Source organism: Anastrepha obliqua, chromosome 1 (genome assembly GCF_027943255.1).
Source record: "Anastrepha obliqua isolate idAnaObli1 chromosome 1, idAnaObli1_1.0, whole genome shotgun sequence".
In the NCBI taxonomy this organism is placed as follows: Eukaryota; Metazoa; Arthropoda; class Insecta; order Diptera; family Tephritidae; genus Anastrepha; species Anastrepha obliqua.
This window is the reverse complement of record NC_072892.1, coordinates 117,690,860-117,811,396: the sequence shown is the minus strand read 5'-3', so window position 1 is coordinate 117,811,396 and position 120,537 is coordinate 117,690,860. Positions and strand designations below refer to the sequence as shown.

General features: G+C 36.2%; 4 protein-coding genes across 6 annotated transcripts; 1 reads left to right on the top strand and 3 right to left on the bottom strand.

Annotated features, from left to right (window-relative positions):
- Positions 1–47,258: 47,258 nt before the first annotated feature.
- Positions 47,259–57,311, bottom strand: LOC129235836 (protein argonaute-3). 2 transcript variants are annotated; one of them, XM_054869881.1, is made up of 3 exons: positions 56,817–57,311; positions 50,295–50,370; positions 47,259–50,179 (listed from the first exon to the last, which is right to left on the bottom strand). In XM_054869881.1, the coding sequence occupies exon 3, from the start codon at positions 50,175–50,177 to the stop codon at positions 47,451–47,453; it is 2,727 nt and encodes a 908-aa protein (XP_054725856.1). In that variant the 5' UTR covers positions 50,178–50,179; positions 50,295–50,370; positions 56,817–57,311; the 3' UTR covers positions 47,259–47,450. The 2 variants fall into 2 exon arrangements, with proteins under 2 accessions (XP_054725856.1, XP_054725857.1); XM_054869882.1 differs by lacking the exon at positions 56,817–57,311 and adding an exon at positions 55,488–55,621.
- Positions 57,312–59,880: 2,569 nt separating this feature from the next.
- LOC129235835 (transcription factor cwo) lies at positions 59,881–99,788 on the top strand. 2 transcript variants are annotated; one of them, XM_054869880.1, is made up of 5 exons: positions 59,881–60,155; positions 61,215–62,562; positions 96,005–96,128; positions 97,230–97,551; positions 97,618–99,788. In XM_054869880.1, the coding sequence occupies exons 2-5, from the start codon at positions 62,504–62,506 to the stop codon at positions 99,072–99,074; spliced, it is 1,962 nt and encodes a 653-aa protein (XP_054725855.1). In that variant the 5' UTR covers positions 59,881–60,155; positions 61,215–62,503; the 3' UTR covers positions 99,075–99,788. The 2 variants fall into 2 exon arrangements, with proteins under 2 accessions (XP_054725855.1, XP_054725853.1); XM_054869878.1 differs by having other exon boundaries at positions 59,881–60,845.
- Positions 99,789–103,542: 3,754 nt separating this feature from the next.
- On the bottom strand, positions 103,543–104,939 carry LOC129236870 (piggyBac transposable element-derived protein 3-like). Its single transcript, XM_054871145.1, has 3 exons — positions 104,694–104,939; positions 103,891–104,401; positions 103,543–103,832 (listed from the first exon to the last, which is right to left on the bottom strand). Exons 1-3 carry the CDS (start codon positions 104,937–104,939, stop codon positions 103,543–103,545), a joined length of 1,047 nt encoding a protein of 348 aa, XP_054727120.1.
- Positions 104,940–113,171: 8,232 nt separating this feature from the next.
- Positions 113,172–117,640, bottom strand: LOC129235834 (uncharacterized). Its single transcript, XM_054869877.1, has 6 exons — positions 114,989–117,640; positions 114,768–114,921; positions 114,588–114,712; positions 114,416–114,518; positions 114,027–114,337; positions 113,172–113,969 (listed from the first exon to the last, which is right to left on the bottom strand). Exons 1-6 carry the CDS (start codon positions 117,313–117,315, stop codon positions 113,855–113,857), a joined length of 3,135 nt encoding a protein of 1,044 aa, XP_054725852.1. The 5' UTR covers positions 117,316–117,640; the 3' UTR covers positions 113,172–113,854.
- Between the last annotated feature and the right edge of the window lie 2,897 nt (positions 117,641–120,537).

Genomic DNA, 120,537 nt, shown 5'->3' with positions numbered 1-120,537 from the left:
TAATATTTATATTTATTTATTATATTATGCAAATTAGTGTTTGAACCAATACTTATAAAGTATAATAATTTTTCCTCCAATATGACTAATTAACAAGATAAGGGTGAATCAGAACTCGATGCCGAGCCGATACTTATGTTAAACGTGAATCATAAAAACCATAAAAATGATGCGGCACAAAAAAAAACTCTGCATACAAACTGTCACAAGAAAAGTTCTGAAATTGTAGGTAAAGATCCTATTCAGACATTTCACTTCGATGCCAGTATTACGTAAGTATTTAATGAGTCTGCTCGCAGATTTTGCAAAAAAGTGTTTAAGTCTAAATCCTTCTTATATTTGCCAAATTTGTGCATACAAGTGTGGACATTAGAGGTTCCGTGGTTTAGGGATATTATAAAATATTTGAATAATTTTTAGGTTGGCGTCACAAAGTCATAACCAGTAAACAGTTGCCAACGTTCTGGAAATTCTAGAACTTGCGAAACCATTGAGATGATTGAGACGGTTGTAGAATTACGAGTATCTGTTATGGAAATTGCCGAAAAATCACGTAGTTCTTAGGGTTTCATATAAATGTATAAAGAATGCGGAGGCAACGTTTATAATTCGTTAAAACTTTCTGTTTTAATAACTATTTTTATTATTTTTTGCACTGTTTTTGGCGCATTAATAGGTATTTTAGCACAAAATATAATGTACAGATATTAAAAAGTATCTCATTTGTATATTCTAGAGATCTAAGTAGATGCCCGGTAATCGAGGAGTGCAAGTAGCTCTACACTTACTTGAAACTCGTTCATTGATTAACTGCTCAAACGTTGTTAGAAATTTTCGAGCTTTTGAAAAATTTGAGCAGCTAAACAAAAGCTATTAATTTTTTTATAAGCATTTATTTAGCTTTCTAAAACTTAAAAAAGGTGCTGTGAAAAAATTAAAGTATTCAAAATAAATATCGCCCGAATTGTTCGAAAAAATTCGATATACTCGAGCTCACGAGTTTTCAAGTAATGAGCATCGAACAGGTGCGCGGGCCCACGGTGTGAATACGCCCGGGTTGTTCGAAAATAAGCGAGCAAAATCTAGTATTTTCATTTAGAAATATTCTTAGCTTTAGAATTTGTACGTATGCTATAATTGTTAATACATTTTCCGTAATCTATTCTATTTCGTAGCGGAATAAGTTGGGTGCGTGACTACCATTCGGAATTCGGAGAACTTATTACAATCCCCGTGAAACACCAAAATAAAACCAAAAAGTTTTTTCTAATAGTGGTCGCCTCTCGGCAAGCAATGGCAAACCTCTGAGTGTATTTCTGCTACAAAAAAGCACCTCATAAAAAAATATCTGCCGTTCGGAGTCGGTTTAAAACTGTAGGTCCCTCCATTTGTGAAACAACATCAAGACTGTGCGTCTTAAATAGGAGTGTGAGTGGGATCTCGGCCCCAAACACCCAAAAAGTGTGTGAGCTCCAATTATATATATATACAATATATTCTATATCTGTAACTGTTGTTTGGTGTATGCGTGAATATACCTATACGCTTGTAAGCCAAGTCAAATCGTTATTCGATATGAAAATCTTTGTAATGAGGAAATTTTTGATAGCACCTCAAAGTGAATTTAACAATCTTTACAACGGCTGATTTTCTATTCAGCAATGAATTAATTATTAACTGTTGAGATCCTTACAGAAGGCCTCTGGTGGTCAGGCTTAAAAAATAAAATAAAATACTTGCAAGTGGTACAAATCATTTAAAGGAGGCAGAGAAAGTAGGTATTAATAAAAAGTGGCTTCAATCAGAAAAAAACTTTAAAACAAAAAACTTCGTACAACTTGAAATCAAACAGCAAATAAAGGATTTGGTACTCAAAAATTAACATTTCACACAGTCAAGCCAAACATCTTGAAAAAATATATATATTTTTTTTAACAAAATCTTAGAGTTGGCATCCATTTGACCTATCGCTCGAAATCTGAGGTGAAAAATAATAGTTTTCTTCGATTATCGTAGTGTGGTGCACCATAAACTCGTTTCACCAGACTAAAGAATAAGGTAAATTTTGCGAAACAACTCTTTAGTTAGATCTATATTAGATTCCTCTGTATCATACTGTGTTCATGGCCAATTTAAAAAAAAACTCAAACGCATTTCACAGCCTTGACAATTTTTGTTAGCTGTTCAGTAAACACCGCTCTCCGCTATGCTGGAGGAATACCTTACATCATCTTCCTCATTACACACTGAACGTAAATGTGACTAACGGAACCGAAAGCAGTGTAAGTACTTCTTGTGGAAACCATCATCTGTCAGGAATTGCGTTAGCTGGAAGTTAACCTCGCCGTAACTTCAGTTTAACCATCTTTTGAACTTTGGGGTTCATTTTCCTTTTGTCGAGTTCTCCTAACGCTTCTTCCATTTTCGTAAGCCTTCCCTTTTTCTGCAATCGCTGCTACGTTAGTGTTGCACTACTTCTTTTGCATGGATACTCTCACTCGTTCTTCCACCGATATATCAATGAGCATCACGCATGCAATCACATTGCTGCTTCGTCCGATGAGGTCATCACCCTCAGTGCACAAAATCAGTACAAGGCGAGGTGTCTGTTTTCACCTTCAAAGATTTCGCCCATACAGTAGAGTAAATGTGATGATGCTAAAGTTTGCTAGTTCTTGGTCTACTCACGTTCGGACACATCCCAGAGAGCGCACCGCACATTCTTGACACTTTCTGAGCTATATATTCTGCATTTTTTTGTATTATAAATAAATAAAAAAAATTAAATTAGTGAAAATGAAAAAAAATATATGTATGTCGATTTCTCGCAGTCTTCAGTAAAAGTCCCATGCTACCGATTCCGCACCATTACCTTATATTTCTTAGTCAGGGTAGTTTCTTTCTGCCTATGCCACGTTTCCTTGCAGGATTAGTTGAAGGGCGTGATATTTATTTTTGATCGTAGTAAGTAATTCACGTAACCTTCAACAAATCGAACTTTTGAAGGATCCCAATTTTCGTTAATCCAACAGCCTAAGAATTTGAAATTTTACAATATTTCTGTGGGCATGCCATTAATTGCTAAGATTTTATCAGTAGAGATGTTTCTCCTGCTGACGATCATGTATTTAATTTTATTGACGCCTATTTTTAAACCGAAGTTTTTACTGTAAAGTGTAATAGCATTTACTAGAACCTGTAGACAACGTAGACTGTCTGCTAAGAGGTTGTTAAGAGGCGAAAATTTTGGGTATTTTCAGATTTTTTTTTTACAATAAAAAAATGAAAAACGATATTTAAATTTTGAACGTTTTTTATTTAACTTCTTTACATACAAAAATGAAGAAAAAATTTAGTTTAATAATTTAAAAATCGCGCTGAAGTTGACCCTCCTGAAAAATTGGATCTGGACGGCGTTGGCCATTTTGGCTCTTCTATTTATCTGAAACACAAAAACAAAAAAAAAAAAATATTAATCAGTATGACTGCAGCTATGCCCCGGTATTAGAATAAAAAAAAATGTTGAGAAAATGGCGCGGTTTTGAATTTGACACTTTAAAAATCGGGGGTTTTCAGATTTTTAATAAAAAAAAACCGAAATAATAATAGGATTCTAGTATACGCGAGAGCCATTGATGTTGTGAGCAACATATTATTTATATTTATTTCATTATATTTCAGACGATTCGGTTGAATTTTTTTTTTTGACCACACCAGGCCGAAAAAAGCCGTTTCGAGATAAACGAGTTTAAAGTTTGAAGTGCAGGAGCACGCGGGCCGCTCTCTACTTAGTTAATGGGCAGTAAGCGCTATAATATTGGGAATTTCCACATGAAAATTTCTCAGTATATTTTTAAAATACTTTACTTTCGAAATATTGAAAAATATTTTTAATGAATAACTCATCAAGCTTAAAAGTCTATAAGCGCAGCATTTCTTCGCACATTTCTTCTTTGGTAATGCAGTAAAAGTAGGTTTGTGCCAATGGTATGGTTACTAAAATCCAAGATAACTGTTGTAACGCTAATGGAAAAAGGTTAATACAAAACTCTTTCATTAAGGCTGTATACCAATTTTCGCATTTTAGTAATGGAATTTTATCTTTTGCAAAATAACTTAGAATAAACCATATTTTTGCCGTACGTTAAACCACTGTACATTACCTAGAACTTCCTTTTAACGCACGTATGTATGTGTGCACAAACATACATAAGTAGGTAAACTTGTATATATGTATATAATCGTTATGTATATCCATATACCTATGTAAATAGATATTTGCTCTGTAATTGAAAGCAAGCCGTGTATTGATTAGTACCGTCTCCCTCCAACTCACTTTCCAGCTTGAGCTCGTATTACGTGCAAACCGTGTTTTCCGTTTGATTTAGACGAATGTTAATTGTCAGACGGCTGGTTATGCATTCGTATAAATATCGATTTGTTGCGTTTGTTCGAATGCAACGAACGTTTATCTGTTCCATAACGGCTGATTGTTGTGTAGATCGTTGCGCCACAACCACACACTCGACATCGGTGTATTGTATGTGCTTATTATGCATTTGTGGCTTACGACACATATTTCCTAGTCATACTGCTGCATCGATTTGCGCGTGCAAGCTATTGGAAAAAAAATACTTTTTAAGTTTGTATGCCCATTTATGCGTATGTAGATATACCGGCTTGCCGACAAAACAGGCAGCTGGGGTTTCGCGCTATTTTATGGACTTGCAGTATTTGTGTGTGTTTGTGTGCTACTGCTTGTGCCTCTCTTTGCAGTTAAAGTTAGATAACTCATCGATTTTTAGAATCTAAGACAACCCGAGTTTGTGGAGTATGAGCCTTTAGTGCCGTTATTGTATACCTTGCTTATATACAAATTCATATTTTCGTTATTATAAATTTTTTCTCGAAAGTATTTCCGCAGATTATAGCCAAAATGTATTTAAGAAAGTGTGATTGAATTTGTTGAATATATAAGAAATATACCATAAGGTCAAATTGAAAAACAAATGTTATCTATTCTAATTTGTTAGTTTATATTTTTTAACATTATAAGCTCTTGAAGGAGAATCGCGCTGAGTTGCCAGTCACACCTTACATATTTAATACACCTTGATTATATGAAGGTTGTGTTTGATATTTTGCACCTTTGCAGTGCTACGTGTGATGAACTGTGATTTGATATTTTTATCAAAACATTTGGTATTTTTACAGTTTTCCAGTGAGTTGAAAAATTCATCTCGCCCAAAAGATAAAATTAATTCGTGAAAATTGTCCATTATTTATTTTTCATTATTATTTTCTACTTTTTACGATTTCCCAAGGGGCTTATGAGAGGCACAAACCTACTTTTACTGCATTACCAAAGAAGAAATGTGCGAAGAAATGCTGTGCATATAGACTTTTAAGCTTGATGAGTTATTCATTAAAAATATTTTTCGATATTTCGAAAATAAAGTATCTTAAGAATATACTGAGAAATTTTCATGTGGAAATCCCCAAGATTATAGCTTCTACTGTCCATTAACTAAGTAGAGAGCGGCCCGCGTGCTCCTGCATTTCAAACTTTAAACTAGTTTATCTCGAAACGGCTTTTTTCGGCCTGGTGTTGTCAAAAAAAAAAAAAAAATTCAACCGAATCGTCTGAAATATAATAAAATAAATATAAATAATATATTGTTCACCACATCAATGGCTCTCGCGTATACTAGAATCCTATTATTAGTGCATTGATCAACTCACTTCAATTTTGGCGTTGAAGTCACTTAGCCTCTATGAAACGCTGGTACAACGAGTTCTAACATGGCCGTCGATCGAAAACAACAATCGACAGTATGGACGAGCTTAATCCAACAAAATCTATTCGCGGAAGAAGCATCTCAAAGCAAATGGTCACTTCTTCTTTTGGAAAAACTGGAAAAGCTGGCGAGTTCGTAATTGTACCATTAGAGAAACTTAAAATGGATGTATTTGTTTACCCGAAATTTTCGGAACACTAAGTAAAACCAACCGCCGAAGAAAAGTCATCTTTCACCGAGACAAAGCGAGCACTCACGTATGGGCTTACACAAGAGAGTTTTGGTACACTTCACAAAATTGAATTTATAGCCTTTATATCCCTGATGTGGTACCCAATGATTTCTTTTCGTTCTCAAACATCAAAAATAAAATGCGGGTCAACGTTTTTAAATGCCTAAAGAAGCTGTTGAAGTCATTTTGCAGGTATCCTTTTCTGAGTGGCAAAGTGCTTTGAGAATTGGTTCAAACGAATTCAGAAGTGTATTGAATTCCAAGGAGAATATTTAAAAAAACAATATTTCTATTTTCATTATTATTTTTCTGTGTTTTCATTATTGTGCGCAAAATATAAAAGGCAACCCTTGTACAATGTCGAAATTAAATATCAAGTTTGTTGTGGAATATGAATATTAATAAATGAAATACGAATATAATAACAAAATATAACTTGAATAAGTTTAAAATATCTTCAATCTTATTCCTATGCATCAGCTTGGATTCAGGAAACATCATTCCACCATCGAGGTGAACTCTTTATGTAATTTCGCTAGAGAAGCATTCGAAAATAGAGAATATTGTGTTGACGTCTTCCTAGATTTAGCATAGGCATTTGGCAAGGTATGGCATGAGGACCTGCTATTCAAACGAAAATGAATCGCCCTCATAATTTATTTATGCTGCCAAAATCATATTTACAAAGTAGACATTTTCGAGTTAAAATAAATGAAGAAGTTACCAATCTCTATAAAACCAATGCAGGTGTGCCGCAGGGAAGCGTCATCGATCCAGTACTTTATGCACTTTTCACTGCCGACCTACCTTTAACAGTAAGCACGCATACAGCTACATGTGCAGATGACTAGAAATGATGGCTAGAAATAGTCCTACTTCTACTGCTTCTAACCAACAAAAATCTTCTTAGCACAAAATAGAACAAATGGCGTATAAAATCCAGTAAAGCAAAATCAGCGCAAAAAACCTTACGCTTCGCAAGGATACTTATCCTCCAGTGCATCTTAGCAACTGCGAGATAGCGCAGAGTTAGGTTTTGGCAGCCGCATTGCACATAGCGACAACGATGCCACTTAGACCACGAAATGGGTCCGTTGTGAGCCGCGGGGGCCGGGCTACATTTCCCTTTCCATATTGAACCATCCTGAGCTTTTGGCAAATCGTAAAAGGTTGTTGATACCTAAAGTGTATAGATTATCTATATTCGTTAAGAAGTGGGATCTTAAATATCGGTTCCTGCTTCTGGCTAGAGCTGGGCATGTGCAAGGTGTTGAATTGTTTCCAACTCCTCCTCATTTCTGCAGCCACGACAGAAATCATGCGTGTAAACGCCTAATCTCCTTGCATGATTTCCTATGAGACAATGTCCTATGAGGGCTCCTACTAAGGTCCTAATTTGAAGTTTAACACAAACGGACCACACTAAATATTTAGGCATTCATTATGAACGACGTTTTTCGTGGCGATATCAAATAAAGGTTGTCAAAAAAGTCTTGCGGTATTTTTATTGAATTTTCAATTGTTCATAAAATTGGTTATAATAATGCGATTTAAGTCAAATATGCCCCGTTTTGTTCGATGACGAGTTCCCAACGAGATGCCAACTTCATAATGCCCCTCTTATAGAAGCTCGCTTCCCTATTATCAAAAAACTCGGAGAGCCAATTTTCACTGGACTCTCTTGAGGACAACTTCCGACTACCAAGCTCGTTCGCCATGGACAGAAATAGGTGGTAATCACTTGGTGCGAGATCCGGACTATACGGTGGATGCAAAAGAACCTCCCATCCGAGCTCCCGGAGCTTCTGGCGTGTCACCAAAGATGTGTGTGGCCTGGCCTTGTCCTGATGGAAGACAATTCGGCCTCTGTTGATCAAAGATGGCCTCTTCTGCATGAGTGCTGCATTCAAACGGTCCAGTTGTTGGCAGTACAGGTCCGAATTGAGCGTTTGGCCATAGGGGAGCAGCTCATAGTGGATGATTCCCTGCCAATCCCACCAAACACACAGGAGAACCTTCCCGGCCGTCAATCCAGGCTTGGCCACCGTCTGGGCAGCTTCACCGCTTTTCGACCACGACCGTTTGCGCTTCACGTTAACGTAAGTGACCCACTTTTCATTGCCAGTCACCATCCGCTTCAAAAACGGGTCGATTTTGTTGCGATTCAGAAGCGATTCGCATGCATCCATACGGACAAAAATGTTTTTTTGCGTCAAGTCGTGTGGCACCCATACATCGAGCTTCTTTTTGAATCCAAGCTTCTTCAAATGGTTTATAACGGTTTGATGACTCATGCCCAGCTCTTGGCCGATGCTACGGCTGCTACTATGCCGGTCTCTTTCGATCAATTCAGCGATTTTATCGCAATTTTTGACGACAGGCCTTCCGGACCGTGGCGCATCTTCGATCACCTCTGCACCAGAACGAAAACGTTGAAACCATCGTTGTGCGGTGGAAATGGAAACTGTATCGGGCCCATAAACTGCACAAATTTTATTGGCAGCATGAGATGCATTTTTGCCTTTATCGTAGTAGTACTGTAAAATATGCCGTATTTTCTCTTTATTTTGCTCCATGTTTGCGACACTATAACTCACGAACGACTAAAAGCAAACAACAATTAATCAAACACGTGTTAGCACGTGAAAAGAGTTTTCAAAAAAGCTCCAGCGTGAACCGATGCGAAGAATACAACTAGAACTACGCGCTTGCAAAGACAAGCTTGCGGAAATACCGCAAGACTTTTTTGACAACCTTATATTTTGAAAGCCAACATGAACATACGGAGTGTAAATCTGGGGCTCAGCTTCAAAATTAAACCATAACAGTCAAAACTGCTAAAACTGCTGCGCAAGTATGCCAACGCGCCATGATTTGCTTGCAACGAAATAATTCATCCTGATCTTGGAGTGCCATCGGTAAATGAAGAAATTGGCAACATCAGAATAAGATATAACAACCGGCGTGCTAACTATCCAAATCCTCGGACGTCAAACCTTTCACACCAAACCTACGCAGGCTTAAAACTTTTACATCCCGAAAATTTTCTTAAAATTTTGAGTGAAAGGCTTGAAATTTTGATGAAAATTTGACGAATTTCCACAAATTTTACACAAAGTTCGAAACTTTGCTTAAAATGGCAGTTGTTGTAGTAGGCACTATATTTTTATAAGAAAATTAAAATTATAAAATAAATATGTAAATAAATAGTCAAAACTTATCAGTACGTCGTGTACACTTCATTTTGGCGCTGACGGTATATGTTAAAACTAAATCTCTCCCTCTGTCTGATGTTTCAAGGTATAACTCTTATTGCCTATGACTTTGTTTGATTCCAAAAATTAAAAGCCGGCCTAAATTAAATATTATAAAAATGTGCGCGGGTATACATATGTACATATAAAGTTCGGTCCGAACCGGAAGTAGGGGAGGCCACTTTATTTAAGGTAGGTTTTTTTTTTTGTGGCAGAGCACTGGTGAAATTTACTTTGCCATACAAGAAACATCTACAGATAAAAGTGTTTTGAATAACCACTGTAAATTTTTCTACAACTAAGTGGCGAAAAATAAATAACATAATTGTTTTTGTATAACATTTTCACTAAATAAAAAATGATTTCGAAAGAATGATTTCCCTACGCTTGTCTGTTAGTATTCTGCTGCTATCTACCTACTATAGTTCACAACTGTCAAATATGATTTGCACAAATTTTAAATCTTCCGGCAGGGTGATTAATTTTGCGCCACCTTGTATGTACCATCACTTAAAAACTTTGGTATTAAATTTAACTTTTTTAAAGTTTGTTAATATCTTAGCGAAGTCAATTTGCTACCTTCAATTTACCAATGGGAAAATCTAACTCCACAAACGATTTTTCCATACATTTTCTACTGGGTGTATGTTTGATTGTTGTTATATTGTTGCTAGTTCGCGAATTTCACCTTGAGATTCAATACACATACAGGGTGGGCCATATAGCGTTTGCTTTTTGAACCACCTATTTTTTTGAGAATGGTAACACAAATGACATGTCAAATGTGTCCATAAAGGTTTGACATTTACGAAATGGGACGCTATACGCTTGAACAAAATTGGGAAATATTGAATACCTATTTCCAAAGTGGAGAGTCTTCTTCCGCGGTTACAGTAAATGGCGAGCGTTACCGTGACATGCTCAACGAGTTTTTGTTTCCAAAAATTGAAGAGGATGACATGGACGACATTTGGTTTCAACAGGACGGTGCAACTTGTCACACTGCCAAAGTTACACTCGAACTTTTGGCTAACGTTTTTGAATTCCGATATCAATTGGCCGCCTCGGAGCTGTGATTTAAGCCCGTTGGACTATTTTTTGTGGGGAGCCGTTAAGAAAAAATGCTATGCGAACCATCCAGAGACGATTGATGCTTTAAAACACGAAATCGAAGTTGCCATTCATGAAATTTGAGCCCAAACAATCGAAAATGTGCTTAAAAATTGCGTTGATCGAATGGCCTACTGTAAAACCAGTCCTGGCAGTCATTTGAACGATATTATTTTTCATTCATAAATGACAATGTTCAATCTTCAAAATAAAAAAAAAAGTTTGAAAAAATTTGATTAGTTTTGTTTTTATAGCCGATTCAAAAAGCAAATTTTATATGGCCCACCCTATATGAACCTTGAATTATATTTTGGCATCGTCAGATTATAGAAATTCGTATTTTAATACAAAATAGTTATGCACCTATTTAAAAACCGGATTTGCGTGTGTACTCGTATGTACATATGGCATTCTGCTAAAACGAGCAGCGGATATAGTAAGTTAGTTAAGTTAAAGTTCCACACATGCTTGTTTTTGTTTTTAATGGTTTTGCTGGTATACGAGTAGAACTTCGTAAAACTACACCACCAGAAAATACAACTACTATTTCAAACACTGCGGCAGATGTTCCTACTTGGGCATTTATTTATTTATTGTATCATTATGAATTTGTTTGTGTCAGCGATTGACTTGGTTTGCACAATTTCAACCTGTATCTGCATATTTAATTACACTGTGCAATAGTTAATCTACTCATATTTTTAACACAACTCATTAATTAAGTGCAAATATGTGAATGTATTTATGTGTGTATAAGTTTAGACGTCACCAATAAACTCAAGTTCAGGTTACCGGACCAGGGTGTTCCAAGTGGAGGAATCGGCAATGAGAGTATCGTCTGAATGCCTGCTCATAACTGTCAGGGTAGTAGAACAACCAAGTAGAAATTAAGACTCTGATCTCTAGGAATTACCGCCGAAACCAGTTGGGAAATTCCCGGCTTCCCTTTCGGAAGCGAGAATTCTTTGTTATTAGGCTTATTTGGGTACCAGGTTACAGGGACATTGCGGAAAGTTGCTGGTCAGATAAGCCAGCTAGACAGCGGAGCAGTGGAGTGGATTCCATACAAAAGGAAGAATTGGGATTCGATTGACTACCTGTGGTCTGCCTCCGGAAGGGTAGGCTTCGTGTCAACTCAGCGAGCGCTGGGCAAGTACACAAACTTGCATGATCGCGAAATCCTTCTGGCGCTCGAGTGGAAGTTCTGAAGTTAACAAAATCTCAGCTCTCGAATTTCATGGGTGCCCTGTGAGACCTGGCTCTACTGAAGTGGAATTATCTCTGCTCCTTCTCTTTAGCCGCCCTGCTCTTGAGGGGCTAAGGTTTAGGCATTTTGGCTCTCATTTCTAGTTGTTGTTGTTGTAGCAGTTTACTGCTCATTTCTCTCATTTCGTTGCCACGCCTGCAGATATAGCAGATATACAAGGATCATAGATTTTCAAGGTCATAGCTATCAATATGGTGAAAAAAAATTTGAGGGGAACGACTGTCACGTAACTCGGGATATGTTCAACAAAATTTAGCTTGTGTTAGAGATATATTATACTAAAAAAATCAACACAGACAATGCTCGTGCCATGACATTCGTATATCACTAACACAGGCTAAATTTTGTTTAACACATCCCAAGTGACGTCAGTCCATCAGTTGATTCTGTCAAATTCGCTCAGTGTTATTCGGCAGTCTGTTACATAGACCACCTCTAAAAATCTTTGCACTACATGGCAGGTATAGTTATTAGCCACCTGTTGAATTTCATCAGTAGCATGAAGCGGCTAACACAATCGCAAGTAGTCATCGTTTGGCCACCATCCCTTTCCTCGGCGTCATGTTTGCACTTTCATATGTTATTGCCGTTATATAGAAGACTAGCGTACCCTCGCCCGCTTCGCTAGACGATAAATTCAATGATTTGCTGAAAGAGAATAAAATTAATACGAAACAAAGCAAATTCTTTGATACAATTTCATTCGAAATTTATTGTAACACTTTTTGGTAGACAACGTTTTTGGTTTTTTCATCTTTCGCGTGAATAATGACGATGGTTTGCCAACTCGTGAGCAAGCTACATACAATTGTCCATGAGAAAAAATTGGGTATTCTAAATTAATACCGCACATTTGTAGAGACTGTCCTTGCGCCTTATTAATTCTCATAGCGAAGGCAAGGCGAATAGGGAACCGGAATCAGTGGAATTCAGGGTATCAAAATGTCTTCTCCTTTGTACTTCCCTTTCAAAATTGTTGCTTCGATAACGTTACCCATTAGCTTCTTCACAGCGAGTCTGGTACCTTTGCAAAGTCGGGGCACATTACTATTGCGCAGCATAATAATCGGTGCTCCAATTTTTAATCGTAAATTATGAGGTGGTAAGCCTGGCAAATCGAGTGAGTTTAAGAATTCAGTTGGATAATTTACGACCTCATCTTGATCAGTAATAGTGTCCATTGACTTATACGCAACTATGTCACCAGGTATTTGATTTAAAATAGCTGAATTTATATCATTGACGTCCTTATTTTCCCCAGCTAAAATTGCTCTTTCGCTGAGTCAATCATGGTTTTTGTAATATTGAACTATGTTTGGAAATACACTCTGTATCAATGCCTCTTTAGACTGTGCAAAAGTGCAGAAATTGTTAGGCAATGTTATCATTCCTGTTGTTTTTGAAAAAAGGTTTATTTTTTTTGGTTAAAAAGTGTTTTTTGAAGTTTTGAAAAACACTTCGCTCTAACAAATTTCTTCTCAGTTAATTGCTGAAAATTAAATATTTTGAAAAAACTATTTTTTTTTAATTTAACGTTTTTGAGAAAATTTTGTTCTTGAAAAAAATTCATACTTTTGTAAAAGTTTAAATTGATTTGTTAAAAAAGATTTTTTTCCGCTTTGAAAAACACCCCCTCGAAAAAATATATTCTCTATTAATAGTGGAATATGAAATGCTTTGAAAACACCATTTTTTTTTTAATTTTGTTTGGTTTTCAGAAAATTTTGTTTTGAAAAAATTTCATACCCTTGAAAAAGTTTTATTTTATTTTATTTGTTTAAAATTTTTGAAATTTTTTTTTTTGTAATTTTAGAAAAACACCTCTTCGAAGAAATTTCTTTTATCTTTTTGAGGAAAATTTGGTTTTGAAAAAATTTCATGCTTTCGAAATTTTTTTATTTTACTTTATTTCTTCAAAATTTTTGAAAACAATTTTTTTTATAATTTTCGAAAAACACCCCTTTGAAAAAATGTTTTCTATGTGTCATAGTGGTATTCCATTAACGTTTAGGATTATAGTCAAATACTTACAAATATCTACGCTTTCACAAATAGCAACAATAAACAAATTTCCTCAAAACCAAAAAATTTACTTTTTATCTAAAAAAATTCTAAACAAACAACATATTAAATTTAGAATTTTATGTTCACGAAAAAACAGTATTGTTTTTATTGTATTAACTGAAAACCAAAATGTTGCAAAAAATCAAAACAAAACTAAATTATTTTTTTGTGCTCATTTGGTCCATATGTTCCATAAAAAGTTGATATGGTAAATAATATGCAGGGTCTGATACACGCAAATTTCCATTGACCATTATAGTGACAAAATTATCGATCACCAATTCCAACAGGATTTCAAAATCAGAGTTGGAATGAGTTGCTGTGTGGTGTACTTCTGAAAAAATGAGAAATAAACAAAATAAATCTAAAAATTCGAATTCTAACTTTATCTTGTGTATGTTCTTATTACCTTTGAATTTTTCCAATGAAGCACCATTCATTTTAAATTTTCCAAGAATTTTTTTTATCATTTCGCGTTTCTTTCCTTTTTCATTCGATTCCAACATTTGTTCATAGCCGAAAACATCGTTTGCAAACGCATTCATTTCCATGTAGAATTGGTCAAAGAAAGCATTGCTCAATTGAATTGAAACATTATTTTCATAAATACTTAGGACCTTAACTAATGCACCTTGGTACATACCTAACGCAGATATTCATCGCGACCTTGACATCGATACTATTGATGAAACAATACAAAGCGCTAGCAGAAGACACATAAATAGACTATTATCGCATACAAATCCTATGATGAGAAGACTACCAAATAAAGAAAAATCTACCCAAAGTCGGCTTAACCGTCAAACACCAACAGATCTTGCAAAATCCTTGTAATCAATTGTCAACTAATCGTATATGTCATTGTTTGTTAACCACTTGTTTTTAAATAATATGTATATATTTCTTCTAAATGAGCTTGGGGGCATTGGCCCTTCAATATCACTCTCATTCCATCTTTTTGTAAATCAAATTACTTATTGTCTAACGACAGGTGTAATATTTTATGGAAGAAATAAAAAAAAAAATGTTCATTCGAATCATTTGAAATTTCTGTATACAATAACGAAAAATTCCAAAAAAGTTGTACACATAAAATGAATGTCGATTCGAAACTTACTTTAATCTAAGAATCGAGCAAGTTTTGTTTTGTACAATATTTTGATTTTTTCTTTTTTTTTATATGAAGAAAATATTTAAAAGAAATTTTTTTTTGCTAAAAACCTTCCCCTAGTGGATCCCTATAATATGAAAAAAAGAACGAATAAAATTGGCCTCGTATCGGCCCAAAAAAATGCGTACAAACGAACATCATTTCATTTTTATATATATAGATATATATATACGTATATACATACCTTAGCATTGCAGATAGGCTTTGAAAATATGTGTACATACTTAGTTAAGGCTTCATAATGATGATGAAGTGAACACACAAAATAAATCGTTGAATACCCATTAGCAGTGCAAGTTGAACAATTAATTTTTTTATATATTGTAAATACTTATATGTACATACAATACACACATATGTATGTATGCATCAATGCAGTTATAAATTATCTAACAACACGTGCGTATGCTCATTTGCCTGTCCAAACGTATGCATTTAGCCGTACAAGCGTGTAAATGTGTACTTGAAGTAATACACAAGGTGGCGCAGGACCTATCGCGAAAACATGTACTGCCAATCCAAGCAGCTCTGTGTGTAAAATCAAGGGCTTTAGCGAAACAGAGCACACTCTGGGCAGCACCAAATGTGGATTAACAATAGAACCAGAAATGATTAAGTCTCTGCAATTAAACTTTAAGCACTGCGAAGCTACACAAGACCTCCTCAACCAAACGCGAAATGAGGAACCATACCGCATCAAAACAGATAGCAACCGGCCGGCATCTGATACAAATGGCAACGCGGCCATAATGAACTTCGGTAACTACTCCTTTGAGATCCAGCCCCAGAAATATAACGGATTCGTAATCGCCAAACTAAAGGGCATTTTCTTTTGTAGCTGAAAGCACCGATAGTAGTTGCAGGTGATTTTAATGCATGGGTTACTGAATGGGGCTGCTTGGTAACAACACAAAGGTGAGCAGCAGTACTGGAAGCCTTTGGTAGTCTAGACCTAGTGCTACTAAATCGAGGCAATAAGAGTACCTTCGACAATGGCAGAGGCAGATCCACCATAGACCTGGCCTTTGATAGTCCAACAATGACTAGAACAACAGGATGGCATGTGTCTGAGAAGTATACACATAGTGACCATAAGATGATCCTGTTCGAATCGAGTCCTACACAACACTTTCAAATGCGAAAACACGTCGAAAGAGTACATCCTAGAGAAAATAAAAGAAGCTAGAGGTACAGCAAACCAGCAAGCCAACTGCATAAAACGCCAACTGTCAGTCGCGTGTGATGCTACAAGGCCTCGTAAATGCCGAGGAAATGGGAGAGCAACTAACTATTGGTGGAATGACGACAACGCGCATTTGAGAAGCGAATGCCACAAACTGTGGAGAAAGCGACAGCATAGAAGAAATAGGCCAGAAAGGGAACAGCTGTGAACAGAATACAAAGCCAAACGCCTAGCAATGAAAAAGGCTATAACAAAAAGCAAGGCGGAGAAGATTCCACCTCCCAGGTCCACATACCAAGAAAAAAAAGGTGGCGCAAAATAAATCACCCTATCAGAATATTTCCAAATTGTGCAAATAGCTGCGTACGTAAATCATATTTGTTACTTATGAACTATACAGCTACAGATAGACAAGCAATGAACCACATACAAAATAGAAATTTCCATCACTTGGAACAATTTTTGGTTTTTTTAGTAAAAAAGTTATTCAAAAGCAAAAATAATAAATTTTGCGCCAGCTTGTACACCTATGAATGTTTATACATATGCACATATGTGTAAATAGCTTTAGTTTTGTAGACTCATTCGCTTAATTAGTTCACACAATACACATTCCACACCACACCTAGTATCGCATTCCATTTTAAGCTTAAGAGCGTCGTTACGTTAAATCGTGACCAAATTGCACGAGTTCAGGCTGCCTGCTGGTTTACATCACCGTTTGTTCAGGTGTTCAGGAAAATTTACAGGAAAATACCATCTGAGCGCAGTTATTGTGCAATAGATAATATCCAAATCAATTGTCGTCGGCTCGCCACCTTCACCTCCTCTGTCCTCTCCTCCCTACTAGAAAGAACGGCGCCCATTTTTGAATTGAATACTCGTATTATGCACAACTACGCTTGAAAGCAACACGTGCCACGAGTTTGAGCAACTACACTACTGGCTACCGAACAGTGTGCTAAGAGGCGAGTCAGACCTTGTTTATTTTAATTATTAAATATAAAATAGCAGTTCTATCAGCGTATCAATTGTTTTCAAAAGGTATAAAAAGTATGCATATGTGTATGTGATATATATACATATGTATGTGTACATTTGAAACTGAATTTAAAAGACCTTGACAGCCAAAGAAATAGCAAACAATAAAAATAAAATAAAATTCCCACGAATCAAAATAAAAAGGGAAAATGCGAAAATATTAACACTTATCAGTAATTTTACCTCGACTTTGAAATCGGTCGTATAGCTACAAACATACATACATACATGCATATGTACATACTCATATATGAAACTGTAATAAGGAAATGAGTTGATAAGATTTATTTCGGCTGGTCAAACATTCGTTAACCAACAAATTTCTAATGAGGAAAGTGGTCATATGTTTCTTGTATAAATAGTGTCAGTCAAAGACTAATATTTCAGAATATTTACTCAAGATCAAGAGACCTACTTATGTATATAAAAAACACGTAGTTTTTGTAAGCAAGTAAATAAATCTGCTTGAATATTGCACAATTAAAAATATAAAGCACGTTTTTTATGGTACATACCAGGTTGTTAAAAAAAATTTGCGGTTCGATAAGAAAAACACAATTTCAATACATTAGTTGCAACGAGATTCCAATTTATGAATTCCATCCCTGAAGTGGGAATCTAGAAGGGCTGCAAAATACGCTTCCACAGCTGTTATGACCTCATCATTTATGAAAAACGCTTTCCACGCATGCATTTTTTTAGGTCTGGACATAGATAGAACACGATAGTGGCCAAATCTGCTGAATACGGTAAATATTCCAACAATTCGAACTTCATTTCATGCATTTTAGCCATTGTCTAAATGCTGTTGTTGTTGTTGTTGTAGCAGCATAAACATTCCCCATACTTACATACGGGAAATGCTGCTGGGGTGACAGTCCTTGGCCGGATATAAATCCGGGTCGTTTTGGTAACGTAGAACCGACTGTCGTGAAAACATGCTCTTGTGGCACGGTGCATTGTCCTGATGAAAAATAAATTTCAAACTGGGTCTTTTTTCACAATTTTTTTTCCTTTATCTGATCTAAAAAGTTACAATAATATTCAGAATTTATGGTTTTTTCAAGTAATCCACAAACAAAATTCCTTTCGCATACCAAAAAACGAATGCCAACATCTTCTTGGCCAATTTCTGGACACGAACTCGTTTCGGAGCCGAAGAACCAGGTTCAGACCATTTTTTGGCCTCTTGTTTTAATTTAAGATCATGGTGATAGACCCAAATCTCATCCATAGTGATGAATCAGTGCACAAAATCCACTCTATCCTTTCGAAAACACTCTTAATGTTTATGAGAAAGCCGCATTCGTATTGTTAGCGAATGCGGCTCCCATTGTGCACACAGTTTTCTGAGACCAAGTGCTTCAGTCAACATATTTCTTACATTGCTCAATGAGACTCATCTCGACGATTTTCCAATACGATATTTTGTATTTTTTCTCCGATATCTGGTGTTGTTGCTGTTTTTGGACGCCAGTAGCGGTTTTAGAAGAAAGAGAGAGAGAGGCGAATCAAATAAAAACATTATCTGTAATGCGAGTTAGTTAAATACAATCAGTCGTTGTTCAGACGGCTACGAAGTAACATGGCTGCGTTGATTTTTTTTCATATATCACTAACAATCTCCATATTGCCAATCTCAAGCTTTATAAGCAAACCGATGCGACATGCCACGTCAGAATATCAGCTGATTCCCTCAAAATCGCTGAGAGTCGGTTAACGGTCTGATATTGGCCACACCTCACGATGGAGAGAATATTAAGGTGGCGTCGATCATAGTACCGCTACTTTGATCTCAGACAGAATCGCTGTGTGTGTGACGTCGAACTTGTGCAATTTATTCGTGTGTTTTATGTAATTTCTTCTTCTTATTGCATTCTTGTTCGCATTTTCCCCTTTCTCTCATGCAACTACACCAATGTAACGTCACGCATTCTTTGATTAGCGTCATCTGGTTTCTATCATTCTTAGCCACACCTCCTGTATTTTTCCGCAGTGCATTAGAGCGCCCACGATATGTATGGAATTGGCTAAAGTGCATTTTCATATAGCTTAGGGATGAAAAATGAGATCTGCGAAAAAATCTGACCAACCGTACTTAAAAAAGCCATGCATTTTATAGGTCAAAAGTTTATATGGGAGAAATATTCTCGTGGTTTAATGACAGATTTTTACCTGAGGGGATTTTACTACGACTGCTCAATTTTCACGTCCTTTATATTACACTCATGCCAAGTGATAGTTCTCTCTTACACTAAAAGTCAAGTAAGAAAGCCATTAAAGAGGGGACCGCACATTTGCTTAGCTCAAAAACTAGCTTTAATTTCTAAGAAGATGGGAAAGCGCAAAAGGAGCCTCAACAACGACATCACAATTCCATAATGGGCTCACTACGGGATATGTATGTAAACGTGCATTCCTCTTGGATAAAAAGGAAGACGGCGACCAGAAGGGAGGACCATTTTTGAACTATCCTTAACTAATCCCAATCTCACAACCCACATTTTTGACGTATATCTCCGTGCAACCATCTGAAGAGCATTTTTTATTCACCCTTTGGCCATCTTGAAAAAGTCCCTGGTGCTCCAATCGAGCGACTGTGATGGGGTTCCATTCCAATTACTACTGATTTGTTTGAGCATCGTACTCGTAAGCCGAGGTATATATGACTCGTCATCAGATATGTGGGCCCCGTGTAAGCTATGGAAATGTGGGTTCAGCGATGTACGTTCGATACTCTTTTTGGACGAAATTGAGCAAAACATAATAGAAAATATCGAAGCGCGCAATCACCCAATGAACAGACGAAATTCCTTGACGATATGTTTGCCACCCGTCTTTCAAATTATATACCAACTTGATCAAAAAATTTCCGGAATATATTCAGAAAATTCAAAATACAAGTTTATTTCTCAAAAGTGATATTATCGCCTTCAAAGTACGAAAAACCCGCAGGTAGCCATATCAGCTGAATTCGATGGCTTCGAGTGGTATTTATTTCGTTCTTCGTCAAAAATGCATGGATAATGATTGCACAGGAGGCCGCCGTAGCCGAATGGGTTGGTGCGTGATTACCATTCGCAATTCACAGAGAGAACGTTGGTTCGAATCTCAGTGAAACCAAAATTAGTAAAAAACATTCTTCTAATAGCAGTCGCCCCTCAGCAGGCAGTGTATTTCTGCCATGAAAGAGCTCCTCATAAAAATATCTGCCGTTCGGAGTCGGCTTGAAGCTGTAGGTCCCTCCATTTGTGGAACAACATCAAGACGCACACCACAAATAGGAGGAGAAGCTCGGCCAAACACCCAAAAAGGGTGTACGCGCCAAAAAAAAATATATATATATATAATGATTGCACTGTGCGACAGTGCGTTATCATGGTGCAAAATCCAGGATTGGTTTTCCCACAGAATTTTTCGTTTTTGGCGAATTGCTTCGTAACACCCAAATAATAGTCCTCATTAACTGTCCGATGTTCTGGGATAAATTCATGGTATGCAATACCGTTGTAATCCATAAAAACCGTAAGCATCGCTTACTTTTTGGACTGAAAACGACGTGGTTTTTTTGATATTGGTTCACTCGGAGTTCTCCACTCAATCGCCTAATGTCTGGATTGCGTGTCGTACTCATATTTTCACGTTTCTTCTTCAGTAATGATGCGTTAGTGCGTTTGATGAATGTTGGGTTGAACTCAACCTTGAAAATCATGCCTTTGCCGATATCAACGGGGATTCTGTTTTGCATGAAATGAACTCCTTTGGGACCAACTTTGCAGCAACATAGCGCAAACCCGAATCATTAACTGCAATGTCCTGAACGGATCCATAAGTAATGTTCAAATCCTCTGTCAGCTCTCTGATGGTTTAATTTCGCTTATTAATCAACTATTCTTTCACTTTATTGATATTTTCATCTGCTTTTGATGTCGCCAACCTGCCGTTACGTTCGTCATCCTAATCCATCGCGATCACGATCTCTTCTGAAGTGTTCATGCTACTTGTAAACGTTTGCTTTCTTTAGAGCATCATTACTGAAATAGTTTTCCAATATTTGTAAAGTTTTCGCACATTTGACTTTGCTGCTGCACTTTTTTTCTCAATACTGGTTTTCAAGTAATAATAAAGGAAAAATAATCACTATAGTCTAGTAGGTGCGTAATATAAAAATATATGAATCTGTGCAAGTGCCAAGCTTATCTAATATTGCTGCCTGGGTGAGTATGCACTGCTGATTATCGAATAATGACAATTAAAATTTTTCATTAGCTATTCCACTTACATATGTACCTACGTATGTAGGTCTGTATGTATGTTTGTGCTATGCGCAAGTATCTACGCTCTAAATATTTACGTCAATGTTGCTCAACTCATATTATAATGGCTGCGTCGAAGCAATTTGTTCCAGCCAAATTACGAACGTGAGCTTTTCTTAATTTATCTATAATACAATTTTTATTTTTACGGTCGTGTGATCTAAAACTCGTGTCTAACGTAGTGTGTAAAAACAAAGAGAATGAATTTGCGTACAAAATTTTTACGTTACGAAATGTTATGTCATTTCCTCATTTACATAAATGTGGCACTGCGCACTTGCGATTGTTCTAAAATGAATCCTAATACAATTTAAAATCCCATAAAATCGATTCATATCACCTAAATACATATGTATGTATGGTAAGTCACGAAAAATTTAAATTAAAATAAACTTCGTGTCGCAATTACAATACGGGCTTTTAACAAAAATTTGAAAATGAAATGCGTCCGACACTAAATACCATTCAAGCTTTGGACGCATTGAAATTCGTACTCTTTTACTACGAGTTTACCTTTGGGCAGCCGCCGTAGCCGAATGGATTGGTGCGTGACTATCATTCGGGAGTGCGTAAGTTCGATAATAGCGTTTGCCCCTCGGCAGTCAATGGCAAACCTCCAAGTGTATTTCTGTCATGAAAAAACTTTTCATAAAACACAAAAACCATTTGACATTCCTCATTTGAGGAACAACATCAAGACGAAATTCATTAATTTAATTCAATCTTTTAAGTGTTCCAAATCTCCCTTGTGTGAGCCGATACGTGTGAACTCGTATTGTCTTGGTTGATTCGTCTTCGGCGTTTGGTTTTCCTTAATTCTCCGAAAATTTCTTGCAAACAAATGGATTTTCTGAAAAAATAGGCGACGATTTGCTTTGAAGTGCTTCTTCCGCGAACAATTTTTGTTCGATTAAGCTCTTCTTGGAACACCTGCACTGTCGATTGGTCTTTTGTTTCCGAGTTTGAGATGATGCCTCAACGCCAAAAGTGGTAGTAAGTTGATCAATGCACTCTTATCTCGATAACTCACATCAAAAATCTTAATAAATCATCGCACGAAAATGCAATTGGGTGAGGAAAGCCCGAACAATAATAGAAGAAGAGGGGTGGAAAAGAGGAATGAAACCTAACCCCAATATGGGTGATAATTTGCTGACAGCTCGAAAATGATGGACGGAGTCGGTGCAGGGATCGAATGCGCATCAGGCAGCCGTTCAAGCAATAGCTTTCAAGCAGAAGTCTTCGCTGTAGGAAAGGGTGCATCGAGCCACTCCAAAATAAATATATACATTGACAGTCAAGCAGCGATAAAGTTAATAAACTCCTATGAAATTTCATTTAAAAACATTCTAAAAAGCAGGGAAGCCATAGAGAGACTGGCCGAAGACAGACCGCCATCTATTGGGTACCCAGATATAAGGGCATTGTAGATAAGATAGCCCAGAGCGCTGTTTAAATGCAATTCGAACAAGAAAACGACATACTGAAACCTTTAAATACGGTACACAATGACATCGCGGACATGAAAACACGGATTGACAGGAGGTGGAATAATCTAGCCATGTGTACGCCAGATTCGTACGAGCCCTGTCTAGAAACGACAGCAGAGCTATTGTAGGTACATATACTGACAGGCCACAATTTGCTAGCGGCGCACGCATAGAAGATGGCAATTACAAACAATAATAACTGCAGATTTTGCAATGAATTGGAAGAGAGCGAAACTTTAGAAAACCTGGTATGTTTGTGCCCAGTATTTGCTAGTTAGAACACGAATGAAATGCTTAGGAGCTTCTGAATATGAAAAGTTGGAATGTATCTCGTGGTTAGAGCTTCAGAGTTTACTTAGATTCGCAAAAGACGCAGACTTATTACAAGATGTCTACTATAGAGAAACGTAAAGGTGGAGCTAGACCTTTACCTTAGACCTTACCAACCTAATCTAACCTAATATTATTATTACTATGGTCGCCATTTGTGGAACAACATCAAGACGCACACCACAAATAGGAGGAGGAGCTCGGCCAAATACCTAACAGAAGTGTACGCGCCAATTATTTATTTATTTTTATGGCCGCGAAATGGGACAGGTTTCATAAAATTATTTTCCTTTCTTATATGTTTCAATCGCATCTTTGATCTTAGGATTAAAAACACAAGCATATATATATATAAATGTATCAAGCGATAATCCTTAAACTGTAATTCGGTGTTTACAGAAATACTACAGTATCAAGAAATTATGGATTGGGAAAATTATTTAATTAATTTAATTTTTTTAATTATATGATTAAATAAATTCACTTTTATAATGAATTTACACTTGCAAAGTGAGTGACTAAACTATCAAACTTATTGCTTACTAATTAAGGTCATTATTAGTACCATATCCATGGAAAATTACACAGAAATGTCGTAATCATTGTGCAACTAATCAACTACCCATTCCGGTTGTTAACGATCTGGCAAATACATACATATGCACACACGTGTATGCATGTAGGTAAGCACATATAATATATACTATATAAATGTCAACGGGTGACGAAATGCTTATAAATACATACGAAGCCGATATGAATGTGTACACGTGAAAATTATGTAAATAAAAAAGTCGCATGCAATAAATTCTTATACAACCGTTCGCAGTAATTAGGCACAACACGGAAAGTGCCGTGATTGTGACAATGCATCAATGAAATGCATCAAGGGTTTGACGAATATTATTATTTATTACTATTCATTTCATTTAATATATTATTCATTGTTTTTAACACAAATTCAGTATTAACAACAAGCAACTACTGCCGATTATTGTACATAGAGGCGAGAGGGACACGGATTTGGTTTCGGAACTTTCAACAAAAGTTTGCATGTTAAAAGGCAATAAACATGTTTGTGCACAAATAAATAGCAGACGGTGATAATTCAATCACATACAAATTTACAACTAATGAGGTGTTTAACACCCATGTAAATTAGACTATCCATTCATTACATAGGTACATACACACATACATGCATACATATGTGCATTATATACTGGATTTATTCATTTATTCGAGAAATTCCATGAGCAGTATGAAAGTTTATGTATGGACATACATACAGTAAGATTCGTTCTTGTTGGGGAATTTTGCAGCTTCAGCTGGTATTAATTCGGATTATTCATTCAGACATTGTTTACGCTCCATTTGATCTTATCTGTGAAAACACTTGCATTGCAAATATTTGCATAACTGTGGATGGAAGGGTGCTACGAGTATTATAAAAGTGATTGATGCCTGTAGCTTTTCAAAGAGGGTTTATTTACCATATACTGTCTTAGCCGTTCAACTCGTGGTATGGCTAGAGTAAGAGCACATGATTTCTTCTGCTAACAAAGCTTTCTTTTAGATTTTTTTCTTTCATCCAGCAGTATGTTTACAAGTGTAGTATTATATCTGTACGTACATGCATTGAACGAGTTAGACTACAGGTCATAACTTTGCATTCTTTTAATTTTCCAGCAACAGGCATAAAATGACATCCAAATGGTGGTCATAGTGGTTTCTTTTTAGAATATAAAAAAGTGAACAAACATTAATTTACTAGGTTGTTCAATAAGTTTTGCCGTTCGATAAAAGAGAGCGCTCCTATTAGGCATTTTTTTTTGTTATGTTGGCACACTCTTCATATAAGCGTATGTGAAGTTTCATTTCAATCTGTCAATTCGTTCTTTGTTTACATTTAGCATCGACATGTCACAATATTTTCTACTATGGAAAAAATCAAATATCGTGCAGTGATTAAATTTTTATTTTTAAAGCAAAGGAAAGTTATGAACCAATGTTGAAAGTCTATAAGGACTTTGCACCATCAATGGGGTTTCAGAAAGCTGTATGCACAATGGGTGCCGCATTCGCTAACAATGGAACAAAAACACATTCGAATGCGACGTTCTCACCAACACTTGGAGCGAAAGGATAAAAAGGATTTTGTGCGTCGACTCCTCAATATGGATTAAATTTGGGTCTATCACCATGATCCTAAATCAAAAAATCAAAGAGTGGTGTAAACTTGGTTCTTCGGCTCCGAAACGAGTTCATGTCCAGAAATTGGCCAAGAAGATGTTGACATCAGTTTTTTGGGATGCGAAAGGAATTTTGTTTGTGGATTACTTGAAACTGGTAAAACCATAAATTCTGAATATTATTGTAACTTTTTAGATCAGCTAAAGGAAAAAAATTCGTGAAAAAAGACCCAGTTTGAAATTTATTTTTCTATCAGGACAACGCACCGTGCCACTTGAGCATTTAGACAATTGCTAAAATGCATGATATGAAGTTCGAATTGTTGGAGTATTTACCGTATTCACCAGATTTGGCCACTAGCGTCTTCCATCTGTTTCCAGACCTAAAAAAATGCATGCGTGGAAAGCATTTTTCATAAATGATGAGGTCATAACAGCTGTGGAAGCCTATTTTGCAGCCTTTCTAGATTCCCACTTCAGGGATGGAATTTATAAATTGGAATCTCGTTGCAACAAGTGTATTTATGTTCAAGGAGACTATACTGAATAATAAAGTGTATTTCAAACCATAAAAAATTGTGTTTTTCTTGCTGAACTGCAAAACTTATGGAACATACTAGTGTTGAAAAAAAATGTTCTTATTTTTAATTTGAATAATGAAATTAAATTTTTTAACTAAAATGCTTAATTTATTTTCGATCGCACCATTTAACAAATAAATATTAGATTTTATTTGAAACGCAAAAATTGAAGACTGCAAAAGTCTAGGCTCACTTTTAAATATAATAGTATTAAAAAAAAACTCTTAACAATTTGCGCATTTTTAGTAGATGGTTGTGTACCAACGGCATTTCAATAGTTCCTTAAATCAGTAGTGTATAGAGTTTAGCAATTTGGTAGTCCCTTCGACGGTAATCTTCTCCCACTACTCCCATATAACGTCTTTACCTTTAATTTAGTGTTTACTTACACTTCCTTGGAGACATTGTTGAGAAGCCATTGTTTTACTACATACATATATGAGCCATATACTTACTAAGGTCGTTCCCTTGTTGAAAGTAGTATTAATTTGGTAACCCCAGCAGCTCAGCGCCTTGCTTTCAATTTCGTTTTAAATATCTAAATAAGCCAACTACTCCATTGGAACTGCATTTTTTCAACGCCACCAGCTACCATACACCCCACACCATCACCACACTGCCACCATGCTTCACTGTTCGTAATCAGTTTTCTTCATTTAGCGCTGTACTAGACTTCCTCTACATAATTTTTATTCCTTTGATCCCAAAACTAGCTTCAATCAGAAAAAATAACCTTTTTCCAAAATTCTGGAGGCTTGCGTGTACGCTGATTTCCGAAGTAATGCATTTTTTCCTATTTATTAGGGAAAAAAATGGCTTCAACCTAGTAACTCTTCCGTGATAGTTGGCTTTTGTTAAGACTCTACTGGTAGTTTAAATACTTATATAGTATAAATACCTAATTTTGAAACTATAGGCCTCCTCTTTTCGCCAAGAGTTAGCAAGTGGCGAATTGAGGAAGCAACTGGTATAAATGAACATATGTTGGCAACACAAGAATAGAGCTGCCTTAAATTACGTGTGTTTGTAAGATAAGCAGTTTAATGAGCTGTTGCCCGATAATTTTTGTTGTTGCTTTCACATGCAAATTTTTCGTCAAGTTAATCTAACATAGAGATAGCGAGCGGGGAAATGGCGAATATACGAGGCCTTATGTAATTCTTTACTTCATCGCTCACTTTTAAAGCATCTTTCTTTACAAGCCCTATAATACCGGGCTTTTCTCTTTCTATTAATTTACAAGGACGCGCTGCTCTTGGCCTTAAAGTTATAATTCCGGTATTTTTTTAGTTTTGAAATATTGTCCGAACTGTTGTTCATACCCTGCCTCTTGTTCTTTACATGTATTTGTCGATAGTTTTGGTCTTCTTTCCAAAATTTCATTATGATTTTTTTCTCACCAATGTAAATTTCTTTTAATTTTGCTTCCATTTTAAGGCTCCGCGCATAATTCAATTGAAAACCGATAAACTAACATATAAGCTTACAAAATAAAAATAATAATGTTATAATATGAATTCCGAAAAAAAGTGGGTCAATTATTGCATACCCTCTGGCAAAGAAAAAAAGAGGTTGTCTGTAAAGTCGGTTTACTGACGACAGCTTAACGTGACAACGTCATAAGAAAATATTGGTGGAATGGTTGCAATTTTCAAAACAAAATTTTAATTTTATTTGTTTGATAGATATTTTGTATGGATATAGAGGAGGAGGTAAATGGAATTGCAATGGAATAGGTCAAGTTACATTTACACAAACGTGAAAAATGACGAAACATTTATCAAATTCATGAAAGATTTCTTCAATTTCGATTGTGCATCAGACGTTAATAAGTCAACAACACTAAGAGACACCATCATCGATTTGCCTTTTTCAAGACACTTTACACTCGAAACACTCCCTTTCATTTCCTACTTTTTCTATCATCGTCCTATTGCCAACAGAGAAATGGTTCATTACCATGCACACAGCAAGAAGGCATATGCAAATACAAGTATGTGAATTTATATACAAATGCGCATATACATACATATACATACATATATATGCTCACTCAAGTAGGACAGAGCCAGATGTCGAACGTTGCCGAACGCGGGAGCCGATTGTGCTCTTTATCGTTCGTTCCGCGCTCTCGCTTGCAGTTCAAGCACATTAGCTTACATTTGCTTGCGTACGGAATAGATTCGTATATTTGATATGTCCGTATGACTTGTATGCATCTTTACATATAGATTTGTTCTTTTTGAAAATTGCGCGAAATTGTATATGTATATGCATGTTTATATACATATATTAGTATACAACATATCTTATAAGGTATATGGTAAATATTACCATACATTTTTTCCTTCATATATAATAAAAAAATTAATAATAATAACATTAAAACAACAGGTATTATTAACAAACTTGGTTTTATTTTAAATTCTTCAAGTAAATCAAATTAATAATAATCAATAAGAAGGCATATGCATATACATACATATATATGCTCACTTAAGTAGGAGAGAACAAGATGTCGAACGTTGCCGTTCGTTTGCTTTGTCGTTCGTTCCGCGCTTTCGCTTGCAGTTCATTCAAGGTAACGACAATGAGCAAGGTAACGGCAAATAAGCAAGGTAACGACAAATGAGCAAGGTAACGGCAAATAAGCAAGGTAACGAAAAATGAGCAAGGTAACACTAATGAGCAAGGTAACACTAATGAGCAAGGTAACGACACATTTTTTCGTGCGTGCAGCCGGCTAAATCGAATTATAAGACGTTATCACGTCAAAAAATTTGCTGCTGTATGTAGACTTAAATCAGTCACTGTACATACAGACGTAGATGATGCAAAATTAGTCAAATTAGGCACAAAAGATGAAATGAGGAAATTAAAATAAAATGGGCGGTGCCATGCGACATACACACATACATAAATCTTATTGAGATCGCATAAAAGCCACACCCACTTCTTAAATGTTTTGACTAAATTTCTTCTGACAAGCTATCACTCTCGTTGCCTATGATTACCTAAATTAAATTTTACTAAAATATGCGCGAATGTGCAAAGTTCGTTTCGGACCGAACTCAGCGCTTCTTACTTGTTTTACTTTAAGAATGTTTTGACAAACAACAACTGATATGACACTTTAGATGCTGCAACTGTCACGTGTTGTTTAGTTTAACAGGCTGCTTATCAGGTTACTTTAATTTTTTTTTCATTCCTGCAGATTAAACAATTTGGAATCTGGTCAATTAATCTTTTCGCCGAAAGCAAATATTTATTTCAATTGTGCGCAGTCATACGCTTAGCCCAGTTCAGCCCATTCATAAAGAAATCAGTGGAAAGTTTTATACAAAAATAAAATTGTGTGTATGTGTGTGTGCATACAAGATGACGCAGTTTTTCATGCAAATAGCGCTCACACGTATCCACCCACATATACATATATATATATATATATATATATGTATATATATATTACATATTTACACAAGTATTTTTATGAGAATTTATTTACATACATACAGATTTACAATCGTCTATGGTATTTGCATGTGTTAAATGATGTGCGTTGTGGTTCCTAAGAACCATCAAAGAAATACCAATCCAGCTGCCCGTAAGCTGCAACTTTTGTGACAATTGCAGGCTGGCTTGGCAGACAGTTTCTTTCTTTGTTTGTAGCTGCAGATATGCAAATACATTATACTATACTACCCATATACACATACAGTTGGGGACATAAATATACGGACACTAAAAAAGTAAAAGATTTTTAAAGATTTTATTCAAACGACTGGCTATTTTTTAGACTTGGACTAATCCGCTTATTCGGAAGATATCAACAAACTAGCACAGCGTTGGACGAAGTGTATAACACTAAAAGGAGACTATGTCGAAAAATAAAAGAAGGCTTAAACCAAACAGTTAAGTAGCTGTTATTTTTGCACGGACTTTTCAAACGATCCTCGTACTTATTTACATTCGCATGGATGACTTTTTTCCTTTAGTTAATCGGAGTGCATTCTAGCTTCAATAATTGCAAGAGTGTTCTTTTATAAGATGCGATGGTTGCCTTTTATACTTTGCGCCGAATAATGAAAACACAGTAAAAAAAATAATGAAAATGGTTTTCTTGCTTTTCAAGATATTCTCCTTGGAAGTCAATATATGTATAGTACTAATCTTCCGCATTCGCTAGAACCAATTTTCAAATTACCTCCGCCTCTTAGAAATGGATAACTCCAACACGTGCTGCTTAAAGGATTTAACAGCTTCTTTAGGCATTGAAAAACGCTGACCTCGCATTTTATTTTTGATGTTCTCGAACATTTGGGACCAAAGGAATCATTAGGTGTCAAATAAGGGCTCTAAGGTGGGTGACCCATTCATTTGTTCCTTTGAGTGCTCATAAATGATGGTGATTAATGACTTCTCTTCGACGGTTGGTTTTCCTTAATTCTCTGAAAACTTCTGGCAAACAAATGGTTATGTACCTCTCCGAATTGACTATTTTAAGTTTCTCTAGTGGTACAGTTGCGATTTTCCAGTGTTTGGCAAGATTTGTCACTTGTTATGATGCTTTAAACAAGCGCGTATTTCCACCGTATTTCTTCAACATTTCTTTACACCAATCGACACAAGACCTTTTTTGGACAATTCTCCAATTCCTGAGGAAAGTTAGTTGGTGTTAGCATCGTGTGCTGCCATCTATCAAACGACGGCAAAACAAATTTCAGACTGATTGAGGTTAATTTGGATTTGGCTTCAATTCGAGTAAGACATGTTTCGTGATTTTCGCTAAAATGGAAAAAGAGCAGTATCGTTCAGTAATTCGCTTTTTGTTTTTGGATGGGAGAAATGAGAGGAGATAAAAGCAAAGATGGATGCTGTCTATGGGGACGCTTCGCTATCCTTGACCACAGTTATATATTGGTTCAACGAATTTAAACGTGGGCGAACATCCGTTTTTGATGAGGAGCGACCACGACGCCCGGCAGATGTGGTTACCGAGGAAATCATTCAAAAAGTTCAAGGCATGATTCTCGCTGATCGAACGGCATGATAAGTTGGCGATGAAAAAATTGTCGCCCCGATGGGTGCCGCGATTGCTCACAAGCAACAACAAGTGGATGCGGCTGTTAACTTTGAAGCAGAGTTTGGAGCAATTTAAGCGAGATCCGAAGGAACTTTTGTGTCGAATTGTCACCGATGATGAAATCTGGATTCATCATTACACACCAGAAACTAAGCAACAATCAAAACAATCAAAACAATGGAGATCTCTCGGTAAATCTGCTTCAAAGAAGGCGAAGTCAGTCCCATCGGCCGAAAAGGTCATGGCGACCATTTTTTGGGATGTGAACGGCGTCATCCTAATAGATTTTTTTAGAAAAATGAAGAAGCATTACTGGACAATACTATAGTGATTTATTGGACCGCTTTCGCCAAAAATTGAAGAAGACACGGCCGCATTTAGCGGAAAAGAAGGTGCTGTTTTACCACGATAACGCACCAGCACATTCATCCGGAGTTGTCTCCGCCAAACTGCATGAATTGCGTTATGAATTGCACCCGATCTGGCTCCCTGCGACTCTTTCTTGTTTCCTAATATGAAAAAATTGACTTGTGGGGAAAAATATTTAATTCAAACGAGGAAGTCATCGCCGGGACAGAGGCACATTTTGGAGAGTTCGACAAATCCTATTTTTTGGAGGGGTTAAAAATTGGTCGGAGCGTTGGGAGAAGTGTATCTTTCAAAAAAGGTTGAAAAAATAAATTTTTTTAAATGGTGCCTTCATTTCCAACACCGGTACTTATTGAACCCTCCTCGTACAGTGAGAATAAATCTTCTTGAATTCTAATGTCCCAAATTCAACTTAAACACCAGAAATTAGTCAAAACTTGTTCTATAATGGTATTAACCCTTAAAGACATTTTCCGTTTTGACCTATATCTGGCAATTTTTATTCCCCCTACCAGAACCTATTGCTAGGACCTTATTATTATTATATTTGTTTTTGGTATTGTACTCGTACAGTTTATCAAGCCAATAGGTTAAGTTCGGTTATGGTGGTAGTCGATCTGTACGACCAACACACGTAGACCTTGCAGGGTCGGTGTGATACGACTGTGCAGCACAAAACCTCATTTATTTATCTTCATGAAACCATTTTGTGGCTCTTTATGAAGCGCAAGATTGATCCAATCCCCACACAGTTCCGCAAGAGAATTCAAAAAGTGTGTACCTAGAAAACCTGCTCTGATTTTAGCTAAAGCTAGACAATTGCAGAGGAAATGCTCAACTGTTTCTTCTTCATCCCTACAGCTTCTACAATATTCATGGGGGAAAACTCATAGTCTCAAGGAATGCCTGCCAAATAGCCAATGATCGGTTATAGAAGCCACGACTTTCGAGATATCCTCTCTTGAATGGCTAAGCAGTTCCTTTATATTTTTCTTATTTATTTGCGGTTACAGTAGTATAGCCTTCATCCCTCCATGACCTATTGGCCTCTTGGATAATTTTGTTTTCGATTATTAATTTGCTCGTGGCCATAGGTATCCCAAAGGTACTTCTATCACTAACCAGTTGAAGTGCAGTACCTTTCCTGGCTAGCTCATCGGCTTTACAATTTCCCTCAATGTCTCTGTGCCCCGGAACCCAATTAAGACTGATCTAGAATACGACATAACTATCATTCCAGGCTGCGCGGCATTCCTGTGCAACCTTTGGTCTTAGTATGGCCGCGTTCATTGACTTAATGGCCGTCTGGACAAAACGAAGTACCTCCTATCATCAAACAAACATTCGGCGCACTCTCTTGTCAACAAATATCTTGTCCTCCATTTTCCATGATTTTGGTGTTTGTCACTGTCTTCTTGACGATATGCTCGTCTTAAACGGCCTGTTGAAAGTGAGTCTATTTCTTACTATTCAGGGTATGAGGCGTGGCCAAACCGCCGACCTTTCCATTGCACCATACTTTTAAGTCTAAGCGCCGAGATGGCGGCCACGTTTTTCCCTACAGGCAAGTTGATTAGCACTTCCAGCGGGGTGCAGGGCCAATGACAGGATTATAATATTGCGGTAATTATTGCGTAGCTCGAACAAACCCTAGCAATATGAATTCGCTGACTTAGAACGGTGGTTTGACCCAAAGTTATTATTGTTGTTCATTTACTAAGCATATTTCTGTAAATTCATAATCGGGTGGTAAGGAGCTAAGGACGATCGTGTTAAATTACACTCGAGTGCATGTACTGTATACATAAACTACCCTTAAAACGCCAAAAATTGGAAACATCATAAATAACTTTGCGGTTCCCTCCCGCTTGTCTCATTTGCATTAAGATCCATATAGAAGTTCACCTACGAGAGCACCATTGTGTTGAAGTGTTTCGAAGATATTCGCAATGATAAACTAGACATGAAGAAATATTTTCCCCGGATTCGGTTGTAGATTATTCAATTAAGCATCCCAAATGTTTGAATAATTCTAATCAAGCTGCAGAAGGTTAACTACCTTTAAACGATACAATACAGTAAAGTACTGGCACATGATGAACTAAAAAAGTCATAAGCTCCACAGATCCATCATCGTCAACATGTTTTTATACTGCATTCGCTGATGAAATGTTATCAATTCATTTTAATCACGAGCTACACTGTGATTTGCTTAACTGATTAAAAGTGAAAATTAAGTAAATAATTCTTGGAAGACAAGGAATAAGTAGCTAAGTAGCTGAGTAGCTGAGTGTGGCTAACTTTATCAAGCAAACAGACAGGCAGGCAACCAAGTACAATACAAGGAGCTGTTGAGTAAATGTCATTTACTCTTCTATTTTATACTTGTGAGCGTACAGTAATGGCCAAATCCTAAGCAACTATTGGACTATTGAAGAATAATTACATTTTTTGTGCAATTTTTTAGACTGTTGATTGAAAGTGAAACTATTTTAGTTTGGTATGCGTATTATCATTTAATATTTTCAAATTAAACGAAGTCCATCCGTATAGAAAAGAATTCAATCTTTTATAAAAACTCAAAAAATAAGTGGACAAGAAAATGCACATTTTTGAAAGCAATTTGAAAATTATGTTAAATTAATACTTTACAGCAAATCCATAGTTTTTTATCACTGCTAATCATCGTATTGAAATGGATCACAGCTGATAGATTGACAGGTTTGGCCAATAACTGTGCAGAAAAACAAAATTGTGAGTGGAACTTCGGCTGCCACGTAGCCGGAAAGAGGTGAGTGAAATAAAAGCAAAATGCGTAAAATGTAGTTAGTTGAATAAAAACACACGTCAAAACAAAAGTGATTCGAAAATTGTGAAAATTTGTCTGTTTTAAATTAAATTTAGTAATATGTAGGAATAAAAAAAGAGGTTGTCTGTAAAGTCGGTTTACTGACGATAGTTTAACGTGATAACGTCATAAGAAAATACTAATTGAATGGTTGCATTTTTCAAAAGAAAATTTTAATTTTATTTGTTTGATAGATATTTTGTATGGATATAGAGAATGAGGTAACATTAACACAACATAATATACTTTAACATAACATAACATAACATAACATAACATAACATAACATAACATAACATAACATAACATAACATAACATAACATAACATAACATAACATAACATAACATAACATAACATAACATAACATAACATAACATAACATAACATAACATAACATAACATAACATAACATAACATAACATAACATAACATAACATAACATAACATAACATAACATAACATAACATATCATAACATAACATAACATAACATAACATAACATAACATAACATAACATAACATAACATAACATAACATAACATAACATAACATAACATAACATAACATAACATAACATAACATAACATAACATAACATAACATAACATAACATAACATAACATAACATAACATACCATAACATAACATAACATAACATAACATAACATAACATAACATAACATAACATAACATAACATAACATAATATAACATAACATAACATAACATAACATAACATATCATAACATAACATAATCACGTCAAAAAATAATAACATTAAAACAACAGGTATTATTAACAAACTTGGTTTTATTTTAAATTCTTCAAGTAAATCAAATTAATAATAATCAATAAGAAGGCATATGCAAATACAAATACGTGAATTTATATATGTACATATGCGCATATACATACACATATACGCTCACTTAAGTAGGAGAGAGCAAGATGTCGAACGTTGCCGTTCGTTTGCTTTGTTTGCTTTGTCGTTCGTGCCGCGCTTTCGCTAGCAGTTCATTCAAAGTAACGGCAATGAGCAAGGTAACACTAATGAGCAAGGTAACGACACATTTTTTCGTGCGTGCAGCCTGTTAAATCGAATTATAAGACGTTATCACGTCAAAAAACAACAATATTCGCTATTGTTAGTTTTGCTGAAGTATTCGTGCACCATTTTGTAGCAATATTGTATTTGAGCTAGCACGACAGTTATCCGCAAAAGCTACACTTCCTTCCACAAGTCGTTTAAGAATGCGCCACGTGGTGCATGTGACTACTGGACCATCTCATTTTCGACATCATCAATGGGAAAATGCTTTATGCATATGCGACTCGTTTTCGGGATGAATTCATCTTCTCTCTGTCAGAACTGAAACCACTTTCCAACAAAGCCGCGTCCGATGGAAAATTGGAAAACTTTAAGATCTGCTGCTTAAAATTTTAATGCTACCACAATTTAGAGCCGCGCACTTCATTTTGATAAAAATATTTATTTAAATGAAACAAAAACTCACTTTATATGACGCACTTTCGCACATTTGTATTCACAAAGACATTTGTATACACAAACCGTTGCAAGGACATAAGCCTTTGGTTGTTAATTTTTTTCGTATATCACTAACATATTATTAGTTTTCTCATAAACAAACCGATTCATAACCCCGGCTATGTCAGACCGACAGCTGATTTTAGCCTCTGATTCTGATTAGGCTCACCTTCTCAATTACATTGTCGATGGTTTTCATCGGAATTGAATATCCAACTCCCATAAGTTTTCAAATGAGCTCAGATCCGGGGACTGCAGTGACCGTTTCACTTCGTTGACATTTGTGGCACTAAACCATGACTTAAAAGATTTAGCTGCGTGCTTTAGGCCATTGCCCTCTTGGTAGACCTAATACAACGGCATTTCCCATTCCAAACATAGCAACATAACAGCCTGTAAAAGCTGAAGAGGAGACCTGTTCCTTACATAAAGAAGATGTGGACAATTATTACCTGGCCTTCGCACATAACACATTCCATCGATGTCAGTTAAATTAAATTTAGACTCATCACTGAAGTGAATATTTTTTCATTTGAAATTGAAAACTGAAATTTTAATAGGTCGGGCTAAGGAGCACCAACAGGCTTTGGTGGCTCCTAAAAGACTCAGGCCCATCAAAGCCCATTGTATTTAGAGCTCTGGAAAGAGATAGGAAAGATAGTCGAGGAGGAAAGGAGAAACGAATCAGAGAAAGAGATAGGAAAGAACGGAGACAGAGACAGAGGTAGTTAGTCCTGTGAGAATTTTCCAGATTCTTTGGCAAATTTGTGAGGATATTTACAATTTTAGATAACGAATATTACTCATTCTGCCGACATCGGAACCCAAAACTCGTAGCCTTGCTTTAGCAAAGGCAGGACACTCACAGAGAAAGTGCTCAGTGCTATCCGCCTCCTCCAAGCAAGACAGGCAGATTGGGTCCTCAATGATTCCAATGGTAGTCATATGCTGCCCCTATGGGTTGTGTCCTGTAATAATACCGACCATAAGCCGAACGTCTTTTCTTCCAAGTTTTAGTAGAAAGTTTGACAGATTTTTGTTCGGACTTGTTACGAAACACTTTGCAGTTCTGCAGCGTTCCAGACCGGACCATCGCTCTTTATGTAGATTGCATACATAATCGCTGATCCAATTCAAGATTCCTGCGGAACTGATTCCGATTATTGGCTTTGGCCCTTGTGGGGGAACCGCTGATCCACGGTCGGCCAATTCAACGGCAATTTCGTTTCTTTGAACACCGGAGTGTTCTGAAACTCATATAAGTACAAGCCTGTTTTGTCTTGCGACAGAATTAAGCTTCTTCTTTTATTCTTGAACAATCTTTGAAGTTTGTCTCACGTTCTCCAGGGCCTTCAGTGCAGCCTGAGAGTCACTGAAATCTCCAATCTGTTTTTCGCCCCATCTCCTTTCGATCATCCATTCGGCTACTTTCAGGATGGCAAAAATTTCCGTTTGAAAAACAGTTGCCATTTTCCCCAGAGCGTAGTGATACTTTTACTATCCTTTAAGTACCATCCGGCTGCATACCCTATTTCATTCTTGGACGCATCGGTGAAGAAAATATCGGTCAAACCTCTCTGAATGCATTCCGGGTTGCTCCATTGCTCACGCAAATCTGACATCAAATTTCCTTCCAAATGAGACTATGGACATCAGGTCGTCTTTAGGTGCCAAAAACAGTGCATACTGCTCAGATAGCAACTTAAAGATTTATCTGTGTCCCGAAGTTCGGTCTTCGTGCCAGAAACCACATTTATGGAGTCTACACATTGCTTTTATTGCTTCCTATTGTATTTTAAGATCCAAGGAGAGCAAATCAAGCATAGCATTTAAGGCATCGCCAGAGGTTGTACTCATGGCACCCGTAAGGCATAAACATACGCTTCTTTGCAGCCTGTATAGTTCGAGTGTGGACTTAACCACGCTCCGTCGCCACCAGAATTTTGTGCTGGGCGGCAACCTCGTAATGAAGCCTTTAACAGGCGGCTACGGACACAGGAAACGCAAGCTTTTTATGAAATGTACGAGTAGAAATTAATACTCCCTAAAAGAAGGGAATAATAAATTACCCCACTGATATCAAAGATGAAGGCTTTGAGGGTTGTCCACTATGGGACACAGGCAGACTCATAGCCCATTGTGATGTGATCAAAGGCAAAGCAGAGTGAAAAAATAATGTAGAGACTTCAAATTTATTAACGCAAATCTTGCAATATGCGAAGGAATCGCATTAACAAAATTAAGCGATTTGAGAGCAAAACGAAGAATTGGAATTTTTTCAAATTTAAGAATATGGAAAAGGTGATGTAGTCTCCATATAAAGGCATAAATAAATAAATATTCCAACTTAGATCGTACTAGTGGAAAAATTAGCAACTTTAGCGCATATGGATGAGTAAAGTCGGAATTAAAGCGCCGCATAAAGGCAAGAGTGGAATATAAGTCAGAATTTTATGATTTAAATGGGGACATAATAAGAATAAATATCAATATTAAATATCAACCACAACTACACGCTTACGAAATGAAAGGTACGTCTTCACATATTTAAAAAAAATGCAGTGAAACACAAAACTATGCAATTTGGAGATTAAAATTTATTGGTTTGTCAAACGCCTTAGAAAATTCCATATAGACGGTATCGACTTGGGGCTTGCCACTGAAAGAAGACGAACGAAATTTTGTGAATACAGCAAGATTAATAACGGTTCGCCTGCATAAAAAAATATGTACATATTTTACAATAGGCCAACAACTGCTTATGATTTGGCCACCACTGTATTTTTTAGATGTACACAAGTATAAATATTAAGTCTAGTAGACGTAAGGTTTAACTACTTGATTAACATTATTGCCTTAAGTCACACATCTGACATTTTTTAAATTTGAATAAAATTTGTAATCAGTGCAGGCACAAGCAACTTGGTAATCAACAAAAGTCAAGCCGTGAAACTCGTAGTATTGCCTATCGAAGGAGATGAGACGCACACGGCTGACATGCTTTTATTTCTTCCAGCTTGCTTCTTCTAGCATTATGACAATGAAATGTGCTGCTTAACTTCAGCATTCTCTGTGCGATATTTAGCCGAGTTTCTTCTCCATAGATAGACCTCTGTGTTTGCCGCCTCAAAGCTGTAGATGTTTTTTATGAGAATTTCCAGATCAGACCGCAGGTAATAAGAGGCCGATTGCAGATTCAAGGTTTTCTTTACTGTATTCAAAAACCACGACGCAAGTCCTGCTGCACTAAGTTCAAGCCTTTGTACTGTGATTTCCCTCAACGTCGCAAAACTCGCATTTTAGAGCTCAATAAATTAATGCCTTTAAGACATCCTACAGCATCATAAGCGTATGTTGATGCATCTGCAAACATATGAATTATGTATGTTTTCGCATCCCTTCAGTTATGGAGCCTACGTGGAATTTGTATCTCAGTTAATCGTTTTAATTTATTTAAAAACGATATCAATTTCTAATGAAGGTCGTCTGGAATGATGCCATCCCAATCTAAACCAGTAAGCCAGAGCTTTTCAATAAAGATTTTGCGTTCCCACGACAGTCGGTTCTACATTACCGAAAGATTCAGATTTATGTTCGGCCAAGAAATATTCCTTCCAACAGCGTACGAGGAATGCAAGGTAAATGTTTATGTTGCAACAACAACAAGATAAAGATTTTGACCCTTATGATTATTGGAGCTAAAAATCCAAGCGGATCAAACTTGTCAATAACCGATAATAAAGTGTTTGGAACTACTTATTGAGGAAGTATGAATAATTACCAGGTTTAGTCATCAAAAGTAAAATTGTGAGTGCAACTTCGGCTGCCACGTCACCAAGTACTCGGCAGCAGAGTTCTGCCCACGCCTTTCAAAAACTCGCTCCATCAGCAATTGTTCAAACAGCAACGAAATAAAATGAATAGTGACTGTGTTAATTTTTTCGTATATCACCAACAAAATCTCAGTATTTTCAGCTAATCAGCTGATACCTTCGAAATCGCTGAGAGCCAGTTAATGGTCTGATGCTGAACACACCTATATATCCTGTACGAAGTGCTTCATGAGCACTCGTATGACCGTGTTCATACAGGGAAACTTTAGTTACTTCAACTTTGGGAATTCTCTTTCGAAGTTGCCCGTCGTGTTCACACACGGCATCTCCGTTAGGTTAGGTAGTGCTGGCTGATCTGTAGAAAGATCTCACTTACACCTCAAGGGTTCATGGCGTTACCAGTGCTATGTATTTGGAGTCGAATTATTATTTTATGTAATTTTTCATGCGGCGGCCACCGTAGCCGAATGGGTTGGAACGTAGGTTCGAATCTCGGTGAAAGACCAAAATGAACAAAAAGTTTTTTCTAATAGCGGTCCCCGCTCGGCAGGCAATGGCAAACCTCCGAGTGTATTTCTATCATGGAAAAGCTTTTCATCAAAAATATCTGCCGTTCGGAGTTGGTTTGAAACTGTAGGTCCCTCCATTTGTGAAAGAACATCAAGACGCACGCCAGAAATAGGAGGAAGAGCTCGGCCAAATATCCATAAAGGGTGTACGCACCAATTATATATGTATATATAATTATATAATTCTTGATGCACGTCTTCGCGACTTTCAACAAGCCTCTGTTGCTTGCAATTGTTTCAGTTTTTCGTCTATAGCCAACAGCAATATTGAGAAGAACGAAAATACAAAGTGAGTTACCGAGTCTAATGAAAGTTGCCTAATATGAGATAGTTTTATGCGATATAACCATGCTCGTTGGGGGTGAATCTTGCTGGATACCCATGCAAATTTTTAATCAAGCGAGCAGAGCAGACGGCAGTCATAACTGGCTTTTGGTTTGCCAGAGAACAAGCAGCCAAAATGGGCATCCCTCCCAACACACACTGTCACAGTTGTAAACAACCAGAGAAATAGGGAACAATTTTCCATTTTCTCTGTGAATGCCCTGCCCTATGGAAGGACAGAATGTTAACCCTGGGCAACTTTCTGACTTAATGTCTGTCAATAAGGTTCCTGAACAGCAGAGTCTGGATGTAGTCGTGCTGTAAACAAGTTGGTAATGAAGATGTGGCAACAAAATGGTGCGGAAGCGCTAGTTGGATTCTGGACGTATCACCACTTACACCAAACAACCAACCAGAGCCGAAACATTGCCGAAAAAGCGGACTACGAAATCACAGATGACTTTAGCTGTTTTATACTAGTTTTTTGGACAACACAACCAAACTCAGTTAATATGTTTTCTTCTACCGGTTTTTGGAAGTGATAGTACATAAATTCTTCGCTCGTTAACTTTTTGCTTTTTCTTCTTTTTCACTTACGCTCCCGATTTGAATTGATGGCTGGTGATGGCTAATTTTGTTATCAAATTATCCATGGCAGTAAGTATGTACATATGTAATCCATATCCAAACATACTATTCACTTACATACTTGTTTACTCGTTTTCACAACGAACTGGAGATACATACTCGCACATAAAAATATATACACATACTTAAATACCATACACACGTAGCTACTTGTACACAAAAAATGAAAATAAAATGTGTACTCGGCAAACCAGTCCCACTGGTGGCTCAAGCTTGGCACAGAAATTCGCTTCATCAACACGTGACCGACGAATATGCCACGAATTTAGTGCTGACACGCTGGAATCGCGTGAGATATTACGTCATTGTAAATGAATTTTGATGGTGCTAAAACTTTGAACGGTATATCGTTTCATTTGTTGTTCTACAGTTTGCTTGGTCGGGTGTCTGAACGCCAGAGCTTAACTGGTTAATTACCTTTTCTGCTTTCGGTATTTTGCTGTTTCCGACATTCGGTCTTCGCTACATACTCGCACATACATATATGTGTAGGTATGAATCTATGGAGATAAACATACATACATATATTATATTGTATTGTACATATGTATGTATGTAAGTACGTGTCTGTTACAACTTTATCAACATTATATTGTATAATTATTTAAACAAATAAAATAATATGATAAATGCCCACGCATGTTTGTAGAACAACAAAGTACATACATACAAACATGAATAACATTTTCGCTCTTTAATTTTATTTTGATTATTTGTCACTCATACGCCCTGGAGTGTAAGCAATCGTGCGCTTTTTGTCAATAAAATTTCCATAGAATTTGCATTAGTCAAGCAAATCGCTACTTCAACGAAAATTATATGCGCATACAGTAAGTTCTGAAGACACATACATACATACGTATGTATACACATATGGTATATATATATGTATGTATATGTAGATACATATGTACGAGGATGTATGTATATGCAAGGTCTTCCAATAGCGACACAAAATTTTTTAAATGTAAATAACTTAGTTTTGTGCAGGCGTAATTCAATAATTATATTGCATACACCTGCCTAAGTGATTGCAACTTCTTCGCATTCGAGAACTTTTGTTGTACATACTTACATTTATGGAAAAAATGCTTCTTCGCTCGTTCATACAAATCAGGTAATGTTGTTTTTGTAACAGCATAAAATACTCGCCATAATGTTTTGGAGAAAACTGCTGAGGTAACAGTGATTGACCGGACATATAGTAAATACAAGCCATTCGGTAACTGTTACAACAACAACGAGTCCTTCGGGTAACGTACAGCCAATGGTGAAAAATTGTTTAACGGTGTGTCCTAAGGATGACAGATTACTAGGTTTGGCCAATAGCTATGGTGAAAAACAAAATTGTGAGGGCAACTTCGGCTACAACGTCGCGGGAGTATTCGCCAGCCGAAATCTGCACGATAATTTCACACATATTTACACACTCGTTAAATCTGTCGTTGTTCAGACGGCAACGAAATGACATTATTTTAATAATAATAACAATTTTTTTAATTAGTTTATCATTAACACACTCTTAGCTTTCTCGTTAAAATAAAAAACATTATTTTCACTAAAACGATCCATAACTCCTGCTACGTCAGCCCAACCGCTGATTCTTTCAAATTTCCTGAGAGCCGGGTAACGATCTGATATTGGTCACACCAATAAACACCTTTTCCCCACGGGCGAAAGCAATTAAGTGAAATTAGTTCAATAATAATAATTGATGAAATTTTACTTTATTTATTTGTTAATTTATTTTTTTCTAATTTTTTGTAATTTTTTTTGTTGTAATTTTTGTTTTTTTTTTTGTAAATATTTTTTTTGTATGCATTTTTTATTTTAATTTTTTTCTTTATTTAATTTTTTATTTATTTCTTTTTATTCTTTTCAATTTTTTTTTTTTTTTTCTTCAATTTTAAATTTTTTTTTTACTTTTATAATTTTGTTCTTTAAAAAATATAAAATTTTTTTTGTTTTGTTTATTTAGTTTATATTTATTTTTTGTGCAAATAACTAAACAAAGTTTGTTTTACAATCTGCTTATACACGTTCCAACTCATTGTACAACCGTTAACACCGCCCACCAAAAATTAAAACATTTTTATTTTCATGCAACTATTGGACTAGCATGGAAATCGGTTGTACAACTATACTTTACATGATACAACTTTTTATGCAACATGCCCATGTTGATACAACGGTTGGAGCGTGTATACATTGCATAAGCCCATTAGCTGCATACCCTAAAAATATTTTTTCATTTCTCTTGAAATACCCTTTATAAATTGTGTCACTACATCTTCCCCTACAATGAAAAATGTGTATGTATTTATATGAATATGGTAAGAACAGCAACAACAGGTAGAATTCAACATGCAGTTCGAGTTCATTACATCGTTTTTGTATTTCTTTGCCAAGTACTACTACAGCTTTTGTCTACATTTCAACTCCGCAAACAATTTCCTTACCAATGTCAACAGCCAACTAAGCAACCTTCATGAAAACGTGGATATGCCAATCAGGCGAAAGTCAAATACACTCGAAATGAATTCACAACGACTCGAGGTGAACAAGCATTTGTCACGTTCACGTGCCTTATGGCTTTTATTTCTATTTTTTATATATATACATACATATATATATTTAATTTTGTGTTGTTTGTTGTTTGTGGCTTTTATCTCGTGTTTTCTGTGTATCTACTTTCGAGCTTGTATTCGTTCCGTCACAAGCCAGATACTATGAATTGAATAGCATGTGAGCAACATCCGGGAACGCAATATTTTTTAACGTACACACATATATGCATACTTATATCGACTTTGATGATATGTAGTTTCGGTCCCTTATGTGTGTGAGTATACCTGCATAAATATATCATTTAACACGTTGCAAACACATGCTACCAGCTGCTTTAGCCATACTACACCACAGACTGCGTTCACCACTGGATCCATTCAAATAACTATTACTTGAGTTTTATACGTATGCACATAATTAAATATTTGCACATATATATGTAGATATTTATACAATATATAAAATATGTATGCTTATCAATAAGTCGCAGGCTGCTCTCTCGCGATCACAACAGATAACATACATTCATATGCACTATGTATGACACGTGTGTGTGTGTGAGTGGTTCAAGTGTAAACATTTCGTAAGTGTTAAAAACTCAAAAAGGTGTCATAGGAACATATTTACTTATATATAAACGTCACTTAAATAAAATTCAGTCCAATCTACGGCAAGAACAGTTTCATTTGAAATATATGCAAGAATGGAACTTAGGCAGTTGATAGATAATACCACTATAATTAACTGCCTCAACTTTATTGAGACTAATAAGAAATTAGAGCCAAGAAAGTCTCAATCACCACAACTGTTGACTAGGCATCTCAAGAGAAATCACATGTCAAGAGCAGCGTCACTGAATTATAAATATATCAGTCATTTCTGCTAAATGAAAAAGATAAATACAAACAAGGAAATGTGTCTATTACCGATGACTAGTCAAGAGAAGCTAGCTTTCTTTGGAAATTAAAATAGACAGGCATTTTATAAACGCGATTTGTTTATTATATCTACACATCTACGAGTATTTACTTAGCATTTGAATCAAATAAAAATAGGTTACAGCTCTGTTTAAATTTAGTAAAGCATTTTTCACACAGCTTTCGGGTGTACACAAATGTTGTATTCAAACAGTCTTATAATAGGCCCACATATTCTCTCTGTTAGAAGTTAAGTGCATTATAGATATGAAATTATAATACTTTTTTAATGAAGTTAGTTTTATTTAATGATGTAAATATTAAAACATAAATTAATTCTCATTCGAAATGGTCACCATTTACTTTTCCACAAGCCTTCCAACGATTAGGCTATTGAGCTATTGTAGCACGCGCGGACGTCGCTGCTGGAACCAAAGAATGTTTAAGATTCTCCAAATTTCTGTGAGGTCAGGTCTCCAATTCTGATCACAAACTGTAGTCCAATGGATTCAAATCTGGACTTTCAGAGACCCAATCTTCTGTTTTTTTGTTTTTTAGCTACTGCTGGGTAGTTTTTGCTTTATGAACTGGAGCGGAATCTTGCTGGAAGATCCAACGCTCTCCATTGAAGAGGGTACTGCTCAACTGCTTCATCACACCTTCCAAGACATCCTCCTGGTACACTTTTGCCCCTGTCATAAACCCTTTTTCGCAGAAACGAAGACATGTAACGCCTTTACAAGACACTCTCCATTACGGAAGCTGGATGGTGGCCACGGCGAACCCTTGGGGCAATATTTTTTGCACCTTTAGAAGTTTTATCATAAATTTTGTTGTTTTGCTTATTAAAAACTTCTTCAACATTGAAACTTTTCTCATCTGCGAAAAGAATATTTTCATGTCCGTTAATCGCATGCCACCTGCATCTGCAGTCTAATTTTCTTCAAGCGCGTTGTCAAAAGATGACCAGTTGAGCGGCGGAAGGCTTTTTCATGTGGAGATCATTTCTAATGAGTCTTGACATGGATCTGGTCGATACATTCATTCCCCTTTTTCGAAGGGCTTTTATTGCTGCACTGGTTCGCATCACGCGAGGACGACCACTTGTTTTTCTGTCTGCCACTTCAGACGCTTGGGAAAAACGATAAGTCGAACATTAAGTTTTTTTCAGCAATCCGTAGAACTTTTACCACCCTTTTGTAATGCAATCACTGCAACGCGATTTTCCTTAGCGTCCCACTCCATTGTTAACAAGCAAAATTTGCCACGAAACTGAATATACATTAATTTATGAGTAGACAATGCATGCGAACAAAAGCAAAAATAACGGAACTTTTTTCTGCGCCGTATGCATTGTAAAAATTGTCACAGAATTTATGGCAAGACTAAGTAGATGACCTACTTTTTCGGGCTTAACTCCCAATCCGTAATTAAAAAGCGCGATTTCTCATACAACATTTCTCACCTGAAATTCTTATAACTATACGTTTTTCCATACAACCCTGTGTTTGCTGTGCTATCGATAATTATTATTACGAATGTAAGGAGAGACATCCAAACAAAAACTAAATTAAATGGACGCCGACAAAGAGAAGAGAAAATATGCATTCATATTACAGAATAAAGCGATCGCTTCACAAAAAGGCAAAGAATTAACTATCACAACTATTGCTTCTCTTTACCTTTTTTCCATATCGTTAATAATAATTGAGCAAACCAAAAACACTAAAATATTCCACCAAATCGGTTTATACATATGAAGAAAAACCTTCCAAAACAGTATTGACAGCTGATTGTCAATTTTGCGGCTAATCTCCATACATACATACATATGTACACGTACTTTTAAACACCTTCAAAACGAAAAATTTTATACAATATGCATTTTCCAGGTTCTCCCGTTCTCACTTTGATTAATATTCCGTTGAGTTATCAAAATAAGATGTAGCCTTAAACTTGTCTCTTCTTTTCAAATTTGAGTAGCTGTAAAAGTACCTACATGTAAAATGGAAATCTGTTTCACTATGACAACACTTGCTTTGTTTTAAATCTGCATTAAACACAAACGCATAAACATACAACTAATTGACAAGAGTTAACAAATGCATAATTTATATTACCATGCAAATCGAATTCATACAAGGTGGCTTCGGCAGGGCAACAACAAAATTTACAAGTATTTAGTTTTTGCATATTGGTGGTGTGGATGTCACAATTTCAATAAGAATGTAAACAAACAAGCAGGCTACCACAAAGAAATTGGGCTCTTTGACATTCAAGTGACTTGAATCAAGTCACCAAATCGCAAGAAAAAAATCAGTTGCTATACCGTAGCCACCTTATGTGGTTTCCCTTTGTTACTATGCACTGTATATCGGCGCACGTGTTTTGCATCAGGTAGGCGCAATGAGCTACACGCCTCTGCACAATCCCAAAGAGCCTATGAAACCCTTACACAAAAGTATGTAATAATTTACACTTAATAATAATTACTAAAATTTGAACTGAAAAACACAAACTACTATTTAAAGTAACAATTTCTTTTTTATTTTCATGGTCATTAGATATGCTCAACATTACGACAGATACAAATTCATATTTGCTTTGCTTTAATGATTTTCATTTCAATTTTCCCATTGTCCCAGCCCTTTTGATTCTAATTTTTTTAAGGTAATCAATACAAAAGTGTGTTAATAAAGAATAACCGTAAATACAATTAAAGGTAAAATAGTCTGTCTGAAAGCTCTTCCGATGTTGCCCTTCGTATGCTCTGACCGATGAGATATGCCATCTTGTGTGCATATTGGCAGCAAGCGGGTATCCGAATAGTGCCTGGCCAATTGTAGTACATAAAGCAGAGTTTATATGTGAGTCTTTGTATAATATCGGGGCTATACTTGGCATCGTCTCTTAGCACTATGTAATGTGATGGAGTGACGGTGCCCTGCCTTACTGCCTGCGATACCAAATAAAAGTCGTACATCTTCGAACGCGTGATAGAATTGTCAACCACTGTACCTGGTGGCGGATTATCGGCGTTGGTTCCATTCATAGCAAAATATCGAGTATTTATGCGCTTTTGTATAACGATGAAGGTTATTTTGACAGTATAATCCTTGAAAGCACGCTTGCAAGCAATCTCCAATTGCGGTATCTCGTGACCAGAGCAAAGAGGCAATTGACCATCACCAACACCATCTCGATATATGATAATGTTGTCGGGAAACCTGCCATTCTCTCTGTGAAAACGCGTCACGGCAGCTGTAAACGACGCGCAAAGACCGTTAACGATTTCCTCTCTCTTGCCCTGTATGACAGCCTTGCTGTACCATTTGGTGTAGTTAGAATTTAAAGAAGCCACAAAAGCAGCAACGGAGTTGCCTTTTTGTGCGGCATCATGATATGAATCGATTCCACAAATCATGACATTTTTGAACGGAATTTTCACGGCCCACAATGAACCACCAAGTTTGCAGTTCATTTGCAACATGATCTTTATGACGATCGAACGATTCTTAGCGTCATTCAAAAGAGTTCGCGCGTTTATCACCTGGGATGGTACCGGTATTTCAGCGCAGCAAACTTTCTTAATCGCCGCATAGCGGTCGTCACGATTCGTAGGACTAATACACACAACAATTTGTGTTTGCCCATCGATATTTAATCTCAAAGCTCTCACAAAGGTGTCCACCCTATCGTTATCCAAAGTAATAATTTTCGGTTTATCCACACGTATTCCTAAGGCACGAGAGTTTCGCTCTATATGTTCACAAAAGTTTTTGGCACATCTGGTATCATTTTTGCAGTGAATCAATAACCAGTTTGTAAGGTGAACCACCTCCAAAACTTCATTGTTGCAAACATATTTGGAAAAGTCTGCATTTATACCGGCTGAAAATTGTTTTTTTGCAAACAAGATTTGCTCTTCCTCAAATTGTCTGCCATTCACACATTCATGTGAATTCTTCAGGGTTAGTCCCCAGCTTTGAAGTATATTTTGAGCTTCTGGACATTTGTTTATGTTATTGAAAAACTTCTCTAATCCGAGCAGCCTTTGGTTCGGCGATACTCGAGTAAATGTGGCAATCTCTCGCATAAGTTTATAGTCCGATCGTATTTCATCACGCAAACCAGTCAAATAGCATAGCTCAGGAATAAGGCAAACAATTAAATCTTCAGCCGCTTGCTTATCGGCGGTTTTTTGTTTCTTTATACTAATGATTAATGGTTGAGTTTCATCTTTAATCAAGATATTATGACTCTGTCTGTAATAGTCGATGTATGATAATTCCGCCTGTTTAGTTTGAAAAGTTGATTTAGGATTTTTGTCAAAGCAAATATCGTCGATACGATAGGTTCGGTTATTGTAGCGGGTTATAACAACGGAACCCAATAAATACTTTTTAGCGTTTTCTTGAAATAAGTTGGGGTTGGAACGATAGATCTCTACTAATGTTTCGAGAACGGTTTTCTGGCATAAAAGTCGATGGGAAACGTCACAACACAACATCAGGCCACCTTCGTACTCATCAATTGCAGTTACATAACCGGGCCATACTTCCAATTTTGCCTGTGGAATGATTTTTGGTGCTGTTGGATCGAATTGTTTTCGGTCGAAGCGCACATAGTTCAGAGTTTTCATAACTCTATCGAATAGCACATTATAGAGATGTATACAATTTTTGAGAGCTTCTTTGCGTTTGAATAAAATTCGTATTTCAATATCGGAATCGTCTGCGATATTTTTGCTTATAAATGTCGTTAATTTATCTTTCAGTAAAATGGGTAAATAAAGTGTCACACCGTCAAATGTCTTTGTGCCGCCGAATTTATCACGATGTTCATTTAGGTATTTCATGCGCAAACTAAGCGAGTCTACTGGGGGATGGAAACGCACTTCGTATACAAATACTCCTTTCTCGGGGTCAGACGATAATCGTATGTAATTACACGCTAAACGGACTGGCATTCCCTTGCTGCCATGTTTCACCTCTGGATTATAAATATGGGATGGCATTACCTCTTGAATAACTTCCGGTTTTGGCACTGGCATAGGAACGGGAACGGTAACGATGTTGCCCTTTGTAACAACATCGGGAACAGCAACAGGAACAGGAGTAGGCTTAGCATCCAATTGTGGTTCCGGTTTCTCATCACGAAATAAATTTTTGAAAACATTGGCACGGCCACGACCCCCGGATAGAGGTTTATTCGAATCGGTCGTAGAAGTTGTATTCCCTTGATTCGTATCATCAGACGAACGACCCTCAAGTGTCATGTTGCTGCATGAAGAAGCCAGGTCATCTAAAAGCTTACCACGACCGACACGACCTGAATTAAGACTCCTGCTGCCTAGGCCACTGTCTTTTAGAGATGCTTCTCCATCAGTGGTATCTTTTTCCACTTTAAGGGATAAAAGAAATCCGCGACCGCGTGCTGACATTGCTGTGGATGCAGAATTCAAAAAACCAAAAAACAAAAGGGTTTGAAAGTTACAACTTAATAAGACAAAACATATGTATATAAAAAAAATTGAATTTGTGATTTGTACGATAGTCACCTTTTTCAAACGCTTAATTCAATCCGTGAAAATATAGACAATTTTGTTCCAAGATCCTTGGGCAATAAATTGAAGTCTAAAATGTAAGTAGAATAAAATGATTATTTGACTGCTATTTTTGGTGAAACGCTGAAAAAAAACATTCTTATTATTATTTAGCAATTACCTGCGAAAGGGCTCACACACGGCGAATTCACTGAAGGTGGTCGCACTTTTGACATTAAGAAACGGTTTTACAAAAACATAATGCGTGTAAATGTAGTTCCTGCTCAAGTGCTATCACATTCAATAGATTCACCTTGTGCTGACAATCGCGCCGTATAAAATTATTTTTGTTCGCGTGCTGACAAATGAAAATAATTCTTTAACAACCGTGGAGAAATAACGAGCAGACAGTTCGATGCAAAAGAGACAAACATTTTGTGATGGAGAAATTGTTTGCCAGCAAAATATATCCATCAGGAAAGCATACAAGGCGAATCTATTAAAGGTGGTATCGGTAAATCGGCTGATTTTTTTTCGCCGTGTCCATGTACCTGTCAGCCCAGAATGAAGCAAGGCGAATTCATTCTTTGTTTTCTACTTTGCTTTGACAATCAAACATACAAATCATTGTTGTTGGTCTAGTGCCACCACCTTTAATGAATGCGCATTGAAAACATATGATCTGAAAACATGCGTGTAAGCGCACCTCCTGCCTTTAAATTTTTCTTTTCGTACTTTGTCTTCGCTCTTTTGCTCAAGAGGTACAAATTGCGAGTCATCGTGAAGATAGAGAGAGAATGTGGACAGCAGCGCGAGAAAACACAATTTGGAAAGCAACCAGCCAGCGAAAACCAACCAGTGTTTAATCAATCTATTACATCAAAAAATAATTTGAAATCACAAAATCGTTTTTTGTTTATCGCCGAAACATTTCTCCATGTTGTTGTTGTTGTAGGAGCATAAACATTCCCCGTGCATATTATATATGAGGAATGCTGCTGAAGTGACAGTCCTTGACCGGATAAAAATCCGGGTCGTTCCGGTTACATAACGGGTGATTTTTTAGCTATTACCTTTTTAAACAGTTGGTTTAAACAGCTGACGCGAGTTTTGTGGTTTATTTCACTGTCAAACATCTTCAGTTTGGTCTATAATTTATCCATGAATCGTCTTACAAACGAACAACGCTTGCAAATCATTGAATTTTATTATAAAAATGCGTGTTCTGTTAAGAAAGTTTATCGCACGCTTCTTCCATTTTATGGTCAGTTTAATCGACCCACTGAAGCGACTATTCGAGCTATTGTGACTAAATTTAGAACCAAATTTACATTATTGGACATCAAACCACCAACACACTAACGTAGAGTGCGAGCTGAAGAAAATATCGCAGCTGTATCGGCCAGTGTTAATGACCATCAATTATGGATTCGTCGCCGTTCGCAGCAATTGGGTCTCTGTTACTCAACAACGTGGAAAATTTTGCGAAAGGATTTAGGTGAGAAGCCTTTTAAAATACAGCTGGTGCAAGAATTGAAGTCGAACCGCAACGCAGAATTTTTGATGAATGGGCTCTTGGAAAGTTGGCTGAAGATCCACTTTTTTAACGAAAAATTGTGTTCAGCGACGGAGCTCATTTTTGGATCCATGGGTCGATTTTGGAGTGAAGATCAGCCAGGAGAACTGTAAGAGCTACCAATGTATCCAGAAAAGGTCACAGTTTAGTGCGGTTTATGGGCTGGAGGTATCATTGGACCGTACTTCTTCAAAGATGCTACGAATCGTAACGTAACTGTGAATGGTGAGCGCTACCTTGAAATGATATCCAACTTTTTTTTTTGCCCAAAATGCAAGAGCTTAACTTCAATGACATTTGGTTTCAGCAAGACGGTACCACACGCCACACAGCACGCGTAACAATGGACTTGTGGAGAGGCGAGTTCGGAGAGCATTTTATTTCACGTTCGGGACCTGTCAATTGGCCACCCAGATCGTGCGATATAACGCCTTTAGATTATTTTTTGTGGGGCTATGTTAAAGCTCATGTCTATTCAGACAAGCCTGCTTCAATTAACGCATTGGAAGACAACATTAAAGCATTTATATGTGAGATACCGGCCGAAACATTGGAAAGAGTATGCCAAAATTGGACTAAGCGGATGAACTATTCGAAGCGCAGTCGCGGTCAACATTTGTATGAAATAATCTTCAAACATTAAATTATACGGACTATAGTATACTATCGATTTAAATAAAAATTGCATGCATTTTTCTGAATGTTTTTTTTTTTTTGAAAAACTTTCCTATAACTCTTAAAAAATCACCCTTTAGAACCGAATGTCGTTTCTCCATATTTTATGGTTCTGCAAAAAATTTTAAACGCAAGAGGTTTCGGTAACGCGCGTTTGTAGAAGAAATTTTCGAGAAGCGAATTTTTTAAGATCTGCTAAAAACTTGGCGAATGAAGTGATTTGAAAAAGTAACAGAAGTTTGAAGTTAAATTAAAAAAAGGATTTTTCCAGTTGAAACCGTTCGTTTCAAACATAGCAGCCGGTTCTATGTTACCGGAATAACTCGGGTTTTTCCCCGACCAAGGGCTGCCGCCCCGTACCTGCACCGTACCTTACCAATTTGGAATGCTTGCAGATTTCACGTTGTTTGCCAAAATTGTGATAACAAAACTATAGAATACCCGCTTCGAGTGGGATGGAGCAAAGCGGGTGAATAAAATTCGGATGAGACGATATTACTCACCTCAACTTTGTGCATTCACATCATGCACCCGCATGTTGTAGTAGACGCTAGTACAGTAGCACCAGTGAAGTACAAGGGTCTACTGACTGAGTGCTTGGACTTGTCCAGCCCCCCACAAATCTTATCTAATCTAACAGTGAAGAGAATTATAATCCCACATCTGTTCCTGGTAAAAATAGAGGAGCACCACAAAAGCTGCTGCAAATACCAAGGTTGAAGTTGCAGGCAGCGATTCTAGATGCACGGCCAGCTGAATTCATATGTAGCAGCCACGCTCTTCAGCGTGAGAAAAAAACTCAATAAACCGAAAATTCTACCATCGTATAGCTGAGATTTTATTTTCCAAGGACTTATCACATCAAGGACTACTATGTTGTTGATGTTGTTGTACATCATACATATATACGGGGAAAGCTGCTAAAGTCACTGCCCTTGGCCGTATATAAATCCGGGTCGTACCGGTATAGTAGAACCTACTGTCGTTGGAACGAAGTCAGAATGCTTGCTGTGGCGAAGTGTCCTGCCCGCTTTTGTAATCTGAAAAACCTAGGTGATCTGAACTTGTTTCAAAATTAACGTCAACATAAAGCCGTTGATTTTATGCTTAACTGCTTTACAACTTCACCGGGTTCGCCATCACGGAGACTAATAAAAATAATGCTCTACTACAAATCTGATTTAACTCAAATATGGCGAAAGATGTTAAAAGTATTGAAATATTGTCGTTCGCAAGGCAGTAGGTTCTACGTTACCGAAACGACCCGAATTTATATCCGTCGAAGGCTTGGCACTCCAGCAGCATTCCCCAAACATTTATAGTGAATGTTTATGTTGTTCCAACGACAACAAGCAATGTCATACTCATACCGCATAAAATTATTAAATGCTACGATAGTCCTTCAAGTCACAGTCCTTGGCCGGATATAAGCCCGGGTCGTTCCGGTTACGTAGAACCGACTGTAGTGGGAACGAATTTTATTCATCAAAACTGCATTCAAATTGACGGTATATATATATATAAATGGTGTGTACACCCTTTTTCTGGGTGTTTGGCCGAGCTTCTCCTCCTATTTGTAGTGTGCGTCTTGATGTTGTTCCACAAATGGAGGGGCCTACAGTTTCAAACCGACTCCGAACGGCAGATATTTTTATGAGGAGCTTTTTCATGGCAGAGATACTCCGAGGTTTGCCCTTGCCTGCCGAGGGGCGACCGCTATTAGAAAAATGTTTTTCCTAATTTTGGTGTTTCACCGAAATTCAAACCAACGTTCTCTCTGTGAATTCCGAATGGTAATAACGCACCAACCCATTCGGCTACGCCGGCCGCCAATTGGCAAATCTAATTGGCGGCAAATACAAATAAATGGTCAAATCTCCTTTTGAAAAAGCAGCTCTAAACACTGACCTTAACTGGATGGATAACAGTTCGTTGATGTCGTCGATTATCAGCAGTGCGGGAAGATTCATCCGTGAATATTACGTTTACCCAATTCTGTTCCGAATTTGCCCTAGCCCATGCAAGTTTTTTCAATGTGTGAATATAAAAGCAGAGCTCCGGATGTGCTCTCCACGCAACGTCTTTGAATTGTGTCTTATTCTCATGGCAGCCGGTTCTACGTTACCGGAATGACTCGGATTTTTCCCGACCAAGGGCTGCCGCCCCAGTAAACTAGCCCTGTCTAGTGTACCGTATCCCAATCGTTTCTTAATACTTGACAATACTTTTTTTAAAACTGCTTCAGCTTGACGCAACGAGAAGTTCGGCTTTGTCACAAACAAATCTATGTTCTTATGATCTTGCTTTGGAGAGATATTTGTTTTGAGTCTCGTCCAGGGAAGTTTTCAAGGTTTTTAACTTCGGTATACCGTTGCAACCAGTTATTTAGGAACGCCTTCGACTTCTTCAATTATTTTCCCCCAGATGCAAGTGACATTTTGGGACCTTTAGGGGGTGCACATAGTGAAAACTATTTAAATCGTTTTTGATACTCGAAACTGATTTAGTAAAAACAATGTACGCTGCTTTCTAAATTTCTCACAAGACTAACAAATTGTACAACGCGTATTGCGGAAAAGATACGTTAATTTTTTTATAACGGAGCTTTAATGAATTAATTTGAATTTTGCCGGCCACGCTTCCATTATAGAGGCTTTGAATTTGCGCACTAAGATCCTATTACAAGCAAACATACTAAATAATAGAGGGCCAACGACGAAGGACCAAGGAACGCCCGCTATTGGTGCTTTAAACTGCGATGAAATACTTTCTGCTTTGTCTTGCTGAACCTACTCTCCAGCCAGCAAGACTGTAATGGAGGCAGCAATTTATTCACACTCCTTCAAAACACCATTATATGAACAAAATTATAATACTCGTGGCCTCAAGTGCCTGGATATAAAATCACATTTCAATAATATTCAAAGATTTTATAATTAGATGATATGAAACATTACCTATTTAAACTTCTCTATCCGCAGTATTTATAGGCGGAAGGTTTATCTGTGGGTTTATCGGGGAAACTACAAAAATAAAAGCCTTCAAAATTATTAAGTCTATCCCAAGCCATCGAAAACCGAATTAAAGCGATATCGAACAGCGTATACTGGTTTTATAACAGAAAATAACAGCATTCCAAAAGCAAGCGTTTCATTTTCAGACAACGCCGATTACCGATAAGTAGTTATCGCTGAGAGTAGGTTTTTTCCGGAGTTCGGGCAGAGTATTAATTTCTTTTCGCAAAATTTCTACTACTATTTTAAATTTTTTGCCTTCTTAAATACATATTAAACTATAACAAATCCTTGGCCTGGGTTCATTTATTCCACACGACTTAAATTTAGTTGATTACAGTCTTAAACTAACTCTTACCAATCGAAACCCTTTTTTCTGAAACTTGACAGTTTAAAAACTTGGTTGCCTGAGTTAAATGGACACACTTTTAGTATTGCAAGGCCACATGGTAATACGTATGAATGCAGGCTTTCAATTACAGTTACTTTGGCAAGTAACGGTATTTTTCTAGCTATTTTATGTATACATAAATATGTACATATTTTTCTTTTAATACAATCACTTTTTAAATCAAATCCTTAACAATACTATTACATAATTTTTTTTAAGTAAAATTAGAAATAAAATAAAAATGATTTTGGAAGTAATATTATGGCGCAAATGTGTACTGAAAATTAGAAACATGTACTAAAAATACTACTTTACTCCCCAACCATAGTACAGTTCTGGAACAAGACACTAGCTGGTAACACGAGGAGCAAAGACAAAGAAACATTGTTGATGACATACCAGGCGAAGAATAGGCCAACTTTTTCTGAGCAATACTAATATAGTCGTCGGGGTCTAATTGGGCGCAGTCAACATTACTACAGTCAATTATGCTAAGAAGCAGAATATGACGTGAAGACAGCTAATGTCCCTCAAAATAACTTTAACAGTACGCCCACCGTTATGTACTTTCTGTGGAAACAGTACGATTTCCGCACCATTAGTAATACTCCTGCGACAACGGTTAAGCCTATGCTACTGGACGCTTCAGTAATTACAGGAATACAATCGTCAACTCCACGCTATCAGAATAGCTCGCATTGAACTGGGATCCATAAAACTACTTTTCTTCCATTAGCAATTGCACACTTTCATATACGTATGTTAATATATTTTCACACTCTGTTTAGTTTACGAAATTGGTTGTGTACATTTTTTGATTTCAGGAGCGAAGTGTAGGTATATTTATTATACGCTATTATTTTAACTTCATAAAAACTTACCGCAGAGTTGGCACACTTTTTACGGGATGTTACAAGCACCGTATGAAGGACGCACATATAATTAGCGTCGGTTTTTCTAAAATTAGGTTGGCAAAACGGCACTTACAAAAAACGGGCGCGTCCTATACAAATCGAAATGCGGCAAAACTTAAACACAACTTAGTGATAAACTCGAACTCTTTGGGGCTGTTGAATTTTCCACGAAATCTCTAATAGCGGTAAAACAATGCATAACTTCCATTAAAACCGACTATACTTAGCTATTTGTATTCAGGAAATCGGTAATATTAGTAGCAGAATAGTTGAATGAACGACAGAATAACGGAAAATCTAAGTTTTGCACATTTTGTTACCGATTTACGTACACCAAGCTTTATTTTGATTATTGCCTTGAAGCATTGTGCATATTGTGCATGTTGCACAGAGTTGCGTTTGTAAAATTAAAGAAATTTATAAAAAGTAGAAAATCTATTAACTATTGTCAAGTATTATTACGGTTACATATTTTTTGCAAAAGTACTACGAAGTTACTTTTGATAGTTTATTTGAAACCTGCTCAGTTTGTAATATTAAATTGATTTTAATAATATATTGTATAATAAATTCACTCGGAAGCTGTCATTACAACCCTGAAGATTTTGACACTTCCATGCAAGCAAACGTCAAATTATAAAGATGCCGGATCGCTGTACATACATGCATGCATGTACCATATCACATGCATACATATGAACGAAGATATTGCTTGTTTTAGAACTCGCTTTCACTTGTACACCAATCGAACAGCTGAGATAGATAATGGATGAGAGTGGGAATAGCAACAATTCTACACTATGGAAGTTGAATTCTCTTTGTTCGGAAGAAAAAATAACTTGTGTATATTAAATAATGCTGAGCACTCAACACCATACTGGAATAATTTCAAGTGTTATAACAACAAGCCCATTTGCAACTGGCAACGACCGCTCAAGTCAATTCGTATTTTCACTTAAATGAGCATAATACTGTATATGTGTATAAATACGAACATACCGTGAAGGAAATCGCGGTGCTAGAACTAGCAACGAGTAGCTTTCGCAGATGCCACTATTTATCTACTTATGCATGTATTACAAAAAAAAAAAAAATGTAATTAAACTTGGATAACATCACAAAAGTTAAGCATATATTTAGTTTGCATTATTTTTTCTGAAAATAATATCTTTGTGCAATTAAATTAGTAGGTTTTTGACCTCACTGATAAGCTATAAAAACACAAACACCGGCTTGGCAAAGCTTTTCTACTGAAGTTATTGCGCGGCAACGAAAAAGTTTAAAAAATGATGCCATTCGTAATTAATGTGCATACTTTCATTTATGTACACACATAAGTTCTAATACAAAACCACTAATACAAAACTGAAAACAAACTATAACATATATATACTTATAAATAAAAATAGTCGTTTAGCGATCAGTAATGATCCAAATACAGGGTGGCTGATGAAAGCCACTACCAAAAAAAAAAATTAAATAACTTTTTTTCTTTTTAAGTTATCTGTTCCATTTTTGTTTTAATTTGCAGGTTGATCTTTAAAATTTATTAAAATGGATAACTGGGACACGCAAACAAGAATTTGGATAGTCCGTCGCTATCACGCACTGGAGTCCATAGTTTTGGTACAGAGAGAGTACAGGCGGATGTTTGGCGGCGATCCCCCGAGCAGATGGACCATAATGAGACTGGTGAATAATTTTGCTGAGCAAGGAACAGTCGCAAGAAGGCCTTATCATCGAGACCCACCAGTTCGGACGGAAGAAACAATCCAAGGGTTTCAACAAGAAGCTTATCTGCTCAACTTGGTGTCAGCCGACAGTCTTTGCAAACAATAATGCACAAAGATTTAGACTTATTTCCCTACAAAATTCAAATGGTTAACAAACTGAATGCAGCAGACTTGCCGATTCGCTTGGAATTTTGCCAGAAGATCCTGCAAATGGTGTAAGAAGACCAAAACATGTTAAACTGCCTTTTCATGTCTGATGAGGCCCATTTCGATTTAAACGGCAATGTGAACAAACAAAATTGTCGAATATGGAGTACTTCTAACCCACAGATACTCCACGAGACGGAATTGCATCCTCTTCGCGTGACAGTGTGGTGTGCGGTTTCTTCACGCTGTATTGTCGGGCCTTATTTTTTTGAAGAAAATGGTCACACCGTTACGATTACTGAAGACCGTTATTTGAAAATGCTGAAAGAATTTTTCTATCCAGAACTACGCCGAAAGAGAATTCCTTTCAACTCTGTGTGGTTTCAACAAGATGGGGCAACGTCTCACATAGCCCAGACTGTTATGACAGAGTTGCGACGAAAATTTCCCAATAAACTGATTTCAAGAAACTCCGAATTTCGTTGGCCCCCCAGGTCGCCTGACCTTACTGCACCTGACTTTTTCTTGTGGGGTTTATGTAAACAAGAAGTTTATAAAACAAAGCCAACAAATTTGGATGAACTAAAACAATCCATTCGGGCAACAATTGCGGCTATTCCTGTCGCAACTCTCAAAGCAGCAATGAACAACTTTTTACTAAGATGCCGCACTTGTGTCAACGAGCATGGGGGGCATTTAAATTCAATTATTTTTAAAACTAAAATAATAAAATAAAATAAATTAATAAAATTTAAAGACCTTCAACTTGAAAAAAAAATAAATGAATTCCATACACTAAAAAAAAAGTTATTTGAGTTTCTTAATGTAGCAAAATTCATCAGCCACCCTGTATTTGTCTTACTAAAGCCTGTAAATATTTTAACAAAAATAAAAATGAAAACTTTTTCGTTCGGTACATAAGATTTTGTTTAGCTGTAATCAGCAAATCTTATTTACATATCAGTTTTGCCATTTAGTATTTCCACTGATCCACTTTTAAAAATTATTCATTAAAAACCTCTACTCATTTTTTTTTTGCAATTTATTATTTCCACTGATCCACTTTTAAAACATATCCATTCAAACATTGTCATTTGAAAATGTTTTTTTCAGTACAGTGCTAAAAGCAAAATAAAGCTCCAACCGATTTTCCTACTGAGTTCTTGGAAACGAATCGCTTATGTAGTAGTCCACTCGTTGGGTTTTGCCGTAGTCGTGTAGTCGTTGTTAAAGTTTTCCACTGTTGCGAGTCCCATGTTAATTTTAGAAATTCCGAGCAATTCATTTGAATTCAGACTGCGCTAACACGCGGGAGAGCGTTTAGTGAACACGAGATACTATATCCAATTAGTAAATATAAAGCAGAATTAAGAGGAATGCCAACGTCTGAATTTTGGTTTTCAATTTAAGCGGATAATGTTAAAAGGTGATTAAATATAATCCGACCATTGGAGAGTACAAAAAAGTATAAACAAATTGTATTGTACGCACGTTCCAACACACAGCGGCAGTGGTATCTTTGAAAAAAAAAAAATCGTCTGAGCAACTGGTGCAATTCCAATTGGGAAATATACCAATTTGTAGTAAAGAAAACGTGCAGGAATAAGAGAAAAAAGAGAAACGTTCAGTAATACTGGACGAAAATACAAAGTACAACAGCAAGAACTACGAGAAGGCCAGAAAGAAAATCCAAAGTACATATATACGTAAACGTGACAAATTGGAAAACGTGTATACATAAGTATATTGAAAAAAAAGCTTTCAAATAAAGAAACGACGGAGAAGTGTAGTGAAATAAAAGTTCGTGTGCTACTTGCTGCCGCCGATTTCTCATAAAAATCACGTTTTCGACAGTATTTTTTCACGTTTTATTTTTGTAAATTTGAGTTTTTGTGCGCGTCGCGTCTGGGAGGCGATTCAAGGTTTTCATACGAAATAAAGCTGCAAAGAAAAACACGAAAACCAAAAAATAAGCTAATAAGTTAAAGATATACGGGCGGTGTCATTGCTGTCGTTGTTGGCGCCGCAGTTGCTGTTTTCCTGCCATTGCTACTACCCCTGAATTACGTATCGGCGTGGAGAATTCCAAATGAAAATCGACAAGCAGCCAATAAAAGTGAATAAAATAAACTTATTTATGTAAATAATAAATTAATTAATTAATAATTAACAAACCAAAGTGATAAAATATAAAAAAATTCCAGAATACAAGATTTAATACTCCAATATATGTACATTTTGTAAAGTGGTTTCATACGCAATTAACAAGAAAATAATGTGGAACAGATTCAGTGCATTACAACGTTCCTAGCTGAAAAATTTCAAAATAAAATAAAAAATTAAACTAAAATATTATATCTTTAGGTATATGCATTTGAATTAGAATTGTATTTATGATATATGTAGGTATATCCTGTAAATAAACGTCAAGCTGCAATCAAATTAAAAATGTTCAATTAAAAATACTTAACATTTTCGTTACTAGATACCTACAAGTTTCTACGCCTGCACTACAAATACGGTATTGAAATCTGTATACTTGCATTCGTGTAAATAAGAGATAAGCTAAATAAAAAAATACGCTGTCATTATCTGAAAAGTGTTATCAGTTCAGCGCAGCTTTTCACAACTAAGTGAATATATGTATATACAAAATAATACACACAATAACACACTAAACATAATCCAATTCCACACACTTGGGCGTATCGCGTTGGCGACAGCTTAAATAAAGTTATTTATTGACGTCCGCACAAAATACCAAATTCAACATAATTGTCGTGAAATGAAAAATTAAGAAAAAAACAGAAAGTTAACAATCAAAATTCCATTGGCTGTTATGTGGTTATGTGAAATGTTATGTTAAATTCAGATACAAGACGTCAGATTCATGATTTAACTGCCTGCCGTTATTGGGATCATTTTTGGATATTCTCAGCCGTCCCACAAAATAATTAAAACTGTAAACAAATGCACATTGTTTGCTAGTTTAGTGTATTAAAATATTCTTCATCCAATGCAAAAAAGAGAAAAAAATCATTAATGCGTATATTGCGTAAAAGGTGAAATTGTGATAATCGTGTACCTGACCGGGGTAGGAAGATTCGTCTTTTTCACATCCAATCCCTCTTTCTTATTAGACATATTTCGGCTAAGTGCATTTTTATTGGAAATTTGTATAAATTACTTAAAAAAAATAAACTAAATAACGTACCTACATACATATATACATACATTTAGTGAAAATCAGAAACTTACTCCTAAAAATACTTTTGACGGCGAAATACAGTGATTAAAATATAAAGCAGTAAGACCCTTTGTATGCACACACATACATACATGTGTATAAGTAGCAAACGGGGGTAACCGAAGTGAACCGACTGGTAGCGCAACAAATCACACCGACAACCTGTTACCCATTTGTTTTACTAAATTAAAGAAAAAAGAGGAAAACGTGCATATTACCATCATTGAGGTACTAAACCACGGGACGTAGTCGCAATCACATCCAGTCAGCCGACACAGCTTAAGTCGCAGCTAAAAGTTAAGTGTGCGTTACTGACATTGCTCAGCAAATTCACCATCGCTACCGCCGCCATCATTGCGGGCTTCACAACAACGACGACGATACCAACGAAGACGTCCACCATTGCGAACAACACCGTACCGGTCGTTCCAACAACTGCTATTGTCGTCACCAGTCAACCCACGACGATTGCCATCATTCCACCTCAACTGCAACCGGCGCACAGCAGCAAAATTAAGTACGAAGTTATGGAATCGTACTGGAGTGAAGCGAATGGACACGCTCCGCACTCGGTTAAGTATGAAAGGTAGGTATGAACACTTACATATTTATTTGGTTGTCTACTTGCATATATTTTTATTAATTATTATGTTAATTTTTATAAATATGTACATATGTATATGCACACATATGTAAAACGTGCATACAAGCAAAAAATCGTTCTTAATTTTATTGTATACGTATTGATTAAAATTAAGTAATCGAAATGAACGAATGTTAAATATAAATTAATTAATGATTTAGTAGCTAATTAAGTGATCAGGAGCTATTTATTTATAGTTATTTCTATGATAATTTTGATTTAAGTATGTATATATGTATGCAAATATGCACATACCTATGAATATACATATGTACATGTATATGAAGTACTAGGATGATTGCAGATGTTTTTTAAAATCCAAGCATTCAAATACAGCTGATCAGTAGCAGGTTCGAGTTCGTGTTATTGATATTCACCATACATTTTATTTATTATCCATTCATATTACGACCGGAAGTGGCAAAGTATTTCGGGTGACTCACGTAAGTTGCAGATATTGCTGTGAATCATGTTTGGGAAATTTAGTGATTAGTATTTGGAAATTTGGTTTATTTTATGTAGGCCACTTGAGACTCGTTACAATTTTGAAATGGTCAGAAATACACACCTGTACATATATCCATGTAAAACTCTGCCCAATTGCATTGCAACACAAAGGCTCGTTGTACATATTTTTGCCAACCTGTAACAAATTTTATTACCTTGTGCAATTATCTGTCATCGATTTATCAAAGCGTGAGAATTACAGTACAGTTTTATCGCTTATTCGATACGTACACTCACGTAACGCATAAGTGTGTAAATGTGTGTAGGATTTCTCTGTTTCCAATACATGCTAAATATGTACTCTAAAAATAACATTTGAGCCACACATCCATGTCATAATTATTGTGCAGTTTACCAATAACAGAAGGGGAAAAAGTTGAAAATGACAAAATAATAAGCAATGCCCCAACAGCAAACTCGTTCGTTCATATTAAAACAATAATATTAGTACTATTAAAAGTAAAAAAAAGGAAAACAATAGAAATACTACATGCATATATGTATATAAAATGGCAGCTGCTGCTGTTCTAAGTTAGCTGTAGACAACACCAATGACAACGGAAACTTGCCGCGCTGCTTATGTATTGTACTAGAATGGCATGTGAATAAATGAATGCGATAGAAAAACGTGGGAATAATTAAAATACCCGTATATTAAGAGTGTTACGTTTCTCGAATAAAATGAAACTAAACGCACGACATGGCAAACGTGATCCGCGTTACGCGAGCGTTAGTGTTATGGCTGGGGTTGGTGTGGAGACGTTTGTGCCGGGTGACCGAGTTAGCCAACAAAACACAAACAACGCAGTGCTTAACAACTCATAAACAGCGATTGAAAAGCACTAATAGCTACTACCACAAGTGCCTAAGCATGTAAGCACTTACATACATATGTATGTATGTATGAATGTAGCAACGGGTAGAGCAACAACGTAAATAAACGAAATTAATAAAAAAAAATAAAACTCTAGCTTACTGACGACAACATCAATTAATAATTTAACATTAATTTGTATTTTTGAAACCTTCAATTGAAGTGCTATCGCTCTACCGTTACACACACATATGTACATAAACTCATATTTCAATAGCTCAGTTACAGCCGCAGCCAACCTAGTGCTGTATAGTGCATTTAGAATTGAACGAATAATATTTATAGAAATAAATATAAACGCAACGATTGCTCTTCACCATTCCTATAAAAACGTGGGTATAAAATACAATTTGTAGGTTTGAATTTGCATGTATGCATACATACATATGGAACTAGAAATGTATATGAATGTATTTTTATAAATGGAATATTTTTAAGTATGTTCATACATACATATACATGTGCATGTATACAGTTGTGCTAATATGCATATTGATTGGCTGAGTGGGCACCTATCGCCTGATTAGAATTTTGAATTTATACATACATATGTATATTCAATGCTCCATCGATAGGAGTGGGCGAAAAGGCGCATTTGCTCAAATTGTTGTTTACATAGATGAGTGCCCATACATACACACATTCGCATACATGTACTAGTATAGGAGTGTGGTTGTTTAGAATTGGAGAATAGAACAGGAACACATAACAATCGAGCAGTCGGCTATTTAGTTTTGTTGCTCGCCTGTTGATTTTCGTATTGTTATTTATGCACACGTGTGTCCTTTAGAAGGTCATACACGGAACAAAATCAACACAAAGCGGCACTTGTCTTCAAACATACGCGCGTACAACAATGTATGTCATTGCTATTGCTGATTGGTTGCTCCGATGATGTGGCTGTGTTTTTGGTCGGCTGATGGTGTTTATTTTTACCCGCAGGTCTAAAATACGCTTTGATTAAACATGCATGCAAGTTGTATTCCTTAAATACATACATATGTACGTATGTATGTTAATTGAAGGTGTCATCCAAAAATACTCTGCTGACACTAAGTTAACGCCAGCATAGCAAACAAATCATTATTTAGCTAAAAATACCCATGAAAAGAAAAACTAAACGGGTAAACAAAAAACAATGTGTGGTTGACTGGCGTGCCAGTGGTTTCTTTACACATTTTTTGAAACTTCTTTGCATAAATAATAAACACACTAAGAGATTGATATTTTACAACAAACATTTTGTGTTGGAGGAAATATTTTTTACTGGCTTACTGAGTAACTAACTAACGTGGTGGCAAGGAGTGGCTACACCTCAGTCAGATATTTGACATTCATTGTATCTTTTATTAATTCGCCAGGAAAAAGAATAACACATTTCTATTACTTATGCAATAAATATAAGCGGTCACCTCTCGGCATTCAATGCCAAACCTCCCAGTGTATTTCTGCCATGAAAAAGCTCCTCATAAAACATATCTGCCGTTCGGAGTCGGTTTAAAATTGTAGGCCCCTCCATTTGTGGTATATATGTATATATGTATATATAAATATATTATATATTTATATAATTGGTGCTTACACCCTTAATCGTCCTAATGTGAGTCCGGCACTCAAAGTGTAACCAAAAATTATTCAATTCAAAGTAAAAAATGTGTGAAAATAATATGCTCGATATGGCCACCTGACGTTGGTTACACTTCGGGTGCCGGACCCTGTATACATATATCATAATTGCGAAACATCATTTAACTGACTGAAAAAAAAAAATAGCCTAAGGGGACTTTCAAAGTAAAAATGTTACCGAATACCAACTAAAAGTTTACCGAGCAGCCAAAATGGGTATGAAAACCTGGGTGTTTTCATACTATAATATATTTGCAACTTTTTAAGAGTTACTTGCAATATTTTTTCAATCAAAATTTATAGTGGAGTCTACTTCAAGATAACTATTGTTGGATAGTGCTGAATGGGTAAATGTTGTTCTGCTAATCTAAAATATAAAAAAATGCCACAAAGGATTTAATCGGTATACCTGGGACCACAGATTGAGCTAGAGTTGAGTTAAAGGGTTTAAAATTCCAAAAAATGCTATTTAATATATACAGACATATGCATGCCATCGGAATCTGTTTCTAAAAAAATCGAAATTCAAAAATCAAATTCGAAAAATATTCCTAAATTTTTTTTACCTTCTTAATCCGCTCCTATGACAGTCGGCTTTATGCTACCGTAATGGCACAGGCTGCCATTCAAGAAAAAAAAAAACATTATGCTGAAACAACTACACCCTTAATCCGCTTGCGAAGAAATTACGCATGACACTACCATCTTTTTCTTTGATCCCATTCTTTCGAAGCAGCTCACCTTTTCGGCCTACCATTACATGACGTTATTTTTAACTTCATCGTTTATGGTGAAATGCTGTTAAAAAGAAATATAAACAAATAAATTTTTTCAGTGAATTCGCATATGCAAATGTACCGAACTTGCTCGTCTTCAGCTTGTTTATCTGAAATGCCGTTTTTAGTTCGGTTTAACTGGTATGCGCTTAATATGGAGAAAAGCTGTTCAAAATCTCAACGAAGTTGTATCCATATACATGCATACATATGTATATGTTCATATGGACACACAAAAAATATCTATATTTTAATCAAGCTGCCATTTTTTTAAATCATTTAAAAATTTTACGTTTTATTCCAAAGAACACAAATTGTGTAATATGGAATTTTATCAACTAAATTGTATCAACGGTGTTTTTAAGCGTAAATTTACTTAATTTCGTTTAAAATAATCTGGCCATATATCCTTACCTCTAAAATGTCGTCAATTTGGGGGCAGTTAACAATTATTTTTTTTTATTATTCAGAAAATTCTTTGCATAAATACCGTTATCAAGCTAAGAAAGCCTCATAAATGTTCTATGTAAGTACTTGAGATAAGCAATGTACTACATTTACCGATGTCCGTTGTGAACATTAGGCATACAAAATTTTTTCTATTGCCAGTCGCTCCTAGAAGTAGGCAGTATAAATCTCCGCGAGCATTTCTGATTTGAAAAAGCGTCTCCTAAAAACCATTTGTCATTCGGAGATAGCATAAAACTGTGCTTATCGATCCCCCCATTTGTAACTCAATATCAAGATGCACAAGGCAAATTGGAGGAGAAGTTCAGAACGTCATGGATTAAAAATATATTTACTTATATGCATATATGTACATATATACATTTCAAAGTTGTTTTTTTTTTTTCTTGGAAAGTATGTATTAAAAATGATTTGTTATAGATGAAATGTTTGAAGGTAAAAGTTGTCAAATCTAAAATTCAAAAAACCAAAATGTTGAGAAAAACGGCTTCAATGTTTTCAATTTATATACTAAGCACCTCTAAGTAAAAGTAAAGACATATTTTCATTTAATAGATATGGTTAATTACACCGCCAGACATTTTTTATGTAGCTTAAATTTTGTTTTTTATGATTTGGCACTAGTGTGGGTGATATACGACAGCGACAGATACGCTTAGACGATAAAATAAATTTTCCATACTTTGGATTAGATTATAGGCTTTATCAATTTTCTTTATTTCATGAACAAAAATTAAGCGACATACTTTTGCTTAAGGCACTGTGTGTCAATAAAAAATATATATATGTACATACATATGTATATACACGAAGAAAAAACATATGTATAGAGTGATTCACACCTGCGACTTGTCACGTTATTGCTTAGGCAGATATCTTCTAAACACAATAAATATACTTATACCTACGTCAATAAATAATTGCTAAATATTAATAATAGAAATCAGGTACTTTTCTAAATTGTGTAGAATTAATTTTTTATTAACATAGTTAATGTATTTTCTTCCAATACTGAACAATTCACTTCACTTTTTATGATTTCCACGTTTTTTTTTTTACTTTTGGACCATTTGAAAATTACCGTTATAAACAACTTCGCTACTCCATTACCTGGACTTATATGTTTTTATCAGCAGATTGTAAGTGATTCTGAATTTATTGTTCAAGTATGCATACATACCTACATATAAGCGTGTGTGTTGATCGATTGTGATAATGAACCCAATTTTATGGGCTTATTACACTAGTCTACAAGGAAAAGTATCCGAAATAATTTAAACTAATATCTGCTTCTCTGTCCATGCAAAATTCGGATTGATAACTAAAATTAATTTATTAGTTTGAGTTTTTACGATAATCGTATCTTTCGTGTTTAATGGAACTAGGCCGACAAAATTTAACCAACATTCAGACCCAGAAACCAGACTATATATTTCCGAAGGTTTATGATGCGCTGAATCCAAATCTGGCCTCAGAATTGCTCTATCAGCTCTGGTTTTCGAGATATCCTAACCTAAAAGTGCAAAAAATACAAAAAAAACATGAAAATTTCAAAATGCGATATCTCTGCGAAAAAAAATGATATTTGAGCAAACAAAACGCCATTTGAAAAAAGAAGGATTGTATTTAAAGATGCCATCCTTTAATTTTGGTGAAAGAAAACATCTGCAAGGCTACATAACCTCAAATATGGGCAAAAATGGGGTTTTTTGCACTTTTAGGTTAATTTCAAATTGCTCCACCTGACCGTAAGTCGTAAAATATAATAACAAATTTTATAATTCTGATGGAAAACCAGTGCCAATTGTTTTTTGTGGAAGGTCATGCACCCTACTATATGATGTACACTTGAGGCCCATAATCAAGTCACTTCATCTTTTTATAATATTCGCAACATTTTTCATGCAAAATTTTTTTCGTTAATTTTTTATGAAATCAGTTCATTCACAAAAACCGTAGAAATCAAAGTTCAAAAGTTTGTACAAAATTCTCAAAAATTAAATTTTTTAATCAGAATTTTCGGAAAATTTCTTTGATAGCTCATTCATTTTAGAGCAATAAAGTGTAAGCTTGAAGCAGCTTAAAACTCGAGTTGATTTTTGATAATTTTTTTTGCATTCGATGTTAAGTATGAGGGCGGTCGCCGTTCCTGAATGGTTTGTGCGTAATTACCATTCGGAAGTTCGCAGATTCGAATCTCCGTGCATGAGACACCAAATTTGTTCCCTTAGTTTTTTACAATAGCGATCGCCCCTCCGAGTCCATTTCTGCTATGAAAAAGCTCCTCATAAAAACCATCTGCCATTCGGAGGCGGCATAAAACTGCCTCTCCTAAAAGATCCCTCCATTTGTGGGAAAACATCAAGACGCACACCACAAATAGGAAGAGGAGCTCGGCCAAACAACTGACAAAGGACGCAAGCGCCAGCATGTACAAGGTGGCGCAAAAATCATCATAAACTTTTGCGCGCTCCATTGCTTATCTGTTTGTATAATGCAGCTGTCTAGTTCACAAATGTTAAATATGATTGACGTGCGACGCCCTTCGAAAAAATTATAAATCTTACGATAGGGTGATTCATTTTGTATTTATATGAGGACCTCTTTTATATTTTTCCAAATTTTTTTAATATCTAGACAATTTTTGGGTAGGCGATTAATAAACGCAATTCATAATTTTATTACACTTCCTAGCAAAACCAATTTATATGGCACTCCAAATTTTAACTTCTTTTACTCCTACTGTTCCGCCCCTGTAAAACTCAAGCTAGAGCTTGTGACGTAGATTGTTGAACTCACGTTGCAAATACGCAATTGGCGGCCGACTTTATAAATCCCCAACACAAGCACTCTTCCCATACATACATCTGTATGTATGTATGTGCAAGTTTTTTGTTTTTGTTTTTGTAATAAAGCGATTACTTAGTATTTGTGCATTGAATTGCTGAGCGAATTGAGGTAGGCAACATTTTGTACAAGTATGCAAATATAAATAAGCTTAGGTATGTGTGTATGTACTTATGAGTATTTTTAAAATTTGCATCTCTCGTACCAGTACGAGCCATTGTGCCAAATCATGCGTTCAACATGCCTTTCCAATACTAAGGCGTGACTTAAAATAAATAAAAGAACACATGTGTAAATATTAATGGAATGAATTTGGGCAACGAAGATATTTGGACTTGTAATGAATTTTTACCAGCAACACCGAAGAGATGATAAATTGTAGACGATGCAGCGGCAGGTGGAAAATACTGAAGCACATGAGAGAGTTGACTGCTAGCACAGCTAAGATCTTGGGGTTGTGGCTCGACGATGCAGTTGTTTTGCGATCAATAACCGCACTATGATATTCAATTGTCTCTCGTTGTTTGCGATTTCGGGATCTTGCCAACAACAATGATGGAGTGTAGAAAAACAAACAAACAATCAAAAACATGCCTAATAACGCTGATAAAATATTTCAAAATTAGTGATAATCACAGTGATATGATAATGCTTGAGCAGTGATAATGATGGTAATGAGAAACGGAAATAACGTCAATAAAATTGTGTAAATGAAATGCACATATTTATGTACATAAAAGAGTTTCGTATAACGCGAAAGAACGCAAGAGCGAGTGAAGGTGTTCATTGGCTGGTAGAGAGTCGGTCCGGTCTTTTTTTGTAAAATTTTTGTAATTTGTAATCAAATCAAACACTTTTAGTGCCAAAAATGCGAGTGAAAGTTTGATCGATAGACGAAAAAAGAAATTATTTGTGCTGCGAGAGTAAAATAAGTATAACCAAAGCCGGTGAACATATTTTGTCGTAAATATGTTTTAATTGCTTTGTAATAGAGTACGTTTAATGATAAAATGTATGAAACAGTTGTTTTGCTTTAATGATGCTGATGATATAATAGAAGTATAGTAGCAATTCAAATATGTATATTAACTGTAAACATATAGTAATAAAATACTATGATAATAATTATAATAAATTTGAGATTTTTATTTCTATTCATACAAAATTTATCGAATATGAAAACGGTACAAAGAATTAGTAAAGTAGGGTGTCCAAACGCCAACAACTCGGGATCATTTAAATGTAATTTTTCTGTTATCTTATACATATATACATATGCCTATGTAACTGAGTCTCGGTAATGAGCATAATACGGTTAAAGAGCGACGGACCGATGAATGATAAGAGTAACAGTGCCGTATACTCGCACCGCAGGCATTAGATCGTCTGCTTGAATTGTCAACAAATATTTCCCGCGGTAGTTTAAAATTACCCCTTTGAAGTTGGTGTAGTGTGAAACAAGTGTTACAAGCAAGCAAGATTTCATTCATGATGGTGATGATGAATTGATGTATGGTGCAGGTGGCGGTATGCAGTAGGAATGTGTGTGGTGTTGATTTGCTGGCGTTGATTTTAATGAAGAGTTGAGCCACACCGATATTTTGACTTTATAATCAGCTGATCCAGCCAACACGTTTCAAAAATCAACACATACACACATACATGCATACAAGCCAACTACAACGGCAAAAAAAAGGCAACAACGATTACAACAGCAACTGCAACTACAATTACAATAACAACGCCCACTTCTTCAACAAACACGAAAAGTCTCTCGCCTCTCGCAATAAAATATTACCAAGTGTACTTGAGCTTTAGCAGCGTTTGGTGCGCATGGAGCGCTAGTTTACATACTCAATTGGTAAACCGGTATTTTCTTTTTTATATAATAAAGTTATAAAACTATTTATAGTTGGGGCATAAAGAGCTTATGAATATGTGGCACAGGGCAGCAAAAAGTTACGAACTTAAAAATTGAATAAACAATTCATCCACATACATACATACATACGTAAATGGTAGAAAGAGTAGTGACTTGGCACATTCCACTAACGGATGGAAAAATTTGAGTGTTTTGGTTGGTGGTGGCACATGCCAAAGAGTCACCCGAGCGACGTCCATTAAACGTTACAAGTCATGGCACGTAGTCACTTTATAACATCGTATTGGCAGAGAGCACCTATGTGTATGTATTTATGTATGCACATATATGATGTATTGCTTTAAAACTATAGTGCAGTTACTACTACATCCAACGAACAGAAATGTACGAGTTATTAAAGAGCATAACTTTATAAATTCTACTCAAAATTTATTATAAAAGCTATTGTACAAATTGGCGCAAAATTATTCATTCAATTTTGTTTTTGAATAACTTTGATATTAAATAAAAAAATGACTTTAAGTATTGCAAATCTTTATTTTGCCATTTGCGCTCTCCATTGCTTATTTTGTTTGCATACTGCAGCTGCCCAGTTCACAAGTGTCAAATATGATTGACGTACGAAGCCATTTGCAAAAATTAAAAATCTTCCGATAGGGTGATCAATTTTGCGTCACCCTATATAAATATATTACATTCCGTGTACCAATTCATATGCACACACATGCATATATGTATGTATTTGTACATGCACTCGATTGTTTACTATCAAACAATGCTGCAATATTTAGCTGCCCTCAGTTCTGATGATAGAGCCACAGTAGACTATGTACATATGTATGTCTAAAATACGAAAAAAAAACAAATCAATTTATTTATTTTTGCCATGCATTTACAGTGTGTGCTTTCACGAGTGCTTCCATTGTTGCTATGCCGCTCATTGTTGTAGCACGAGCGAATTTTTTGCTACACGTTTACAACAAAGATTTATATGCCGGTGTGTATATGATTATTTTGCGGTTGTCATTTGGTATAACTGTATATAAATTTATTGTGGCGTTTGATTGCACTTTTACAGTTGGCAACAACACACTAAAGACCTTTTTTAACAGTTTTTTCATTATCAATCAATTAATACCCATGCAATGTTAATGGTGTTAACAGCGATTAGGAAATTATGTGACGTATATGTATATGTATGTATCTATATATGCATATGTTTGTTGTATTTAAAACCAAATGCATGTATATGCATATATAAGTGAATGTATATATGTATGTTATGTTTATATTTACTATTGCAGCGTGAAGCTAAAGTTGTATGACGGCACTAAGTGTTTAAGTATATACATATGTACATACACAAACGGATACCCACTAGTGTATTTATTCATTCTGGTATACACGGTAATATAGCAAATACTCGGATGCAGATACTACATACATATATGCATGTATATGTACATATGTACATATTTGTCACCATTTGTAAATTTTCAATGGAAATTTTTCAGCGACAACTGAATCAACGTTGCCTTTGCGCTGACACCTGTTGAGTTTTGTGAGGCGCGCACCAATAGTAGGGCGTGCGCTGTTGTTCTTTGCTAATTGTATGCATGTATGTACGTATAGTCTTAAATTGACCGTAGAAAATGGAATGTAGAAATTAGATGGTACAAGGTGGCTCAAAATTATTCATATCCGTAGATTTACAATTTTTACAAATGGCGTCGTACCTCAGTCATATTTGACACTAGTGAAGTGCACCTAATTTTCTTTTGACGCGAATTTGATTTAACACGAGTTAAAAAAAAGTATTTTGTTACACGAATTGTTTTGTTTTAACACGATTTTCAATATTTTATGATTTTTTCTTGAATCTAGTAGAGCAAATAGAGTGAGATTTTTAGACGCAGTTACGAAGCGTTTAAATTAGTCTCAGGAAAAGTCTCTGAGACTCGGTAGATTTTGCTTTCGCCGTTTAATAATGTAGGTATTTCTTCTAATATATTTAATGAATTAAAATATGTGAATACCAAATTAGTTCTTAAGTGAACTCTAAACAGAATTTTTTAATATTGTTAGGTGATTCTGTTTTTACACGAATTTTTTGGGAATAGAAACAAAAACAGAAGAAGATAATTATAGGTGTATGCAAACAGACAAGCAATAGAGTGCGTAAAGGTCAGAATAAAGATTTCCATCACTAGAAATAATTTTTTTACTAAATAAAATTATTCTTTTTTTTATTGAGTAAAAAAAGATTTACGATTTCCATCACTCAAAATATTTTCTTTCCTAAATAAAAAAAAGAATAATTTTTTAGAAAGAATATTATTAATTAGAAAAAAAAATTATTAGTTTCTTATTTAGTAAAATTTTTTATTAGATTTATTTTTTTATTTAGTAAAAAAATTATTCAAAAATAAAATCGGTTGATTAATCTTGCGCCATCTTGTATGCACATATGCAATATTATTTTTAATTTCTTAATTCTTCTACTCAATTAGAATTTCTCTCAAATCCTCTTAATTTTTATTTAATTTATTTATTTCTGGTGCTTGCTAAAGAATTTAACATGCGCAGAACAAAAATTACGAGTATAAACATATTTTTAATTTTCTTCATCATTTTTTTTCTGTTATTTGTTATTAAAATTTTTCTTTACTGTACTCGTGAAAACTGACAAATATAGGCGAAAGCATAAAAACGTAATCTTTATAAAACAATGCTAAATACCATTAATAATAGAATACTAGACTACGCAGATTGAAGTTGAAAATTTGCGGAAAATTACATAGTTGTGGATGGGGTGTGTGAATCAACCAAGAAGAGAGTAACAAAGTAGTCAGCTTTAGGAAAGTTAGGTTATGTTATATAAACCAGGTTAATATAAAGCAGAATAGAAAAAGAAAATCTGTTAAAAAAACTACAAGAGCGCCAGCTAAGCAGCTGATGCTGTCGAATTCACTAATACCTGAATGTCGGTACCGCAATATGCACAGCCTTCTGTATTCTCTCAACCGTGCAACAACGCAACTCAATACAATTTTTTCACTTTGTTTCTAATGTCGTTCACCTCTCGATCGAAAATAAACATTTTTTATGCAATTAAAAGTCTGGTGTAGTAGAGTGGATAGGAGCGTAATTACCATCTGGAAGTGCGCAGGTTCGAAACCCGGGGTATGAAACACCAAATGATAGAAAAAGTGTTTTTCAAATGTATTTCTGCCATGAAAAAGCTCGTCATGAAAAAGTATGTATCTGCCGTTCGGAGCTGGCCTGGCATACAACTTTAGGGTCCCTTTATTTGTGGTAAAACATCAAGACGCGCATAACACAAATACGAGGAGAAGCTCGACCAAACACCCAGCAAGAGGTGTAAGAGCCAATTATTATTAAAGTTAGTTTAGGAGAGATAATGGAAACCAATAAATCCATTTACGGAAATATTTCGGCGCACCCTTGGCAATCTCATTGTTAACAATTTTTACAATACATTTTATCGCCTATCTATTCATACTGTGGACGATTACTCGAAATTAATAGTAGTAAAAATTAAATTAATATTTTTAATATCAAAATTTTACTTCAAGTTTATTTGAAGGAATCAAAATTTAGCGCACGATGTTTCTATGTAATAAACAATCAATAGTGCGCGTGAGAAATTTGTTTCCTGTTTGAAGCCAGAGCAATGGGCTACTCTAAATTATCTACAATAGTAGGTGGATCAGTGTTGTGTTCTCGTTCTCCGCAATCACTTCTGGGTGCCCCAATACCCGTTTGGTTGTTAAATTAAATTTTTGTTTTAAATAGCATATTTCCCCTTTAAGCTTTCATTTATTTTTATCTCCTGCCTCATTTCATGTCATGTGCCACTTAAAGCTTATCGAGCAGAAATGGTGTTCACGTTTCACAAACAAAGTAACGTAAGGTTATAGTTTTAGATCAACTTTTGTGCAAACACATAAGTTTCAACGTACAAATGTGTGTATGTTCTGGTAGTTTGTCTGACTCGTGTAATTTTTCACGACAGGTAATTATGTTGATAAAATAAAATAAATAAATAAATTGTTGGCCTTAAGCGCAAACACGTTTTTGCATTATACGTACATACTCGTAGTATAGGTGTACTGTATGTGTAGTTAGATGTATATATACATACATATGTGCATGTAAATATTTCATTTACGAGCGTAAATATGTACATATTTAATACGTAAACACTTTGCACAGACAAAACAGAAAAAAAAATTCTAGAGCAACGTCAGCAACACAATTAATTATGATGAATTACGAGCTTTTACATACATACATATTAATAAATTTATTTTTATCTGTTCATGCTATGTACACATGTGCCAATGATAGTGGCAATGACGTTTGAAAATATTATAAAAATACTAATAAAACACAAACTAATAATAATGCCGTAATTCATGCAACTCACCTCAACAAATAATTTGGCGGCATTTGTACTTTGCTGGCATTCTATTTAATATACATTAAACACACCAAAGCTCAATAGTAGTACCTGAGCATTTCAGTGAGGAGAAATTAAATAGATTGTACCTAATTCCACAAGATAAATGTACAGGAATGAATGTACCTAAATTTATCTATTACTGATTCATTTATAGTTCTAATGCATAAATTTGTATATAAACATGTATATGTAAATGTTACATATGCATCTGTGCTTCTGGTTCAAAAATATTTAACCAGTGAATTGATTTTCATTTATGTAGGTCAGTGCTTGTAAGAAAGTTAGTATGTACATATATCGCCCAGTTTTTGACTTCAAACAGTCAGAACAGAACATAACTACTTTTTTGTATATTTTCGCAAAGAAAAAAGTTTTTTTTTTATTTAAGGTACTAAATAGATTTCGTATAATGGCTTAAATAATATTTCGTTTATTTCAAGTCTAAAACAAAATTACTGTTTTTACAGACCACTTAGAGCTAATATGAACTTAAATTACTACAGATAATTATTAAATAAAAAATAGTTCAGAAATTTATAAAATTCTTTCTTTGAAACCGAAAAGTCAAGCGGAATAGAACTCGAGATCTCATTGAATTCTCTTAGAGCGCAGGCGAAAGGAGCATTACGCGCATAATTCGTGCTAAGAAATTAAAATGTAATGGGTAAGTACTGCGTACAGATCTAATAGGGGATATGGGCGAGAATGCCATGTAATAGGGATGAACAATCGATTTCTCCTTTAATTACACTAAAAACAAAAGACAGTGAGAGTATAGACCATCTACTCTCTAGAGACTTTAAGGGGTTAGGTGGGTTTGAAAATTTCAAAAAATCGATTTTTTTTGTCTTATTAAATAGTATAATATGTTTAAAATATTCTCCTAAAATTTCAAATTGATCCGAGTAAAATTCTACGAGATAGACCCTTCAGAAGTTCCGCCCATCAGGCCATGTCAGTGCAGCGTTTCGCAGGTATACGCGTTTATCTCAAAACTCGATTTTTTAAGTCGGTGGACACGATTTCTCGAAAAGTTATGAAGCGATTTTGTTCAAATTTTGCACACATCTTTGGAATAACATTATCAAGTTATTGAACGAAGGATTTTTTTTTATTTTTATTACAACTAATTTTTTCGAGCCAACACATGACGAAAATTTGACCAAAAAATGTGTTTTTTGTTCAAAGTCTGTCAAAAATTCAAATTAAATTTTTTTTTTTTCCTTCGTCCAGTAACGAGATTTATCCATGTACTAACGAAATATTTTTGGTTTTTTGATTTTAAATGAACCAATAATGAGTTATGCTGTCCACGGCAAGAGCATTTTTTTGTGAGACGTTAAGGGAGATGAGGTACCAACGGCTGAGTTTTCGGAATTTTTAAATAAAAATTTCACAAAATACTGTTTAAATATGTATCTTTGATATGCTGAATTGTTTAAATAAAATATATGATTGTATATATTAAAAAAAATAGTAAAAATACCCTTTTTTTGAACCCCTGTAACCCACCTAACCCCTTAAGTTAATTAAAATCAACCGGGAATTATAGGATGGGATGGGATTTGCGAATTTTAACGAGCTCAGAGCATACGAAGTTACAAAAGCTAGCCAGTAATTTGCAATTAAAGCTTTTGTAGCGCCGCTCGAAATGCGCTATGTACTTAAAAATTCGACGCGCTCACATGAGTCTGTCCATAATACCTTGCGCCGGCAAGACTTTTACTGTTTGTTGTAATGAAAAAGAGTTTTACACCAAAATTATTTATTTTCCTCAAACTTTAACAAGAAAATAATTTAATTCGAAAATTATAAAATTTTTAAACGATATAAGATTGTATGGAAAAATAAGATATTCATTTTTATTATTAAAATATTCATTTTTGTTTTCCTTGGTGATGAGAAAAAATTTTTGTTCGCGGCTTATTCCGTCGAATGATGCAAAAGGGTTAAATAAATAGTTTCTGAAAATATTGTCAGCATTTTACCTTAGGGAGAGACGGTGATCTAGCTCTCGTCAATTTAAGAAGTTTTTAGAAACTATATTTTTTGTTAAGATGAACAAGATGACGACGATATTTATACTTTTTACGTGTTTATAATGCGTCGAATTTAAGCCTAAAAAACTTACGAAAGTAAATAAATAAATACACTTTATTTTAAAAAAGTATCCCATTGTTGTTGCTAAGTAATTTCACTCAATTTAAGTGTTACCAGAGATAGGTTATCGCACGAAGGCAAAAAACCTTTACAGATAAGTTTTTTCTTGCTGTTTTGTTTTGTTAAATGTGTATGTACAAAAGCGAAGAATATCATTGCATTTTCTTAAAAAATAAAGCAAAAAGTGAAATAAGTCTAATAATAAAAATTCATTCGACTATGGATAATCACACAAATTAAAAATATTTATTTATCTTGCATACCCTTAAGGTTGAAAACGTTCGTTGGAAAAAGGTACAATTGTACCACACAATTCCTTAAAATCCTGCGCTAACAAGCGCGGTATGGCAGGAATTCTTGTTGTCATGCAAAAAGCGACGAGCTTAAGTTAACGGCACTCTAATCCATTTTAATCATGGATTAAACCCCATTTTTTAAAATTATTGTACGATTTTTTAAAAAAAAGTTATGACATTTTGAAATTAACAGTTTCAGTTACGTATACGTTGGGTATAACGTCTATTGGCGTAACTGAAACTGTTAATTTCAAAATGTCATAACTTTTTTTTAAAAAATCGTACAATAATTTTAAAAAATGGGTTTTAAAGCTAAAGAGTTGTACTATGCGACCTTTTCGTCGAAAATTGAAAAAAAAAAATTTTCTATCCCAAAAAAAATTATCAAAAATGGCTAAAATGGCCATTTTTTGACCTTTTAGGCTTCATTTACCAAAAATCCTGACGTGATGGAGCATTTTGAAGGTCAGATTCGTTTTCAGCGCATAAAAAACTACAAGAAACAAGTACAGCCATTCTAGAAACTGAAAAAAGTTAAATTTCGCAGGCCTGTGTAATTATAATAATCTTTAATCATAATTTAACATAATTGAACTGAAAAATATTTGATATGATTCTTTAATGAACCAATAATTGCATATGATTTGGCCAGCACTGTACATATGTATGCATATGAATGTGTGCCAGCGCAATGCACTCTACGCCATACTCTCGCACTGTTTGCAGAGCAAAGCACATAAATTGATAGGTATATAAACATGTACATATGTATGTATGCATGTAAAATTAAGTGTGAACGCCTGAGCATGAGTAGAAACGCGTTTGCAAATGACAAGTCGAAAAAGAGCAATAACAAAAATAATCAAATAATCAAAACAAAGTTAATGTGGAATATTTGGGAAAAAGTCCGAAGTTACGAGTGCAAAAGCTCATGAATAGACACGAGTTTATATGCTATACATGTGTTTACGTACATACAGATACACATATGTATGTAAGTATCTGATTATTGCTATTGTATAAGCAACTGCGCTACCATATGTATGTGTATGTATGAGTGTATTTCTTTTATTTCTACCAATGGCTGCAATCTCCAGCGAACGTGCACTATGGCGTGAGTGATTGCTCACATTTTTGCTTTACTTTTGTGTATGAGTGTATGAGCGGATGTGTGCTTTTGCAAGTGTACGTGTGAGGTTTTCACTGAGTCGTAAATTTAAAATAACAAACATCACGTGAATTGCAAAACCAAAAACACTTGAAAAAAATACAACGATTACTGCTGAGCAAGTCAAGTGACATGTTCAAAGCGCATAAGTGGTTATGCATATATGTATGTATGTATGTATTTTATATAAAAATCATACATATACATATGTATATGTATTTATATATTTATATGTGTGTACATATCTTAACGACATTAAAAATATGTTTTATGAGTATGTGAGTGCTTGAGCACTTAACCGGTTAAACCGAATATGTTCTGTTGAATTCCAAGGCGTTGATTCGGCAAGTTGTGTCACAACGCTCTGCATTTAGCATTGATATTGCTGGTGTTGTTGATTGTTGTTTTACTGTGCCTAAGTAGAGCATGAGCAATTGCTTCAACAACAAATGACACGGAGCCACATGCATGCAAGCAGGTCTTACGTGCATATGTATGTACATATATACATACATACAAATGTTTGTACGAAGAGATGTAGATACTGTTGTTTTCTTGTTGCGTATGAATTTTTTATTTTTCAATGCTGAGAAATTCGTATAAGTCATCACAGATATTCTCAAAAAAATTCGTTGTAACTGAGAGTATAAGAAAGAGTTTAAAAGAAGAAAAAATACTTTTTAAAATAAAAATAAATCCATGCTGTTACATAACTTCAAATATAGTCGAAAATCATGTTTTTTGCACATTTAGGAAAGAACACCATGAAAACGTGACTTGATGGAGCTGTTTTATGGACAGATTCAGAGTCGGCGTCAGTTTTTTACTTTGGAATAAACTTTACGAGCCTCAGCTCCGCCTCATAGACTCAGTAAGACAACAAGAATAGATATCTTTAAAGGTACCGAATTCTTAATAAAAATATGCTGCTATACTTTGCAATTAATGGGTTCGCATTTAACATTGCCTCAACTTTTATGTATTAAATGTAAAACTGCCAAGTCAAAGTTTGACCATAGGATAAAAGGGTACATTTGCCTTTAAAGCAAAACATAAACAATGGCGGCCGCTTCAGCTGAATGGCTTTGTGTGCGACTGCCATTCGTGCCCCTAGAGCCCGGGTTCGAAAGTCGCTTTCGGCACGAAGCACCAAAATTATATTGCCGGCAGACAATGGCAAACCTCCGAGTGTATTTCTGTCATGAAAAAGTTTGTAATAAACGAAATCATCTGCCGTTAGGAGGCGACTTAAAACTTTAGGTACCTCCATAAGTGAAAAAACATTAAGGCGCACACTATAAATTGGCGGTGGAGTTTGGTCAAACACCCAATAAAGCGTTTAAGCTCCAATCCTGTATATAAAAAACATACCTATACAGTAAAATAGTGTTTCTACCTTTACAACGGAAACCGCCTGATTGAATACGTCATCCTTCTTAAGCAAAAATTTTTCTTAAAAGCTTTAGCCTCTTCGGTGGCGGTTTTAAGGTGTAGGCGTCTTCCATTTGTCGACCTAAATACGTCAAGGTTGTGCATGGTTTGCTATTGTTAGTATTACTAAGGTTTATTTTTGTTGTTTCTATGCTTAATTTGACTTCTTTATAAAGGGTCCGCCATATAACTTTACGGAAGTAAAAATGCTATAAAAAAGAAACTACTCAATATTTTTCCCAACTGTTTTTATTTTGAAGTACAATCCTTCCGGTTAATGATGGAAGACAACTTCATTCATATGGCTGCCTCGGCTAGTCATGCACCATCCCATACGATCGGTCCAATTTTTCAACACATTTTCGATTGTATGCGGCTGTATTTCAGCTATGACATCGCGTATGTTGGTCTTCAGTGCATCAATTGTTGCTAGTTTGTTGGCATAACACTGGTCTATGACGGCACCCCAAAGATAATAATCCAACGGCGTAAAATCGCAGCTTCAAGGCGGCCAAACGATATCAGAATTTCGGCTGATAATGCGATCTTCGAAGACAGTGCGCAGAAGATTGATCGTAGCATTCGCTGTGTGGCAAGCAGCGCCATCTTATTGGAACCAAATGCCACCAATATCGTCCTCTTCAATTTCTCGGAACAAAAATTCGTTCAACATGGCCCCCATTTTCGAAGAAAAATGGACCAATGATGCCTCTCGACCAAAATCCGCACCAAACAGTGACACGTTGTGAATGCATCGGCTTTTTTTCGAGTGCGTGCGGGTTTTCTGAGCCCCAAATGCGGCAATTTTGCTTGTTAACATACCCGCCGAGATGGAAATGAGCTTCATCCGAAAAGATGATTTTTCGGTAAAAGTCTTCATCTTCTTCAAGTCGATCCCAATTCACACATTCTGCAACATTACCATGATTTTCAAAGTAATGTCGCAATATTTCCCAGCGTTCTTTGAGCGTACACGAGTACACAACCATTTTCGTTCAGCGGAAGAATAAAACTAATTTTCTGTCAAATCAGATGACAGCTAAGTGTTACCATTCTTCAAATAATACTTAGTTCAAATCCGTAACGATAGATGGCGGGCCCTGTAGAAGTATACAACAACAGCGATTTATTATTATGATACGCTAGAAGGTCATTTACAAGCCTTACGAAATCCACCAAAATAACGTAAATAATAAATTCGGCAGTTCCGAAAAGCATAAACACTTTTACGGACATACATACATACATACGACTGCTTGGTTATGTACCCAGGCATATATTGAGTTACATATATTCTCTCTGTATATTCATACATACATATATACATATGTCTGTTTGGATAAATAAATACATACTTATATATGTCGTGAGTGTGTAAAATATATGCCATATTAGTACATATAAATCGATACATATATACACCCCACATTGGCTCATTGGTTGGCTGGTGTTTTCAATAAACTTGGCATTGACGTCATTGGATTTATCGAATTAGTGAGATCAGGTTATTTGTAGTTAAATCTGGCTCACTATTTTACATACATACATACTTTTCATACATGCACACTTACCTACATATATAAGTGTGTATTGTAGATATGGTAATAATAAAATTGTACACATTTATTATTCCACTTCACTTGCTTCGCTATCTCTACTCGCGCGTTCCCTGCTAAGGAATATAAAGAATGTTCGCTACTCGTATTTTTGTAGGCACTTACATACATACATATGTATGGAGTATTGCGAGTCCCCGTTTCTGTGTACGAGCAGAGACTCGTATTAGTACATACAATACATACATACATACATATACGTATATTTATCCATTCCAGCGCGTGGATCTTTTTTTCTATGTACATTCACACAAGTCCATTTATTGCTTTGCAAATGTTATTGCTGCTACAAAACTTAAATATTTTATCGCTTCAAAGGTGAAGTGGTGTGTGAATTCGTTTATTTTATTATCACTGCGCTAAATTTGACGCCTTAATAAAATTTTTGATCACATGCTGGCGATTTTTCACTATCTTTTGGTTTTATGAGCCTGAACAAGCATTTTAACTCTCCAAGTTCCAAGTAAAATTGAGTTGAAAAAGTTTTTTTGTTTTGCGTTTTGATGACGAAAAGTAAATAAATAAGATAATAATAGCTTCTATTTTGTACAAATTTTACTTATACGTAATTACTATTTTTATAGCCGCACACTTGTTTCCAAGGGTATTATAATTTTGTTCACATAACTTTTGTATGTATGTACATATGTAACATCATAGAGGAACTGAAAGACAGACGTAGGTACGTCTTTATTTACATATATAGAAAAAAAAAATGGTCAGAATGATGAGAGAAGTCCATCCGTACGTCCGTGGGCACGATAACTCGAGTAAAAAGTTAACCCCGGCAACCTCAATTTACTGTATGTAGAACACCCAGCTCACTCACAATCATGTAAGCGCGTGAGCCTCAACAAACACCGAAAATGCAATAAAGATCGTGCAACTGCGTTAGTAAGTGTTTATTGCTCTTTTTACACTTGAAGTGTGCGATATTTGATTTTGAAACTTGTGAAATTCGAATAATGCGAAATGATATAATAGCATACGCTTGGATTGTTAAGCTAATTTTAATATGGTGATGCACTATATATGTACATATGTATGTATGGATGGGACAGCGTTAAATAGCTTTTAAGATTATCTGCGTTAATATCTGCATACATTGCCAAAAAAGAAGAAGAAGAAGAAGAAAAAAAAAGGGGCAGAAGGGTTATTTATTGGACCAATCACATTTTTCGGCTTTAAAAAAAATAATATAAAACAGGAAACCAAAAAATGGGTCCAAACTAAAATCAGGGAACACTGGAACGGCACTTACCTACTAGAGGCACTTACCTACTTGAGTGGAACGGCCTTAATCACTCCAAAAAGTTTTTGAACTTCAATGCCGACAGAGCAAAATCTGCTCTAACTCTAGATAAAAAGGGCCTAAGATTACTCTGTGGAGAACTTACAGGTCACTTTGCCTGTAATAAACACTTTAACACAATAGGGTTATCTAGTACAAGATTATGCAGGTTCCGCTGTGAAGAAGAGGAGTCTAGGGACACTTAATCACCACCTGTGAGGCATTAGGCCACAGGAGACACAGAATCCTGGATCTATCTGTATCTAGAAAATTTCTTGATAAAACTCATCAAAACTTGGTACATAAATATTATGCGACTTCGATTCGCCATTTCTCTACCCGCTATATCTGCAACAAAGTTATTGAGCACGATTCGCCGCTAGCGAGTACGGTTTCACCTCATAAAACCTGGTATAACTCACTATCTATTCCAGCGTTGGCAAGATATGTTTATTTATACCAGTTGCTTCTTCTATTCGTCGCTTGCTAACGCTTGGCCAAACGAAGAAGCCTATTATTGAGACAATTTGAGCCTCCTTACATGCTTAAATAATGAACTTCAAAAAAAATATAGTTACTAAGCATTCACCATTTTATATAACTACTCTTTCAAAGAAATTTGGAATCGCTTTGGATCACTGGAATCACTTTGGAGAAATATTTTTTTAACGCTCGTCACTTGGGTGACACTGGAAACTGGAGGGTTAATTATTATTCCCCGAACATGCGTATATGTGTGTACTCGCGTATGCATATATTTTTATTTTTCGGAAGGCCTAATCATCATAATTGATTGCTAGCTGTATATTTATGCATGTGCACACGACCGCTTTTTTATTGCACATCGGCTTTATCTTTGTTTTGTCGCGATAAGTTGAAAGATCTCAACAAACGATAGATGGGCCGTAGGTTAATTGTGAAGCGTGTGCAAAAATGTTGACTAGAAAAATATTTAAAAAATATAATAGCACATACATACATATATGCTTGTGTATGCAGTATACTCGGCTCAATAGTTGTTTTGTCTACGCAATGTATGTATGTACATATCTACATTATATTGTAATCATCAACTTGTAGAATTGTAACGAGTTGTTAATGTTCAGATAAGTTTGTAACGTGATTTTTTCTTTGTTTTTAGTCATTGAAAGTATTCTGTCGCAACAACTGTGTTTTACTCTGAAAAAGCAGAAAATTATTACAATAAATATTTTATTTCATGATTCAACTGGTCTAAAAATAGCTTATGAATTTAATATTCTAAACTGATGAAATGCTCGTCATCTGTGCTGAATGATTGAAGGGTGTGGTTAACCCAACAAAGCATTACATTCTAACACTTTAAGAGTCAATAAAAAAAAGGTCTAGCACTTAGAAAGAGATCAAGTGATCAGTTCACGTCTAACTTGATTCAGCATAACGTTAAATAATTTATAGTTGAGATAACACTTTCTAACATTTGATGCTTCACGTTTAAAATTGCAGTAGGTATCGGGTCTTGCATTCGCCGATTGTTAGTTACTCTAAAAAAAAAATAATAATAATTGCCGCGTACACTTCTGTTATGTGTTTGGTTGAGCTCCTCCCCGTATTTGTGACGTACGTCTTGATGTTGTGCCACATGTGTAGGGATATATAATTTTAAGTTTTAACTCCGAACAGCAAATAGTTTGGAGGTTTTCCATTGCCTACCGAGGGGCGACCGCTATTAGAAAAAAACTTTTTCTATAATTTTGCTGTTTCATGCACGGTAGTCTCTCCGCATAGGGATTAACCCCAGCCGTGTGAAACTTTCCTCTGCCTCTGCACAATCAAGAGCTAAACCCAGAGCTTTTATTCTTAATAATGATTAATTTGTAATTAGAAAAAAATCGGTAATAATGAAAATTTATGTAACAATTTTTTACAACAATTTTTTTTATTTTGATTATTTCATTGCTGGTGCGGGCGGCAACCTAAGTTGATATAAGAAAGCGGGAATAAATTTTTTAAATTAAAAAAAAGATAAATTTATGATTAATAATTTTAGTAATAAATAAAAAAATTAAATAAAACAAAAATAACATAGTAAAAAAAATATATTAATCAATAAACACAATATAAAATAAAATATATTACATTTTTATAACTTTTAATATTTAAAAATTTTTTCTATTGTTGATACCGATTACTTATCATTGCTTATCAAAAAAAAAAAAAAACAATCTAACAAATAATCAATAAAATTAATTATTACTTAACAGATCAGTTTGAAATATTAACCCAGATTCGCCCAGTCTTTTTCGACTTTGGTCGTGAATTTAACATTTTCTTTATAGCTAACGATTTGGGCTTTCAGAAGGCTTCCTAAAATTATGGATATAACCTTTTAAAAATAACGTCAAACCGGACGAAAAAAAGCTAGACCCAAGTTGTCCAACGGAGGGTTCAAAATTAACAGCCGCTTTTTAGAATGATAGAATACAAAATTGCGCCTTGCAGAGTGTCGTGATGTCAGCGCCGAAAATAAACAAACAAAAAGAGAAGGAAGAGTAAGCAAAAGTAAGTGGAGTAAGTGGGCTATTAAGGGCCTGTTAATGATGTTACCCCAACGTTGTTTTTACATACATATAAGTATACGTATCCACATTGCTATGATAGCTGCTCCAATTTCATAAAGGCACGTACGTAACTCCTCTGGCTTTCGAATTCCTAATGACAGTGAAGAAATACGAATTAATGTGAGTCATAATCGATTAAGTGAAAGACTTTCACTTCTACCAAAAAGCAAAAAAACCAAAAACACAAAAATAAAAACCAACTAAACGATTTCGCACAATTTTCGGCAGTTGGACTAAAAAACCCCATACATTCACTCATACAGTGGCACATGGCGTACATGAATATTCAACTGCATGTGTATGCTGAAAATGCATACAAAAGCCTTACCGGTTTTGATTTAAAAATACATCAAAATGCACGAAAACAAAATTCTTTGGCAACGTTTACACGCTTGTGTATGGATACCTGCTGTTGTGACTCGTCTATTGAAGTGTGCAAAGTGGCGAATTGGCACGCGCGATGGCGCATACAATACAACTTAAAATAATTGTACTTGTATGCATGTATTTGCTGAATATTGGTATTTGCTCTGCCTTGCCTCCCAACAATTTGTACACAATTATTCATTTTCTTCCCAGTTATTTTCGGCGAAATTGGTGAGCCCCCCTAGTGACTCGCACCTTGCCGGCGATGATCGATTCAGCCGATTACGATTCAACGGCATTGATTAGTATGCTTGTTAGTGGCGTTGTACGAGTACACTCATCGTTGTATGCACGATGCTGTTTTTCGTCATTGTGCTGGCGTGTGATTCATCAGTCAGCACGTACCGGATATGACGAGTCACATAGGTCATTGTTAAAATTACAATTTGCTACGCTGCTCTGAGCTTTATTACCTGTCGCTCTACACCGGCCACTCGTCATACCTCTCGCACATCTTTTCTCCTGCTTACTGATGCTCGTTTATCGTTTCGCACAATTACTTAATACCATCTACCTATTGGCTGATGATGACAGAACAGATGAAGCAGAAGCAGAGAAGAGCGTCGTTTTGCGGTAGCTCTACTACATTTTGGCAGTTTGTCATTCCGTTAGTCAGTGGCTGTACTGCCCTACCCTTTTTGTTACGACACTTGTCGCTTTTAACATCTTTGATTTACCAAAAATTTGCTGGCAGCTGGCCGACACAAACAAATACTATAATGTATCAGCGCCAGCAACAACTAACGAATCAAAACAAGAGCGTGCCGGGTGAATACCCACCGCGTAAATTTTCATGAATTAAACGAGTGATCTCGTTTGTGTTTAGTTAAAATCGAAAAATTTTTGCCACGTAATTTAGTCGACCACTTGCTTATATACATACATACATTTACATTCATATATACAATATATGAGTGTATGTATATCGAAAATAAAGGTTTGACGTTAAGCGGCTGCGGCTTTGACGTCGTTGGTCGCATTTATTTGCCTCTCGATTGTTGATGATGAATGCACGCGTGCAGCACGACCATGCACCGTACACGGGATCTTCCATAGCATTTGCCATTGCAGGAACGTGATACATGCTTAACTGGATTTTTTTCTTCTTTTTGAAAATGAGGAGAGACAAAGTAATATTTTTCCCCCTTTCTTATAGTGAGCTCCTCATACAAAAATAAAAATTGTTATTAATAGACAATGGCATATGGCTCACGTGTGGCGGCAGTATCGAAGAAATAAAATGCGAGAAGACTAACAAAAGCTCGCTTAATTGGCAACACTGAATACATTTTAGACAAGTCAGAATATGTCGGTTCGCTTATTTTTTAATATTTTAATATTTTTGTATTGAAAATTGTATTTACAGTTAACTATAAAACACAATAAGTGTATAACTTTGGCTGCTGTGGCCTCAAGCTAGTTGAAATTTTATTATTTGCTAATATTTTATTATTTATTAATATTGCGATATTCCGAGATAAACTTTAGCCTGTGAAAATATTTAATTAATAAGTGGAAAATTGCATATGGTTGGCCTTTCCTACTGCCTTCGACCTTCGTAAAGTATTTTCAGAATACACATTTTTCTGTGGAGAACAACTCTCGTGATGTACATCAAAAATATTTAGCTGCTAACATAAGTGTGATTCTGGTGGGGTTGGGTACTTAATTTGAATGGTACAATATTCTGTATTGAAAATCTGAATGTTAAAATTCTGTATTATGAAATTCTTTATGGTGAAATGATGTATTTATGTAATACATACCTATGTATTTCGAAATTCTGCTGAGCAAAATTATCTATTAAAAATTCATTCTCTTAATATGAGAACATCCCCACATCAGTATTTTTGAGCCCCCATATTTAATGGTTTTTCGATTGTATTGTGGGTGGTTTTCGGTGCCAGATGAACGTCTAACATACATATTGTCGTGTATTCGTGCCGCCATGCAAAATTATATGAGATTCGTCAGTATATAAAATATTACGCCACATGTTCGGCTGCCCCGTTAGCATGTTTTCTTGCGAATTCCAACCGTTTTGCCTTATGTTTTCGCGTCAGGAGTGGCTTTTCTCGGAAGCTGCGAGTTGCCAATCCGGCTTCCTCTAGTCTTTTAAGTACAGTGATGTCAGAAACATTTACGTTCATTTACATGGCTGCCTTCATGGGACTCTCTTTGGAGGAAATTTTTCGTTTTCGTCCCCTTTTTTCCGACTTTTCCACAAATTTGATTGCATTTGAAATCATTTTTTGCTGAGCATTAAAGAATATTTTATATTTCTGTGCAAAATCTTCCAATTGCTCTCAATTTCAGTATCTGCTTTCGTTGTTCTGTGGCGCGGTGTTCCGCTGCAGCCACTATAATAAAAAAAAAATTAGAAATATGTTATTATAAAATTAAAAAAATAATAATATTTAAGTATTTATTTATAAAAAACCTACTTTTTATTAATATTCCTTGTATAACCTTAAAAACTGAATGCACTGCTATTTCAATGTTGCACTTAAAGACGTTAGGACGCCATTAATGAACCGTTATTTACGTAGGTGCCAGATTTATTCAGTCAAACTCTACACATCTGAAATCCCTTAATACTTCGTAGATATTTGGTATTGAAATTTGCCTTTTTACTATTTATAAGATAATTTACGAAACAAAAAGTATCAAAATAATTATTTGAGGGTACTGCTATTTTCATGTTCACAGTTGTACATGTATGTAATTGTAAACAGGCGTAAGCAGCTGTGGCTGTGGCGAGCATCGAATAGCTGGATGGCTTTTCACAACGTTTTTGCAACACATTACACAAACATTCATATATGTACATACTAGGGATGCCAACCCCAGCAGCCTGAGATCCCGATATTTGTTATGTTAAAAAAATACTGGGATATTTCGGATTTGTAATTTCTTAAGAAGCATTTACATAAATGGAGAAAAAATTCCGTTTTATAGCCATTCCTTTACACATTCGAACTTTTTGGCAAAGATGAATATGTTTGAAAGTGCCTGGTTTCTTTTCAATATAAAAAACAGTGGTATGCACTTTTTTCACCCCAGAATACATTTTTTGACTTTTTAAGTTTTTTGCCTCATGCTTGTTTGATCACTGCTTGATCAGATATGTACACATTAAAGTATTATAAAATTTTCAAAATAATAAATATATAAATCTAGGAGTTAATCCCGGTATTGAAATAACGAGATCCCAAAAAAATCGTAAAAATTTACATACGTAGCATGTAGTATATATGTACATATATATATTAATAAATTACACATAACTCATACGCCAGATGCTCGTCACCGTAAGCAACATAGTAAATTTGAGCGAAAACGAGGTCAATTTCGTTGTTTTCGACAAAAATCGGAAATACAGGCAGACTGATTAATTCATTTATGTACATTTAATGTATAAATACATACATACGTATTTATGTACAGAGCAAACATTGACACAATTTTCGATTAATACCGCCATACAATATGTAGATATGTATGTAAGTGCCCACTAAGAATAACAATGCCATAATACAGAAAAACTCAAAAATTAAAACGTATGTATGCATTTGTGATTGGCATGGAAATACAATTTATTAAGCTATTTGTATGGTTGTCTGTATGTTAACTACGAATGGCGTACATTTAAAGCGAAACCGTAATCGGTTATAATGTTTATGTAACAGCTGTTAAATTACAGACACTACTTATTACCATTGAGCCAGATTTTACAGGAATTTGTTAGAAGTTACAGGAAAAGCATTCGCCTACTTGAAATACCTGTGGGCGCCAGCGTTTCTTTCAGAGCAACCTTCTCTCTTTTTTCTCTTGTAGCCAGCAGTTTGGGAACTGAGCCAGCAGATTTTCCCCTCTCAAAATTATGAAAAATGCCAAACAATCAACGTATTTGTAAACAAAAATATTCCATGATCGCACGACGGAAGTAAATAATAATTTATATATAATGATTCAATCAACTAATTTTACTTGTCTACGACTTGTTCGAAATGACTAAGTGTGTATTTTTTAATTTCCATAGATGTTAGTTGGCATAGCTGATTTTATATTTTCCTGTTTATTTTCTGTAAGTCAATATTTTGCAGCTTATGTCATGGCTTTTTTTGCGCCTTCATGCTTTTTACTACTACTACTATTACTACTTTACTCAAGTTACTCTCATTGGCGTATAATCATGAAAATAAAGTCAGGTCTAAATTTGTTAAACTGAGGCTTAAGAAAAATTCAAAGAGATTTTGATATAATAAGTGATGAAAGATTATTAAGGCGCCTTAAATTGTATAAACAGAGTTTTAATCCATTCGATTTAGATGAAGTTGCTTTATACATATTCATGGAGAAAGCCACAATTTGTTTTTTGAAAGAAAATACTAAACAAAGTTGAAGTGATAAAAAAAAGAGGTCTTCCTATCCCGATAAGAACATATGTGCAATTTCTGCCTTGAGCTGCTTCATTCTTAAAATAAGAATCTCTTCGGCATTTGAAGACACAAATTTGTTGCTTTCTTTCTCTAATAACATCTCTTCTGTTATTACATTTTTTGGGTAAGCTTACACAATCGGTTGATTAATTTTCCATGAACCTCAGGCACAGACTCAACACTGCTGTTGCACTAAGTTTCTAATGTCTGCAGATAATGCTACGAATTCTAGCTTGAAGCTGACAGAATTGGATCTGAAATCGAAGTATTGCTGTCTAACAAAGCTGTGCTCTCTTCAAGGTCATATGCAATCAAGGAATATGCTGTTAATTTCGTCAATATCTGTAATGTTAATTTCATCCGCATTCCCTCTTGTCCTAGTCGTCTTTCTAAAAATCGCAATCGCCTTTTTTGCATCTATTTTGCATTGCTTAATTTTTCGTTTTTCCTGCTTAATTCTTTGCACTTACATCTCGATGCAATCCAAAGCCAACATATCCCTATGAACTGCATCCGAAGTATCTTGTTTTTCAATGACCAGTATATGTAATTGATTAGTACTCGTAGGCAGTCTTTTTCGCTTTCCTCCATCCAATTTCGCTCACGGTTTTCAAATAATTTTTTTACTAAATAAAAAAAAATGTTTTTGAATTATGAACATTTTTACTTTGACCTTTACGCGCTCCATTGCTTGCCTTTTTGTATATTTCAGCTGTTTAGTTCACAAGTGTCAAATATGATTGACGTGCGACGCCATTTGCAAAAACTATAAATCTTCCGATAGGGTGATTAATTTTGCGCCACCTTGTACGTGCATTTGTAAAATGACATTGGACTATGATTATACGACATTTAGTTTTATTGTCCCAGCAACAGACCAACTATGCATATCGCGTAATTTATAAAATAGTTTTATTATACCCAAACGAAAGTGTAAACATAGTGCCGAAAGCAAAACAGATTCTTGCAGTTTTTGCTACTTACTTTCTTTTATTTGTTTGCTATTAAACTTTTTTGTCTACATAATTAGTATTTTCTTGACAGCTTTTTCGTATTTTAGTGTTTTGCTTCTGTCTCCTTGTTTTGTTTTTTTTTTTTAATTTCATTTCACAGTATTTTTAGATGGCATACGTTCCGATCTGGTTTTTTTTAACTCACATATCAATTGGCTGAGATGGTGGTAGCGCCAAAGGCCAGTGGTGGTATTAACAACTAATTATACTTAAGTATGTAAATGTACACATACTCATAGGTATTAATGTACCCGTACACATTTAGTTTTGTATATTTCTATTAGCTTTCTTCTACTTGAAACATCGCGATTTTGTCATGCGAGAGATTCAAGTGCAAGTCACTTTGTTTTTCAGTTTTGTGGTTGTGGCTCATCTGTTTTGGTTATCTGTGCGAGCAATTTTAGCGCCACTTCGTGTTCGTGCGAGTGCGAGTGCGAATGCGAGTATGAGTATTTGGGAGCGAGCTGTGGGTGTATGGATGGCATACATACATACTTCGGTACATAGCTATGGACCCACAAATTTTATAATACATACAAATAAAAAGCGTAAATTTAATGAACCCGCATTAGTTGTTTGTTTTTGAAATTGTTGATTTGAAGATCACAGACATTTTTCTTGAAATTTTTCCACTTGCTGATTATTATATTTATTTACATGTATACATACCATATGTATGTATGTATTTGTGTATTTTTGAAAATGCAGCTTATTTGGATTTAACAGGTGCTCCTTTCGGCTCAATGAAGCCTGTTATTTGATGTCCACATTAAATATTTTATCACAACTTTGATTGATCTGAATACTTAAGCTCCGCCTATGACTGATTAAAAGGTAAAATATTGTAGCAGGGCTAACCAAATTTGTGCTTAACGGGAAAAAAGTGCAAAGTGGATTTAAGTTGTTTTGTTAAAAGTTCACAGATATGTTTGTAAATGTGTACACTAAATTTAATTTTTTGTTTGAGACTTTTTTTTCCAATTGATTCTCGTGTTATTCTGGTTGCCTTTTGTTTTTTCTTTTCTCTTTGCCAAGTATTTTAAGCAACTCACGTTTGCTATGCTAAAATATCTCATAAAATTAATGTTGAAATGGTCAAATGTATGTTTGTATCGTTGCTTGTTTATTATTTCTTTTTACTTGCTCGATAAATACAAAATTATTATTCTTTTTTTTGTTGTTGTGGAATATGTTAAACCACTTATTAAATATTAATAGCTGTGTATATATGTATATATTAATATTTCCTTGGCGCACAGTCTAATTTAGATCTATAACGGGTTTTTTCGATCTATATAAAAACAAAATTTTAAACAAGCATACAAAAATACAATAAAATTACGATTATTTGACTTTATTAACTTTTGTACGGCATTTAGTGTTTACAAGAAATTTAGACCACTTTTTCTTGCATATTCGTCCTTATCTCGCTACCAACGCGCCGAATGTAACAACAACAACCGAAGTTGGTTTATCAGCAGAGGTCGGTGACCTGATGTAGTCTATAGAACAGGAATAAAGAGGCCATTTCACATGACCTAAGCGGAGTATTATAAATATAATTATTGCGCCGATTCATCCAGCAAAAGTTCTCTACATAGTTTTATGTGCTTCTTCCACCGTCCTGATGTAACCAATGAATAGTTAGACCCTTGATGTTGGCGTGGGAAATTGAAAACTTGAGAATCATTTGCTGGTAATGCTCACCATTGACCGTATTGCGTATAAGCTACGCAGATGACAAAGCAAGCGCACTGCAATGTGGGCGAACTGCTCTGTAAGCTTGGCGGAGAAAATGTGAGCCTTGAACATTTTTGCACGTTTCGCAAATTCTGATCAGCTGTAATTCTTTGGTACTTTGCCAAAATATTTTGAGCGGATATGTCAAAACCAAGTGTTTAGTTAAGGTCTCTTCGGTACGCTGGTAAATTCTAATTTAGTCTGTTCGAGAACCTGTTAATTATTGAAAATTATCACGTTTTGGCGTTTGCGTACGCAAAAAATTCTAAAAGTAGAGGGAATTGAGAGCGCAAAGCGATAGTTGATTTGAAGGGGACGTTGCTAATTTTCTGATGAGGGGAAAATGTTTCTGTCGAAAATTTGCAACCAAGAAAACAGCTAATAAGATCCAGTTGCAATTTAAACAATCAAACAAAGTGGAAAAATATTTTCAAATACATAGTAAAAAACAAGAAAACAAGTAGGGAATTTATAAGTAATAAAAAAATATTAAGACTTGTTTAGTAAAATCAGTTGTTATCGCATTTTGGGAGTTACTAAAATTTTGTGTTTGCGTGCTTCTTTTGTTTATTTTTCTATTTGACAGAAAATTTTACGTTGCTTTCTAGCATTCTGCTGCTGAATATTTATTCGAAGAGACTAAAGTTTTGCGTTCTCCTACTTCTTTTTTAGCATTTAACTCTAGTTCACACTAGTTTGTAATTCTACAAAAGTTGGTTGATTAATATTTATAACTTGAAAGCTAATCGTATGAGCTTTTACACAGCTAGCTGTAGGTTTGTTAATTAATGTTAACGAAAGTTTTCTTGGTGGACAATTTAGTGGACTCATTTTAAACCTTTGCATCGCCGCGCGAAATGAGCAAAGCAGGATTTTTACTGTTTGTTCTAAAAAAAAAGAATGTTACAGGATTACCAAACTATTTATTTTGCTTAAACTTAAACAAAAAAATAATTTATTGTCGATTATTCCGCTCTTGGTTATGAGAGAGAGTTTTTGTTCGCGCGGACTATTCCGTCGAATAATGAAAAAGGGGTAAAGAAACATTAATTAAGTTTAATAACTAACATAAATTGAAATAAATATAAAAATGACGTTTTATTTGAATGCTTGAATTTTAAATAATTTAAATTGGAAAGACATTTCTAGAAATATAATAATATTAAAAATAGCTTCGTTGGTAAAAAGCTAGCATAAAATTATGGAAAATAAATAAATTCTTTGTAGTTCAACACAAAAATACAAAATAGTTATAACTTTAGCTATAACCAAACATGTATTTTATGATTATATGTAAATATGTATTATTCATAAATAAATAAACAAAACAATTAATTAAAAATTACGAAAATAAAAAATAAAATAAATTCAATAAAATGCATTGAGTTTTTATTTTCACGCTGTGTGCCTACTTGGAAGAGCGCTTTTACAAATCGCTAAGATGTTGAGAATTAAATTTATAAAAAAAAACAGAGATCTCATTGTTTGGTCCCGTAATTTGTAAGAAAAATAAAAATTGTATAGCTTAATAAATTAGCGCTAAGAAATTTGTATACTTGCATTTTGTATGTACGCCATATTGCATAATTAATTATCTATGTATTTTTAAAATTATTATTTATTTACATTCCTTTGAATAAAGTATTAATTTCCAAATAAATAAATCAAAACTTGTTGACGAACATTTTTACTCACTTTTAATCTTCCTCCTTTTTTTACATACATACAAATTATAGCGAAGCAGCAGTATCCAGTTTTCCTTATTGCACAGAATCTAGCTTAAATTTTTCCACATCAGCAACAGCGTACAGCGAGGATGATGCAGAATATGCCACCGGAAGACGTAATAAAACTTCGAGGGTAAATATTTTCCTTACCTTTTTTTGCAAAAAACAAAAACAAAATTTAGCAATCAACCCAAGTGATGAGCGCAAACGAAATACTCGTACTAATCAGAATAAATGAAAATTCTCTAATACTCGTACCAAGCCGGGATCGGGATCGGGATGATGTACTTTACATAAACTCGTACTACTCACGTATTAACGTAACGTTATGCTCATTGCTCGCATGGTTGTTCTAAAGAGAAAGAAATTTGTGGTGAGGGAGCTCAGAGCTAATCGCAGACAGGGCGTGGCACAAGAAGAAGACAGGAATTTAGTGAAGACAGTGAAATAAATGGCATTTAGTGTGACACCTCTGCACCCAGTGGATCAGCAGCGGCCGCGCGCATACTCGTACAAATGTTCTGCATCATCGCACAGAAACGCAAAACAATTACAGAGAAAATGCTAAAATGCATGCATGCATACATAAATAAATACATACATACATATGTATATGAAATAAATGAATAAAAACAATGCACTGTGAACACGACCGCTTTTGACTCCAAAAAAAAAAAGCCAAAGTCTTCATGCTAAATCGTAGTGCACAAACACACACACCTACTCGCTTAGCTTTATAAATGATTTTAACTAGTAATACATACATATGCATTTTATGTACATACATACATACAAACATTCATTCATATCCTTCGCCTATGGTTCAAATAAAAATCCCATCTGCCCCCCTTTTCTCCGAGCACTGCATATCCAATATATTATTCACCTCTCATTCACTACATTCACTTACACATACGCATACATACCTATGGATATGTATACATACATAGTTACAATAACCAATAAGTAGTTACATATATATTTCAAAGCAAAATACATAAATAAATTGGTAGCTTAAGCGAATTTTTGAAATTTTGAAATAAAGTTTACTTCCTACTGTGGCATGGCAAGAGTCATGATGATAATAAAGCAATGCTAACCCACTATCCCTTCTCTCTTCTTCTTTAACAGTTGTTTTATTTTTTTTTTTTTAAACGTTCACATACTCATCTACGCTTGCAACGCAAATCTAATGTATAAATTTTCTTTTATTTTCCTTCTCGCCCATCAACAGCAAGATCCATTGTCACATCGCATTATTGAGAAGCGTAGACGCGATCGCATGAACTCCTGTCTGGCCGACCTCTCACGCCTCATTCCGCCGCAGTACCAACGTAAAGGGCGTGGCCGCATTGAGAAAACCGAGATCATCGAAATGGCCATTAGGCACTTGAAGCATTTGCAGAGCGAGTGCATTCAGAAGGAAAACGAGTACCGCATGGGCTATACGGATTGCATGAAGGAGGCAGCCAAGTTTCTCTACGAGAGCCACATGGAGGAGTTTTGTTATCGATTGGTGGCGCGCTTGCAAGAGCATTGCGTGGAACTGATGAAAAGTAAGTGTAGCAATTTCACTCCATTACTTAGCAATTTAACTTACCCATTTCTATAATTTTTCGCAGATGACTGCTACAAGTCGAGAAACTGTCATATACCCGACAATGTGAGCGCGTCGAGCGGTAGTCCGCATCAAGCGTATCATACGGCGCCGCCGTTGTGTCAGTTGCGAGACATGCTGGGCAACTCGGACATCGAGCAGAGCAACGATCATAACGATGTAAAGGATTTGAGTTTCCGCAACCACTTGAATCAGTTGCAACGTAATGCCGCTGTCGCGGCGGCTGCTGCCGCGGTTGCCAACAGCACTAATAATAGTGCTGCGCACGAGCACAATAGCAGCGGCAGCCAAAATAATGCGGCCAGCAATTCCACCACTTCATCGACGAACGCAACTTTGAATAATGCCACCAGCACGGCGACGGCATTACCCAATGGCGGTGGTGTGGTGGTGAGTGGTGCACCAGCGGGTAATTCGCCGCAACGCCCACACCAGGCGCCAGTTATAACGTCCACGGGCCCGGCAACATTGAATCATCACAACGAATCGAGTAATCATGATTTTGAGTCATCGTCGCGTGAACCGCTCTTGCACACCGACACTTCCAACATGCATTCGCCGCCGCCGCGCGACTCCCTGCTAAATCATCACGCTCACCTGAACCTCCATCAGCACACCACCGATAGCTTGCAGTCAGCGCGCATGCGCAATTTCTCCGAGTCATCGCACGATATTGAGCACAACAATAACTACAAGTACAAAAATCACATAAAGGAGCGCTTCAATCACGAGCTACATGACGAAGAAACCTCCAGCGAACACTGTCCGGCGCCGCCGTTACTACAAAGCGAACACTCGCATACGCACTCGTTGTCCGAACACTCGAAGGATGGCACCGAGCCTGAAATTGCGCCCATCATGGCGAAGAAGCGTAAGTTGGCCGAAGCGGTAGGTGGCGTCAATAGCAATAGCGCTTTGGAAGACTGTGATACACGTCCATTGCCATCTGTGCGCACGCCAACTACCACCACCACCAGCATGCTGGGCGCACGCGATGAGAAGCCCTTCAGTTTTGCCGACATCAAGACCGAATTGAGTGCTCCCGCCGGCTTACTAGGCGCCAAAACACTTTTGAGCACACCCAGTAGCACAACGCACGTGCCGCCAAATATGCACGCGGCACGCTCTTTTGCCGTACCCATCTTTGCGCTGCACGGTCAGGGTACCTACTACGTACCGCTCAACGTTGACTATAATGTTCTGGTGCCATTCCTCAATGGTGCCGATTTGCTCGAAAAGAACTATACATCGATGCCGGTGGTGCATCCGATAAACATCAACGTCAACTTTATGCCTACCACATCGTCTTCAACTTTTCTTGCCGCCGCTGCGGCAGCGGCTGCTGTAGCTGCAGGCAAACAACAACTGCCCCCCGTCAACGGTACAGTATCTTCGACGGCGGCAGCCACTGCTACAGCTGTGACCAAGGCCAAATTGGAGAGCATCAGTAATGGGTGGTAAATACGCATACGCGCAACAAATAGTTAAAACAAAATTAACAACAATAACAGCAACAGCAAAAAACGTACGTGAGTGTACGAAAGAAAGCGGTGCATCAGTTTGCCGCGCGGCTGGTCGGGTGGCGTAGGACGCCAACCTTTCCTCAAGCACTACTACTACAAGGAACAGCACTACCTCAGACATCTGTGAAATAGGATGAAACAATAAAAGTGACTTCACACCAAGCATCAGCCAACAGTCAAGAGCCAGCAAATAGCGGACGATGACAATCGAATGCTGCGTAGAGTAATGGCATACAGGGTGGAATAGTCTGCCATGGATAGAATGCCATGCGCTTGATTGGTCAGCTGGTTGTCAGATGGAATGTTTACGATTATTGTGAAGCGAAGACTTACCTGAGCGAAATAGTTCTGTATAATAAACCACCAACAATAGCAACAACAACAATAATTGTTATATATCATGACTGGTTCATGATTATATATTTCTATTGACACTGAAATCAGCAGAAAAAGTAAAACATAAAAAAGGGAATATTTCAATAGTGTTTCGTTTTGTGCAAGGATCAAAACCTAACAGACTTAAACATGTAATGAATTAGTAAAAGAATTAAACAATAAATTATTTACAAATTTTTACATTTGCAAATGAATTTTGCTGCACTCTGAGACTGAGTCAGCTGCGGGGCAACAAGTGTGCAATTTATAGAAGATTTTTGCATCTTTGCATGTCTGTAGTATAGCAAAGACGTATCGTGAAATTGTAGCATCCAAGTACATGTCTGTATTTGCTATGCATAAAAGCAACTTAAACAAAAAATGCTACTAGTCAAAAGCTGCTTTGAGTAATTTGAAAAAAAAGAAACAAAAAAAAAAAAGAAACTGAAAATGCAGAAAAAACAATTGGTATAGAAATAGTTGAGGAGGGGCAGTTCCTCATGAAAAGGCATATGTATGTGTGTTATATTATTTATACATACAACAATAAGAATATTTTGAAGTCCTACATTGTTCTATGTGTGTATATCTCTACACTATATACCATGTATACATATGTAACGTGTATTAAAATAGCGTAGAGAAAAATAAATATACGTGAGAGAAATTGTAAAAACAAATCCATAGTTTGCAAAATAAATTTAAGTTAGTGTTAAAACTATGAATTTATTTGCCATGTGAAAATAAATATTTACTAATATGATATGGAATATTTTCATAGTAAGTATCTGTCTGTTAGAAAACATACACATACACGCGTATTTTGATTTAATATTAATGTTATTAATACTGTACTATATAATTTAATAATGTAATTTAGGTGAATATTTAAATTTAATTTAAATAAAAAAAGATCAGAAGAATAAACTATCAAAATGGGAGCAGTACAATAATATTAACAAAAATACTATTTTATTTTTTTACCTATCACAAATAAAATTTGCAATTGCTCCTTTTTGTATATTTGTTATTTTGCCTGTACAGCAATCAAATTGAATACTTACTCTGTGCATATTTGATTTGTTATTGTGTGAAATAAGTTATTACGAAGTAATTGTTAATTTTTAGAGGTTTTAGTAACGTTCCAATTTGCTTGTCAGGGTCCGGGAGAGCTAATATTTATGGCAAGAGAAAGTAAAAACTTTGGAACTTTTTTTTTCATTTTTCTATTCAAATTAAATGAATGGATGTGTAAAATAAAATAACGGCATTTTATTCACTAACACAATTTGTATTGTGTAGACACGTGTTATCGAGTGAGTTTATGTCGAATTGTTTTTGCGAGTTGCATTCGCTCTTTAGTACCATAATTCGGTTAGGAAAGGCGATAACCAAGTTGTTATTGGTTTATTGCAATAAAAAAAAAGAAAAATAATGCACTAGAGTTATTCACAATTCGGCGCAAATGGCTTGACATCATGGCATACACAAATTGTGATGGCAAATATATACAGGTTGTTGTTGTTGTGCTACTATGCAATTTCGTAAAGGCCATATTGCCACACTGTTTGAGTTTAATTATGAAATGCTCTGCTATGAAAAAGTAGATACATATGTTTGTATTTATAAGCAGTGTAGAAAGAGTGATGAATATGCCCACCAAATCTGCAGAAGTAAGACTAAGCCGAATTCAATGTTTGGTCTGCAAAGAACGTTTTTACAATTTTTATTGTGTAAAACTGGAAGGAAACAATTTTGAAGATTTTATCAAACGTTAATTTGTCAAAAAGCTGATCCCTGCTTACTTACACCTGTTTTTTTTTTACAGAAAGTGCGCGTTTTTATTTGACGCAAGCCGTTGGAAAATCAAAAAAAAAAATTTAATAAAATATATATATATATGTATAAACATATATTTATATGGTAAACTATATGATTGTTAATACATGAAGTTGTTATGCAGTTGACATATTTTTTTGTTTTTGAGATATCAGGTGAAGTATATTTAGAGTTATTTGTGTGCGTGTACTTGACTGTAGTAAAAACAAAAACAAAAAAAAAAACAATACTATGTAGTTAGGTGTATGCAATGTTTATTCTTTTAACCGTTAATATTTGTATATGTTTTACAAATAGATTTACTATAATTCTATTGTGTTAACTATTTACATGTATGGACTTACATATATTTATATATAATTCATATATGTATATGTGGTAAAACACTTAATATTTGAATGTATGTAATTAATATTAAAAAAAACTATAGAAACAACAAATTTATTAAAATAAAAGTTTATATGAATGTTGAAATTGTGAAAATATTCTTGTTTTACATTTAAATGGATACGTATTTATGCATGTAGTTGTGTTTAATGGTAAGTAAGGCTAATAGAAACATTAGGTCTGTTCACATAAAAATTATCCAGTTACTTAATTTCCGAGAATTCGCTCTCAAAGAGAAAAATATCAAAAAAAAAAAAGAGTACATAAACGCAAAACCAATAGCAATTTACAAGTTTTACGAACAGCTGATTAAATTAGGTTAGGTTGAAGCGGTTGTCCACTGTGGGACATACTCAGGCTCATGGCCCAATGTGTACTTTTCAAACATTTTATAAGATCCTTAATTCCGACAGAGCCGAGATCTCCCAATTCATTAAAGGATTGTCTACCCAAAATGGCGAGTCTACTTCTGGGTAGATCAGGACAGTGACACAGAAGGTACGAGATCGTCTCTTCCTCTACCTCTTCTAGACAACTTCTGCAGAAACCATGTGTTTGCACACCCATTCTCTGGGCGTGCCTATTGATTAGACAGTGCCCCGTAATAACTGAAATCAGTGTGTTAATACTGTGCGTATCTCTTCTTAGTTGAAGTTCCATGCGTTTAGCATTGAGATCCGGCCACAGCTGTCGGGCGATTTTGCAAGTGGCTTCATTACGCTATCTTTCATTCAGTACTGTTATACCTATATCATTGTCTTGGAGGTTGTCGACTGTTTTGTGAGGGATTTTATCGCCGCCTGGCTATGAGTGAAAATGTAGATATCATCTCCAGGTATCGCATCACACTATACCAGTGTCACGGCTTTCATTATTGCCATCAGGTGGCCTGAAAGACACTAAAGCAGTCGGGAAGCCGAAACCTGAAGGAGATCCCCAGATGCTCGGAATATATACCTCCGCCCACCTCTGTGTATACATGGCTGCACTCGCACTGTCTTACCACGTCGCGTTTCCACTATTTCCTTGAGGGTAGGAGGGTCTTGAACGATGTAATGGCAAGAATAGGCGGGACTATATAGTCCACCTGACTGCGAAGCCCCAACGTGCCATCCAGGAATTTATCGGGGCCATAGTCTGTCTTTGACTACTTACTTAAAGTGCTCAGCCTCATTGCTACACTGCGCGCAATGTACAGTGCCTGCAGGTCTACCGGTTATAAGAAAAGATGGAAGCCTTTGGACCTTGTCAACTCTTTTAATGTTCACGCCCGCATTCCCCCAATACCGTAGTAGAGAATTGTATGTGTATGATTCTGGGTTTTAAACCCCATTTTTCCTAATTTCAGCTGAATAAATTGTTAGCGAGAAAAATCACAAAAATTCAAAAAAAAAAAAAACAATTCGGTTGAGCTTGCTCGTATTAACCCTTTCGCTCCGACTTTTAGAGGCGATTTGCTCAAACTTTATTTTTGAGTTTTTGGATACCCATTGGTACTTTATGTGCGTAGAAACAAGATGAAGCTTGTAACTTATGTAGATAACGGTATTTTGAGGTGGGACATATGTGTCCCAACAGTATTTAAAAATGGGATATATTTGTCCCAACAGGGTACAAACTACACCTAGAAAGTAGAAACATTTTTTTGGTAATAACATATGATTTGTACTTTTATTTATTTTATGAATGTGATGAAGCGAAACATTGTATACAGAATGGCAAATTACAAGCCCGGCAAATAATTTTTGTTCTTTTCTCGACTTTTTGATTGGCGCATGCTACGCACCGACGTCTTTTAGACTGCTCTATGGGTAAATGATCCCCCCCCCACATTTGTCATTGATCATCATGCCACGATAAAATACTTTTTTCCACCATTTATTTGATTTTCTGTTTATATCATACAATCCCGACTTTTGATCTGCCAAGTCCACACCGCCCATTATTGCGCGGTACGTCTTTACGATGTCAGGGCATGGAAACTCTGCCTCAGTTCCATCTTTCATTTTGCGTCTAACAGTGCTCATTTCAGATGTGTGGCAGTTACTGAGCAGCATTACCTCTTTGACGTCCTGCCACTTTACCGCTATGGTACCTGCAATCAAGAAAGTTACTTAAAAAATTAATTAAAGGGTTTTAGTTTGACTTCGTACCCGCCGAATTAACTTTGAAAATAGCTTCGCCTCGCTGCAATTTTTCTGGTATTTTCGGAACACTCTTCCGGTTGGACATGCATGTTCCCAAAGCTGGATATTGTATGTTGTTAATAAGATTAACAGTGGTGAAAAAACGATCAAAGCAAAGTGTCGCGTCAGGGTTAGAAATCGTTGCTGCAAGATCATTCACAACTCGTTCGCCGAGTGTCCCTTCAAGGACAGATCCTTCTTTTCCACAATAGATACTCATGTCATAGGTGTATCCAGTCAAAGAATCGCAGCGAAGCCACATTTTGATGCCCCGTTTCACTGGCTTGAGTGGCATATATTGCTTGAGTGATGAACGCCCTTTGAATTTAGTCATTTGTTCATCGATACTTTGGAAGCTACTATCATCCCGGCAGGCTTTGAAAGTTGTTTTCAAGCAATTCATGAAATCGTCAATGTAATAGGTTTTTCCTGCATCTGCAGGCTTGTCAACTGGAGCAAAATATAGCTTAGACATTATCTGCTCAAAACGATTACGTGATATGGCTGATTTTATAGATTCATTGCTCAATGAGTTATGATTCGACCAGTAGTTTTTAATCGACGGCACATGGTTATACGACATGATAAACATGCATCCAAGTAATATATCAATTTCACCGGAGTCCGTCTCAAGAATTTTTTTTGTTTCGCTCCGTTATGGGTATTTTCCTGAGCCTCTCATTAGTACATTGGGCAATGTACAAAGACATGCTTCTTGGAAACAATTTTCGAAAAATTTCGTAGGGGGTTGAGTGGCGCCCAATATTTACTGCAATTTTGCATTCGCGATGGTTACTAACCGATTTTCTGGAAACAAACGACTCATTCGGTGTGCTCCAAATAACCGTGCCTGAGGCTTCCTCACCTCGTGCAGGTTGATCGTATATGCCACCATTCTCGTCACTCAATCCGGTCTTCTCTGAATCGCTGGAAGAATCGTCATTGCCAATGGTTTTATCTAACTCAGGACTATAAATATCATCACTTTCGTCACTAAAATCAGTTCCTGATTCCATGGATTCATCATCATCTTCTTAAAGTAATGCACTAATTTGATCGCGATTTAATTTCGACATTTTTGCTGTCTACGAAGTTGCAAAAATAAAAAAATTAGCTGTGTGATACATTATGTACAACGTACTGCTGGGACATATATGTCCCTATATAAAGCCCTGCTGGGACACATGCATCCCAAAATTAATTTTCGCTGAATATTTTTCACAAAACTCTTATTAAAATATATATTTGCACTTACCAGTAAATGGGCAATATTTTTCTTTAGAAAAATTAACACTTATAAAAATACGTATTATTTCACCAAAATTACGCGTAAATTTGATGCAATATTAGCGACTGCTCTCAAACAACTGATCAAAACTAAACACGATTGAAACAGTGTGGAATGCGGATAACGGTAAATTGAAGGTATTGTTCGCAGCTATTGATTAGGACATTTTGGTTGAGTTTCCTATGAAAATTGCAAGTTTCAGGGTGAAGTGAAAATGCTGTGGGATATCAGTGTCCCAGCAGTAGCGAAAGGGTTAAATAAAAAAAAAATAAAGCAAATAAAACGCAAAATAACAAGCTTAGTATCAGAAAAGATACCTTCAATACTTCCGATTTGTATTTCGGAATCTGCAGCAATGGTTAGTGGAGGTTGTGGTTCAGAAGTAGATACCTCTATATCCTTGGCCAATTCCTATTTAATATAAGTATGCCTTCAAATAAACTTTATAAATACAATCTAAAAAATATTTACTTAAATTCTTAATTTTAACCACAATTTTTATTTAAATTTAGATCTTTGACTGAATTCGCAAATTTGATTTCGTATTTATTGTTACTTTGGGATCATCTCTTTTTCTCACTTGCAAATTTTTACAAGTAAAAATGCATCCAGTAAAAACTCGAAACTTCCCCTCGAAATGAAATGTCATTTTTCTCTCTCACTTTCCCCTACGTTGCAAGTTTTTTGGATACCTGACCACCAAAACTTAATAATGAAATGTCGTTTTGTTCTCTCACTTTCCCCTACTTTTCTAGCTTTTGCATAAATGAACACCTAAACTTCATAATTTGCAAAAATTGTTGCAAATTAGCTACCTTTGAAAGCTCTTGTGACGCCCTTTGTTCCTTCCGAAGCTGAATGGGCAGCGTCCGAGTTCGAAACCAGCAGTGGGCACGAAACACAAAAATGATAGAAGAATTTTTTTCTAACAGTAATCGCCCAGCGGCGTCCAGCGGTTAGAGAAGGCAAAACATCAACACATACGCCCCAAATTCGAGGAGGAGGTGGGCCGGATACGCCAAAAGGATATAAGCGCCAATTATATGTACAAATATCGGATGCCTTTTTAGCTGCATGAGAACTACCGATATCGATAATTATGTTTTGACAGCTGGGATTGGCAAACTGCGTTAACATTTCTGTTCAGTAAGGTTTGACAAGTCATCATAATCGTCTAACGCCAGAACAAACTTTTCAAGTTGCGGCCGAGCCATTCTGTCTGAATTTTTGTCTCCAAAAACTAGTCAGCTAAACATCGACGACATTGGGTCTAACAAGATTGCGCAACTTGTCATATAGCGCGCTTAACATTCGATTTATTTCAATGCACAAGCCATCTTTGATGTCTTACAAGTATGTCCAGATTTATTTTATTAAATTAAATTATTAAATTCATAATTCAACCACGTTTGCACTCTCAGGCCAACTTATGGTGTTTAGCGATGAAGCCAATAAGCAAAATTGCCCTATTTGGGCTGAAGAGCAACCCGAAGCTATTCAAGAGCAGCCATTGAATCCATTGAAAACAACCGTTTGGTGCGATCTGTGAGCTGGAGGAATCATCGACCCATATTTCTTTAAAGACGAGGCTGGCGCTGCCGGAAATTGAAGCCGTTGATCTCCACAAAATTTCGTTCCACTAAGACGGCGCTACTTGCCCTTGCCCGTGAAGCAATGGATTTACTGCCTCGGTAAGGTGAGTAATTTTTCTCTCGTCTCGGACCAGAGGATTGGTCACCAAGATCGTGCGATATCATACCTTTGGACTTTTATTTGTGGGGGTATGTAAAGTCTAAATGCTTTGTAGATAAGCCAGCTTCGTTACGACCAGCATTTGAAAGGAATTCCCTTAAAAAAATAAATGTCATGAATGGTTCTCCTTCTTCTTAATTGGCGCGATAACCGCTTACGCGATTTTGGTCGAGTTTAACAAAGCGCGCCAGTTGTTCCTTTCTCGTGCTAACCGGCGCCAGTTGGACGCACCAAGCGAAGCCAAGTCCCTCTCCATGCAAAGGAGCCCTTCCGCTTTCTCTGCTACCACCAGCTGGTACCGCATCAAATACTTTCAGAGTCGGAGCGTTTGTATACATTCGGACGACATGACCCAGCCAACGTAGCCGCTGGATCTTTATTCGCTGCGCTATGTCTATGTCGTCGTAAAGCTCATACAGCTCATCGTTCCATCGCCTGCGATATTCGCCGTTGCCAACGTTCTCTCAAATACTCCAAGCGTCGCTTCATTGGGTGTTGTCATCGTCCATGCTTCTGCGCCATAGGTACGTTAGGACGGACATACTGAGAGCTTTGTAGAGTGTTAGTTTTGTTCGTCGAGAGAGGACTTTACTACTCCATTGCCTACGTAGTCCAAAGTAGCACTTGTTGGCAAGAGAGATTCTACGTATACCATATTTAGGAACCAGCATGAATGGTTCTATACAAAAATTTTAAAGATTGCCCAATCGATTTGATTTTTCGTTGTTTTATTTTAATTTAAAGCCCGTCTAAATTGATCACTCCCTAAATTGATCACCCTTTATAACCTTAAAATAAGTTCAAAAACTGACCACGAAGGTTATGTCCCAATACCTTTTAAGCTAAATTCTTCATTCATATCTAGAGCCCAATTGCAAACTTATTTAATAAATGCCTAAGCAAAGCTGTTTTTCTTAACGTTGGTGGTTCAGTAATTATAGACCCATTGTGAAACAGAGTAATTTTGCAAAACTTTTTGATCATGTGCTCAAAGCTAAATTGTTCGCTCATCTCCAGTCACTCATGCCCATACATCAACGTGGTTTTGTTCCCCTAAGATCAACTGGCACAAATTTAGCTTTAACCACCATTAAAATAATAACTGCATATGAAAATCAAGCTTAATTGGATGTCATCTATACGGGCATCTCCAAAGCGTTTAATAAAGTGGATCATGCAATTCTTCTACAGAAACTACGTGCCTTTGATATAACAGGTAATCTGCTAGGTTTTTTTCAAACTTCCTAGCCGATAGACAACTTTTCGTTTAAATATAGTAGATGCACTGAAATCACAAACTTCAATAATTGTCAGACATACCACCAGGAACACATTTAGGCCCTTGATTACTTTTATTATTTTTTAATGATCGGCTCAAACAATTCACAACCACAGATTACCTTATGTATACAGATGATGTGAAGCTATTTTTTGAGATTCTCAATACAACTGATCGCATTGATCTCCAATCTGATCTGAACAATTTCATTGATTGCTGTTCCTCAAATAATTACACTTGAATGTTAATAAGTGCTGTGTCGTGACTTTTGTGAAACAATCTACAACAATAATTTTTGACACTGACATAGGCTTAGCTTTTGATTCACAACATCAATTTTTCCTTCGGGGGAGCTTGTGATCTCTAGAAGATGCCGCCACATGTGGCGGCTAGGAGGATGCCTTCCAAAAAGGGCTGGTAGCCTCCGCAAATTAACAAGCAAGACCAAAAAAGGTCGATAAACAATCTTTCTAGACAAGATCGTCGTATAGCCTGACGTTTTATGGATGTAAAATACCGCCAAAAATCATTTCCCAGTCACGTGGACTATGCTGCGTCGAAAGCCTTCACTGTGATCTGTTTCATACGTAGGAATTCCGTTGAGTTTATTGATTCGTTAACTCTCAAAACCCTGTATCTATGCTTTGTGCGTAGTCACTTGGACTGGAATACGAACTGTGAACCGTACTGTAATAAAATTGAAAAATTTCAAAGAAGTTTTACAAAAATTGCTTTACATACTTTACTATTTATGGCTGAATGGTCTTCCAAACTACTATATATTGACAGGCATAAATATACAGGGTCCGGCACTCGAGGTGTTACCAACTTCAGACCGCTCGTGCTGCTGATGCACGGGTATCAGCTGTCTGTTAGTTGGCTAAATGACAGCTCAGCGCGCGAAAACTCACAACCAGCGAATGTTCGCGAGCTCGAGCTCCTTAAAGTAAATAAAGTTTTTCTTTATCGTACCATTACTCGTTACAATGATATTGGTAGCATCGCGAAACGTCATGGAGGTGGTCATCAAAAGACTGCAACGTCACGTGAAATGGCTCAAAAAGTGAAGAAGCGACTTGAGCGAAATCCCCGACGAAATGCCAATCAAATGGCGAAAGACCTGAAAATATCTGACCATAGCATCCGCCGCATACTGAAAAATGATCTCTAAGTCAAACCTTACAGGAGTCAAAAGGTGCATGATCTCACACCAAAACAGCGACAGGCCAGACTTGAGAGAGCGAAGGAGTTGCTTCGCTTTGCAGAAAGCGGTCAGTTTCCGAACATTATGTTTTCTGTCGAGAAAATTTTTCAAATTGAGCAATTCGTAAACTCCCAAAATGATAGGGTTTATTTGATCAACCGTTCATACGAGAATTTGAGTCCTCGATTGGCCACCAGGAGGCAGCACCCGGCAAAGGTTATGGTTTGGGCACTGTAACCGCAAATTAGCGCTCTCCAATCGTTTTCGAGCCTGGCGTCAAGGTCAATGCGAAATATTATCGGGAAAGTATTCAGGAGGTTGCCTCGAAGCCGTGGGCAGACAAACATTTCGGTGGCAGATCATGGACGTTTCAACAGAACTCGGCACCGTCTCACAAAGCTCGAGTGAACCAAGAATGGCTGAAAAACAACGATCAGAGCTTCATATCGTCCACACAATGGGTCTCAAATTTACCAGACGCGAATCCGATGTACTATTTATTCTCTTTGGGCCATTTTGGAGAGCAAGGTCCGAACTAAAAGATTCATCAGCCTCCACGCGCTGAAAAAAGTCATTGTCCGCAAGGGGGCCAAAATACCTGCAAATCACATTCGGGCAGCTTGCAATTCGTTTCTGGACCGTCTCAAGGCCATAGTCAAGTCACATAGAGCAAAAGTAAATTGATTCTTAATATTGTATTATTTTCACATATTTTTTACTTTTAATTGATTCAAGGAAATTTCCAAACTAAATTGATGGCCTTTTTAATTGATAACACTTCGAGTGCCGGACCCTGTATTTTTTAATTTTATGGGTTATAATTTTTTAAATTATAATATTAACTGCTCGGAAATCGTCGATCTAGTTAAGTTTCAAGCCTCATACTGCGAATGAAGGAGAAAAAATCGTTTGTTCGTTGAAAATGTACACAAGACTAATTACGAATTTAGCATCGGAAGACACCCCTATTTTTTTGACGTAGACGACACACTAAGTTTTACCCCTATTTCATTAATTTTTTTCCAGAAGCAGATTTAAAGTTTTTATTTACACCTCTTTTGTTAAGACTTAGGTAAAATAAATTTAAAATGAATTTTTAAATTTAATTCATTCAAAAATATCAGATAAAATCGTAAAATGGTTAGATTTTATTCTCATAAAGAAAATTTTTATCAGAAACAGGCTTTCCATTCTAGAGGGGGGAAAAATATCGTAAAACTATCTTATACTACAGAAAACTACATAAACTAAAAATAAAGTAATAAGAAAAAAATAGCAAATTCATAAAAATTAGTTAGTGAATTATTAGTCAGTTGCGTTATATGGTTTTTGTGGTAGTATGAATTATATTTTTGCATAAAATTAATTAAAATTAAGAAATAAATTAATAAATAGTCAAAATTTATCAAACTACTCAAAAGTGAATTTTTATCTTCTTTAATTCCATTTCTATAAAGAGTGATTTTCTTTTAAAGCAATAATGGAAATGTGGTCTAGAAGTCGGCCTCTACAAGAAAACGAGCTGGAAAAATTTGTATCTGATGTGGAAGATGAAATAATTAACTTTGATGATGATGATGATACTGTCCTAGAGTTGTCAATATATGGTTTACATTTTCTTTTGACGTGGACTGTCTATGCAAAAATGGACGCAAACTACGCACTCGGGTAAATTTAGATCTGCATAAATTCGGTGCGAACCAATAACTGAGGACTTACGGCATGATTTTGAAGAGAAAAATCGGCATTACTAAAATATGGCTAACGGTATATTTCCAGACGTTAGAAATAACCAAACTACAGCCCATCAAATATTTTGTGGCGGGACTCATTCCCCAGTGTGTCTTCCGAAGCCACTCACAAGATGCATAACAGCGTAAACAATTCCCTATACATTTTGAGGAATGCGGTTGAAGTAAAAGTCCTTGGTCGGATATAAATCCATAGGATCGACTGTGGTGAGAACGTCATTTATACAGAATTCGGCACTCGAAGTGTAACCAATTAGCCATAAAATAAATTTAGTTCGGAAAATTACTTTTATTCAATTCAAAGTAAAAAATGTGTAAAAATAATACAAAATTAAAAATCAATTTACTTTTGCTCGATATGACCACCTTTTGCCTTGACTATGGCCTTGAGACGGTTCAAAAACGAATCGCAAGCTGCCCGAATAAGACTTGCAGCTTTGTTTGTTTGTTAACAGTACTAGTAGCCCCGCCAGTGTCGGGCATATCGCCGGTTGTCTTCGTCTAGCTCATCTAGAGGTAGGCCCAGGAAACATGCTGTTTCGGCGGAATGGGTCCAGAGGGAGAGGGGGGTTACATGAGTCGGTTTTAGGGGGTATGTGAAAAGGTGGTTAGTGTCGTGCGGGGACATATGTTTGGTATGTCGGGGTCGATTCTGGATAAGTAGGAGTTTAACCTGCTACAATATCCAGAACGTAATTGTGCCAGTGTTACACGTGTCTCACGAGGAAGCTGGAGCTCTTCATCTGCTGTAGGTGGCGGTTGGACTCCGATTACGGCATTCACTGGACGGCATTCACTTAAGAAGCTGGTGACGGTCTCCCGGCGAATGTCTTTTATTCACTGTCTAAACATTGTCAGGTCCAATAGATTTCGGTCAGTTTTGTCCTGGATTTCGTCAGCGTAGTTTAAGAGATTTTTCCTAATGTGCCTGGGAGGCGGCTCAGGCTCAAGCAGGTGTCTGCAGGGGTGAAACCTGCGGTAACATCCCAGCAGGAACTGCTTGCTGAGCAGTTTGTTATGCTCCATTACTGGAATCATTTGTGCCTCGTTGTGTAGGTGTTGAACCGGGGACATCAGGAGGCAACCGGTCGCTGTCCGAATGGAGGTATTTTGGCATGTCCGTGTCACTAGTTCCAGGCGACCAGACAGACGCTGCATAAATCAGAACCGGCCGACCAATTGCCTTAAATGTCGATAGCAACAGTTCTTTGTCTTTGCCCCAAGTACTGCCAGCAAGCGATTTGCGACTTGCAAGTATTTTGGCCCACTTGCGGACAATGGCTATTTTCAGTTTCTCGAGACTGCTGAATCTTTTAGTTCGGACCTTGCTCTTCAAAATGGCGCAAAGAGAATAATCCATCGGAGTCGTGTCTGCTGAATTTGAGAGACATTGTGTGGTCTTCTGAAGTTCGGAACGTTGTTTTTTAGCCATTCTTGGTTCACTCGAGCTTTGTGAGACGGTGCCGAGTTCTGTTGAAACGTCCATGATCTGTCACCGAAATGTTTGTCTGCCCACGGCTTCAAGGCAACCTCTTGAATACTTTGCCGATAATATTTCGCATTTACCTTGACGCCAGGCTCGATGGAAATTATTGGAGATCAGCCATCTGCGGTTACATCGGCCCAAACCATTACCTGTGACGGGTGCTGCCTCCTGGTGGCCAATCAATGACTCATATTCTCGTATGAATAGTCAGTCAAATAAAACTTATCGTTTTGGGAGTTAACGGATTGCTCAATTTGAAAAATTTTCTCGTCAGAAAACACCTAATTATTCGAGGATTAGAAAAAATAACCCTACCAAATATTAATTGTTTTTAGTTTTTAGCTTCACTAGTTTCTTTTAAATTATTGGTATTCGTGTAAAAAAACTTCGCCAATTGAAAATTAATGAAACTACAAAAACATATCAGAATCAATATTTCCGCGTTTATAAGTACTTATATATCCCATCAGGTCAAGGTTTATCAACAATTTTGCTTGCATGCTCGCCACTTGTGCATTTAGCGCATGTTATGTTATTTATTTAATTTTTAATTATTGATACATCAAATGCACTTAATTACAATACATAGCAAAGAACATTCACATCCATTGCATTCATTAATTTTTTTTGTATGGATAACGTACAGTGTGAAATTCTTCTCAAACGCCATATTATTTTTGCTAGTTTAGTTTTGAAATAATTTTGTTAAGTTGTATTTTTTTTTTTTTGTTTTTGCTTCTTTTTTAGAAGATACTTCTTGTATTTGGTAGAAATGGCGTTTAAACGAGACGAGTACATTAAATACATATGTAATTTGCATCAACTGCAATTGCGGTGCCATTAAAAGGGCGACGTACACAGATTTATGCTATTGAAAAATCGAGAATAAAGGCATGTCTGCAATTTCAAACTACTAAACTAGTACACGTATGTACGTACAATTGCATATGCATTACAAATTTACATGCGCACATGTACATATACATATAACAAAGAATAATAATGTCAAATATTCTATCGTCATTTGATGCAATAATGCATATCTTAAGTTAAAATTGTTAATTTCTCATATAAACAATTAAAAGAAATAATAAAAACTTGTACATTTGAAGAATTTTTTTTTAATAGATTAAAATAGAAAACGCTCGCAAATAATCCACATGAAGTTGAATTAATTGCGGCGTGTACGCCTACGCGAAGGGTTTGTGTACGCCGATGACAAATTTGCCGGATTTGGATGTTGACCGCTATACAAATTATCGAGGAACTCATGTAATGATGCTTCGCTGTAATTGTAAACGCATTTAACATAAGAAAAATATATTAATCGTAAATTTAAATACCTGGGCGGAACATTACGTTTGAATTTTCCACTGCTATTTCGTTCATGATGTGATCCAGGCTGCTGAGGATTTTGGTGATGTGGTGAATGAGTGGAAGCTTGCTGCTGCTGCTGTTGTTGTTGCTGTTGCTGCTGTTGTTGCTGCGCACCACGCACAATACGATATTGCACCATGTGAGAATTCGGCTCCAAGTGTGAAAGTGCGCCTTTCTGGCAGTTAGCCCATTCTGTAATATCGTAGACTTTGCCCTCCATGAGCGCTAAATATCTCCATCGCAACCCCAACATGCTAGTTTCCGCCCAAATATCGCCCTAAAAATAAGGTAAGCAAACATTTTTAATTATGAATGAATTACATGCTTAATAGAAACGCATTCTATGGAAACGAACTTCTCTGGCTGAATGCCGAATTTTGCACGAAGCGCACTCCCTTGCGGCATAGTGCGGTCGATCCGTAATTCGGCGAGGATGCCTCATACCACAAGTACTACACCTAGACATTTGGATAAGCCAGACAAATTAGTAATCATTTTTCTGTGCAATACACGGCAAGAGTTTGTACCTTATTGTATTGGCAGCTTCGGTTATTTTTGTTTGCAATTGCGATAGCAAATCGTGCAGCTCAGTCCACGCTTTTTCAGCGTGTAAGGCTTCAGCTAGACTCTGGTCGTAGGCAAGACGTTTTTCCTAAAAACAAAACAAGTGTAAAAAAGGGTATATTTACACGTATTAAATATCTTACCGGCTCTCCAATCAATTCGAAGGCTCTTTGGAGCACTTTGAAAGCTTCTTCGGCACCTGCTTGTTTATTCTTGTCTGGATGCACTAATACGGCAATTTTCTTATAGTGTTTACGTATCTGCTCCTGTGAGCAATCAGGCGGTACCCCCAGTATGCTGTACATTAAATTCAAACATAAAACTTTGACGCACTTGAATATTAAATTTAGACCACTTTTTTTACCTATAAGCATCCTTTCCCTTACAATTAAGTAACGAATACATGGCCTCCTCGCCCGTCTGTGGCAGCCGTCCAGTTTTCATACTTTCCGTTGTCGGTTCGGGTGGCTTCTTTTGATAGAAGCGTCGCCAAAGAGCCCAGTATGAATTCTTTTTGAAACGCGCATCAAACCGTCGCCAATAGTTTTTGAGCCAGATACTTGGTTTATTCGAGTTCTGTTTGAAGTCCTTGCGCAATTGCTGTGCATACACAATGCCGCACTCGCATGCATGCACCAAACGGTCGTAGCCCACACTGCACCCGAGCACCACAATATCATAAATCAAATAGAAGAGCCAAGTCAGTATCTTTATGGTATATTCCAGCCAGGCGCGTAGAAACTTTTTAGCTAATTCGTAGTTTCTATTCGATGTTGCAGCCGAGGTATTGCTATAGGAGGAATTAGTATTCCGGCTGCGTTTCGACGAGTACGAATAGGAGGAATTTGAGTTAGCATTGCTGTACCGTGTGCGTGACTGATTCGTACCGAAAGATGAAGCGTTAGAATTGCCGTATAGCGAAGAGGAGGATTTGTTTGATTTGCGATTAGTTGTTGTTGACGAATTAGTGCTAGTGGAAGTTGGAACAAATCCATTATTAGTTGGCCTGGACGCACGTTCCCCGACATCACTATTTTTAGCTGTGACATTGTAATAACCATTGAATTCTTTTTCCATATTCATGGCATTTGGTTTTTGATTCTTTGTTACATTCGCCTCCGTTTTGTTAGTGTCCAAGTCATTGCGTTTGTTGTTCATGCGCCTTTTACCATTCGAGATACTGTTATTTTTACTAATACCGTTAACACTGCAAGTAGCATTGATTTCTGATGTGGTTGGTTTTTGGTTGCTTTTCGGCCCCTGCTTCTGCTGAGTATTGCTCAAGTTATTGACATTGATAATGCTTGCGCCATTGCTGTTGTTATTTGAACGTTTGGGATTTTTAGAGTTACTGCTATTCTGCAGCTGCTGAAAGTTCTCTTTGTTTTCATGTGTAGGCGATTTTTTACCTTGGCGCATTGGGATGCTCGCCTCGTCACCAATACTTGTTGGCCTCCGTATTATACCGGCTCCGGCTTGACCGTTTTCCGAGTTACCCTTGTTGTTTTCAAACTTCCGCTCAGGCCCTGGGGTTTTCCCATTTTTTCCCAATGACTGTTTATTGTTGTGCGATTGTGCAGTAGAAGGTTGTTGGTTATTTATTTTACTCAGCACATCTGAATAGGACATTCGCATAGGTTTTACTTCGGCCACAATACGTTTTTTCACTTCAGGCACAGCATTAATAGGACTTGATGTTGTTGGTGTCGGTAGTGTGGCACTAGGTGATGTAGTTGCGACATCAGTCGCTGCCTCTTTGGGGTCATTTTGGTTTTCAGTAGATGGCATATCTATGGGCGGCACTCGAGTTACAGGCAATACTGGCATCGGTTGCGACACAATTGGCTCAGCAGCAAATGAATTTTGCGTTGGTTCTTCTGCGAGTTCAGGATCGTTGATTAAATTTTGCACAAGTCCAGATTTAGGAATTTCTAGCTCATGCACAGCTAGAGGAAGTTCTGAATTCAACACTACAGTAGGCGCTTGAATTGGTGTATCAGTTACTTTGGGTGACCAATTATTAACCAGTTTATTTATAATCATATTAGTGTTTGAAGTGGTGGCGGTTTGCGACAAAATAGGCTCCTCATGGCTATTCAACATATATATAGGCGCCTGCTGTGACACTTGCATTGTTGTTGTTTTAATTTCAGTACGGCCCAGAGTAGCTTGGTTGTCTGGCGTCGGCATTAAAGTATTGCTTGAAAAGAGCTCGTAACTGTTGAAGAACTGCGGTGGTGGAGGCTGAGGTTGTGGTTGTCGCATATGGAACGCCGGTTGCGGTTGGTGTTGAAATTGGTGTGGGGGAGCTGTTGGTTGCGCTTGAGCACGATATAACGCATTGCTCTCATTTGAAAGACCCGTGTTAGCTGTATTTTCCTGGCAGTGATACACTTTCAGAAAATTTCCTCGTCCAACTGGTAACACTGAATATGTTTCGGGTTGTCCTGGTTGCGTTGCGTACAAATTGTAGAAATATTCATTATACTGTTGTTGGAGAGCCTGTTGGGGCTGTTGCTGGCGTGTCTGCGCTTGCGATGGTATAAAATGTGAGCCCATCAAGAGAGTTTGCGCCGGTGGGCCTGTGGCGTTCAAACGTTGAGCCAGCAAATGCGATGTGACCTCAACTCCAGCTGACGAGGGCAAGGGACAATATGCATCCTCGTTGTGAGCGCCATCATGCGTGGACATGTCAGATGTCGCCCAACACTGCGCACGCTGTTGCTTTGCTCAGACTGCTGCCGGAGTTTGAGGTGCCGTGAACAAGTAATGTGTTCATTAAAAGCACGTCGCTGATGCGTCCTAATTTTGTTCTCTTTCTTTCACCATTAAAGTCTTTATATGTAAACAACTGTTTGTTTTACTGTTATAACGAAGTAATTTGTGTATTTGTCATTCCTTGCACAGAATAAACCGATCCTAATTTGATTTCTAACTATGACGGATTTGTATTGTTGTACCAATTGAAAATTCTTTACTTTTTGCAAATTGGAATTCTGATATTCGTGGACAAAGCGAAAGAAAATGTCAAAAAAAAGTCTGCGAAAGTTGGCTGCAGTTGGAAAAGTAGGAAACTAAGAATCAACGTGGGTTCTTGTCTTGGCTGTAAGTCGTACCACAATTCAATAATTTATAATGAAATGATGATGATATTTGCTGTATTGTTATTTATTAATAAAAGAACAATGAATACTGTTCAGATTATCACATTTTTTCTTGCTTCAGTTCTAACAACGTGTTAATAGACTGGCAGCGTCATCTGTCGAATTTGCTTTGATGCTTTTAATAATCGAACAGAACTTGTTTACCATATCCCAAAAGATATAAATTTTGTCATTTCCGCCCAAAAATGGTTCTCGAAGCTTGAAAGAGCAAAAAAGGTTGCGTTTACAGCGATCTACGTACTCTGAAGCAAGTGGTATACTATGAATATATAATTTTTTGGAGCCTATTAAAAAGGTTACGCATTTTGCACTACCACTAAATTGCACTATCACTAATTCGTTAGTGGTAGTTAAAATAAGGTTTTCATTATCACTAAATCTTCAGTTTTTTGTGTGTTGACTATCCGTTTATTGCGGTAATTATTTAATGCACTATGTCCAACCTTTTCAGTTAAATATCTTACCTCGTTACCTTTTATAATAAGTTTTAGAACCTTTTTCAGCAACGCGAGAAATATTTCTGACGTCTCTTTCCTCGTTTTCCCACGCAAAATCCTTGAAGAAATACGTTTCAAAACCGTGCTCTATCTTTAAATGAAAATCACGGCATGCGTTTTTACAAAAATTTAAAAAAAAATTGCAAACCTTGTTAGTTATAACGGTTTCACCCGAAACTCCGTTTTTTCTTTTTCATTAGATTATTTTTTTCTTGCAGCACTTTAAATGAGGCGAGAAATTTTAGTGTGCTTCCTTGACGACGGAATTTTGAAGCCAATTTTGACAATGGATTTACGTGCAGCTTACTCTCAATTCTTACAGCCACTCTCAATTCAAATGAATCTTGACAAGCAATAAGTGTGATCAAGTTTAAAGCAAGTTCTTGTTCACGTAATTGAGTGCGGAAGTGCTTTGCTTCGCAACACATATCGCTCAAAATGTTTTGTAGTCCCATTGCTTTTAAAGCACCCCGCCTAAAAGTATGCATTGAGATATTATAATACACGTATCAGACACATACAGGATTTTACAAAGAGAAAAAACATGGGAATCAATGAGAATGATTGAATGAGAGTAAATGCACATTTCATGAATGCGGCACTGTGAAAGCACTTCGAAAAAGCTATATACGAACGTGCTGAATGCGCATTTAGGAGTGAGTATGAAAGCACTCAAATCAGTATAAAGCTGGAACTTCATAGCAAGCCCTTGTGCTCGCAAGCGTAATGCGCCAACGTGCGTTAAAACCGGGCAACTCCATAATGCGCGTTTAACCCTTTAAGAGTTTATGTTTAAATTTTTATTAAAAAATCTTTATATAATTTATAATAAAAAATACTCTCAGTGAGTATATCAGGCAGCAGTTGAAGAAAAAATGTGGGTGGATGCATGGTGAAAAGATTTTTAGAGGTGGTTTATGTAGCAGACCGTTATTTGGCTCTGAGTGAATTTGACAGAACCGGCTGTTGGGCTGACGTTACTTGTTGTTGATTGTTTTTGTAAAGGATTTTTCAATAAGGGCGGGTAGATGTTGAAATGGAATAAAATGGCGTTTGCTGTGTGGCACGTAGCGCCGTCCTGCTGGAACCACATGTCGTCTAGGTCCATATGGTTCAATATGGGCCATAAGAAATTGGAAGGGCCACCACGTCTACCGAAAAATGGGCGCAATGCGCGCAACGCTTGCGTTGATGAACACTCATTTTGATAATAAAGTTTTATCATTTGAACGTGCTGTTCAATCGTGTAACTTGCCATGACGATTTGGCATAAACAACTGAATAATAAACAAAAGATTTGACAGATGTCACCAAAACAAAATGGCTGCCACAGGGCGCCAAAATCGACCCGCGCCAATTGAAAAACCCATATATCACTAACACAAGCTTAATTTTGTTAAACATATCCTAAGTGACGTGGAAGCCAAAGTTCCCCTCAGTAATTCATTTTCACTACATTGATAGCTATGGCAAATAGCAAACCTTGAAATCTATCATCTTGGGTGGCTGTTTAATAAAGGTTGTGTTAACTCCATGAAACTTGTCAGCTTTCTAATATCTACGTCTGCTATATCAGCAGGAGTAGCAAATAAATGTTAGCCAAGATGCCTAAATTTTAGACTCGCGAGACCAAGTCAGCTAAGGATAAGATTCTGACGACATAGATTTATTGGAAAAAGTAGTCAAAAATTGGACTGATCGAATGAACCATGTAGCTCGTAGCCGCGGTGGACATTTGCCGGATGTCATATTATAATATTAAAAAAAAAATGCTTGAGAAATCTCGGAACTGCTCTCAGAACATATAGGGCGCTGGCTTCACTAAAATAATATAATAATAAGGTGGGGAGTAGCATCCACTCAAAAGTGCCGGAGTTGCATTTAAGTCTACGGCTACCTGACTGATCGTCTTTCAAACTGAGTTAAAAGTCATAAAGGAGACCGCAAGTGGGTTCGGTACTGGTCTATTACAGAATAACCGATTAGTCAGTCTAGCTGCCATAAAATTTCCACACTGCCAAAATACTTCTTCCAAAGTAGTAATTGAATGTAGAATGTAACAAAGCGCGCCAGTCGTTTCTTTCTCGTGCTAACCGGCGCCAGTTGGACACAAAAAGTGAAACCAAGTCCTTCTACACCTGATCATCGGATGTTGTCATCGTCCACGCTTCTCCGCCATACGTTAGGACGGGCCTGATGAGAGCCTTGTAGAGTGTTAGTTTTGTTCGCCGAGAGAGGACTTTACTACTCAT

Bases quoted from the DNA above. Each gene is read 5' to 3' on its own strand.
- LOC129235836 (XM_054869881.1), bottom strand. From the start codon at position 50,177: ATGTCAGCACGCGGTCGCGGATTTCTTTTATCCCTTAAAGTGGAAAAA.
- LOC129235835 (XM_054869880.1), top strand. From the start codon at position 62,504: ATGGAATCGTACTGGAGTGAAGCGAATGGACACGCTCCGCACTCGGTT. The intron at 62,563-96,004 runs GTAGGTATGAAC...TACAAATTATAG, and splicing joins CACTCGGTTAAGTATGAAAG to CGAAGCAGCAGTATCCAGTT. The intron at 97,552-97,617 runs GTAAGTGTAGCA...AATTTTTCGCAG, and splicing joins TTGCGTGGAACTGATGAAAA to ATGACTGCTACAAGTCGAGA.
- LOC129236870 (XM_054871145.1), bottom strand. From the start codon at position 104,939: ATGGAATCAGGAACTGATTTTAGTGACGAAAGTGATGATATTTATAGT. The intron at 104,402-104,693 runs GTAAATATTGGG...CGTTTTGAGCAG, and splicing joins ATCGCGAATGCAAAATTGCA to ATAATGTCTAAGCTATATTT. The intron at 103,833-103,890 runs GTACGAAGTCAA...TCTTGATTGCAG, and splicing joins TTTCAAAGTTAATTCGGCGG to GTACCATAGCGGTAAAGTGG.
- LOC129235834 (XM_054869877.1), bottom strand. From the start codon at position 117,315: ATGTCCACGCATGATGGCGCTCACAACGAGGATGCATATTGTCCCTTG. The intron at 114,922-114,988 runs GTAAAAAAAGTG...TTTAATGTACAG, and splicing joins AAGGGAAAGGATGCTTATAG to CATACTGGGGGTACCGCCTG. The intron at 114,519-114,587 runs GTACAAACTCTT...CCAAATGTCTAG, and splicing joins GAAGCTGCCAATACAATAAG to GTGTAGTACTTGTGGTATGA.